Source organism: Genypterus blacodes, unplaced genomic scaffold, assembly GCF_046128005.1.
Source record: "Genypterus blacodes isolate CSIRO-AG114 ecotype Tasmania unplaced genomic scaffold, CSIRO-AGI_Gbla_v1 ptg000111l_1, whole genome shotgun sequence".
Classification (NCBI taxonomy): domain Eukaryota; kingdom Metazoa; phylum Chordata; class Actinopteri; order Ophidiiformes; family Ophidiidae; genus Genypterus; species Genypterus blacodes.
In genome coordinates, this window is record NW_027466915.1 from 3,642,993 (window position 1) to 3,764,888 (window position 121,896).

General features: G+C 40.0%; 2 protein-coding genes across 2 annotated transcripts; both read right to left on the bottom strand.

Annotated features, from left to right (window-relative positions):
- Positions 1–6,049: 6,049 nt before the first annotated feature.
- cfap58 (cilia and flagella associated protein 58) lies at positions 6,050–14,770 on the bottom strand. The gene is made up of 18 exons (XM_076161198.1): positions 14,765–14,770; positions 14,065–14,343; positions 13,697–13,845; positions 13,142–13,292; positions 12,713–12,907; positions 12,401–12,538; positions 11,582–11,741; positions 11,330–11,412; positions 10,085–10,276; positions 9,621–9,782; positions 9,353–9,499; positions 7,927–8,067; positions 7,597–7,820; positions 7,265–7,373; positions 7,008–7,112; positions 6,772–6,891; positions 6,397–6,521; positions 6,050–6,164 (listed from the first exon to the last, which is right to left on the bottom strand). The coding sequence occupies exons 1-18, from the start codon at positions 14,768–14,770 to the stop codon at positions 6,050–6,052; spliced, it is 2,601 nt and encodes an 866-aa protein (XP_076017313.1).
- An 11,867-nt stretch (positions 14,771–26,637) lies between these two features.
- Positions 26,638–98,869, bottom strand: igsf9bb (immunoglobulin superfamily, member 9Bb). Its single transcript, XM_076161372.1, has 21 exons — positions 98,806–98,869; positions 76,076–76,267; positions 71,580–71,726; positions 64,806–64,957; positions 63,077–63,194; positions 56,017–56,158; positions 53,347–53,492; positions 49,274–49,416; positions 48,986–49,126; positions 48,757–48,873; positions 48,046–48,196; positions 46,328–46,451; positions 44,559–44,734; positions 43,444–43,670; positions 41,088–41,172; positions 38,552–38,716; positions 37,969–38,014; positions 35,566–35,652; positions 32,606–34,231; positions 28,862–28,989; positions 26,638–26,912 (listed from the first exon to the last, which is right to left on the bottom strand). Exons 1-21 carry the CDS (start codon positions 98,867–98,869, stop codon positions 26,698–26,700), a joined length of 4,392 nt encoding a protein of 1,463 aa, XP_076017487.1. The 3' UTR covers positions 26,638–26,697.
- Between the last annotated feature and the right edge of the window lie 23,027 nt (positions 98,870–121,896).

The following is a 121,896-nucleotide window of genomic DNA, read 5'->3' on the forward strand; positions in this document are numbered from 1 at the left end:
GAAAACAGCATCACATAGCTGTAATGTTTGATGGCATTCTTCTTCACTCTAATCTCTACACATTAACAGTATAAATCATGTCATTCTATTTTTTACTACTTCTGTATCTACCTTTTTGATTTTCTGTCAACATATAAATTGAATTGAATGAAGACCAATCATTTTGGTTAATATAGGAAAGTAGGTGACATAGATCTGAGACACCCCTGTCTCACGGTGTAGTAGCGCCCACTTGTGCTCTGCAGAGGCATCTACTAGGATTTATTACACCCACTGCTTAAAACAGCTGCACAGTGATACCCTTTGGGTTGCGCAATGCACCTGTGACCTTCCAGCGTCTGGTGACCCGTGTAGTTGCTGGTTTGTAAGGCTGTGCAATTTACGTGGATGAGGTTGTCCTCACACATGGGCACAGCAAGTTCAGCGTATTAGAGAGGTTGTCATAGAAACAGCTTAGTGTTAATTTAGCAAAAAGGCTGCCGGACAAGGTGAAATCTATTCAGTATTCAGTATCCACCTTCTGTATTTCTTAAGTATGGTGGATTATTATCGTGAGTAGAAACATCTCCTTGGTTGTGGCTCAGTGGGTAGAGCTTCCGCTTGGGAACCGGAGGGTCCGCCGGTTCGAGCACCTGCGGAGGTGCCCCTGAGCAAGGCACTGAACCCTCAATTGCTCCCCCCTCTGCGAAGGGTGGTAATGTAATGTAAGTCGCTTTGGATAAGAGCGTCTGCCAAATGATGGTAATGTAATGTAATGTAATGTTGTGGCCGCATTGACAAAAGGTCAGAAGGCTTTTGAAAATATGAAATCCCCGCTCCAGTGCTCACTTCTCTACGAGTCGAGGTTGCTGTTGCAGGTCTTCTAATGTGGGAGCTTCTTCGCTGTCAGCTAAGAAGCTTGAAAGTCATATGCTCAATTACTCTGCATTACTCTGAAAACGAAGCACTTCCATTAATATGGGCTCTCTGCACTTTGATGGTTCATACAGATCATAACCCTTAAACATTTTGGAGGTATTTGCAAATCCAAACCAGAGACTCATGATGTGGCAACTGCTCTTAACTTTATTTTGCCTGTACTTTTGTCCCACCTCCACTTCCTGTTCTCTCTCATTCTCGCTCATAATTTGCTCTGAAGGCATTATTCATAGTCCTTTATGTCTTATCTACATCAACATATTTATTTCTTAGCGTACATTCATGGATGATTACTCCATGCTGTGGGTTTCATTTGACTGACATCTTGTGGTCATTATAGGAACTATATGTCAAATTGCTCTAAAAGGGATTAAGATCAAGATCATTAATGAGGTCAAGTCTTTTTAGTATGAATGCTGTAAAGCATCCACATCTATGTTATCTTCTTATTCTTGTTATTCCTTAATCTTCCTTGCTTCTTTTGTTCAACCATAACAATTGATGCAGATTTGAACCATCTACAAATGTGTACATGCAAAAATGGTGCAAAGTTGCTCTTGGTGCATTTCTCATATGCTACCAAAACAAGTTGTATGTCAAATCTTGTGTGCAGGTTTTGTTGTTCTGCTTTCTGATTGTCAGCATACTACTTTGTTTTCTCCAACTGCTGCTTCATCAGCTGCAGTGCCCGCTGTGGCAGGAGCAGAGAGGAACAACTGACTGATGACTGATGAGACTTCATCAGCAGGAATTTACCTACCAAATGACAGATGATAACACAGTTCACTCTTTACTCCTTTAATTATTTGGACAAGTACATTTGCATATCTTCTTATTGAGTTTCTGGGTTCATGCTGGCCAGAGTGAAGGCAGGAACAGCTGATGCAGACATGGAGCCCACTGCCAGAGTGGAGGGACCGAGCTCGGGGGAAGTCCGGACTCCATGGAGTGTATGAGTCAGTAGACACCCCCACCAACCCACACACTCTGGACCTCCCCGAGCCAATAAGGACTCAAATCAGGCAATGCATTATCAGCCAGCCAACCACAATGCCATATGTGAGTGGATACTTACTTTAAAGACACAGTGTTTCAGAGTAACAAAGAGATGAACTTACCTTCAGAGGGTTTCTACCTTCTGTTCCTTGCAGCAAAGTCTTTGGTGGCTTTCAATGGACATGATCATCTACTGGGTCAGTCTGTTCTGCTCCATGGAGGGCCTCAGTCCACTTTTCACCAAAGCTAATTTGGAAAAGGAGCGCTCCCCACCTGCATTGGTGACTGGTAAATAGAGAAACAATGTTAACATTTTGAAATATTATGAATATATAATGAATTTTTTTTTCTCTGCCTAATAAATCTCTGTCAGATTCTGTTGATTTGTCACTTTGTTTTCAATTATAGCCAATCAGAGGCCCCCATCACTGGTAGGCCCAGTAGCGAGCCAGTGCTGGAATCCGGCTTTAGACTGTTTAGTGATATTCGGCCATAGAAAAAAGGTTGACTTGACTTGACTATTCTGAATCCCACAGGATTTGTTGGCAAGACCTGCCTTGTGTAACATTCAAGTGCTATGCAAGCTAAACCTAACCTCAATAACTTGGTCATATTCTTGCCCTTGCCAAGAACTCTTGTGGGACTCGGAATGGGAGCCTGACCAATCCTAACGCTTGAAGGACAAGTCTCGCCAATATATCCTGTTGGATTCTGAATAACTGTTAGTGGTAATAGGTTCTCCTTTTGACGTGGATGTGAGGAGGAGAGCTGGACTTTGCCTTGTGTTCGCAGACAGATAAGGAGAGAGCAGGTGATTTCTGAAGGCGGCTGGCACCAAGATCTGCAGCTGTGTGATCTTCAGGTCAGGACCGGCTCAGTACAGCTGGAAAATCTTAATATAATTACTATTTAAATATAATATGTATATGTTTTAATAAGTCTGTCTGTGTTTGCTCTGTCAGCTGCAGCTTTGCTTGGGTGTGCTGATGGGTCTCTGCCGGTGCTGCTGGTCGTGTGTTAGGGCGCTTCTCTCTGATTTGTTGTTCAGGTGATGAAGTTCCGCCTCAATGTTTTCTTTTTCCTGCATTGTGTTTGTTGATTGTTAGTTTGTTTTTGTCCAACATGTCCCTGTCCACCATGTAGTCTATGTGTGCTTAGTGATTGTGTGTCCATCAATGCAGCTGGTTTGATTTCTGGTATTTAGTTGTTTTGTAGGTTGAGTTTGGCTCTTTCTATTGCCGTTTCGCTTTCCATTTTGTTTCTTAATTTTGCATTAACTGCATAACTGTTGCTGATATGCAGGTAGTTGTTGTCAATAGTGTCTATTTATCTGTTTCTGTTCTTGGGCCTGTTCTTGGTCATACAGCAGAGAGAGGTTAGTGTGTACTTACTTACCGTGGGTCTGCTGGGCTGAACACACTGATACTGTTGGCATCTGTGTGTGTGTGTGCGAACGTGTGTGTGCGCGCGTGTGTGTTTGAAGTGAGTAGTTTGACATTGTACATTCACACAAGATAAGCGGGGGAGTTGACTCTGTTATCACATAGAGTGCTGGCCTCTTCACCTGCAGCTAAGCCTTTTCATGATTATTAGTCCAAAATAAATGATTGTTTGTTGGTTCTCCTTTAAACCCAATAAATCAAACTATCATTTACTTACACTGGAAATGTCTCTGCTGTCTATTGTCAAATGCTACACTATCTAAGGTTTAAATCTAACTGTTTCAGGGGCAGCTGGTTCACACACATGGCCTCCCTCCGTCATGAGTGAAGCCTCATCATCTTCTTCACACTCAAGATGACAGTCCCGCCGCTCATTTCCTGTCTCTATTCTAAGACCATTCGGCGTCCCCGCGAGCGCAGAAAGGAGCGTGAGTAGGAAAGGCGATGATTAGATGTCCGTCCCCAGCTGTCTTGCTTATCTCGACAGGCCTGTAATCCCCAAACTGCAAACTGTTCCATATCCCCACAGTATAACGCAATATCCTCCACGGAACTTCCAGACGAAGCCAAAACAACCACGAATCTGCGTTAATGGTCAACGCTTTTGAGTTGATAATTTTTAAAGTCTCTGTTGCCACCCACTCCAACAGGCCATCGAAGCGCTCAATGCGAGTCAGTCTGGAGAGGTTCAGCGGGAGACATTTTCTTAGGTTGCTGAGGACTTCCTGTCTCCCGCAACCCAAGATGAATCTCTCCGATTTGTTTCTGACACGAGAGCGAATCGACTTAAACACGGTCCTGACTAATTTCTTACACATCCGTCGCATTAAGGATATGGAATTCTCAACCACGAGCAGGTGAAGAAGAATGTTGATGTCAAACGCTTTGATCCACTCAGAACGGATTGTTTCAATGAACAAAGGCGACAACACGTTCACTTCCGGTAAACAGATGTGTCTTTTCGCGCATACGTGTTTTCCTCCAGATTCATCCATGTTGTTAGTCGCATTAAGGTCGACCCCCCCTCCACCTCCACCCCCCCAAATACATTTTAACCCACCCCCTCCCGTGACGACACAGGTTCTATTCGCGCATGGACGCTTGGAATCGTCACCCGGCTCCTCGCCGCTCGCGCTCTCTGCGTGCGATTGACGTTGTTTGAAAATCTTAAATTGTTGGCTTAATAAAATGTATAGAAACTTTTGCTCATTGACGTCATTGACCTCTTTGGTGTCCACGTCCAGACGCGTCCGCTGTCCCCGGGGGTCTCAGGTCTACCTGGAATCCGCGTTCAAGTAAACTGCGATGAAAACAAATAGTTTCAGGAAAGAAAAAGGATGAAAACACAAACCAGCTGTCAACAGATGAATACTAATGGTAAAGTATCAAAACAGAAACTCGGACAATATATTTTTCATTAAAAGAAATACATTTCTATTAAAAGATTTAAATAAAAATATTAATATTGTGTATTTGTTTAATATTGTATTATTTTGTATTTTATTCCATCTTAATTTGTTTTAAATAATATTCATTGTTTAATTGTATGTTTTTTTTTAGCTGTTTTACCTTTGTAAAACCCATTTGCTTTTGTTTGGCAATATTAACTTGACATTACCTTATTTTGTGAGCTCCACCGCTCCTATGTGTACATTGTTTAGGAAGAAAAGCATTGTGTAAAGTGAATGCTGTGAGTCACTGCACGCCCAATTCTCTATTTTGTATAAACAACATAAGACCTCCTGTAGCAGGTCAGGGAGAGTCCTTGATGTCCTGTTCCTCAGAGCCAACAAGACAGCAGCTGAATGGTTTCTCTCTCTGCTACCCAACAAGACTATGACGGTTCTGTTTCACACTTACTACAGGGAGTCCAAACACTATATATTTACTTTTAGAAATGGAGATTTTAAATCCCTATTTGTTTGCCCACTCTTCAGCGGCTGTTTCAGGTCTTCTAATTTCATAAACCTTTGACCCGGTGACCCAGCCAGGGTGGATCGGACGGCAGAAGAACCATTTACTGTACTTTCAAGATGCCTTGATGACGTCATCATGTGCACAAAACATCCCGCAGAACCATGATGTCATATCAGTTACCACAGCAATGTCAACCAAACTTGACAACCGATGTTACACATGTGAACATTACAGCATACACAGGCCCATAGCCGCTGCAGCCGTCCAGCTTATGTATATTCACAAAGTTTAAAAAGATCTGCACGACAAACAAACACAAACAGTATGAATAGAACAACCTTTATTAGCCGGATTTAAACATTCCAGTACAGGAAGATAGCTCAGCTTCTATAACTGACTAATATGTTTCATATTCATTGTTTGTACAAATATTTATGTTACCAACTTTTAAATGAAGTTAAAAGAAACCAAACATCATGATTTCGTCACTTCGGTTATACGTTGCAATCAGCACAACACCATTTTCCACATTATTTAGATTGTTTTTGTGTTTTACTTGTACATCTTGTTTACTTGTTTGTGTAGGTGGCTGAGGGTGACTTGATGAGCTGAATGAGCAGCCTTGAACGTGCCAGTCTGCTCCATAGGGAATGAGTTTCTCCACTTTCGCTCACATGATTTTGTTAAAATGTGAAATTGTGCAGCATTGTAGAGAATTGCAGCATTTTGTTGAATTTGCATAAAACCCTGCGATTGTGAAAAGCTGGAGGGACTAGTTATTGTTTGACAGGGTTGTCGATCCTGAAGCCTCCTCCGGCGAAGTGTGGTTTGTCGGGGTTCAGCTGGGGCAGAGTTTTTCGGTCTTCCACATAGATTCTGCTCCTCTGTTCACTGGAGAAACACACAGACGCACACAGAGCTCCAGGCACAACATTCATAGATATATTGAATAGTTTGTTTTGATATGGAATGTTTGGTTTTCAATGGCTATCAGATTTGATTGATATTACTTGACCTTGCAATCTTAGTTTATCCCTATTATGTCATCACATGATTGTCACAAGGGCAAAAAAAGGCTCCAACAAATGTATAATATAGGCTACACACAGTAGGTGAACCTCACCTGCTCTTCTTTTTCTCACAGAGGTACTTCTTCTTGACGTCTGCCAGCTCGTTGGCCAGGCTTTGATTCTCACTTTTGTACTCGTTCATCTTAGAATCGAGCATCCACGCCTCTGCTTTCAAAGCCTGTGAAACCAGGACCACAAAACCGCTTTGTCAGTGGATTTAGAGAAGCAACCAGCACCATGTTTTATTAAAAATACTAACAAGAGTATAAGATGTATTCTGCATGTCTTTGCTGTTCTTACAATGCTACTGTAATTCAATAAACTACTCAAGGGACTACATTTGATATAAAGTAGGAGAGGGATGCAACACTAAAGGGATGAAAAGACAAAGCAAAAAACAAAGAGTTGTCATAAAAGTCACAGAGGACCTTGAGCTTCTTGTTTTTCTCTCTGATGCTCCAGTGACACTGCTGCAGCTGCTCGGCTGCCTCTGGACCAGGCTGTCGGGCCAGAATGTGCTTCAGATCCACGTACAGTCTCTCCTTCTCCTTTGAGGGGAGAGTGGTGGGGAGCGAGAGAGTGAGAGTGACGGAGGGAGAATAAGTCAGACTACTAAATCTGTGAAGTAAGTTGTATGTTGGTGTGTACATGTTGCAGTGTTTACCTGTAATAAGAGCTCACTTTCTTCAAGCTCTTGTGTCTTTGCGATCAGCCGTTTCTGTAGAGATTGAATCTTCTGGATCAATTCGTATTTGTCGGGGTCACTGCCCTGCAGGGAAGGAGTCATTTATAGAATGTTAATAGACTGTGACCTTTTCACACTGCATAATGAGGATTTCTCTGCTCAGTAAAGCCTTAATTCTGCTGGAAAGATAACTTTGAACATCTTCCCCTGGAATACAAATTAGAATATTCCCTCACCTCCAGTTGTCTCCATCTGTGAATGTTGATGGGCTTCAGTTGTTCTTCAAGGATGCTGTTCCTTGTTCTCTCTCTGAGCAGCTCCCTCTGCAGGTGGAAGAGTTCGCCCCTGTAACATGGCGACTCCGTCACATTTCATATTTGGATTGTTCTGACATGAAAGGCATGTGAGCAGCGGCCAGAGGGAACTTTTTTATGGTTTGTCAGATGAATGTTCAAAGGTCATAAGTACCTACCGACATCACTCCATCTTTCTTCATTCCTCTAATGGAATTAACTCTTAATCTTTGCCTACCGCTGCCCTCTCAAATCTGTCCTCTTCCCTGTTTTACCTCAGATCCTCTGCCCTGGGCACAGTCTTGTCCAAGATGTTCCTCTTGCGTCTGAGCCTCTTAATTTCCAGTTTGAGCAGATCAATGTCCTCCATCCGCTGGTTGTAGTGGAAGTCTCCCTTGGCCAGGATGGAGTGCTGGATCCGGATCTTCTCACACAGCAGCGTCCGTTCATCATTGCTGTGCAGCAGCTGTTTGCCCAGGTTGTCTCGCTCTCTGATCACCTTTGTTTGTCAAAGAATTAAGAAACAGAGCAAGGACACAACATTTCATTCATACAATGTTTTTCCGTCACTCTATGTCTTTCTCTCCCTCCATCTCTCTGTTTACCTGCTCCAATTGTTTCTTCTGTCGGATCTGCTCAGCGTCAGCATCAGCTACAATCTTTTGCAGGTTTTGTTGTTCTGCTTTCTGATTGTCAGCACGCTGCTTTGTCTTCTCCAGCTGCTGCTTCATCAGCTGCAGCTCCCCCTGTGGCAGAAACGTAGAGGGACAACTGACTTCAATGTTATATGTATTTGGCTGACATTGTGACATAACAATGTCATTATTGCCATGTACTTTATTGTACTTCATCCATCCACACCCTACAGGGGAAACTGATAGTTATTTGTTGTTATAAATTTCAACAAATGAGAAAACAGCAAAAACTGTAGAGTCGACTGTAGAGTGTGGAGGAACTTTCTAGACTAAAGTGGACTTTCTTAATTCGCTAATTTTCATACATTTTTATTAAATGTTATGTTGCATTATGTTGCAGTTTTTGTGAGGACAATTGACCACCCTAACACGAGCATTCTTAGTGGTTTTGACTGACCTTTTATGTGCTTGAATTTACTTACCAAATGATATATATCACGGTAAACTTCTTTATTTTAATCTGTCATATGTGCATGAGATTTCAAACCTAACATTGTCCTTCTAAACCTTATGGCCTAAAAAATGTATTTGAAAAATGTCTGCAAATCCTTGATTAGGCATAATCAAACGTTTGAATGTGATCAAAATGCAAATAGTTCCCAACACGTGAGGCATTTTGGGACAGTATCAGAAATATAAACATTTCATACTTTAAAGAAAAAAGGGCCTTCATTGGAAGTGATGAAATAAACCAACCATGTGTTAAATGGATCCATTTTTATGGCAACAAATACATACCTGACATGTCTGCCCCTCCTAATCAGTTTCACCTGTGTCTCATTAGTTTCCCTTTGATCATCTTCCCCCTCACCTTCAGTTCTCTCTGCACTCCTGATCCATTTTTTTGACGAGCACTTTCATTCTCCTCCTTTGTCGTTTTGATTTTTGAATTTTGGTCCAGAGTATATTATGATCAGTTAACCATGGATACTTGAGATCTCCATGCATGCCCCTTGCATACATTGATACATGTTTTAAATATCAGCTGCTGAAACTCTGGTGTGTGATGATCAGAGATTTTTAAAGAATGCGATTTCTGACTCTATTGGTATTTTTGTGACTGGAAGTTCTCCATTTTAAAATGTGGTGATCTCATTCTTAAAATAAGGAACACAATCTCAATCCCATTGTCAAAGACCATTGTAGTAAAATGTAGTTTACCTTATCTAGATTAAGTAAGAGCCGTGATCTTTGAGTCCATTTTCTAGAATAAGCCATGCTTGGTAGGATTATTTCTCTTACATGACAAAACATTTAATTCCTGGAAGTAATGTTTGTTACTTTCTTCCTTTTCATGTTTTCTGTGAGCACCAACCACAGTGGAAGGCTGCAGTACCTTGAGAGCCTCGTTATCTTTCTCTAACCGCTTGTGCTCCTGCTGATCCTTCACCAGGGCCAACTCCTTCCCCGAGATCTCATCTCTCAGCCGCGTAACCTGGTTAGTCATGGTCTTCATCTTCCTCTTCATTTCTGCAATGTCATCCTGAAGCAGTGAGACAGACAATGATGTTGAAAAAAGAAAAACATAAACTTGAAAAAGAAATGTAGATTGGTTTTGGTAAAAGTATAGCTAAAATGAAGAATTTGTTATAAAGCGTCCTAACCTGAGCCTCAATGAGGTTTTTACTGTAGAGGTTCCTTTCAGCCACGACGGCTTCCAGCAGGTTCTCTTGCTGTTTGAGTTTGCACTCTGCCTCAGTGACCTTCTTCCTGAAATCAAACAGCTCCATTTCTCTCATTTCTATGTCACCAACTTTTTGCTGCACCTGTGGAGAGACAGTCAACATTTATATGACACAGAGCAAAGATGAAATAAACAGAAAATCCTGACCTCTGAAAATCATCTTGGCTTATCAAATTAATCCAAATACCAAACTATATTATAGAAATGTTCTGTTGAATTGGGAAATTGTCTTAGATTGCCACAATTCTGCTCCAATAAATTGCTTCAACTGCAACTGCTGCAAATTGGTGCAACTGCAACTTCTTTATTTTTAGTTTTTAGTAGTGTCTATATTATAAAAGTGAATTATTAAAATGGGTGTTTTGTATCTTTTGTGTGACCTGCCTTCTGCATGAGGTTGCTGGTCTCATTGATGTAGCGGTCACGCTCTTTTTCCAGCTGTTGGATGATCTTGCGCTGCTTCTGAGCCTCTTGGTGGTAGTTATGGATTTCCTGCTCGAGGTTCTTCTTGTCCTGCTCAAGGAGCTTCACAGTGCTCTGCTGTTTCTTTGTCGTGTGTGTAGCTTTGATTATGTTCTATTGATGAGGAGACATACACAAATATAGAAGCGCAAACACATGTACTGTATACAACAGAGAAATGTAAATGCTACATATATGCTATATGATACTTTGTGGCTGCAATATCCTCCAGTGTTCTGGGAAGCCTTTCCACAAGAGTTTGAAGTGTATCTGTGGGGTTTAAAAACCTTTCAGCCAAAAGAATATTTGTGATGTCATACGAATGCATCTCAAGGTGTTCAATGTGCTGTGTTCAGGACTCCAGTTCTTCCAAACTCATCAAACCAGGTCTTTATGGACCTGGTTTTGCAGCGCAGACATGCTGATAGAGGAAAGGGCCTCACTCCCCAAACTGTTGCCACAAAGTCGAGAGCACAAAATGTCTTTGTATGCTGTCACTCCTTTTGGTCAACAATCAATCACTCTAATTGGTGCCATTCCCTTAAAATAAATGTATCATTATTGTGCACTCCGCTCTGACATTACTTCTCCTCTGGCTCTCCTCACTAGGCAGCCAGCTGTCTCCCTCACAGGAACTCTGTGGTGAGTGATGCAACAGAGGATAGGCACCTTTTATAAACAGTACTATGTGCCTCAGCCGTAGGCGGCCCTGCTCTGAGTTCGTATGGTCTCCTGTCTCATTGGTGAGCTGTCAATGCTCCTAGACACGTCCACTGCACAATAACAGCACTTACAGTTCACCAGGGCAGATCTAGCAGGGCATTGAACTGAACATTCATGAACTGACTCGTGGCGAAGGTTGCATCATATGAAAGTGCCACAGTTAAAGTCACTGAACTCAGTACGACTTCTTCTACTGCCAGTGTTTGTTTGGAAATTGAACGGCTATGTGCTTGATTTTATACAATTGTTAGAAAAGGTTGTGGCTTAAACACCTTAATTCGAAGATGTAGGGGGGTGTACACATACTTTCCGCCATAAAGTTTCAGATGGGGTTTTTTCGGGCCTTTAATAGAAATAAATCCTCTCTTATTTTTTCCTATCATTGTTTTTTGACAGTCAGACGAAGACCTGGGACACATTTTTCATGCAATATGTAGCGCATACCTTGTTCAAGATGTCTCTCTCTCTGGTCAGATCGTCTATAGCTTTCCTATCGGCTTCAGCTTGCTTTTGAGAAGCTTCAAGATCTGCAGAAGGAACACGGGTAGAGTAAGTATTTAGTTAAAGACGTCTTTCCTTTTTTTGTACTGAATATTCTTTTGAAGGAAATAAACCGGACAGCTCAACGACATTCCTCCTGGATTAATAACTACGTTTTCCTTTGATTAGAATGCAGGTCTCAGTGAGGTCTCTTGCCTTTCTCCAAACCAGCAATCTGAGCTTTCAGTGTCTCCCTCTGCACATCCACTTCAGCTTTTTGATCCTCCATTTGGTGAAATTTCTTCTGTATAACTTCTCTCATCTTTGATAGCTTGGCAAGCTCCTGCCGCATCTGACTCACCTCCTCTTCTTTTATCTGTCAATGAGAGAGTAAAGGTTGTATGAAGCAAGACACAGAGGTTTCATAAAAGGAGGGTAGTGGAACTGAGGACGAGTATGACATTTGTCTTTGGCTTAGTATTTATAGATGTCAAGTCTCATAGACAAGAACATTGCTTTCTTGCTCTAGCTAAGCAAGAAAGCAATCTTCGTTTGGACAGTTTAACCAATTCAGATAACAGATTGATTGTACTCATTGAAAGATTGTTTGAAGGATAAAGTAAAGATACATTTCTTAAAATTACCCAATAGTTATCAATAATTCAAATTGACTGATTGAATTAATAGACAATGCCCCAATAATGAGTGCAACAATGATCTTGAAAAAACCTTGTGGTTCCAAAGTACTTCTCCCGTGACCTATGACATGTTGTCGTGGATCTAATAACTTTACACTGACAGACTTTGCACATTAAGCACTACATTAAATAATTAACAATTTGTACAGGTAACAGAAAAACTCCTGCAAAGCATCTCTGCTCTCCTACAGAGGACGAAAATAGGTTCCACTTAGAATGACTCATGCTACATACATGTATGTCTAGAACACATAGTATGACTGTACAGAACATGGCCACAGCAGAGGTGAGTCACTGTTGCTAAAGACTGGACAGTAGTTTGTTGTGATGGGAGCACCTTGAGTTCATTTGCACTCTGCTGGTTTTCCAGGGAGAGATATTCTTTGACAGATGAGAGATTGTCATACTCCTGCTGCAGCTTGGCGTTCTTCATCTGCATCTGCTCCAGCTCCTTGGTGATCCTCTCATTTGAGATCTGTCAGAGCAGAGGAAGGAAAACACAATCAAACACACGCTGGTTGTAATGGCATCTGTGCGGCTTGTGTCTTTGTATTGATATAGATAAATTACTGCCGGTGCACATGTCTATTAGTTTACTTTTTACTAGTGAAGTTTCCTTAATGGCGTGCAGTCCCTCTTTACTGTTCACCTTCAGCTCTTTAAGTTGCTGCTCCAGTCTCTGCTGCTCCTCTTTTGTCCTTTGACCCTGCAGATTCAGGGCTTTGATGTCCCCCAGCTTGGCCTCCATGTCAACGTGAAGCTGCTTCACCTCTTTCTCCAACTTTTCCTTCAGCCGCGTCTCCCGGAAAATCTCATTCTTTTGGACCTCAAGCTCCTGTTGCAGCTGTCAAAGCAGGAACAGGGATAGATTGCACTCATTTCATTTGGTTGATTAAAATCCCTGATAGCCAAAGAAGATTCAACAAAGTTATATGAAAGCAATTTGAATAAGATGTGTTACTTGCTGATAAGAAAAGAGTCTGATATCAGAGATACAGCCCTTCTACTGTCTCTATTGTCTTTAAGATGATTGTATTAGTAGTCAATGTAATGTTTATAAAATGTAGAACATATCTACCTGAGTAATATTGTCCAAAGCGTTCTCTCTTTGGGCTTCTATCTCCTGTTGAGTTGCATTGGCCCCATTGATTTCCTCTCTCAGACTCTCTGCTGTTGTTAACAATTGGTCTCTCTCTTTGGTCAGCTCCTCGTTCCTTTTTAGCAGGTCACTGGTACTGATAACACACAGAACACACACACCAATATAGCTGATGACCTAGAAGAGAGTATGTAAAATGGAGTGTGTAATCCAGCTCTGTTCATCAAAACATGCCTCCTATTTGAGGACATAATAAGGAGAAACTTTATTTGGTCAAATCACATGCAAACACGTCATCTGAAATTTGTCTTGCGCCCCCTCACAACATAGCACACACACACACATGCATTACAGAGGGCTGTTTAGGGGTGCGGTGCCTTGCTCAAGGGCACCTCGGCAGTGCCCCGGCAGCAAACTGGCAACTCTCCAGCTGCCAGTCCACACTTCTTTCTTGGTCCATACGGGGGACTCGAACCGACAACATGCGATATGGACTGAGCTACTGCCACCAATCACTCCTACTGTATGAATCACCTGTGTTGTTGGTCTTTGGAGATGCCCGAGTTTTGTTCAACCTGTTTGGTAAGGTTTGCAATCTCGTCCTTTAAATGGGAAATGGTCTCTCTGTCCCTCTTGTCTTTGTCATGAGCAGCATCAACCATTTTCCAAGCTTTATCAAGCTCCTACAATACAAGCATAGTGAGATGTGTTACGCATTATCCTTTGCCATAGCATTAATAAACCTGGAGGGGGGGAGAGAGAGAGATCATCCTGCAACTTTGAACTAAACTGTAGGATTCTTGTCACTGGCATGTAGCCTCAGATTTTAATATTTTCATTTAGTATGACACTGTAGCAGACCCATAGATACCACATGCTGCATGCTGTAGCCTCTTGTTTACCTTCTTCAGTGAATTAATTGTTGCCTCGTCTTCCTGTGACAGCTTCAGGGCGGCAGTGGCTTTGGTGGATGCAGACATAACCTCTGCATTCAGCTCCCTGCATTTTGACATCAGCCTCCTCTCATTGTCCCGGGACTTCTTTAGCGCTTGGACCAGCTTCTCGTACTCCAAACGTATCTTGTCCATGCTCTCGTCCCCAGTCAGCTCACTGAGGACTAGCTGGAAGTCCTCCAGGCCCTGAAAGGCATCCTGTGCCTCTTTCTCTGCTGGTCCAGATTCCTAGAAATAGAATCACAAACATGCAGTAGGTAAAGTGGCAACCAGATCCTGAGGTAAAGTGGCAACCAGATCCTGAAGGAAAAAGATTCCAAAGATACAGATATTAAAGATTTGAACAGGGACGATACAAAAGGGTCTTCAACTATGAGATATAGATGTAGATGTAGATATGTAGATTCCACATATATAACTCATAATTTTCTTTCATCTACAATGTAGATGAAAGAAAATTATGTTGTTACTCGCAATATCCATGACGACGTCGGACTTTGCTAACTGTGCGACATCATTTAGTCATTTTACGTACCGCAGCTGTATCACTTTATTTTGCGTTGTTAAACTTGAAATACGCTCACTTCCACGTCACCTCGATAATAACTTGTGTGAGTCATAAAAGAAACACGTAGTAAACAGTACCCACCTCCATAATGAGTGTTTGTACAAAACTACTCAAGGTTTAAGACTAATTACTCCTTTTTCGTCGGTCTGGTGTGTTCTGTCATACAGGGACGTGTTGACGGTGGTTACCGAGCAACAGCTTATCTCGCGAGACTTGGAGGCGGTTTTTTTTGCAGGGACGCAATGCACGTTGTTGTAACAATAGTAAATTGTCAATACACGTTCCGTTGCACTTGTTTGGGTGCTTATGTTGAATATACGTCTATATGATTAATTATTTGAATTGTATTCAATCTCTTTAGCTGCACTTGACTCAATTGATATTTATAAATGTAGTAAACTTGAACCTAAAGCACAACAAAGAACCAAGAGCTACAGAAGAGAGATTCTTCAAATATTTTACATAAATTATAAATGTGTCTTTTCTCTGGTTACAGGAGCAATTGTTTCTCCAAGAACTTTTAGTGTAACCATAACTTTTGCTTCTGGTGGTTTTGACTTACTATACTATTCTCGTATGTCGTATTGGCCTTGTAAAGTTGCAAAGAGTAGATGTTTTGTGTAAAGGCCTTTATTTTTGTAGTTAACAGGAGTCTGGTTATGGCCCCTCACTGTGCAACAATAGACAAGTTATATTCTCTTGTGTACTTACAGAACAAATCATAGTTACAAATTATTTTTGACCCACACCAGGAGAGGGAAAGGAATGATGACACATTATTTGTAGTCCTGTTGTGTCTCAGCCAGATGTGCAGATTGCACGTTTCTTTTAGTTAGCCAAGTAATGGAAAGAAGAATATAATACTTTCATGATGATATAAATGTGTTTCAGATTAATCATAATCCAGCATGTGCAGTAATACACTCAGTATTTGCTGCATGGAGTCTTAACTGAGGTCAATGTTTTAGATCCTATATTAGTCAGTCTAAACTACAGGAGTGGACTAAAGTGTTTTTGAGGCGGATTTAAACTGAAAGTGACATTCTGCTGAACTCTTACAGTGACATCAACCCACCTTACTCAATACCAGGTGCTGAGTCAGAGACAGAATAAGATGAATATCCACTGGCTTCTCTGCACTGATGGAGTCAAAGGTGATGACTATTGCAGGGCCACAGCCTCTGTGGTGAAATGGGAGACACCTTTACTTTCAAACAAACATTAGTAAACATGTCACATCAACATGTTACCATAGCTGACTTGGACTGATACTGACTGACTGATTGACTGCTTGCTGGCTTGGTAATCACACTAGTTCCACCATTTTGTGAATGCTATAAGAAAATAGATTTTCAATAGTGATAATTGTAGTAATAATTATCAAAATCACAAACGTTTCATTTGGTGTAATTCTTACTCATCTAAACTCACACACTGCTTTAGTAGTAATCAGGCATGAATGCACTGAATATCTATCCTGTATTTATACTAATTTTATAGTAAGTCATTCTACATATTTAAATATGAAGTGCATCAAATCATATGGATATTAGTTCAATAATACAAAAAATCATTTTAGAAAATTTTAACATTTTAATAAATAAAATTTGATGTAATATACACCATTATGAATATACAACTACAACAAGCATACCAAGACATTTGTAATACAAAAACTGACACTTTAATTGAGTTGCTTTAAAAGCTGACATTTTTAGGAATCGGGGCGGGGGGTGAGCAGGAATTATAATAGCCATACATTCTTGTTAGTGTTTGTGCCAACAAATATAAAAAGCATGACGATCATGAGCACTGACTCCTCAAGAGATGTTAGAAATAAAAACTGGATCGTTACACATCTGGACTAAAGATTTCCATGAAGAGAAACTTTGAGGTACTGAGTTGTCGATATCTGTAACATCTGGCATCTGTGACTAACAGTGAACACAGTCGCACATGTAACAAAACAAACCATACAAATGAAATCTGTAACTCAAAACTGTTTAAAACATCTCAGGAAGACCGAACAACTGAGAGGAGACAATGACTCGACTTCTTCTACTCCCACACGTATTGCATTTAGTGTGGATTTAGAAAAGAAAAAGACAAAAGATATATTTTTCAATGAAAGTTGTACATAAACATGAAACTTTCAATTATTGAGGCCTCAAAAAGTTGAGTTGAGTGTTTGCAGCAAACCTTTCCAGAATAACAGCACCTTTGTGAGTTATTCTGATGGGTTTTTGTCGATCTCCAAACATAACAACACTGCATCAAAGTTAAGAAACAGATGATATCTAGTGGTGAGATTTGGAGTCGTTTGGTTGAACAAGCACCAAGGAGTCTATTTTACTAAACTTGAAATTGCATCCAAGAGTTTATTTCATGTACTCATAGGTAGAGTTAGTATGTTTGCTAACAAAAGACACCAGTGATTTTAAATGTTCCAATATGAACCATCAGGACAATTAGAACATCTATGAGCCAAAATAACCAAAGAGATTATTTGGCTCAGCACCAAACACCTTTTGTGTGTCTACCAATACATTAGACTTTGAAGCACTGTCAGACCAAAGCTCAGTAAAAACAAATTGTAAACCAATAAATACCAAGAAAATAGTTATGAAATGTATTTTCTATGCAACATGTATGCTATTAAATCTCCTTGCATTCTCAAATCTGCCACTCAAAATGTCCGACCTGTGTTTTCCCTGAAGCAACAGCAGTCAAAGGAAATGTTTTTAAAGGGGACATAAATAGCTTTTTATTTTATTGATAAGATATTGAACATGTGCTGAATTTGTAAAGACTTGAGGTTTGCGGTTATAGAAATGCATCTGGTGAAACATGAGGCAAGTGATGTTTATAGATTCCACACCTTGAATCCTCCTTACTCTGTGGACAATCATCATCTACAAACGGATGAATTAATATAGTTTCTTATATATTCTTCGGCTTTTAAGATGTTTTTTATAGTAAACAAATACATTCTGACATCAGACATTAACAACCAAAAAGGTCTTGAGTTACACATCAACATATCTTCGAATTGGTCTAAATATTATTGTATTTGTCTGTAGTTTGAGTTGATATAAGAAGAATTAATGTTACCTTAAAGTGTCATCATAATTATGCTTTGTAACCACACTTATATGAGAAAAACTCACATGTTTAAATAGACCCTTTAACTGTATCCAAACGTATTATTTGTTAGCTAAACAGTAATAGAAATGAGTTATATCCATTATAGAGGTAGTTTATTCATATCCAATGCATTAAATTGTTTAATTTAATGTTTAATGTTTAATATTGGATTCATTTTAATTACAGATACAATGACAAACATCTTTGTATTATTCATGAAACGTATGTTTTGATGACAGCGATATTGTAGTAGTTTGCCACACAGTTCTTTCATCAAGCTTAAAATAACCCTGGGTTGATGTTAATGTGAAATATTATTTTTCCTGCAGTTTTGTCTGGAAAATAGTGTTTTTTTTTCATTAATAATTTTTATTTCACATCGTTGTAATTGACTTTTCTCCTATTTGACGTTGCTGTCACTCAAAATCCATGAATGACCTAAACATGGCCTGTATTCACTGAACAGTAATGGCCTTGCAAAGATTAGTAAATGATTTTTTTTGGCAAATAAAAGAATTTCAAAGGTGGAATGAGTCCTAAATGAAAATAATAACATATTAATCTGTATATGTCCCCTTTAACACATGGTCCTGTAAATTTGACCGTAAGCTGCTTTTAAAGTTAATGACTAGTTAGAATGATGTCACATAACCCTATCAACCTTTAATGATTTCCCTAAGATATAATAAAGATGAAATAATGTATTTTCTGGTATTATATGATTTCCCAGCCAAATACAAACCTACAGTACACCACAGGATTGTGTAGCTACATTTTGTCTGAAGCAAGGAAATAACTCAAAATAAAAAGCACCACAGATGTTGTTGTTTTTTAAATAGCACCAGTTGTCAGGAAGTGAATGATGTTTTTTTTTTGGCAATGTACTGATATCTATAATTAACTTTAGCAGCCGCTGCAACGCTCATCCTCCACTTTTGAGCGAAAGGCAAGTGAACTTACATGTTGGACAATGTGGCAAAAATCATCTGACGTAAACGCAATCACATTGCACATGTTTCTGTCAGACATACAAAATTGAAAAAAATCAAATAAATCAAAGGTGAATGGATCCCCTTAATTACGTCAGTTCAAAGCATCATCATGAAGCACTGTCTCTATTACATACATACTATAAATATGCACTGGAAAACATTTCTGATGATTACATTTGTATTTCTGTGCTCTGCTGAGGTTCGTTAGTGAGAGAGCACCATGACAGGGATAACCATGAACCATTCTCTCATGCTTAAGACAAACAATCATACAGGAGGTAATTCATAAGAATGCACAAAAACTACACAGTGCCAAATCAGCACCATGGTAACTGAAGCTTCTGTAGTCTTCATTATTTCATTCATTACGACCAGTATCCTGTAACTGGCATAATGTCATGTTGAAGGTAAAAGCCAAATCAAATCAATCTGTTAATGAGTTGGGACAAATAAAAGATCCACATCTTATGCTGCTTTGGATTTATTTATTTTTACTGATCTAGAGCATCTAGAACTAACTAAGAGAACCAGTGCAGGATGAGGATAGTTAGACATGTGAAAGAGGCAGTTTAACTAAACAGACTAACTGACTCATATTGTATATTGCAGTGATTGATAATTAACATATAATTCATGAAAAACTGAAATTTACCATCAGAGGGTTTTTTTGTGATGACGTATTTAATGTATTTAACAGGCATCACACTGTTATCTGCCACATATTATCCACATGATCAACCTAGTGCTTCGTTTAACAAATTACCTCCCACAGAGTTTTCAGAGAGAATGTGTCGAGATTAAATTATGCGAGTATATAAAAACTCAAATCAAATAAGAGAGGATCTGAACCACTGTCCACCACAAGCTATCAACGTGGTAAGATGATGACCAACAAAAAATTCAGCAAAATCACAATCACATTTGACTCAGTCTGCTATTCACGCCACATAGATGTTGCTATAAAAACTAGTTTGCCATAAGCTCTGTGTCCATCTGAGTGTCTCTGTGGAATAAACAATGAGATATACAGTACAGTGACAGCTAATATGGTGCACCTTTTTCATTATTTCTTTAGTTTTTTCACAGAAATGAAAGATTTATCATCAGACAGACGTCATATTTCTCTACTTTGTGTAAGATCCTGCAATGCTACAGTATAAAGCAACAAATGAATATAAAAATAAGAACAAGATAAGAATATAGACTTGAAAACAAGTACTGCGCCCAAATATAGATACTCATATAACCATTGTAGTTCCATGACAATATATATATATGTATATATCTATACATATATATATACAGCATATAAACAGTATATATATAATTTTTCCTCTATATTTTTGGTTCTATAATATTAAATTCTTAAACTAATTTCTAGCATTTAGATTTCCATCACTCACATATAGACAGTGCTCTGATACATCATGTTATAATGAGTCACTGAAGCAGACCTACACTACTCAATCCCACTCAGTCTTCAAAGTACTTTATGTGCATCATATATTTTTCTACAAAAAAATATATATATGATAATGTAAGTGTATTTGAGATATTATTTACACTGTGGAACCAAACCATCAAATCGCTCATGCCTCTTTGAACACTCAAGCCATTAGTAACATATGGGCAGAAGAAGTACGTATGATATTTGAATACACTCCACCGTGATGCTGAACCCATAAGCTGATCGCTCAAATCTGCAGTGTTTTTTCACAAAACACCAAAGAACATCTGTGTCTCAAATGTATGATTACGTTCTCATTTTCTTTCCTAATTAAGCCCGTGTGAGTTGAAAGTTTTTTTGTCAGTTTTTTTTCTGATTCAGCCTATAGTTTCACAGGAGACACAGCTGGTGTATTATAATATCATCATTTTTCATTTTTAATCCAATTTGGTTGCACTGTGAAAAAGCTGAACAGAACAACAGGAAAAAGCAATGATTGGGAAGTCTAAAGTGAATCTGTTAATGAATTGAACAATGGGCTCCATTTTGGTCTTTAAATGTTAGTGGAAGGGTGGCTTGGCCAGGGAAGAACACATTAAATTTTAGTGCTGATCCAGATCCATGAGAGGATCCAAGAATATTTTAATTAACAGTGCAATTCATTTCTGTCAATTTCTTCTAAAATAATACACCAATTACAGAAAATTGATGACAGACTCTCAATAGGTATGAAATGGTCTTGAACAGGATCTGAATCTGGTGGAATAAAATATGTTTGGCCGGGGGCACAATAATGAAATAGCGCGAGAAACATGCAACAACTGATCTGAGATGATGCTGATTCATGCAAACAGTTTGGATTTATCTTTAATAGTTATGGAGATAAATCCAGAAGACATATCTTTATTAGTGACACATTGTTCAGCCTTGGGGGATGTATGCTTTTTCATGAGTGCCCCTCCAATTTCTTGCCTGTCCCACTCTCTTTAAAGAAAATCAAATGTATGATATGGTACTCATAGGTGTCATGCCCAATAAGATCAATTGTGATCCACATTTGTAACAAAAAAAAGAAGAAATAGCAAATACAATAGTTTACTTTAAATTGTGTGACATAGGTTAGCACCACAGATTCTCCATTCAAAGCATGTTCAACATGTCAAAATGCAATATAGTGCTAAGTCTAAATGCAAAGCTGGAGCATTATGAGACCAAAACCAGACTCCTCATTTTAAGAGTGACACAGTATTGAGATTTGCTTCACAAACTCTCATTTTCAGTAATGTTTTTCTTCAGGTACACAACAATAATATCTACTAAGTTGCTAAGCCTTTACAGCACCACCAACTGGAACTCTTCACTATGATCTAAAGTGTGTAGTACGTCTTGTAATGAGGCCTCTTCTGATAAAGTTCTATATGTGCACCGTGCACACGGATATTTTCATTATAATACCTCTGAGCACTAACAATGGAACTTCTAAGCTCAGGTTGTTCACAAAGAACCCCAGATTTATATCTATTTACCACAACTCAGACCACTTTGACAAATATCAGCATCAAATCGATAACTTTCATTATAATTCAGACTACAGTTTGAAAATATACTTTGATAGACATCACAGAAATATTACAGAACAAATCTACATGGCCAAATACCACATTCTCTGGAATCCAAATGCATGACATGTTTTTACTGCAGCTCAATGCTACTGAAGCTAAACTAAACTAAAGATGAACTTCAGTTTTGTAAATGAAAGTCAAATTTGTTTTGTACTGCAATTTTCATTGGATTTCTGTTCAGCAATCATAACAGTGTGACTACAGAGCAACAAATAAACAAAAGATTTTTCCTCTGGCAAAGTTGTGACTTAAAGGAGGAATTTTCTTCTTCAATATTGAAAAATGGGGCATTTGTCATCACTTTTAAAAAAATGAAGGCACCACACGTAATTTTTCCAGATTCAAATATTGATATTGATTAATGGTCACTGCACATTAACAAATAAGTCTAAAAACATGCAAATGCCACCAATGTGTATCTTAGATGGTGCTGATTCAGCAGTATGAAATGGGTTTGACATATCTTCAGAAGTTACAGATATGGAGCCAATAGATGATGTCCTGAATATAGATGTACAAGGTATGATAAATATTTGTTATACACCCTATTTAAAGGTTGTGATAGCAAAGGTCTGACATAATAATGGTACAAAAGTGAGTTGAGGTTTGTGTTGGGCCTGGGTGGTGGTATGCTCTGAGTGTCCTCTAGTTTGTTTAAACGAGTGTTAAACATAGTCAAAGTTGCAAAATCCATAGGTCTGAATTAGATCCATAATAAAAGACCCCTAAATGGAAATAAGCCCAATCTAATTTTCTTGATACCTCCCCTTTAGCAGATCACTCCCTTTGTTTGATCTCTTTGCTCAACACATCATCTTTCTTGTTGTAGTGATGTCTCTCATTGTTGTCAGTAGCATTCGAATGGTTATACCATGCAAATAAAAGTTTTCACTATACACACTATGTACAAAGACACATTTCTCAGTGGCACATTAGGGGGTACAAAGGGGCATATTTGACCAAGCACTGATATCTAATGTCTCATCCGTCCACCTCACGCTGCCCTCAGTTCAGTTTCTCTTTAAAGCTCTTGGTGGAGAAGTAACTCGTCAGACAAAGCTTTTGAAACTTGAGGGTAACTTTCTCAAAGTTGGTGTTGTGGGTATTCTTTCACTCTACATTCAGCTAAAATGTATAAAACCAAATGATGCAGCTGAGGCTTTACTGTGAACAGAAGGACGTCACTGCATAGAAACAAAACTCACTGGGTGATTATCTGATCATTTTGGATGTTTAGAACCTTAAATTTTAACTCGGAAAATGTGCTGGCTTTGTGAACGTATTCCCCATAGCAGCATCTACAGTACATAACAAATAGTTCTATATTGAAAAAATCTATTTCATTTGAATTTGCATGCATATTATTGACCAATTGTATATAAAAAATGTAATTTCTTATCTTACATTTTACAATATAGACTAATTATATATATATATTTTCCAATAAGAATCTTCCATATATTTTAGGTACGTTTCATATCTGTCTTAATTTCTTAAATAGGGCAAAGCCTGAACGTGAGCTCTCCAGTTCCATGAAAAAATGTGATTGTTTACATAACATATGTCATGATGCAATATCAGATTTAGCTCCACATATAAATGTGGTCTGAAATGGATGTAAAAATGTCTAATTGTGTGTGTGTGTGTTTTGTTGCTGTTCACATTCACATATGGTATGCTGATTGCTGTTAGCAGCGTCTTGGTCATTTCTAATCAGTGGATAAAGTTAGGAGTACAGTACATTTATGAAGTCCTATACTAACAAAGGAATCAACTAGTGATCAACAACCACCACCCTCTTCTGAAGAAATCCTTCATGACTCCTGTCTCTACCTTTTGAAGTACTTCGATGAGAAAAGTTAAGTAAACTCCAAGTTTTACATCAAAACAATCCAGAGTCCTCATTCATTCAATTGATTCTATGAGAGATCTGCAAAGTGGACCAACAGTAATGATCAGACTGTGTGACACATTCAACAAACCAAACCAACCAAATGGCAGGAAAGGACACTAAAGCTCTCTGTTTCTTTTGTCTCTCGTCACTGTGATTTTGAATTCAAACTTCATTCCAGCAAGCACCTTTTGACAACAATGCAGCCTGACACAACGATCTTCAGAAAATATCCCATTAAAGTAGTTAACCAAGTATAGAATTCAATCTGGCAATTGTAATCAGTACTGCAATGATCTGCTGCAAGAGGAGCCACTGAAATGATCCATTATCACTTTAACACCATTTCCACAATAAGAGACCAGTATATTGACACACAAGCTGATTGTATTAGCCACGAAATTCTGCAAAGTCGAACCAATGTGTGTCAGATCATGTTAATCCATAAATTAAGTAGTTTCCAATATGTTAGTTATGGGGTCATATGGAGTCCAGATTAGAATTGGTTTATCTAATTACTTATAAATGTTAATTATAATATTTAATTTAACAAAGCAAAACTTTCCAACCAAAACCTTCTTATAACGTATGTACGTTGTAAACCTCAAATGTGAGCAGAGAGGTCAGTCAGATTCTAATTCCTTCCTCTACATGCATTTATTGTGGAAGTAGCTTGGTGTGAGTGTCTTTGCTCAAAATCACAACACCGCAACAATTCTGCCCATCGCCATTTAAATAATCTCTATGAGTGATATCAATCCAAACAACCTCAGCAGAACATGTAAATAAATACACCTTCACATTTAGGATCCGAGTACCTTGTGATAAAAGTCTAAAAATAGCATCAGCAGCTTGTAGTCATACAGCTCATATCTATCCCCCTTCAATATTGAATATTTCATTGGAGCCGCAGCGTGTGTGACCATGTTATGGCACATCCTTCACTTGACAGATAACAATTATAATGTGTTCCCCTTAATGTCCACTTTGTCTGTTAGGCTGGCATATCTGATCAATCCCGAATAACAACGGTCTTTGCTGTCAAATAATAGAACATAACAACAGAAGGAATGTTTACACCATCAGATGCAGCAACAAATTTCGCAACAATCCATGCATCATCTTTTAACATGGCTCACCATCACGGATTCAACTAAGCAAAGAGTGAAATGATCAGGGCTATAGATATAGAAAATGGCCAGATAAGGCGTTTACTTATCAGACACACACGCATACACACACGTAAATAAATGTAAAAAATTGTGAAGCACGCAACTGACCAGAAGCTCCATTAAGGCCAATCACATCCATTTATGCCTAATAATATATCAGAAAAATACTATCATATACTATGGCACAAAATCCTATCCTCCACTAGGTATGGTTGTTGTTTCGTTGATTGAAATAGACTCAAGTGTTTTTGGCATGAGTTTAGTTGTTTCTGAATAGGATTTGGAGCCCTCTACATGATCTAAAGCAGAGAAAAAGGAACACATTGAAATTGGGAAAGATTTTGCTCCAGTGCAAACACGAAAAGCTGGAGCGAGAGCTCACACGTCCCTGGAGCAAGTCAATGATTTTCACTAAAAATAAAACCTAATCTGTAAGGGGTTACTGGCTTTTTGGTTTCAAGTACAGTCTTGAGTCAAGATCAGTAATGTTTTCTTATCTTTTCAATTCACTGTTTGAACTTCGGCATCAAACTCCATAGAAAGAAACCTACAGCTATTATTACCTCATTCCTGCACAGTTCAAAATATAAATGATATTTTCACTTGAAATTAAATGTATTAGTAATAAAATGTCTAAAATGTAGCTTAATCTTGAATATTTTTAAATGAATGACCACTTTTTGATGCTTTTTAAACGCTTTGTTACAAGAATGAAATAAATGTTTGTTTGTCGCACATTTCTTAAACAGCAAGTTATGTGTATATATAATGAGTAAAGGTGTGTTTCTGAGAAGCGTTAATCAACTAACGGTTAATTACATATCACTATGCACGCAAATAATAACTGCTACATAATATATGAATGGATGTATGAAGCAAAGCAAGAAGGAACAGTGGTGAAAAAGGCTAGTTAGTTCTGCTGGCTGATCCTGGTGATTGTGTGGTCTCGTGTCCTGTGCTCTGAGGTATACTTTGTAGGAAGTGAGAACACCCATATTTGTGAGGCGAGTTTCTCGGCAGATAAGAGACGTTGCTGGCGGCGTGGAGCCGGTGGAAGGTGCTGTAAACAGAGACCCACAGGGCTTTTAGGGTGGGTGGGATTGGCTCAGCGCAAGAAACATGACCCAAGCCTGTAGAAGCCTTTCAAACAATGATAACACTGGAGTATGAAAACTGGATATACTGTGTATATATATATATATATATATAGATATTAAAAATGGAAAAGACAAGAGTTGATGTATTGCCTCTTTTAGAATATATCATTTTGCACTGGAGTAAAACTTTGGAAATAACTTGCTGCTGTAATTTAGTTTTAAATTGCAATGAATCTAAACATTTTTAAAGGGAAAGCTACTGGACCTAAGCGTATACATGACATTCATGTGCCATTGGAAATCCCAATAACTAGGCTGTAATAATTCATACACGATTTTCAGACAAAAAGCCATAGAACCAGAACTCTAATCTGCGATTAATCTGATTTCAGATTCTCCCAGGTACATTTGTACGGTATCACAGATTAGGTTTTGATATGAACTATTTACTCATGATTTGATACGTGGCATACAAGGGCATAGTTGTAGTAAGTCTGACTGCTGAAATTTAGTGCTATTCCCTCTTCCAGATAATAAATTGCGAACATTTAATTAGGAGACTTTTCTCCAAATGGGATGTACAGTATCTTGTAGTATCTTGGATCAGGCCGTATTGCATGTACTGTATATGACCTTGTCTGAAGGACTTTCAAAGGAGGGTGGCATGGTCTAGGTCTATGTTGTCCATGCTTGCCAAAATAGCCTTCTGGTCCTCCTGGGGTGGACGGCGGTACAGCAGAGCAGAAAAGCGAGTTAATGGGTCATGGACAATGGGCCGTTTCTTCTTCTTGCGGAGGTAGAGAGCTTCTTCGGGTTGGAGTACCTGAGAGGTGTAGGCCTGCTGGGTCTGAGAGGTGGAGACACCTGGAGAAGGAAGGGATAGAAGGTCAGTGCCTCAGACTGCTGGGCAGTGTCTACATGGGACAAAGATAAGAAAAAGTATGGGATCTGCCACCTACTACATTTCTGGGCCATTTATGATGCATGACAAAATGGTGGTCTTGTCAAATTTAATTACTTCCCATTGGAAATCACGGTGGTGAGTCTGTTGCATAAACAGATACTACATAATAATGTTAGCATCATGTCCCTGACATTTCTATGACAAATAGCTGTTTCCTGTCTCAAGTATTAGCCAACTCTACAGACAGTAAATTACTGCTATACCACATGTTGTTCGCAGAAGCTACAGCCTGATGTCTATTGTGATGAAAATGCATAACCTCATTTGAAATTCTTTGGCCTGTTGAATATCAGAGGACATTCACACTTCATGTTGCACGTGTGAGGAGGGGAAACGTAACGTATGTAACCTGCTTTGCGCTGTGTGACACCAATTATTTGCACAGCATAAACTGAGATGTCCTGCAGAGTATTTAGTTACAACCTGATGCACACAGGTGTTTGTGCTTATAGGCTAGTCTTAATTCATCCCTGACTCTGCTGTGCATTTTTGGTTGCATGTACTGTACGTCAAATTAGATGATCCAGATTAAACACCCAAAGCGGCGCCATTGCCAAATATATTGACTTGAGCAAAGAACCAAGAATATGTTATTCATAATTAAATCAGCAACTTGAGAAATAATTGTGCGTGTGCTCATTCAGTGGTCAGTGGTTCAGTGGGCAGTCGAATCTATTGGGGTTTCAGTCCAGTCGGACATTTTTTGGATTATTGGGATGTCGGAATAATAGGCTTTTGGACTCTGCAATGGCACCGAATCTCCCCCACTTACCTTTGTGTGGATCCATGTTTCTGACCCCTTTATTCAATAAGTAAGTAGATAAATTCATGGCAAACTGGTGTCCTTTATCCATGTGTCTGATTATGTTGTAATGGGCTACTAAAGTTACCTGGTAAATAAATTGGCAATTGCGATTACTTTAGTGGTTTCTAGAGACATGTTGTTTCTGCAATCTCTGGACATGATTAGTTCTTACCATGCTGAGTGTTATCGAGCCTGATGCGTGACAATTACTGATCAGAGTTAAAGGCTAATCATTGGGATAGTTATACTGAGTGGGGCAGGCATTGGGGAAAGTTATTGAACACGTATTGTTTCTGCATTTGGTCTGTCAGACACATGGGATGGTAGGGCATTGCAGCATGCAAGTCCTGCGTCTGAGCTGACAGGATGTGTTTGTGACTCAGTTCCTGTAATAAGCTCAAACTGTACCAGGATGTGTCCATAGAGCTGATATGTTGTGTGTGTGTGTGTTTGTGTAACGGCAGTCTCAGGTACACCCTGTCTGAAAAAGTTATTTAGCCATGGTCAAAGCAAGCACATGTCATTATCAATGATGATTGATAGTGAGGAGAGTCTCCCTTCCCAGTACAAAATCGAAATGATCCAAATTCAACCCCTTAATCTATCCATACATTAGGAATCAATTTGAATTTTTGCTATTAACCTACTGTCAGTGAATTGCATACATGTCGACACCAAAAATGTTTTTAATTCATGAATAAAAAATGATACCTCTCAAATACTGACACACTCCAATGCAGCTTATAACAAATGGCCAAAATGTAAAAGAGGAACAGAATGAGACACAATGTCCATGCCCCAGGACATTGTTGTTTTGCTGTGCCTGTCCTTCAACTTTGTGAAAGCTTATCCCTTGAACTGTACTGGTTTAAGCAGTTGTTTAAAGTTTTATACACAAAGCCGTTTAGGCATCTGCGAGATAGGCAGGGTGGTCCGACCTGCCACTATAATGGTAAAGGAAACACTTGACCTACTAAGGCAGTTATTTAATGCTGTATCAAGCTTTGAATCATCATTGAAAACAAAGTGAGATCAAGCTCACACCTGCTTTCTTTCTGGTCTTGGAGTTATTGTTGTTCACCGTCATCTTCTTGGCCTTTTTAATACGTTGGTATCTCAGTGCATCAATCCTCTCAGACCCTGAAAGTGCCCTCGGCGCACCTCGACGTTTTCTGGACGAAGAAGAGAGAGAGGGGAAAAAATGGTAACTCCAGGCCAAACCCAGTCAGTGGACTGTCTTTCTGCACTACGGAACACCACCAAATCAGAAACCCACACCTCAGAACAGTGCCGCTCATGCTAAGAAAAAGGTTCAGCACATTGCCAAAGGATCAATGTGAAACACCTAAGAAACTGTAGGTTTTCATGGGTTTGAAGAACAGTGCATTATTTCTACTAAATACATCACCTTGTTATTGATGAATAAATATCACAAAATTAGTTTACAATCCCAGATAGTGTGAGGTTTTTGTTTTGTTTTGTTTTGCTCAAATAAATCAAACAACTGCAAATGCTGCATGTCACAAGATTTCACCATCTATTCACTTTATGGTGTCCATCCAAGGATTCTCAACCTTGTCCTCGGGACCGGCATTGCATTTTTTTTCCACCTCTCTTTTCTCTTCTCTTATTAGCTTTATCAGCTAATCTACAGCTGGGAGGCAATGTGTCTTGATTAAGTGAGCACTGACTGAGCTAATCAGGTGTGAATAGAGAAAGGAGAGATGGAAATTTGCAATGCTGTGATTCTCCAGGACCAGGATTGTGAACTGAGTCTGTAGAGTAGGAGGGTGTGTAAAATGATATGGTAGACACATTTACGACTTGCACTGTTGGTTTCAGAGGATTTGCATTTCAAATTAAGAATATTTTGGATAAAGAGTAACCATAATTTACTGAAGGCATATTGGCAGATTGTTTTTTAATCTGAACTGATTCCACTCTGAAAATAACGCATGCAAATGTATTCCTAGTTCTCAGCTGCTCATGATTGCATCTGCAGACCCCCTTCCATTCATGGAGGCACTTGTGACTTGGGCATGGCAAAAATGTCTGCCACAAAAACACACACTTGGTTTTCTCAAGGCACAGAAAACAATTAGCATTGCACAGGGGCCATCTTTCCAACGTGGCTGCAGAGAGAAACCGAAGGTCATTAGTAGAGGGGGAGAATCACAGCTGAGCAACAAAGCATCATCAATATGTATTCATAGACATGGATACTGTCTACAATGGGCTTCACCATGCTGACAGGGGGAGAGATGGCGGGAGGGGAAAATGACTACTCGGGAACAGTCACATAATGAAAAATAAGCCAAAGAAAAGCGAAGCACTAGGACAACAAATGTAACAAGAGTTTATCCATATAATTGTTTGGGTTTTTTTTAAACGGAAGAGCAATATTTAGCGATGGCATGCATGGCAGTTTGCACATGGAACACAACTTTAAAGGGGAATACATTCAAAAGCACTTTAAAGGGCAGTTCACTCAAACATAAGGGAGTTCACAGCACCCCTTCATGCCCTCCCCCTGCATGCCTGTGGCAAAATCTTTGTTCTTTAACATAGACAGAAGTGTGTACGCTGTTTTGGTAGGGCACTCGTTTCACATGGTACTGACAACTGTTCTGCAGTCCAAACCTACGAGTGCAATTGGGCACTCAGAATAGAAGGTTTGAGTCATGCACTATACAGATGCTTTATTCAGAGAATTAAGACCATTTGTCCACCAGATTTCATACTTTTTGTTAATAGGGCTAAAACAATTGTGATGTCTCCTGATAATGATAGCAAGCTGTTCAAAATCAGCTCACATTTTAGAGTTCTTGTGCTAAAAGTATTTCTATGTTATTATTATATTCTATGAAGTTATTGAAACTACCACTGAGAGCTAACAACATGTTGCAGCACTGACGGGAACATGCAGGTCTGCTAAGCTGACTGAGAAAAAAATAAAAGCAGTGAAGGAAGGTTATTTGTGGACACAAAGCCTGAGGTAACTTCATGATGCCAATTTTTACAAATATTAGGGTTACAAAATACTTTCAATTAAAGTCGTATAACGTAACCATCTGTAAAATTACGATGGCGGACTGTGACTTGAGAAGAATGCTTTACAAAGTGCAAACTTGCGCTATATATTGTAGTCTTAAATGCTCTGTTTTTTCATAATCACAATATACCAAAAAGTGTCAACCTACAGAGTATTACCTTTTCTGATTCTCATTAAGAAGTTTAGTTAGTTAGTGCATCTTAATTTTTGATTCTGCACACATACCTTGCCCTGCTTGTGCCAAATACACAGCACTTGTCTGAAATGTTTTATGCTTGACAGTTTCTGCACTTATTATGTTTAACAAAAAACAAATTAAAACAAATTTAACTTTATTTTAACTTAAGTGCTTTTCTGTGGCTGTGTTATCTGCAACAAACCACTCAAGCAGAAGTCATGTTGTTGACCTCTAACCCAATCAGCTAACAGATGGCGTATGCATACCAGTCAGAATGCATACTGTACTGAAGACTGCAGAACTCAAAACGCATAGCTACATTGAGGAAAAAGGAAAAAAACAAAGAACTGAAATTAACTATAGCGTTGACTGAAGGAAGGAACAGATCAAAGACTCAAAGTCTTGTATTCCCCTTTAAAGGACGAGGTGATCAAAAAAGTCCCACCTGCTAACCCCCCCCTTTCAGACATGGATCCAACCCTTACCTATTGTGGTGTAGAGGACCTGGTCACAACAACGCTGCCCAGATAGCTGAGATCAATCAAAAACAAAGCAGGTAAGACTCCAGGAGCCATCAAGAACCACCATACTGCCCCTAATTCATAATGATGACATTGCAGTACATGAGAAGCTGACAGGCCCTGTGACACACTTTGCCCAACAACCTTCCCCTGGTAGTCAGTCCTCAGGGTGTCCTAAGGGCAATTGGTAAGGGAGAGGATGTTGAGGGAAAGGGAAGGGAAGTAAGGTAGGAAAGTTCTGGTTGCTTAGGGAGTAGGGGTAGAATTGGTCATGCAGTTAATTTACTAAGGCTGAGGATGGGCCGCAGGGCCTGCCGAGATGAACTCTTCTTAAAGCATCCCTCTGCATGATAAAGGCATCTTCAAGGGCCTGGAGCTAGACATAACAATGGTTGTTTATTTTGTTCGGGGAATCAGTTGGATGGATATTATGGGATTCCTCCTGTCAGGTGAAAGCAGGGTAAAGCATGATACAGATGGAAAAACAGGGATCCTGTGGTGGTCTTGCTGATTCCCAGGCGTTTAGGGGCTTGTCTAGCAAATTACACACTGCAGTAGAATTAGTTTTTTTCATTTAAGATAGATTGTAGCCCCGAAAGGTCTGAAATGTAATCTGTGAAGCAAATGCATTTTCTTGTCAATTCGGCAAGGAACAAATTCGAACAATTGTTTTGAGACAACCCTTTTGGAACAATGCTTCACAGATTTATGGATGAATACCTTTAATTAGATGTTTGACATGAAAAGCAGCAATAACTGAATTGAACTGAATAGAAAACCTCCAGAGCTCAACAAATGTATCATCCCAACAAAAGTTTTTTTTTTAAATGAAACCATTAAATTCAACCACACAGTTAATGTTAACGAACAAAAAACACAAAATAAACTACACAACCAATTCACCACAAAGGTTAAAGTTTCAAAGATGGATATTGGAGAGCACTTCAGTAATGTTAGAGCAACTTGACACACCAAAGCATTATGGATTGCGGCAGATGAATTGAATGGTTTCCCTCTATGGAAGCCTAATGACCTACCCTGAAGCTGACAACTGGGGTGGAGAGGGCTCAGATGGAAGGATCCCCTCCGCAGTCCTCCTCTGAGATGGCATCTGCCCAAAAATGTTGCTTTCCATGGGGGGTGATGGGGACTGGGAAGCTGGGTAGCTGGTTGCAGAGGTGGCAAAGGCCATGTGAGAGCGATAGCTGGGACTTGCCCTCCTCCTGCTACCCTGGCCTAGGGCAGGTGAGGAGGAGGGAGAAGATCTTCTTGAGAAGCTGGCTGCGGAAGGAGGGAGGAGGGTAATCTCAGACATTTCCGGAGGCCTCGGAGGCGGGATAATGCTAGGACGTGGCCTGGGACGAACTACAATCTCAGGGGATCCCTCATGAGAACTGAAGGGGCTTTGGGTAAGAGGTGAGAGTCGAGAGGGCTGGAGGACCACTTGATGCATGCCCGAATCCATCCTACGAGCCTGCCTCGGACTGAATCGAAGAGTGGTGTCAAACCACCGTGTGTCCAAGCTACTGAATGTGCTAGGGACAATTTGGGCCATTGGATCGGCGTAAGGCAAAACCGGCACACCCATACCATGGCTTGTGGGTCTTAGCTGCCTTAAATGTGCCTCTTGCATAGCGAAATGCTTGGCTGGGGAGGCATGAGACCTGGCTCTGCTTGGAGACTTGCTTCTAGGGACTGCCAGAGGCAGAACAGCTGGGTAGGTGGGCATCGGCAGGGAGGGCTGGAAAGCACTAAGGGGAAGAACATGTGGTGGAGGAGGGTAGGGGGAGTCATGGCGGAGATGCAAAGGATGATGTGGTGGGAAAATGAATTGTGGCCCCTCTAAACTTGCAAATGTGAAATCCAGTCCCTGCCAAATCTCCGGGGAACGAGAGGAAGTGGTCAGTGTCAGAGGGAGGGGGAGGCCAGAGACAGCATATTGTTGGATGTCACCCTCCCGCATTTCTTCAGGAATCACTGGGTGACCAAAAGGACCTTCAGCAAGGTATGGAGGGGAGGACATGACAGAACTGAGGGGGCTGGTTTCAGGCATATAAAAGGGGGGTGGGGGATCATGATCCCCAGGATGACCAAGATAGCCATAGAAAGCCCTGTGGTGGAGAGAGCCTCGGATTTGCCCTGTGGCCTTGAGCCGACTGCTCTCCATGATGGTCATACCTTCAAAGGGCCTCTGGAAGCGAGGGCTGTAGGCTGGAGGTTGCAGGTAGGAGTCCTGACTGGAGATGGGGGAAATCTGGTGAGGGCGAAGGGTGGCCATAACTGGTGGTAAAGGCCTGGGATCATCATTCTCTTCGTCTGACTGTCGGAATTCAGGATAGAGATCTGACTCCTCTACAAAGGGGAAGCCCTCAATTCGTCTTGGCTTAACAGACATTTCTATGTCGGTGGGATCAATGACAAAGCGCCCATCTGGGCCTCGGCTGATGAGTTCAATTGGTGTTGTTGCTTCAGCTTCATGCTTGGAGATGCTGTACTTCTTGCTTGTTATTGCTCTTTTGGTCTTTTTATATAAAGATAATTCCTCCTTCTTCGCTGGGCTCGGGGGTGGCTTCTTCCCATGTCGGTCAAGACCATCTTCGGATGATTCTGATGGTGTTGCCTTTGAACGCATGCTTTCTGGGCTCACCTTTCCTGAAGATGACCTACAGACAAGAACACAGCTGAAACACACCATCCAAAGTCCAATAACTTGTCAGCCCAGCATCAGTAAAACTCAAAACACACTCCACATTTTGTCGACAAGGGTAGAAAGACGAGGGGAGGGAGACATGGGTACAACTGACTTGAGGAGCATTGTTTTGATATGGGGACAGGGAAAATTATACAAATTAATGACTCCAACCTCAAGTGGGTGGAAGAAAATGTGAATTGATCATATGTTATGACTGACTGCAAAACTAAAGAGACATTGATCCAACCGACATTTAAAAAAAAAGTGGCAATATCCACAGAGATTGGAGTGAGAGTGATCTTGAAGACTCAAGATTTTGATGCAAGTAAGTTTTGAAGAAAGAGGAAATGCAAACCAGGATTTGTTTTGTCACAATCGCTTGGTAAATGGCCAGTCCTGAGTCGGCTCAAGAAGACTTCTACATACCCTGTTTTCCATGGGGTGTCATGGGCAACTGCCAGTGAAATATATGTATATACCGTTTACAAATCACTGCCATTGAGCAGCTTTCTGGGAAACACCATAATTGCTTTACTAATCTTCCAACACAAATCAGTGTGATATGAGCAATTAATGTAACACTGTGATATCAAGTGTGATTGCCCTTTGTCATTAACTTTGTCAGGAACTTGCTGAAGTCATAAACCTGCATGCTTGAAAGAATCAAAAAGGTGTACATGGTCCCACCCTAGGAGATTCAACAAATGTATCCGAAGAATCAGGGACCTGCCAATAAAGCAGTGTGTGCAGGTGTGCAGTGTTGATTCCCTTTATAATAAAAACAACCAAAAAAAAATCTACAATTTTCTGTGAAATAAGTTAAAACTGTCAAAAGCAATTTTCAAAAAAATCCATTTTAAAACAAAAGATGGCTTGGACAAAAAAAAACATTAAAAGTGATAATGTCTAACTGGATTGTGGTGATACTTTAACTAACTTTAATTAGTTTTACAGGTGTCTTCAATCTTATAATCAGTCATTCTGTCTATTTGAGCAAAACCTCCCCCATGTGTGTGAGACCCCTATCCTAACATTTTATAGGACCTTTAAAGAAACCCGATCTCTGCAAGCTCTTCCTGTAGACTTCTAAACTCGTAGTTTGTTTCGCTCTCATGGTCATCACCCTGTTGGAAGAGCCATGACTTGTGACTGAGACAGAGCCTTTTCTGTTTCTGAGCAGTTTCTGTTTTGGAGATTTGGCCCGAAGCATGTGGCCTGGACAGGAGGCTGAGGGGCTGGGACTGAACCAAAGTGCAAAGGGTTGTACAGTGTGCAAGGACAAGGAACAATGGTTGGCACACTCACTGAGAACTGGGTGGTTGGGGCCTGTACCTGCTTGCGTCTAGCCCCTCCCAGTAAGCCTCAATGCTTGGAATGGGGCTAAGTGATCTCCTGTGGAAGTGGGGAGATCAGACAATAAGAAGCAGCGAGACCTTTTGGTATAAGAAGGAGTCTGTGTGCATGTGGTATGTCGAATAAGCCACAGAAAATGAGAGAAATAGTAAGAATGTTAAGAGGGATGGGAAGCAAGAAGAAAGATCTTAAGAGTAAGAAGGTCCAGTGAAGAAATTATGAGGCTATTTTAGAGCAAGAAGAGAGAGAAAGGGGCTGCGGAGAAGAAAGAAACAAGTAAAAATGTGACCATTGCACTTTGAGACGGATCTCACTTAATTCAATGCCATGAGGAGCAGATTTCCAAATTTTAGTATATTTGACAATATTTGCAGCTCTGCAGGCATCCAACTCACAAGCATGTCCAATAACATGTATGACCCCCCTTGTGCTTACTAGTAACCTTTAAGTGTGGCTTGGATATGATAAAACAGCCAGACATCATTTGTACAACTTCTTTGCATGTATTCTAATTCTGAATATTATCTACACTTGGAATTTTCCAGCCAAAAATCTATATGTCCACCATGAAGGATTATTGGCAAAAGAAATGGCATTGGTGGCAAGGTGGGCAGTGTTTTAGGCTTGAAAAAACACATTTCAACTGTCTAATTGGCAAAAGAAAACTGAGGGAAAAAATCAACAACAGTATTTTTTTGCAACCAGTCATATTTTGGACTACTACAAAATACCTATTTTGAATGAAAAGCTTAAAGAAATCCACAATGATGAATACTATTTCATATTTATGCATACTATTTTTATTCTTCTTTGCCATTGGAGGCCTGGAAATGGTATGAAATCCAGGAATAATTCTAATGTAAAGGAGCCCACAGCATCAGAGAACTCAGCAATACTTCCTGGATAACAGAACAACTCCCAAGCCTAATCATCATTTGCATTAGATAATATATGATAGACTGTTGGGTTTTCCATTTGACTTCTCAAAAGCGAATTCACTCAATACGGTTCTCCAGAAACCCTTGCTTGAGTGTGAGTCAGTCAGTTAACATAAATAGCATGTCAATCTCTCTGCTTCATGGTTGTAACTCTGAATTTCACATAGTCCATCATACAGCTGGCAAAATAGACATTTATGACAGTCGGCTATGACACCACGCCAGCAGCTTATTCTGTAGATATACTGTACAGAATACTTCTCATTTAGCGGCTAAATGTGCAAGTCACAAGAAACCCGTTGGTGTGTGCCTTGCTGTAATTTGTTTAATTTATACATTTAAAATCTAAAAAAAGATCTAAACATGTATCTATCAAAGTTTCAATATGTGTTCAAAAACCTGAATTGTTACAATCACACTAATTTAACGTCATTCATGTGTGCAGGTATTCACCTCGACCTCATTAAAAAAGACACGGATGCAATTGCTGAACAACTTTCAATGGACCGAAGAGTCACAGAAAGCATACAGTGCATTTATGTTTAATGACCCTAACAAACCTCAGCACAATTTTTTCACTGCCTACAGTACAGAAAAACACTGTAGCTCATGATCTTACCATCAGTTGGCAAACAACCAACCAAGTCAGTTTAAATTTGTCTTCAAACTCAGTCTGGCAAATTTGTAATTTTATCAGAATTTTTGCATTTTGCTGACACTTCATAGAACAGATTAAAATACGTTATTCAGCCAAACAATGGATGCTTCTGTTAGCTTGAGGACCTGTTTGCTGCTGGAGCTAGTTGCTTGACATCTGCCGTGTATTCTGTACTTGTTTTAAATGTGACTGCCTACTGCTGTCCTTGGCAGAACAAAGGGATCCAGAAAAACCTTTCACTTTTTTTTCACTTTCTGGCACACTGCCTGCGTGCTTTACTGCATTGCTATGCAACCGCTTTTGACTGTAGTAACAGACAACGCTCACTAAAATACACTGGAGATCATCAATTGTTTTCAGCATGGCAAACATCAGTCTGAGTTTCATATTAGCATAATTCATGGCTCCACTACTGGCTGGAACCAAAGATCTGGGCAATATCACTGTGTGTGTGTGTGTGTGTGTGTGTGTGTGTGTGTGTGTGTGTGTGTGTGTGTGTGTGTGTGTGTGGATATATATCTTGGCATCAAGAAAGAATGTTTGTATTGGTTTTCTGAAACAAATTCAGCTTGGATGATACAAAGGTTTTTACCACTGACTAGCAGAGATGAGGCTGAAGTGTTGATTATGGATGTATATATCAGATTATGTGATATTGCTGTGCGGTTAGGGAAAGCGTTAGGGTCCTACTCTTAGAAGAAGTACCAGTGAAATTGTGTTGGCATGTGTGTCACATGTGTCCAGTAGGGAGTTACTTACGGAGTTCCCAAGCTTTTTCTGCAGTGGGTTATGGAAAGTGGGGGGTCTGCAAGATGGGAGAAGAACAGAATTGCCATTGTAACTAGAACAATTCAAAAGTTTCCATAGATGAGCAAAGTCTGAATTCCACTGACAAAGTGTTTCAGAGTCTCGATGGCAAAGGCCCAGCCATGGGCAGGAGAAGGCTCCTGCCCATGACTGCCATCCAGATAGGGATGACTGCCCAAGAGGACTCTAGGCTGTGATCTGGAGGTCAGAAATGTAGTTTGGGGCAGTCATCCCTATCTGGTTATCAGTGAAATGTTGCAGAGACAAGGTGTGGAGTGGCTTTGTGTCCTTGTTTCATTTTAAAAAGAAGTAAGCATTGTTTTCTCTATTTCAGTAGTGGATAAAAGGACCTTAGTTTAAAATTTTCTATAACTGGAAGTACATGTTAGGTGACCAATATACCACAACAACACAAGTCTTGGCTTTGTCATGTCATCTTGTGTGACTGTATGAAGGCAAAGGTGGAAGACAAGTGGTGCCAGTAATGACAGTAAATTAGCATTAGACATTAGCTAGGGAGAGTTTTTTCTCTCACCTCTCTTTCTCTTAAGCTTGCGTCTGCGCTGCTTGTTGACGAAGCAAGCAGCCATTGTACTAAAGAGGACAGCCGCTGCCAGGAAACAGATGGTGGCCACAATGCCAGCCACCACTGGCCGCGCCAGTCCACCTTCTTCCACCATCTCTGGAGGAGGGAAGAAGTCTGGGAGAGGAAGGGATAGAAGGGAAAGGAAATGTTGAAGTAGTCAGATTAAGTTTTTTCCCCCATTGTTGATGGATATAAGACTTCAGCTGCTCAACAATGTAAGGTCTTGCGCTTCATAATGCGCAACACATTTTCTATAGGAGAGGCCTGGGCTGTAGGCAGGACAGACTAGAACCCGTACTCTTTCACTTGTTACACTCTGGTCCTAAGAACACGTCAGTTATTTCCAAAAATACCAACGGTTGACTCGTCACACAACTTTACACATTTCCACTGTGCATCAGTCCATTTTGGATGCGTACGAAGCAACATTTCTGGAGTTGTTAATACATGAATACCTCTTGGTAATTTGTCGATGCAGTGACGAAGCCTGGTAGTTGGCTTGACTTTTTTCTTCTTTAAAATCTCAGGTGTGATTTTTGCAGTAATTTGGTTCATTGTCATGTTGGAAAATTCCTCTCTTGCCATACTTTTTGAGACTGTGAGTCATCCCAAACTGAATGGAAGCACGCTGCTGTAGAGCTGAAGTACTACCTCCTCAATTGGAACTTCACTGTGGTGACCGGTCATGCTCCCCTTTTCAGTGGATGGCAAAGACTAAGGACATCAAACACATCACCAGGTGGTTCCTGTCACCATGGATCAGAGAATAATCAGCCAGGTCTCCTACAACCACTTTGCCCATGCATATGGCCACGCAGTGGATAAAAGCCAACGAGTCATGGCTGTTGGGCAATTATCACCACCAGCAGTTTCCCATCTGAGCTTGTCAGCTCAACATAAAAGCATAGCCACCTGCCAAGAGGAGTAAGAAAGGAAATGCATGCTATACTCAAGAGATCTCTCCTTTGTTATCTGTGCTGCAGACAGTGAAGTCTGTCCAAGCAAAGTCACTTTGTGTGCTAATGAAGACCGGTTGTCGCCAACACGATTGCTTCAAAGTACTGCACCATTCACTGCACTGAAAACCCCTGTAAAATCTACACCATGGATCAGAGAGCCCTTTACCACCTAAATAGAAGTGCATGGACGCTGCTGACTTTTGGTAACACTTGTCTTTATCCTGTTACAGTAAAACTGCTCATGATTCTGGCTTGTTCTTATTTTGAAAGGGCATACTAAGGAAACAGACAAGGAAGACAATTCAAGCATTTAGTACACATGCAAAGAACAAAACTGCGCCTATCAGTGTTTGTGGTAAATTTTCAACTGTTATGAGAAAAAGGCAGACCTCTCTACCATATTTGCAATATATCCCCAGTATTTACAGTCTGTGTAATTTCTTATGTTCTGTTTTATTCTCAGTTTCATCCTTTCAAAGTCAGTGAACCTGGTGATAGAAAAAAGGCATCTATGATTGTCAATCGACTGTTGAGTGTGTAGAAAGAGTATATTTATATCTCTGCATTTCATTGCTTGTACTTGGCAATGACAATAAAGTTGAATCTAATCTAATCTAATGTTGTATCCCCATTTTTGGGAGAATGCAATTTGAGCAAAATTTAGTTAATTAGTAATTATTTACCTCCCAATACATCATCTAAAACTTTGTCTAGCTTTAGCGGGCACTATAACACACACACACACACACACACACACTCTCCAAGTATAGTGCTCTAAGATTTAAGATAAGATAAGATAACGATTAAAATGTGGCATGTTAGCATCTTATCCGAAATAAGAAATAAGACTGACTTCTGTATGTTGTCTCAGTATAGAGAAGAAGGTTGTGTCATGTTCTGAGCAAGCCAATCTATGTATATGTACAGAGAAGGAAGGGACCTCAACCAGCACATTGCACAGTTTTGATTCAGGCCAATGGGAGGCAGCAGAGTGCTTCAGAGTGAGAAATATCTCCTCCTCAATAAATGTTACCAACAGCTGCTCTTACAAAATGATGAACATTCACTGACCTCTGCTGGGAGGCAACATAGCATTTTAAATGGTTTAGTTTCAGATTCATAAAACACATTTGGCGATCCAACAAAAAAGAAAACATTTGCTTGGCACAAACAAGCCCGATGAAAACCATGAGAAAGGCTGGGAAATGATGGCGTACTTCACAGGATGCTACAAAAGAGTGTACCGAGGAATGTAAAGCGAGCTAAAATGTAATAGTGCTGAATGAGCAAAATGGAAAGTTGAAGTTGCTGTGTGTGCAATACATTTACAGCCCATCCTCAACTAGAAATGTGAAGATGGCCTCCGGTTACAGATGCAGCTTACTGCCAGAGGCTGTCAGTTGGAATCCCAGAAGTATCAAAAACAAACCCCTTAATATGTAACATGAAGGTGCTTTTGGACGATGAAGATTTTTGTGCTTTTGGGCAATGAATATGATGATGACGGTGATAATACTGTACCATACCTGTGCTAGACACTCCTACTATGTTACTTGGCTCGCTGATCATGTCATCCATGACGGCCATAACACGGAACTCATACCACGCCTCCTAGGGTCAAAAGAATAGAAAGATCAATGATTAGAGGGTTGACACATACACAGTTCATATACATACATAAATATATCTTTTCTGTCCGTGAACAGTTAGCATGCCTCAATCAGCTTGTGGAAAGCTGTATTATCAGAGGATTCAGTTTGCAATCCTCGGGATGGCAGAGCAGTCGCCTAAGGATTGGAAGCTTCCTGGTTCAATTCCTGGCTCCTCCTATAGAGCCTGTTAACACCATGATGAGCAAGACTGAACCCCTAGCCCCTAACTGCTCCTGATGTGCAGTTTGGCACTTTGCATGGTATGTCCCTGCCATCAGTGTATGAATGGGTGAATGTGAGGTCAATGTAAAGCGCTCTGGAGAAGAAAAGAGCACAAATAGACTAAACAAGAGTACAGTCCATTTGTATCTCTTACATTCATTAGTGCATCTCAGTCATTGATGTTTGGCATTTGGCTTAAGTATTATAGGACATCCAATGTAATACAATTGTATTTTGAAAAATAGTCAGCAGCAGAGTGTGTATCCGTGTGAGTGATTACTATTGGGAAAATATATGTGGTAAACACAACTACCCTTATAAAGTTTGGTGAAGGGATTCTTTCCACCATCTTCTTTCCACGTTTGCAAGAGGGATATGTCTTATGATTATGCCAATGATAAAAAGCATAATTTTGTCATGTAGTAATTACAACATTAAGTTACTGCTATAGAGCGGCAACAAGCTTTGATACTACTAAAAGGAACAACAGTATACAACATTCCTCTGAAAGGATGCAGCTGGTATAATAACACACCCTCTGTGTGTATCAAAATAATAGACTTGATAGACAAAATGCCACATAATGGAAATGTCAGCTCAACCTCATCCATTATTTCCTTTGTCAGCCCAAATTGAATATTGTTGCTTTTACTTTTGTAGCATTTGCCCTTGGTTTCATTTTGTACATTTTTTAGCAAAGTGAAAACGCTCACTCCATTCATTAGACCAGTGTTTTTCAACCGGTGAGCCGCAGCAGTGTGCTGTGAGCGCAAAGAACCGGCTAGAAGAGCTGGCTCTTTTAGGTGAACGATGAGAGCCGGCTCCCGACCGAGAGCTGTTTTCAGCTGGTTTTGGGTCGAGAATCAGCCATGTGGACAAATGTTACTAATAATGTAAAACATTAGTAGCTCTCCGACACTTTTATTTTGTCAAAGTAGCTCTCAGAGGCAAAAAAGGTTGCAGACCACTGCTTTAAATACACAATAACATGAATCCAACATATTGAAGTGAACGTATGAATAGAGGCAGAAGATGTTATCTTTCATTTATTACCAATGCGTGTCATTTGATCTACTGTGCTGTCAAACGAATCTATGAAGCCCTCAAAGCTGCAGCGCCACTTGGAGACAACCGACAGCCACTTAAAAGACAAACCCGTTAAATACTTCCAAACTAGTCTCAAATAACCTCCAAGGTCAACAGACATTGATGAGAAAATCTATGTTTATACAAGGCACTAGGCCCAGTTTGATATAAAATGTTTTTTTTTACAATATATATAGTAGGGGGTCCCTGCTCCATCTCTCCATCAGTTTGGGGGTCCTTGGCCTGAAAAACGGGGAAGACCCCTGAAGTCAAAGGTAAATGGACTGTACTTATTTAGCACTTCTATCTAAAGCACATTCACCCATTGAACACTGATGGTACCCACTTTGGTTTGCACTAAATAACCCCTGAATATGGAGATAACCCTTCCATGTTACACATTAAAGCAACGGATAGATGTAAGAATATTCTTATTTCTGCTTTGTAGATGGTGGGTTATATTATTCAAAGGCCCAACTCTGCTCTTTGTTCCAATTTAAGTATTTTAAGAACATTTTTATGGTTAATCACAATACAAATTAATCGACTCATTTTCAGCTGCCCCTTGCTTAGTTTTCATTCGTACAAAATGATCTTAAATTAAGGCAATGTTAGTGAGTATAGAAGGCTAAATTCAAGAGCATAGAATATTTTTTGATAGTGTAGCTTATTAAATGATTGAGGTTAGAAGGACATGGCATAAAGAAGTTAATAGTGACATTGGGTAATGGCTGGACCTCTAGTGGGAACACAATGCCTCATCTTGCATCCATGATTTATGTCTGTATCTTGAGTGGTGAATAGTCTATTCTACATATTAAATGTGCATTTGCTCTCCACAGCCTCACTGGTAGCTATTTAGCCTGGAACAACTCATTTACCTGTCTTAACCAGACTTAACCAACTCTGCCCTGTGTGTTACCTGAAGAAGGTCTCTGGCAAGCAGCTCCGTCTCCCCAGCAGGAATGCTGTCGTCCAAGACCTCCCATCGCTCCCCCAGGCGAAACTCCATGACATAATGCTGGATAGGTGCTGTGTGATTGGCAGGTGGGATCCAGGTGAGCAGGACTCCCTGTTGCGTGCGATTGGCTGTGAGGCACCGTGGTGGGGTAAGCAGCACCAATGGTTCAGGGGTACTTATAGGAAATACTGGAGGAAAGCAAAGACGGAGAGACAGGTTGGTAATAGTTCAGTCTACTACCTACTACCACATGATTCCAGTTAATTGAATCTTATACTACTAAAATTGCAGAGCGCTTGTGTGTTCGTTTGTTGTTTATATGGAGTTGCAACAAGCATTCCTCCAATCGCCTCCAAACTTGGCAGAAACATTGTTGAGGGGTCCAGTATGTGCATAGGGAAAAAAAATATAAAATAAATGTTACTTGGCAAAAGTTAAAAAAATCTAACTCAATCTTATTTGTGTTTTGTTTATTTCTTTAGATTATTTCAATTAGTAGAGAATTAATCTGATCAATATTACTGAGAATGCACAATGAAAAAAAGGACTTTAATGTAATTTAATGTAAAGGTTAACTATTCAAATCATTCCTGAAGGCGTCACGGGTTACTAGTATATCTGTCTTGCAAATTAATTGTAATTAATAATCAGCAAGAACACAATACAACAGTGACTTACCATGGACAGTCTGTAGATTGTGCTACTATTATTATCTACACATATAACATAAAATGTCCTTTTGAAGAGACGTTTTCCTAGATGCAAAGAAATTATTTCCTGGTTCTTTGAGACTTAACATTGGTAGATCTGAGAGGCCTGTGAAACATCAGGCTGACTCGTGCTTTGGAAAGCAGAGGTGCAGTTGGTGTACAGGCTGTGAAACATCACGCGACACGCACACACCCCACCACCACCCACCACTCAGGGTGTTGGATTTTTCAGTGCTGAGGTAAGAAACGTTAATTTCATACTTCTGACTTCATTTACAGACTGACTCCTGTTAAATGATTGCTCTACTATAGTACTTGTCCTTGTTCAAGCTGCAATGCTGCCCTGGCTGTAGTGAGTGTACTCACCTAGTGTGTTCACAGTGACAACCTCGCTGAAGGGGCCTGTGCCAAGCTTGTTTTGGGCCAGGACACTGAACTGGTATACTGTCTCTGGCTCCAAGCTGGGGATCACCAACCATTCTTGGCCTCCAGGCACAGGTATGGAAAGCCAGTCATGCGGACCTAAATGCTCCCTTTTTAGCCTGTAGAGCAGTCCAGTTGAGAGACGAGTGGACAGACAGGATTGCAAAATGAACTACAGAGGTGGTAAAGAAGGGAATGGCTTGACTTGTTTGTGTGAGTTTTCCGTAAAGTCTTAACTATGTATGTTGCCAGGACAGATGATACAGGATACACAGTATGTCTTACCTTTACATCAAATTCAGCAGCATTATCACACACATGTGCACTTACATACTTACTCACTTACATATTTGCTCCAAATTTCTTCATTATAAAATGTTCTACAATCAAATTGTGGCAATGTACTTCATTCACAACATGTTTTTCACGTGATGGTAATAAGCCCATGCTGCGTTCAGCTTTGCAGTTTGCCCATGCCACACACTCAGCGTTAACTGGCTGCACCGCAACACTTAAAGCATAAAACTGTACATAAGCATGTAAGAGCTGCAATTCCAGGGAATACACCTGTCTTGTAACGTTTACATTATTACTCTCAGGAATATAGTAGAGGGAATGAGTAGCATCATATGTCTTTCTCATATGGTCATGATTTCACTATCGACTGGACTGTAGGTCTCTGAAAGGGTCCAGTTAAGCTACTTGAGAATTATTTATCTCACTGTGATGACAAATCTGCCAATGCTGGATATGTTACATTAGTAAGTGCAACATTGATGAAACACAAAGATAAATTAGGCAAGAGTTTTGTTTTGCTAAACAACAAAATGTATCCTATCTAAAAACTTCCAAATAAATGTGTCCTCTGTCCCTTTCAGGACCAGCTGTTTGTGACTCTACTGACAGCAGATGTGGCTATCAATGTTACATGTTCAGAATCTACATACTGCTTCTTGCCTTAGTTAGTGGAGCAGTTCTTGCATCTTTAACTTGTAGAGTTTCTGTGACTATATAGCATCATACTCAACCAGCTTAATTTATACAGTGCATGGAATTTGATGGGCTCCTATTTTGATAGCTTGACAGTATGCTACTCATTTGGTGTGTTAGTGAGTATATTAAGGTTGTTTTGACACTGTCTTTTGGAACACGTGTCACAAAAACCTTAAAACCTTTTGAATAAATTCTTCTTTTTGAAATTATAGTGACAAATGTCTTCTGCAGCTTCAAAGTTACCTTATTAGTTCACATACACCCATCAACCAAGTTGCAGATATCTCCCTTGCAGATCTGGGTTGAAACAGTAATTTTTGCCCTGTTAGAAATTTGACATCTATACAATTTAACCTGTGTTGTGTGGTCATCAAGTATTGGTCTTCAACTTGTAAATAACTAACTAACTTTCAGAAACACTGAAAATGTCAAATATTTCAACCCAGGTCTTTCCCCCATTTAGGCAGCAGCAACGAAGCAGCGGCAGCAGGACAGAGAACTTTGGGTCATGTTCAGTATAGTTGCACATGTTTTTGGTTGGTCCCTCAAAAATTCCAAGATTAGAGATAAAAACTCACTCAGATCTGATCTCCACGTATTTCCATCTCTAGGTTTCACAACTGTTCTGAACACAACCCTAGAAAAGACATATTTAGAAATAACAGAAGAAGTACAGTAAGAAGAAAAAGCAGGAAGCAAAGCATGCTGGGATGACTCACACATGGCCGTACCAGACTGAGAATGTCTGTTGGAAGCCTCCATCATAGCCTGTGTCCCAGGACACATTTGCCCAGGTGGCAGATGCTATCACATGGACGCTGGTGGGGGCATGGGGGCTTGTGCCTGCAGAGAGAGAAAACAGCAAAGGGGCTGTTACAAAGGAATATAAAGGTATTTTTAGTTAAAAAACATGAAGAAAGCATTAAAATCAATAATATTTCACCCCCTTTAATTGCAAGACCCTCTGAAGATATGAATAAAGTAAGGCCTTTTGTCAGAGAAAAGAGAGAGAGTCAAAGAAAGTTTATGAATGCACATTTAAGTGTTATTGAGAACATAAAGTTGAGTTTACTTATTATTGAGACAGAAAACACATTGTCTCCACAAATCTCGTTGAGCATCCGTCACCGTTTATAACCTCCAGTAAACGTTTCTGGTAACTGTTCACAAGCTTCTCACACCTCTCTATTGGAATGTTAGGCCATTCCTTGTGTGCAAAAGCTTCCAGCTCACTCTGGATTGTAGTGTAACATTAAGGGTGAGGAAACAGCGTCAACAAGACTTTTGTTTGTGTTCCTATACTCGTGAACATGAAACTCACATGGAACAAAACACTTTTAAATGTATGTACTAAAACTCTGAATATATGGAATGAAACTTGGAATATATAGGATGTAAAGGTGATAAATATGGAATAAAAGTCTGACTTTGTGGAATGAAATGTTATGTCAATCATTCTGCATATGCATAAACTAGAATAAGTATACTTTACAGGAGAATGTATTAGACATATCAAATAGATTTATATAAATGAGAAATCCTAACAGCCAAAGAATGAAACACTGGCACAACACAGTGTCAAAGTGCATTGTTGTTTGGCTTGCACTGGCAAAATTATGGAACCCTTATTTCTGTAATTTACTCAATAAAATATCATGACTCACAGTGGCAAATGCAATTGAAAAGTCTAAACAAACAGTACAGGCAATCACTTAGGTAAAGCAAAGCCATGCTAGTGGAATGATTTTCACAAAAAACCATGGTGGAGCTCAAAGAGAACAGGATTAGAATTAAGATGAGAAAGAATGGCGTTTTAGTTAGTAAACATTTTCCACACATTCAGCCTGAGACAATATTTGGTGCATTAGAAAAGAAGGAGGTATTTAACAGTTAATAAGGTTCTGTGGGGATGAAACAATCTTAATCAACCCACAATTATAACATAAACTAAAGATAATAATATACAGTATAATAATAATCACCCATTCAATGTGCATCATTATTGCACTACACACACAGCTTATCTTATTTGAGCTTAGCCCAATTTTCAATATTTAAGATAAGATAAAAGAATAAAGAATAAAAGATAAAAGTTTATTATCCCGAGGGAAATTAATTTCTCTCCCTGGGTTTAATGACTCAGCAATTTGCAAGTCTATACAGTCAGAGTTAGTCATACACAACTTAGAACGAACAGCCTCAAAAATATCAATCAGGTCTTAATCAATACCTATCAGACAGAATTAACAAAGCATTATTTATTTTGTGTGTGGCTATCTGTCATCTTTCACTAGCGACTGAAGTGTTGAACATACTGCATATAGGCAAAATAATGTCTCATCTCTCACGGTATGTTTTTCCTCACAGCATATTGAGAGCACATGGCATTGGGTTTCGTATGTTTGTACATGTATTTATGCATGTAAAAGTTGAGTACCTATAACTTGGACATGCGTGCTGGCAGTGATGCTCGTGGCAACATTGGTGGCGACACACTCCCACTCCCCGTGGTCCTCCTTTGTGAGTGACTTGAACTGTAAGCTGCCTCGGGGCAGAACATTGTGCTTGCTTTTACTGGGCTTCCCTACCTTCAGTCCGCCCGAAAGTGGAAAGATGGAGTGACATTGTGTGAGAGAGAGAGAGAGCGAACAAGAGAGAGAGAGAGAACAAGAGAGAGAGAGAGAGAGAGAGAGAGAGAGAGAGAGAGAGAGAGAGCACAAAATGTAATGTTAGCAATAACATTTATTTATAGTTAATAAACTAACTTAAGTATGAAATTATACACAGATATTCTCAAGAGAGAATTAAAGATGTCTCATAATCAAACTATTGATTGGTCTAATATATTCCTGTGATTGCATATTTTATAGGCCTTATTAAAATGTGATTGAAAATGGCAGTACAGTATCTAAGGTAATCCAAAACCGAGTACACATTTTTGCCACATATTTCAGGAATTCCTCAGTCGACAACAACAACTGAAAACACAGAATGTAGAAAAGGTAGAAATGATGTGCATGTAGAAACAAAATTGGCAGAAAATGTGGTTATTCAAAACTAAATAATGATTACCTATGTAACATTGATACAGAGATTAGCCTGCAAACTGACAAGGCAGGGAGAGTGTGGTGTGTGTAGTGCGTCCTACCTTCCTCCATGTGATGTTGGGAAACGGGTCTCCTTCTGCCTCACAAGGGATGACCAGCTCTCTCCCAGACTCCTGCCTGTACTCCCCTCCAGGAACCACTGAGAATTTGGGAGGGTCCTACCAAAGATGAAGTGGAAATGTGATGAGCTGGATGCAAACCACTGATCCGCTCAGTTCAGATTATCTGAAACCCACAATGATCACGCCTTGTATTGTTTGTAAAATGTACCTTTAGCACCAGGGGAGCGGGAGTGGACCATCCCATGGAACCCAGGGCATTGTAAGGCATGCAGGTGTAGGTGCCCAGAGAGTCCTCCGTCACCTCCGCCACACGGATGCTCCCGTCATCCATTTGGCTCCAACCTGGGTACTGTGGGTAAAGGATATTACTGTCCAGTTAACCTGTTAGATATCATTGTCCATTCAAAAATAGTAATGATTTCAGTTCATTTGTAAGTGCAAATGGTTTCATCTGCACCAAACTCAAACAAAAAGCTGCAACATTGCACTGGCTCACCTTATCTATCCGAAGAGGGAGGCCATCTTTCTTCCACTTGACCAGTGTTACAGGGGGATTGGCATCGACAGGACAGCGGATGAAGCCAGGCAGACCAATGGCCACATAGATAGCGGGTGGCATGTTTACCACACGGGCAGGGTCTAGGCAGAGACATGGACACTGAATACCCCAATGGCAAAACATCTGCTTATATGTGAAATCTGGTGCCTTGCGATTGAAATGACAGGAAAAAGGCAAAATAAAGCTAGGAAAATCACAGGAAATGAGAAGCAGGCTGATCATTAAAAAAGTGTGAAGTTGGGTGTGAGTGTGTTTGTTCATGAAGTGTATTCCACTAAGCACTGAACTTTCATGCATATCTTATTCATTGAATCATCTGATTCATTTATATTACATAATACAGCAGGGAGTATACACTATATATAATTTCTATGGTGTTCCTAATAAAGGGCACATATACAGCTAGTATACAGCTAGTGAGGAAGTGTTTGGCCAGAATCTCCAAATCAAAACAGAGCAGAACTTTGGGCTGGGGTCTGACAGAAATAATACAAGTCTACCAAATATACAGATAAAGTAGTGTTTAAGTATTATCCTACTAAAACCTGATCTCATACCTACTGTAGCTGTAGGTGTTTTTGAAACTACAGTCACATTTAGATTCAGTTTCTTGTACTTCTGTAGTATTCCACACGATAAACAATACAATACAGGAGATGAATGCAGTTAGAACATGTTCAGTTATCTTAATCTGCATTCATATGCATGGCTGAATAAAACAAAACATGCACAACAACATAGCACCACCAGGAAAGAAAGAAAAAAATAATACTCTTAGTCTTTCACCTACAGACTAAAGCTTGGTTTAGATTCTAATCTGATTACAGTAATATATAAAGATTTCCGATAATATGAAGAAACAGTGTTAGTACTCCAGTTTACTCAATCATGTTCAAAATTGTTGGTTTAAAACCAGCCAAAGTATTCTCCACATGTATTTCCTGACCTTGTGTACTTCCTCTTTTAAAATGATTAATCGAGTCATGTATGTCATGTATGTGAACAACAGAAACCTATTAATTCCTTCCATATAGAGGGCTTACTCAACATTTTGCTATAATTACAAGTAGACTGTGCAAGGCTCTCAGGAAACACAAGGTTTCATTTCATTAGTATAATCCAATAGAAGTAATCCCAGATACAGAGTCTGTGTCAGTTATACAATTTAATACAACTTCAAAGATCCTCCCATTTATAGAATGATGGACGGAATCCAATTAAAAATCCAAGGATGTAAACATATGGGAAAATCTACTGTTACTGTATATCCTATTAATTAAACTGTAGTATGCAAACACAATGGAAAACTGTTGTGGTTGACATAAACTATGACAAATTATATCGTGCTCCATCTGCCTCACCCTCTGTCAGTAATCAAATCAGCTCAGAGGAGTTTGACTGATGTTAATGGATATTGTTTTATATTGTCTCTTTTTGTCAAATCGCTGGGAACCCTTACATGCAAGATATGCACACAAGAAGAAGAAGCAAATTTGGTGGAAAAGATGCTAAAATGTAAATTCTAAATGATGAAGAAGGTGAGTACAGTTTGGTTTCTAAATGAGGTCAAACGAAAGAGAGCCTCAAAGTAGGCAGTGGGTGATAAGAGGAGGAGAATAGAACAGAGATAGAAGAAGGGCGAATGAGGCTGAGAGAGAGGGGGAGAGAGAGAGAGAGAGAGAGAGAGAGAGAGAGAGAGAGAGAGGTGGATGACGTAAGGTAGAGAGGAGCAAACGTAGCAGAGAGGAGGCAGAGGGAAGAATATCAGACGATGTGTTCAGGAGCACAATTAAACTGCTAAAAGGCATTTGTCTCCCTTTACAAAGCAGAGGAGAGGAAAAGAAGAGCTGTAGGTGAGGTAGAGCAAAAGAGAGAGAGTGAGCGCCGCACTGAGTGAATGAGTGTGTGACAGAGAGAGAGAGGGATTGAAAGAGAGAGAGATCGATCGACCGCACAATTGCCAGCACAACTTTGTACTACACAAGTGCTGTCCTAGGAAGTCCTAACCACCACAAAGACCCCAGAGGACCACCAGCACCAGAGATGAGAATATCAGCCAAGTTTCTAAATATAGCTCTCAGACTGCATTATTGCTCACAACCTGCTGGTTCCCACTGCAAGATGTTCAAGGGACGTTATTCAACTGGCATACCCTTCAGGGATAAAAGGAGCCACACAGAGGGAGGGAGTAAGGGAGACAGGGAGACGGAGAGAGAGAGAGAGAGAGAGAGAGAGAGAGAGAGAGAGAGAGAGTGAGAGAGAGAGAGAGAGACAGAGAGAGACAGAGAGAGAGAGAGAGAGATTTTGAACAAAATCTGCCAATACTGAAAAAGAGAAAAATCAATCAGAGAAGAGGGAGAGAAAAGGGCATATAGAGAGGAGAGGGAAATTATTTAAAGAGATGGAAATAAGGGCAGAAAGAACAGACATACAGAGGGGGGAGAGAAAAAGAGAAAGAGAGAGAGCCCTCTGCAGTCTGACAGGGAAAAGTGCATACTCTTATAGCAATGATGTAATCGCCCCTCTTTCTCTTCTCCCTCCCTCACTCACGAGACGTGTTGCCTGCCTCTGTCATGCACACAGACATACACACACGCGATGCAATCTAAAGCACAGGCAGCGAAAAAGGAAGGAGAGTCAGGGAAAGCAAAAAGACTGTAGCCTTGACTACTGCCAGTGGTTGGTAGGCAAGGTTGAGATTTCTCTCTCTGTCTCTCTCTCTTTCTATTCTTTCCAATACGCCCCAGTTGCTTTTCAAAAGTGCTACTATAACACTAGCTGTAGGTGGAGCCGGGAGTGACTGATGAGCTGAGTGAGTGAGTTTTATTGGGGGAGGGAACAGGAAGGTGATGATAAAAACAGAGACAAAGATTTTTCAGTTGCTATGCATACATATACATAAATAAGCACGAATGGGAAATGGAGAGAGAAAGGGGAGAGAGAGACAGACAGAAAGACGGAGAGCGAGAAGTATAGAGAGAAAGGGGAGAGAGTGAGACACAGAGAGAGAGAGAAATGGAGAGAGAATAATAGAACATAATAGAAACATATGAGAATTGGAAAATGGATCTCAAAGAGCCAATGGGTTAGTTTGAGGTAGTATTAGTAGTACAGAGGATCTACTGAATGTATTTTCCATGTATTTTTCCGAAAACACAGGTCTATAGATGACTGATAGGCAGGGAGATCCGTTTGGAAATTAACCTGACGGTTCACGATTTGTATGTCTCTCATCCCTAATAGGAAGTAGCTAGAAAATGGGAAAGTAATCAAGTGAGAGGGAACAGACTGATACACATTCAGAAGGGCAGCATCAGATATTGGACCCTGTGAAAATTTCGTCCCCACCACTTAAATATGGTTTGATTGGTCACAGGCACATGCCAGAAACAGTTTTGACCTTGACAAAAACAGGCAGACAAAGGAAACATGGAGATATTGTTTTATGTGCACCTTACTTCAAATTCTTGCCATTAAATGATTTAGACTGTGGGAATACATGAAAATGTGTGCAGGAGGAAGTAACGATGCATCTGTGCCTTTCTTCACATTTCTGGTGCACATGTGTGGTATGTAACCATGTAAACCTAAATATAATATGTTCGCGTCTTTGAACAATAATCCAGCTTTTTGAATGTAATGTGGCAGGCTCTGTCACATGAGATCAAATCAAAAAAAAAGTGTAAGGAAATATCTACAAAGCTACATGAAAAGTAGATGGAGTTTATGGATTTTTTATAAACACTGCAAGGTATAAAGTAATGTCTGCTGCTGTCACCCTGAGTCGGAAGAAGGCCAAATATGCTGTCTGTCCTGAGACACAGGAACCAACGAAGCCGGGATGAAAATTAGTGCAACAATCCAAAAAACATTTCATTCCCAGTATAGATTAACAGATTGAAAAGATGGGCTGGCTGAGCCTTAGGAGACAAATATTTGTCAACTGATTTGCTCATCAAGGCTAAGCAGAGAGGGAGTACTGGGTTTCTTTTGACCACTGGGACACTTACATTGCACTGTTAGGTAGGCAGATGCATTTGGAGGCCGACCTAGGCTGTTGCTTGGAGCGCAAGTGTATTTCCCAGCATCCTCAGGCTTTACTTGGGCAATGATGAGGGATCCATCGATGAGAATACTGACTCTGCGCTTTAGGTCACTGTCAAAAAAAGAGAGAGGAGCAATGTTGATATTGGAATTCAATAGGGTCAAATGGAATCTGTTATCTTTAACATGAATCTAGCTTCGGAGAGTCGAGTCTGCCCCAGGGAGTCTGTGTCATAGCTTGACATGAATTACTTACGAATATTCATTTCTACCCACACGAAACACAGGAATTGAAATTCAGGATTAAGTTAACAGGTGATATATGATTATTACAAATCACACGAGGTTCATAGGTATTAATATTCTCATGTGAATATGTGTAAATTATAAATGACGTGATGAAATATTGTCCTTTCTGTAGTTGTCAGGTTGTTTCATGTCATGTCAGATTTGTGTAGCGGTGAACCAATTGGTTATGGTCAAAATTGATCAAATTGAAAGGCTGTGATTCTCATGTCTTCCACATAGCTCTACCTGTAGTTGTGCTTCACACACATTTTTTGTTATTTGAAATATGACAGATGCAATGAGCACTGCACCAGCCCTGCAGTAATCAAAGCAAAATTTATCCCACATTCCTTTACACTGCCGCCTTGATCACCGATGTACAATGGTGATGTAAAGGAAGGTTAAGAGAGATTCATCTCTGTTGGAGATTGAATGGGTGATTTGGTGATGCCTCATAAAGGGAATCTTCTTCAATGTTTCTGTTGTCAATACAGAGAAAGGGCAGTTGACATTTAAGCGTGTACATTTTAACCAAGAAAAAAAATCTCATTAACCAGTTGTGCAGACTGTATGAACGACTGAAGAGCTGTAGCTGCAGGTCAAACGGAGCCGAGCTGATGATTGCCAAGCTGATCAACTGTCTCTGTGGGCAACTTTGAATAAAATTTAGAGGCATTACTAAGTGCCTGAGCTTTATGTCATTTGATCCTCCATGGGCATATTGTGGTGAACTGATTCACAAGTGCAGGATGTCAGTAGTTTGTGTGCACCACCTCCACTCAGAGGTGATTACTGAGCTGGAAGAATGTGCATCTGGTGGGTCACCCTCCTACAAGAGACGAGTGCCACAGAGTCAGTTGTTTTGGTCTGCTGGCCTGACATAACTAGGAACATGTATCTGTCTGATCATACTAATGGAACTCATAAGATGTGATGATGCAGCCACCAGATGTACAGGACTCCAGCCAGGGCAGCATCTTTTGCCACAGTAGCATCAGTAGCTGTAGACTGTGAGGACACTAAGTCCTTTTATCTGTTCAGGAGAGGGTCTGTTAACAGTGAGACTAGCCTTGAACACCCAATATATCTATATCTGATTCTCTTCTTCAAACAAATATAATCGCATCATTAAAAAAGAAAATCTTATCTTGAACTGCCTCAAATGCATATTAACATTTTCCTATTCAACCCAATTCCCAAAATTATAATGAAGGCTCAAACCAGACTGCATTCAAAAAAGAATATTTAACAGGACATTATATGAACATTGACAGCTCACAGATTGCAAACCTTACTTGTGTCAAGAGGTAGACATTGATTGAGGAGGTTGAGATTGTGAACAGGTCATGTGGAGGTTTTCAAATGAAACATCTTAACTGTTGAACAATTTCGAGATCAAAATCGACATTTCAATATCTGGACTTTGTCATGGTGACGGTTACCGTAGGCTATAAAGATGAGTTACTATATTTAGCTTGCTTATTGCAATGCAACACTTGTAAAAAGAGAAAAGCTGCCTTTTTCATTTACAGTATATAGCACATGTGCATTTGAGCCAGATTCATGCATGTCTACCCTGCAGAACTCAGAATCCAGAACAAATGTATTGAGGCAGCAACTGATTTAATTTGAAGTACTGCGAATGTGCATCACACACCAAACAACTCCAAGCTTTCATGGCTATGGGGCATTTTGGAGGAAAAGTAAAATGGACAAGTGCGTCGTGTCTGTCCGAAAAGCCTTTAACCATGAAAAGCTGAAATGGCATGGCTTGTGGTGATGGAGGGAGATGTGTATGCTGACATTTCTGAAGATTCATAGTATGCAATGAGCTTTATGCTTTCTACTTCAAGGCTTACTTACTTCAAACATAGGAATATCATTTGAGCCATAGAGTCTGTCTGACACTTCATTATACTGAAGCTTTGTATCTAACCAGTTAAAAAAAACTAAACAGAACGACATATTATAAATAATGATCAGGTCTGTGTTTAACACTGTGGTGTATTTTTCCACATTTGCCACTCACAACATAGACAAGAGACTTCATGCAGATGCATCATCACCTTGTTTGATGCTTGGATGTTGCACTTCAGGCAACATCAGCACCGAAGCTCGGGCAGTTGTACTTCACCACAGCAATATGAATAACACAAAGTATTTTAGCATGCTATACACAAACCCTACAAACAACCAGATGAGCTTTCAAAGGGTTAATCAACGATACTGCAAATCCCAAATAAATATCACTACAGGAACAAAAGCACAAGACCTGGAAAGTTTTGAACAATTGGTGCAGACAAGTGAGATGATGTGGTGGACAATAATGAACCCGATCATAACTTTACTTCTTGAAGAAGACGTTGTCCTCCTCCCAGAACCAGGTGTAGGTCAGGTTGCGTGGGTATGCCTCTGCCTGGCAGGTGAAGAAGGCGTCCTGCGAGATGTTCACCGTGATGTTCTCTGGTGGTGACACAATGAACGGAGGGCCTGGCAGAAGACACACAAAATGGACATACAAAAACCCACATTTAACACGTTGGCACATTACACAAGGGTGACATTGTGTAAAGAAATACAGTGAGATCCCAATGAATGAATCCGAGTGACACTGATATCTTTAATCAAGGAAAGAAAGACTGATAAGGACTTCTGTGGGATATCACCAGCTCAGCAGGAAGCCTCCCACCCACTAACCCACATCAAATCCACTGGCAGACACAACACAGGAATTAGTTGACCTATAGTGCAGATTAAAACATGCTATATCCACTTTGAAGGGGACAGACAACATTCACAGCTTCCTCTACAGTGGCATTACAGACCTCAGAGCCATATCTCATATCTGCACTCACTATAGGATTATGGGACATTATTGAGTGAGCCCTGATATACCATATGGATTATCCTCCTTGCACACATACATTTATTTTGTTTGACTGTACTTACAAAGACATTCCATTCATTTGGCATTATTTTCTGAGCAATAACCATAGCCACGACAAACTAATGAGTTTACTCTGACAGCTGAAAGCAGCTGCAGCTCCATCATTTGCTTCTGCCTACTTAGTGCACACCAGGTGGTTGGATTTAGCTGGGAGTGCCACTTGACACTATTATGAGTGAGTGTGTATTGCAATGTCACCCAAAATAGAATATACTACAGCAAAGTGCTGGATGAAAAGATTTGACCAGTTTGTGTCATTATAACGTGTCTAATACTGTAAGAATTACAGAAACTCTCAACATTTCAGGTGAGGAACAGAGAGAGGAAGCACTGATACTCGACCGTTAACGCTGGGGCAAAAAGAGAAAACTGATGATGAAGACATTGATCAAATAAAGAGGCCGGAGTTCAAAGCAGCGGCATCAGCACTTTGAGCCAGACTTTGCCATAAGCATTTGAAGGTGCAATTAGAGCAGGGTTGTGAAGCTCAGAAACATACTGAAATTGTTGAACTCACAGAAAAGAAAAAGGTCCAGAATGTCTGAATTCAGAAGTGCACAATCACTGTTGAAATCAAGACATTTGACTTGATATCCAAAGTAAGAATTAATGTTACTTTTGATATCAAGTCAAATGTCTTAATTTATCAATATCAATGTTAATTTAAAGTGAGAACACAGATGTTCGTCTGACCAACCCCTGTTCTGTAACCACATTTGTGTTTAGGAGAAGCTCCATATTTTCATGTTGTATTTGAAACATTTTTGTTATCAACTTTATGTAATAACAGGAACAGATATCAGGTGACCCGTGTAGAGATTTATTCATATACATCCAATCACATAAGTGTTTAAGTAATTGTAAATTATTTTGTACCCATTCAAATTATTCATAGGAGATCATATTAATCTAATTATTAATAAGATGTATGTTTTCATGTCAGTAATGTTGGAATAGCACCATGTGCTTTAATCCAACTCTTTGATTACAGATAATATAAGAATAGGGAAATCACTGGCTTTTGCTTTTTCTTTTTGTTCCAAGAGATCTGGTTTCACATATAGACTCCGCCTTTATGCTCTAAAATCACTGTGACCTCTAAATACCGTTGCCATGTGCTTTGCATTGTACTACTGAAGCCATGTTCTGTTCACCACACCCATGCCACAGACAAGCTTTTTCTGCTGAGACACCTTTGTTCTTTACCTGAGCTCAAAAGTCTAGCTGCCTTGGCACAGCTTCTTCTAGTAACCTGTTTTTGTAACATTTTTCTTTATTGAACCCTTCCAAAGCCTTCATTTTCTTTTGTATTTTGTTGAACTTGTTGAGTTATGTGATTACAACAGGCACCCAGTGGTGTTTTCACAACAATTCTATCACAATATGATCATCTTATGAGAGGGCATGCCCATACTCTTATTAAAACACAATGATCTTGGGAAGCTGAGTTGGGGACCGAGCTTACAGATGAGTTGTGGGCTGAAGCTTTGGAGAGGATATATACTTCGACATCCTGTGTGTGCCTCAGGCTTATACAATTTACGGTACCGCACTGTACACACTTCAGCAAAGCCAAGATCTACACGAATGTTGACAATAGATGTGACCTCTGCAATAACACCCCTGCAGGCTTGGCTCAATTGTTCTGTTTGTGTCCCAAACTAAACAACTTCTGGGTCTCTGTTTTTAGAACATTTAAAGATATTCTAAAATTGATTTGCAACCCTGCCCCTTTATTACACTGCTTGGGGTTCCAGAGGAAAATGCTACTCTGGCTGCCAGAGAAGCTGTTATAGTGGCATACGCATCTTTATTAGCTCGTTGCAGAATATAAATCTTCTAACTCCCCATCACCCTCCACCTGGTATAAAGTCTCATGGTTTCTAGAAGACGTAGAAGGCAGTACTTGATTTTGTACTTGATGTGGATTATTATCACACAACTTCAAACACTCACCCCTAAATAGGAGAGGAATGAAAATGAGGTCAAAATGATATAATTATACAGATTTATATTTACTCTCATGTACTGTCCCAGTACCAGTCTGTGCCTGCTACACACACCAGAAAAAAGTATTAAAAAAAGGAAAATAATCACTAAAACATCAAAACCCTGACCCGCACCATGCCAAAAACACACAAAGCCACAACGTTATGCCTGTTGTTGTTGTTTTGTAATAATAAAGGTATTGACCACTGCTATCTGAACATGTATTGACTGAGGAAGTTGACCTTGTAACAAAGAATAGCAGTTGATGTTAATTTACCGCTAAAGAATATTTTACTAGCTGGGCAATAACAGCAAAACCACAAATACATTCTGATAAGGCATTCAACAGGCCTCTCACTCTGTGCTAAACACAAGTGGGTATTTAAATTACATCATCAAGTAACATCATTCTTTTCAGCCATAACACCGTCTAACCGTCATTTTGAGGCTGGTTAAAAAAGAATCTGAGATTGCATTTGGGTCCACACTCCCATATGAGAGAAAATCCACGGAGATCGGCCTTTGCCTGCAGTGATGCAGGTCTTGTGATGTGCCACTGTGCAAGTAATGTATTAATTAAAATTCACATTAAAGCCATTTCGCAGAGGTTTCACACACCACAAGGACACTGAGCGATACTTTGTAGTAAACGCCTCATAAAATCTATTTATTTTTACTTATAAAGATAAATTGTGGAACATGTTTGAGCAGTTGTTGTGTATATGTAGAGTTATAAGCATGAAAACAGCATACAACATTGGCAAAAATGGACAATTGCTGCATTAACTACTTTTGATTGTTCTTTTTATTTCTTACTGTACTTTATTTTCTTATACGGAATGAATCAGAACCTGTATGTATATAGACTTTAAAGGTTAGGATGAGATTGGGTGGGTGGGTTGGGGAGGGATGTTTGTTAAAGAAAAAAGGAAAATGGAAGGAATACAATTGCTGAGTGAATCCAAATCTGTCCTTTTCTAATTCACATAAAAAATGATTAAATACTGAAGCATAACCCATATATAACCTCTAATGTCAGTCACCAAAAAACACATCACACATCACAAGATGAAGCGTTGTATTTTTTCCACTTTTTTTCAAGCCTTTAGTCAGTGCAAGAATAAACCACCAACACGCACAAAACACAGACACACACACACACAGTTTAGCCAGTGTTACTACTATACACTGCCAGCCCATATGTTAGCACTGATCCGGGGCCAGTCAACTGATCTTTAAATAGGAAGAGCATTTCCATCTGCCAGGTCCCTCAGTTGGACAAGCAGGACCAGGCCTGGACAGGACCATGGTGTAGTTAGTGTGAGTGAGTGTGTGTGTGTGTGTGTGTGTGTGTGTGTGTGTGTGTGTGTGTGTGTGTGTGTGTGTGTGTGTGTGTGTGTGTGTGTGTGTCTGTCTGTGTCTGTGTGTGTCTGTGTCTGTGTGCATGTGAGTGTGTGTATCTGGAGCCAGCTGAGAGCCTGAGAATTGTTGGCAGCATGGTCTCTTAACTGATCTGCTGCTTAGCAGATTTCCAAGAGGGCCTCTATTAATCCGCAGCTCACATAAATTATACAGGGTGGGTCAAACAACCCCTCTAGCTCAGCCGCAACTTTTTATTCAGGAGTGAAAGTAAAAACAGCATGTAATTCGCATGTTCAATTCTATTCTATTCTAGATCTCAACTACCATACATTTCTCTCCAGCGCGAACACTAGGAGTGACTTGGTGACAGCAATTTGGCAACAATCTGGGCATTTTTGTTGCAGTTTGTTGCAAACTTAAACATAAAAGAGTCTTGTAGTGTGCACTTGGCATTACTTAAAGATGAAGTTTTCCTTCCGTTCCAAAGAGCTCATGAATGCAGCCATCTGGAATAGCAATATTTAAATGAATTGACCGGAATGGCACCTTTGCTGCATGATCATTTGATGTCTCTAGTGAGGCGTATTATATCCAAAGCTGTAGTTACAATCAGCCACAAGATTACATTCTTTGAAGTGACTAAGATAAATTACATTCATTATCTTTTTATTGTTATAAATGGCACCTATCAAGGGGTGGGATATATTGGGCAGCAAGTAAACAGTCAGTTCTTCAACTTGATGTATTGGAAGCAAGAAAAATGGGCATTTTGACAAAGGCCAAATAGTGAAAGCTGGAGGACTAGGTCAGAATAACTTGTGGAGTGTTCCCTGTATGTAGCGGCCAGTACCTACCAGAAGTGGTTCAAGCAAGGACAACTGCTGAACTGGCAACGATCAAGCATCTGTTGGATGTGCTGGGAGAACAAGACTAAATCATGGAGGGCCTGCAACATACAGGACTTAAAGGATATGCTGCTAATGTCTTCGTGCCAGATACCACAGGACACCTTCAGGGATGTTGTGGTGTCCATGCCTTGACGTATCAGAGCTGTTTTGGCGGTATGAGGCTGACCTCCACAGTATAAGGCAGGTGCTTTCAATGTAGATACACCGTTACTTCTGAACACAAACCACAGAGTTTGAGCACTGATGTGTATTGATGTTGAACCATTGCAGACAATAAATGATTCATTTGCTAAATGTGTCTTGATTTTTGGCAAATGGACTCATGACAAATTGCTTTACTTACAGAAGCTGACATTTCAATTAGAGCTGAAGGCCAGACGCTCCACATCCTCTTTGATTGTTTTTGTTTTCTCTCTATGGGTTTCCCTAAGAATTAAACTACCCAAATGTATAACTACATCTCTTAAGATCCACTCAGTCCTAAATGTTTCTGGTATAAAAACAAAGATGCGGGAGACCCCCAAACTAACTTTGTCCAATTGTACCAACGCGACCAGATCGACCTCTTGTAACTGCGAACCCAGAGTAATGATGCTATCGTACCAAAAGTCGCTCGGCCAGGCTCTGTTTCTGCTAAATTTTGCATTTGTGTTTCATCTCAAAGGTGCTGCCATTGGTCATAAAGTTGAGAAAAACTATTTTACGATGTTTAAAATGAGTACTTCATATTATTGACATGTAGTACTATTGATCAAAAAGTGGCTGCCTGATGTGAAACAGCCAATGTCACAACTGAAACCCCTGATTCCAAAGGAGCTGAGACAGTGTGTAAGATAAATGTAAATAAATACTAAAAACTGAAATTCTCTTTTACCTACACTTAATTAAATAGAGGGCTATTTACTAGTACTCCATTCTAGTACAAGTTTAAATGTACACAAATTCTTGACTTGATGACTGCAACACATTACAAAAAGGTTGTGTTGTGGGCATGATTACTTTTTACCACTGGCAACTGAGATCACTAATTGTTTTGAAAATGGAATTTGGTTTTCCACACTCCAGCTGCCTCAACAGTCCAGGGTCTCCGTTGTCACATTTTGTGCTTCATAATGCCTACTCTCTGGTAGACAGGTCTGGACTGCAGGCAGGGAAGTCTAGCACCTGCTTTCTTTTACTATGAACCCATGCTGTTGTCATATGTGCAGAATGTGGCATGGCTTTGTCTTGCTAAAATAAGCAGAAACCTCCCCAACAAATATGTCATAAGGATGACAGCATATGTTGCTCCAAATTGCATCTGTACTTTTCAGTTACCCACATAGGTACCATCACACCCATGGCCTTTGAACCTGCTGGAGCCATAGTGTGGTCCTTTTCCTCCATGTTTCTGAGAACAGGATGTCCATTATTTTCAAAAAGCACACTACACGTTTCCACAGTGTATCAGTCCATGTTGGATGCACTCGATATGTAGGCGCTTTTGGAATGGAATGTACAGGCATCACATGTAGATTCAGTGTATCTTTACAAAAACGTTAAATAGTTAAAACATGATCTTGTTTTAGTACTGTTTTCAATTTCAGAATGGGTGGAAGAGATTTTTTAAATCACTGCTTTCTGGTTTTTATTTGCATTTTACGTTATGTTGAGAATATGAGATAATATCTGTGTAAATAGCTAACGTTGGTTACTTGCTGCTATTGCTACAGCTATATAGGTAACTTGAATTAATTAAGTTGTCAGGATAGAGTACAGTAGACGTCCCACAATCTCAATATGGTCCCATTTTGGTGACCAGTCCCCCAAGGTTGTGATTGGCTCACGCTTTATCTTTGTCAATTTACTCTCCTTTGTGGAATTGGTGTCCCAAACAAAGAACTGTACAAACATACGGTCATAAGATCAAGAGAGAGAATTTAAAGCAATATGTTTAATTGAGTGAAAATTCAAATGACATGTCTTTGTCTCTTAAGGACCATCCAAGTCAGGTATAATACAGTTACTTTGATAGTACATTCATACCTTCCTAAACAGTTAAAAATGGTGGTTCATTTGGGTGTAATTTGAGAACATGGCAGTATTATCGTAGCTTACACATGCTTCCACAGATGTAAAAAAATGTAAGCAAAAGTTGACTTTACTAAGGAGCTTGTAGGAAACCTGGGACAAAAAGCAGCAGCATCTATACATAGGACCTACCTTGTACTAGCAGCCGTGTGGTGTGAATGGCCTCTCCCTGCGGGCTAAAGGCTCGACATGTGTACGCGCCACGATCCTCCCGAGTGATGGATAACACCATCAAACTCCCATCAGAAACCTAAACACACACATTCAAACATACTTATTTCCTAATATACTTACATAAGTGGATGCTTTGTGACTTGAGATATAGAAGCAGAGAAATAGAAGAGACTGGAACTCAACAGCTATGATCCTCCTGTTCCTCTACTATGCTGATACTACACTTTGCTATTCTGGGTGGCCACATGTCTGCACGTCATGGGTTGTGGGTCTTCACAGTGCTTGGGCCCTGTTACATCTGCTTAACTCACAGTACAGAAAGTCCAGATTTAAGTGTGTGATTTAAGTATGAGTGGTTACTAAAGTGAATGAGGAAAAACAGAAAATAGATTTCATACCAAAAGCAAATAATGAAAATTCAGTGAATAGAAAATGCAGTACATGTAAGCTGGATATTGTAATCAGGTGCTGAAGCTCTTAATTTAATTGCTTAAATGCATGCCTAAAACGATGTAAAGGCAGATTGTAATTACATATTTATATCCTTTTGTTTTCAGTTAACCAGTTACATGATCCACAACAAAACAATATTCAAAGCCTGGGGCTTGTGTTTAACCCACACACTATAGTGTTGCTTGCCTCCTCAACCACCACTGTCCAATTTCCAATATTTTTCAGCTGCTGTAATTTTCATTCTATGTGAAGTTCTGGTATTGACATGAACTATTTTGCCAGAGTCATTTTCTTTGGGGGTTTTTCTGAAGGTGCTTTCACAATGACTCCCCCCTTTGGTCTGGCTCAATTGAATCCGGGTTTGTTTCACCACAAAGTTCAATTTGTTTTGAGATTCTTAATCAGACGTTGGACATAGGCGTGCACAACACAGAGGTATCAAGGTAAGATATCAATTGTGCACAGGTTTGGTTTGTTTTACTTTAGTTTGAAAGCAAGCTTGAAAATAATCCAAGTCAAATACAGGAAGTGAAAAGGTTTGTGGGTTTTTCCTGCATAGATCCTGTGACAGTGTGTTGTTTCCCAATTAACAGAAACAGGAGAATATTACCATTACTTTACTGACTGCTATTGGAACAAATATTGATCAGCTGTAGTTCACAACAGCAGAACATGTTGGTGCTATATAATTAAGAATATAACAGCACTTCAGACGTGTTCACAAATTTGTACATTTTCAGTTCACAGTGGACTTGAGGAAACATTTGGGGAAAAGAATAGCTGAAAATGAACGAGGGAGCTTGTAGCCCAACCAATCAGGTAACAGCCAGGTCAAAAGAGTCACAGTTTGATGTGCTTCCTTTAATATCTAGTGAAAACCAACCAGACCTAATAAAAAAAAGATATCTGGTGCACACTCTCTTATGGACCACATGTGTGACAGAATCAAATCTTTTAGATGTTGTTCTTTCAATAACCTCCAGGCACAATACATAGAGCAAAGGAAAATCTACAAGAATGTGTTAAAACAATTGCACTGAAAGAAACTCTAGCAGTAATACTTAAAATATGAATTAAAATAACGAATATACTTTATATTATAACTAGTATACAGTACTAAGAGGTCTAATATCTTAAGTATCTTCAGTCTAAATACAGTGAGCAGTAAGTCAAAGATACAATAACAGTATTGATCAGAAGAATCAAGTGACAGGAAAAGGTATAGGGTGTGTACCTTGTACTTGGCACTGCTAGCCATGAGGTTGCCTTCCCGCAGCCAGCTGACAGAGGGTTTGGGATTGCCGAATGCCGTGCAGGTCAAAGTTATGCTGCCTCCCTCCTTGGCCTCTACGTACTGCGGTGGCGTTTCCGTGAATGAGGGGGGAGCTAAGAGAGAAGTTTGGAGAAAAGGAAGGCAATATAAATACGGCTTACAGCAAGGGTTTGATCAGCATACACACAAAGTTATGCTCAACTACATTCATGCAACTATATTCTAATAGCTCAGCTAGATTCACAAATCTGTATGCCATGAGGCCATGAGGTAATAACTACTGTAAAGCATGTGCATGCAAAAGTAATGGGATTCTGTCTGCCCCTGATTCTGTCTGTCCCTGGTGCAGGTTCTCAGATGCTCTTGTCATGTCAAGTCGAGTTTATTTGTATAGCCTGGTGTCACACACATTGTCCCAAAGGCCCAAAACAACAGACTGTTCCTGACCCAGGCCAAAGCACTTTGGGAACATGAAGAGGAACTCCCCAAAACCTTTTTGTAGAAGGAAAAGGAAGAAACATTGGAGGTAATTCCAATAGAGACTCCCTCTCCTCAAGCAGCCAGGAGTATAATTAGAACCGCAGGTGGGAGAAAAATTACAGCATATTAGATGTTTGGCAGGATTGTAGGATGGGATTCTGTGAGCCCTAAGCACACTCGAGAATCTTCTGGGAGGAGAGCCTTTTGGCGTTGCTGTCTGTTACAGTAATAAATATATCAATGAGAAAACGTGCAACAAGCAAGTCCCTGTTATCGCCACGTTATCACTCCTGAAGTACCTCTGGTACTCAGACACAAGGGTACCAGTCATACTGTCATGGCTGGTGACAAGTCAACCCTGCCGTCAAGAGTCTGTTGAGGTAACAAAACCACTTCAGGAGCAACAGCCAAGTGTCATGGTCCTGTGTTTCTTATGTCCTTTCTGTGTGCTCCTCCCTTCTTGTCCGTCTGTGTGTGTGTGTGTGTGTGTACCCAATCACTTTCTCAGTTCCCAGCTCCACACACCTGATCCCAATTTGCTAATAGCTCCCTCAGTTATGACCTTTGTTCCTTGCCTTTTGAAAGGCTGTATCCGCCTGTCCTGACTTGCTGACTAAAGTGTGTAGGGAGAGTGCGCAAAACAGGTGCCACCATGATAAGTCAGAGTCCAATTCATGAAGTGCAGGTGTACGAGTGAGCCAGAAGTTCCTGGATGCTCACTTGACAAGCCTCCCACAGCAAATTGCTCACCACAACACTATCGCCACGTTGAATTTGGAATTTTAGCATCACAGATGGGGTCGCAACTGATGCTGTTTTATTTTGTGTTTTCATGGCAATTGTTTTATAGTTTAATTTAATAATACATTTATAAACAGTTTCTCTCTTGTCTGGTCCGGATGCATTTAGAGCTACAGTCACGAACACAAATAAACCCTCAAGAACATAAAACATTGAATGTTTGACTCATTTTTGACAAGAATGCTGAGATCAAGGCACATGGCATGACTTTGGAAATGTAAGTGTAAACAGTGAGTGGTTAATGTATTGTGAAATAACAGCTAATGTTAAAAGAAAGGTGTTTATAAACTAGAAGCGCCTTGCCTTACCGATCAATTAACTATCAACAGATATAACCTATTTTGCATGATGTTCACACATTTATTGGGCCTATTGCTATTCTATGCTGGCTTAAGCATGTATTAAAAAGCACAAAGTCTTTGTTTAATGATTTGGACAACTTGTTGTGAACATGGCAACAAATGTTACTGCCCAAATTTGCACCCTGAAATGCATTTGGATGAAATTATTCCACACTCTGCCCTTGTGCCCTAAAGTCCTGACTTCCCTGAGTCGGCCTAATGTGCTCCCTCAGCTTGCCAAACTGTGGAGTCAGCACATTGGGATAAGTCTCTGACATGTCTCAGTTATGTTTCCTGTTCTAGTTCCTGCTCCGGTTCCTGATGCGAGTTCCCTTTGCTTTTCTATCTTTGTTCCTTGTTGTTTTAGGAGATGTCAGATCTGCACACTGAATATTAATTAAGATGACCATTTAATTAACAAGAAGGTTTTCCATCTTGCTTTTCCAAGTTTGCACGATGCAGTTTTCAAATCCTGTTCTGCTTAGAGGCTAGGTAGATTACGAGGAGAGCATTATTTTACAAATGCAATTTCCATGTCTTCCTACCAAAACAGACTCAAACTCTGTGCTCTAACTGTCCTGTCACATTTAACATGAATAATCCTCTTTCTATGCACATGCATGCTGGTATCCCTGTCAGTGTTCCAATACAGAATTAATTCAGTATTAATATCTGTTTTTTTTTCTCAAAATAATCATTTTAAGACTGAAGCTGATTTGCTTATGATTGAGGTGACTAAATGGCAAATATGCACGTCACTAAACAAGCTGTCAGATGTGATTCTATTATAAGAATTTTGTGACACAAAGAACCTGACAGAATTTGGATTCAAATTCTTGCTAGTGTGTGTTTGTGTGTGGCCTGGTTGTTGACTCCTCATTAATTGTCACTCCGGTCCACTAGACAGAAGCAAGAACCTTGACTATTATTTGGTATAGCAGGCAGATCAATGAGCATTAGGCCGTTCTGAGTTTTTTATGACAATGATGCCACTGTCCAATAAAATCCCATAATATAGAAGCACATTATTGTCTACCTTTGCAAAGTTTATAATGTTCAATTTTTCTTGACTGACACTGTGTCAGTGAAGTGTTGATTCAACTCTGCGGTAACTCTGAAGCAGTATTGGATTGGATATTGGATTAAACCATAGAGTATATTCAATTTCTAGTTTGACTTTTGACCTAATTGTCTTGCTATCGTAATGGAGTTACTGATGTCTTGTTATTGCATTGAATACTTCAGTGCAATACTTGGGTGTCACCGCTACAATCCCTATGTATACTGAGATTGCATTGTAAATTAGGATTGTGCTCATTGCTGATTAATGTGTAGGGCAGTGGACAAATTCAATTACAGTTTAGAAAAAAATGGTAACTTTGCCTCCTGGAGATGACATTGTGCAAGAATTGTTGCCTCGGTTGGGTCTCCACAGGCCTGCATGTCTATCAAATATATCCCTATTGCTGCTAGCACAATGATGGCAATGGGGAGTGGTCTTTTTGCAGGTAAAACTAATAACCAAACAATAACCTTGATTGGTGAGGTTGACACACTGCATCCGTGTTACCACTCAATAAATGCAGTGACATGTATGAACCCTTTTCCTGGTGGTGACTCATCACTTGACTGTTTAACCCATGTAGCATTATGGATGGTGTGCAAAGCTGAATCCCACGCCAGCACATCTGTGATGATGGACCAAATTTAGTCCTGTTGAACTCCATTTATTGTCAATATAAAAGATAAAGGCCTGAGAGATTTTGTAATTCTGTGTCTGCCTGCTTTGTCCCCATTCCAACCTCAGATAAAGATTTTGGAAATTATAGAAAGTGACCTCCATCATTTGCACACCATGCACAACTGCAAAAACAACAATTAAATGGAAATTGTTATCATTGGAAAGAGCAGAGCTGTTTCTTACCTAAACATCAAGTAGAACATATCCTTTATGAGGAGAGAGGCTATTTACATGGTGAGGGGATAGTCACTTATTTTCCACATGAATCTCTCTGTAATCCTTCATCATTTATCTTGTTGTTGTTTTTTGGTTTACCAGCACTTACATGCTGCCACTCATTAGCAAGAAGAACAGATAGATAGATAGATAGATAGATAGATAGATAGATAGATAGATAGATAGATAGATAGATAGATAGATAGATAGATAGATAGATAGATAGATAGATAGATAGATAGATAGATAGATAGATAGATAGATAGGTCTTGTAGAACTAAAAATGAACTAATATTGATTCAGGTTTGCAGTGCAAATGCCTACTCCAGCACTTGTTTTAGAGACTGAGGCACAAGAGCCCACGCTGTTCCTGCCAGACTCAGATAGTGACATGTACGTACAGTAATCACCCAAAAGTGGAGGCAATTATCTTCGATTCCAGACAGGATTTTAGGCAGAGTCAGTCCTTATTAGAGAACAGACTGAAATTCCTCCTTACATCTGACTACACCTTTACATTATATTAGTCAATTATATATATATTTATACCTTTTACATTAGTTGCATCATATTGAGTTTGTTTTGCATTTTAACATGCCTCCATCTTGCAGGAGTTATGATCAAAACACAGACAAGAAATCGCATGCAATGTATTGATGAATCAAATGGCTTCATTTGCTTGGATTTGATATAAATGGTTTCTCTTGCGCCAGTTAAATCCTCAAAAATACCTAAGTGAACAGCATGATTACATCTTGTTGTTGTTGGCCATATTTGAGTTGGAGAGCAATTGGCTTCATTTATAAAACATTGTGTAGAATCGGCCTGTCCATCGGCGTCGCCACATCCTCCTGTCTCAGAAATGTGCATACACATAGGTCAAAGTTGTTGTAAACAGTGGCATAGACAACTTTCAAGCCCTGTTTTGTGCATATGCAAAGGTTATAAATGAGGCCCCTGGGCTGGAAACAAAGCTGCCTCTTGATCTTTGTTAAAACACTACATCCTGCTCATCGCCTTCCACATCCCTGCAGTCTCCAAAATACAAAGCAGGTGCAGGTGCAAAGCAAAAACATTTGTCTGCATAACGAAAATAAAAACAATGGGCATAATGGTGTTTTATCATGAGGAGAAAGATTGAAGAAAAATATCCACCTAAATACAAACACTGATCTAAACCTGCAGAAACTATAGAGTAGTTAGATGCACGATCACAAGGGGAGGAGTCAGTTTCTGCCAACGAAGAAACCATGAATGAGTGAAGCCTGCCTTGACTTTCTTTCTAAGGATTAATGTTAAAGAGTTGATGTTCTCCATTTTGGCAAAGCTTATTGTTATTTTAGTTTTATTTTCTATAATTTTCCAATTTGTTGTGTATATTAAATATATATATATTCGTTTATTAAAGAAAGGTATGGGTAAAAGGTTAAAAATAACTTACTTCAGAGCAAATGACTATTTTGTAGCCCTTATTCTGTTGTAGACAATTCCACATTTTTCCTCAATCCTACAATTTGTCTAAGTACACATTTTGCGAAATACCTTAATTTTTGTGCTTTTAGACTTAACAATAAAATTCAAGTGTTTACGATGCCTCCGTGACTTAAGTTGAACAAAACAACTTGACAAAACTAATGAACTAGTTTCTATCAGTAAAATGCTACTACCAATGCCAAGAAAACGGACTTAATATTCCAGGCCATAAGCTTCTATTAGCCTTATTTGAACTGGGAAAAGTGCTGTGGCTCATATTCAGAGTGCCAAAGAGACAAATGAGGACAGTGGCAGCATGACATTCATGAAGACAACACAAAGGGAAAAGAGGCAGTCGATGAAGCCTAAGGCCTGGGAGAGAGAAGGCAAAGTCAAGAACGAGAACAACACTGACGACACTGAGGTAATGTGCTGTGACCACAAGGGGGTGGGGAAGAGGGCAGAGGGCCTAGTCTGGTGTGTCCGTTACCACAGCAACTAGTGTCATCATAGGCTGTCTGATTTAATAACTGGATGAATGCTTGAGCTACCAAGTGAATATTCTTACTATGGTGCTGTGACAGAGCAAGTCACCTGAGTATGAGCACTTGTGCCTGTTGCATTTTATATTTCAGCTGTTTATCTGAGTCTCCAGCGATAATGAGACAGCACATAGTGGTTCTGTGTCTCCCTCAAGGACAGTATGGCAGGATACAGGATGGCAAACCTCTGGAGATTAAACCTCAGAACTTCTAGTTGTGACACAGCTAACTAATTAATAAGCCAGTCCAAAGCAACAATGATGGATCAACTTATCAGTTATCAGCAGCAAGTTGAGTCCCTGCTATAAAGAAGGCACTCAACTTCACTTGCTTGACTTATGGTCATAAGATCTGCCCCAGTTTCAACCTTTAAATCAGTTAAAAGACTGATTCCACATGATCTCATGTAGGAAGCGTCCCTGTACAGTTCAGGGAAATACTGCATGTGTGAATGAGGCTATAGACTACATGGAACTCCCACTACTTAGGATTTAACTTACAACGTATTCTACCAATATATTTGGCACTCATAGGGTCAGATATTCCATGCAGTTCTAATGTATGAGGAGGCCTAGCCTACGTTAAAGGGTTAAAGCCTGAGAGAGGGGGAGAGAAAGAAAACATGCCACTGCAGAAGAAAGAACATTTTGCCTCACTCACTGCATAAAATAAATAGCATCTTACCCTTAGAATCAGAGATTGACCTTCCTTGTGCTGGTTTTGTCAAATTACCCACTCTGTGCCCATTTCAAAGTCATTGTGACTGTCCATTATTGCCAATTCCATCAATTGCATGTCTTGTGTGTGAGTCAAGTCGAGTCATGTGAATAACGTCCCGCACCTGTGGTTATGGGGATAGTATGTGTATGGCTGTTATGGGAACTGAAAGCTTGAATATCTTTCACACTCCTTTCAGGAACTCGGGAGCTGATTTGTCAGACACAAGCAACAGAGCAAGACAGCAGTCACTTATGTCACCACATTCCTTCACAGAACAATGGAAATGCAAGCAAGGAAATGAAGGAACCACATAGTTTGTTAAGTAAAGCTTTTCCTAATTTAGTTCTGAATATCACACATGCACATTGCACATTGCACACGCTAGTTTTTGTCTAGATGGATGTACGCTTGTGTTCCTTACCGTTGACAGTTAGATGCACCCAGCTGCCGTTGTGAAAGGTGTCGTACTGCTGTTCCAACATCAGCACCTTACACTCATACCAGCCCTGGTCGTCTGAACGTACGTTCTCTATCCGCAGGGAGGACTTGCCGTGCAGAGTGGCCCGGCCTGCCAGAGTGAGACAGAAATGAGAGGTCAGCAGGATGGGAGGCAGAGGTGAAAAAGATTGAATTAAAAGATTGAATGAAGGTAAGGAAGAAGAGGTAAATAAACAAAGTGCATAGAGAGGAGAAAATCCGGACAATGTACATCAATATACATAAATATGCATGGGTAAATATCATCTGGATTTTTTCATGCCATATTGACACATTGTGACTTACAGTTCTCACATCTAAATGAATGGTCACGTCAGAGTGAATTGGTGTGTAGCTGTCTGGCAACCAAGACACTGCAACAGTACTAAATATGCAATGACCCACCTAAAGATCAGGATAGCAAGTACTTTTGCACAATGCCCATATAGGGCCAGATTTTCTAGGTATGATGCAAAATATCATCCTGGCTGCAGATTTCTGCGCCGCCGCATGTTTTCAATTGACTGATTATGTACATGAGCTCAACTGCACTAACATTTCAGTTCATTTGAATGCACTGCATAACTATTATTTAAGTTGCTTTTTGCGTCTGTTAGGAAAGTATTACAAAAGGGCCTCACGGTTTGGAAATACGATAAAGCATGACATTTGACGCAGCACATGTTTCAGCACCAGGGACAGCGCATTTGAAAATGCGGCCTGTGCAATCCTGGCTAATGTAACGACTGTGTGAAATGCCGCATGGAAAGAAGTTTAGCAGTTCTAACAAGTTGTGCAGGGATGGCGTGGTTCACTTTGTTGTTGGTCCCAGATCATCTGCAAGCTCATCCATTATCTGGAGTATGGGCTGAGCTCACCTTCTCCTCTAACATGCCAAAAAGCAATTCATAACTAATTTCTCCTTTCACAAACTTATCCTCCCACGCTGACAATGTGACATAATTATTCTGACAACAGCCGTAATGCCTCCAAACTTGGGCTGCGAAGAAGTTAACACCTCTTTTTGCCACAAAACCAGTCTTAATAAATCAGCCATATGCATACATTTCCATTCTCTCTTCAGATTCTTTCCTTGGCATCAGCATGCCTTAAAATGTAGATGCAGTAACCCAAACACCACCCATGGATCATCTTAGTAAATATGGAGAAAGATGGAATAGTCTGTAAAAGCCCTGCAAAACTCTTAGTAAATATGGTTCCTAGTCACTTAAGTGTTCACCATGAGATGTGCCTATTTTAGAGATGTAGTAAGGCAAGGAGAGGTCATTACATCTTGTAAGGAGGAGGAAGTGGTCAACGTCTCATATAATAAGCCTCAAGGTTATGAAGGAGTCATAATCCATCATAAGAGATAATGTTCTTTGATCCGGCCAGGAATTTGAGGAATAGCTGCATTCAACTTCTACAGATCGAAAGAGATGGTGGGATTGATGGTGTTGCTCTAGACAATGTGGCAACTGGATCATAAGAGAGCCTTTGATAATGCTCAACTACTTATTTGCATTGTTAATAATCCTCAGCACAGTAGGGCTGTTTCTGGGCTACGCTTTGGACTAGACTGGAGTAAAATTTGCAGCTTGAATTTGAAAGGACGTTTTTTTACAGTTAAGCAATGGAAAGGAATATTGGAAATAGATCAGCAGTTACTGAGGTGAGCATTGTTCAGGTTGGGTTCCTCAATGAGAGATTTCACTCTAGCATTAGGTGGAGTAGTTGGGAAGATATCGGAATTTAGAGATGCATTTATTATCAAGGCAGTGGTTTCCAAACTTTTTCTTTCGCGACCCCTTTATAAAGATCCGAAGTTTTTCGAAATATGCCTTTTGAAATATGTTATGTCTATTTGTAATTTTCCAGACTTTTGCATTACATGCCATACCAGGAAAGCTTATAAAGTAACTGTAGATATTTGGATGCTGTCCCTATTTTTAGTTCCCCTGCGTTTCGACATTCTAACAGCATACAGCAGTGATGCTGAAACCTGCAGGAATGCTTGAGACATCACTAAGCAATGCTGTAAATGAGCTGTCACCTTACAATGCAATATTTTCTTTCTATGTACACTTCTACACATAGAGGAGAGTGCACAGGTCTACATGATATGCAACTAAAAAGCACACTGTTTAAGATCAATTTAACTTTTGTTATATATATAACACAGCTACTGTATTTACCCAGGGTCTGTAGAAGCTCTTCATGAACAGTCAGGAGGCTTTGAAGTAAAATCTAACAAAGGTACCTATATCAAATGTCTTAAGATCTGGAAAACAGTAACTTTAAAGGAGTAGATCCGTAACGTTTCTTTTGGGAATGTAAGCGTATATAAAAAAACATCTAATGGTTCACAGTACAGACAACTGACCACATGGTGCCACCATCATTAAATTTGTTCTCCTAAATGATGTAGAGGCATCGGATTTCTCTTCCTGTAGCTTCCTATTGTATGTGTGTGTGTTTGTAGATGTGTGTCTCCTTCCCTCCACTTCCAGTTCAGATCTTTAGTTCAGCCTTTCCTGCCTTCCAATCACTTCCTATCCATCTCTCCCTCAGTACTTTCATGTTCAACTCTCAATTTCTCTTTGTCTCCTTCTTTCCCTCACAATCGCGTCTGTTTCCACTTCCTCCCTATAATAAATAAGACAAAGACTTGCTTGATGCCAAGAACAGATGAGTATCTGGGTGACAGTGCCCCTGTGGCTTACAAACCCTACACATCAGCCAAATCCAAAAAGGACACAATGTATGCCTCTATGTACAGCAATGCAGCGGGCTTGACCTTAACCTGTGACTTCCTTCCATGATGCAGTATCATGGTCACACTGAGTCACTATGTGAATCTGTTATGAGCCTATGAAGGTTTAGGAATACCAGTGTTGCTGGTGTTGTTGGAAACAAAGACCTGTCTCTTTGGTGTTTGAGGAGGTGGAATAGATTTTGTGTGCTTCCAGATTTGGTAGCTACTTTCTTTGGGCATGCTTTACAAAACGCCATGGTTTGTATGGTTTGTCAGAATTTTCATAGCTATATTGCTTAACTTTACATGTCCAGTAAAATCAACATTAAGTATTTGCCATGTCGCCCAGCCCTGAAAAAAATCTTCACCAAGAAAATAAAGCCTTACGGGGGCAGCAATTATTCAACCTCTGCTGTACATATGAGCATTCCAATTGACCAACATGTCCTCACTTTGGGGTCTCTACCTATGTCTCCTTATTCCCATCATCAGGGGATCTGTGCTACATGTATAACCTACTGCTATCCTTTGTTCTGGTCCTCATCCTGTAATCCTAACCATATCTTTGCAAAGTAAGCTGGCTTTCCTGTCAGGTATTAATGCTCTAATCAATGAAGACAAAGTGCGTGCAGATGCAGAAAGATTTGCCACTATCCTCTGGTAAGTCTGAGAATTTTCTTCTAGCTACAGCAGGCGATGGGATAAGAGGTGTGAAGGGCACTTTTAAAAGGAACCTTTATCTGATGCAGACAGCAGCCAACCAATCAACTGGTTGCCCAAGAGATCTGGACCCTTGTATCTTAAACGTTAATGATATAATGTTTCTAGTTAGAATGACAACTGTTGAAATCCTGAGATAACAACAATTTACACAAGTAACTCGTGAACATTGTCCATTACATTTCAGCTAAGATTGAGTATGTTTCCACATTGCCATTTTCTGTTGATTCATCAACACTGTGTTCATGGGCGTGAGTAATATCTGAATCTGAAGGATTTGCGTGGTTCATCTTTAAACATTCAGGCATTCAGTGAACACCTGCCAACTATTCTGAAGACAGGGTAATTGTCTGATGGCTATCAGTACCAATTTCTCAAAGCCTACATGGAGCAAAGCTTTAGATTAAAACTGAAATTGTATCTGTCGTGGTCATTACATTGTTACTATTGTTGCACAAAATATATTACCCTGCAGAATGGAATCACTTTAACTCCAGGTTCTCCAAAAAATGCGTTGATGTTCAAATTCACGTTTAATTTGCTATCACAGATCAAATGCATGATAAAAGCTATTTGAAAGATATACTGTACAAACAAGAAGGGATACTATCACTGACATGTACTAATCACAAGGTATAAATGTTATCATTACATTATTTTACCATTCGTTTGTTAATTATTATTATTTCTATATGGTAAATAAAACAGGACTCATGCCCATTCATATATGCATCCTCCGTCTGAACCCACTTTTGCTGTGCAGGGTGGAAGAGTTCACAGGGCAAGAAGCAGACACACTCATGTGCAAACCATGGAATCTCCAATTCACCTAACCTGCATGTGTGTGGACTGTAAGAGGAAACCAGAGATTCAAACCCAGGTTCTTCTATCTGTAAGGAGACAGCATATCTGAAGTAATATGTGTGTAGCATGTGTATGAATAAGACCGCAGTCCTCCATCTTACCGGCATATTCCGGGTCCACATGAGGAGGGTAGAAGCGAAAGTTGATGAAGAAAGGGATGGGCATTCCATACTTGAACCACTCCACCACGTAGGGCTGGCCATTCAGGGGGTGAGAGACATCGCATCCCAGGATTACATTCTCTCCTGCACGTGACGTCACAAACTGGGGCTCCTCTCGCACTCCGTGGGCACCTGGGGACAACAATATAAGCTGCTCAGGCTGAAAAGTATCAGTGTCGCACAAATCCTAGATATTTAGGCCACGGAGTTCAATGAAAAACTTTGAGTACTTTTGAGTTCATTTCCTATCCATCTTGTCTCTTTCAATGACAAGTGTGCTTCTCTAATATAAAAGATATCATCGGCTCACACATCTTCTCTAGGAGCCAATTTCACCAGTTTAACTGAAACGCTTACACGAACAGTAGAAATACTTCAAACCAGACTTGAGCGTAACTACACGAACCATCAGTCAGAATGACAATGACTTGCAGTGACAAAACTCAATTCGAGCACAAGGACCTTCGGGAATAAAAATCACTTGATTTGTTTTGACATATTCTTTTGCATCTAATTTGCACCGCTGAAACTTGTATGATGAAATCCTCTGTATGGCTCATGGGAGAGTAATGTATCCCTTTAACCTTTTTCACAATGAATTCACTCTCTTAGCCCAGTGATGTAGCCCAGTCATTTGAGGTAGCTGCTGAAGCGTCATATTGATCTCAGGCTAATTACTGTGTAGCTTGCCTTTTATGAGCGGAAACCTGGTGTGGTAGCATTTTACCAGTCGATACTGCTAATCAAATGTACTCACTGCTCGTCCCTCTGTGGCCTGTAGGGAAGCCAGGCAGTGCTGGGTTCCTCTACATAGACATAATGGCCTACTGCCTGTCTGACCTCTCATTCATGAAGTATCAGGTGCTTTGTATCATGTTGCAAGCATCAGCAACCAATGAGACTTCCTCCATTCATCCATGAAATTTGCAATTATCTTTTAGTTTTCTGTTATCTGTGGCAGAGTGTGAAAGCTTTTTCAGAAAGAAACCACTAAAACTTAAAAAGCCACACACTCTATGGTACCTCATGAAAGGAGTTAAAATAAATCTGAACATTCAAGGAGTCACACGAGTGGATTTACATGTCTGATCCCATGCAAATCATATAGACTTCATATTGTCCCAGAAGTATACCATTGTTTTAAAACTCATATCCTTCCAGACCAGAACCTGTTTGGTGCAGTGGCTGATGATGCCATGTGTAATTATCTGTAGGGATGTGCAACTTGTTTGCTTGAAAAATAATCAGAAGTCTCATTCAGAAAACAATAAGGAAATGCGGACATTATCCTATGATAATGTGATTTGGTGTCTGAAAAGATGAAGCCACCTTTAAAGTGTCATATGACAGAGTTTCCCTGGATGCACATAAGGAAGAGCTTTTTCAATTCTTCTTGGTTGAAACTGCATTTCTACACATTGACATTAAATAAATAACCAAAAGAGACAAAGGCTTTATTGTGATGGATACTCTATCTCAAGCAAGACTCCAGCACTCTCACATCAATCTAAACAAACTAAAACTATAAATAAAAACTTGATAGGTAAGATTAAACTCAGCAGTTATGTCAAGTTTATCTGTTTTGGAAATAATAGACTAAAAACCCTAACCCGAAACATACATAGGAATATAAAAGTCGATTTTGTTCAATTTACTTTTGCCACATAAGTGGTGACCATTTTGACATCCCCCAAAAATGCCTACAAATGCCTATTACAAAAACTGCAGCCCATCAGCCTTTCTAAGTACGCTTGCTACAATCAGTCAAGGTTTGAAATTCAATAAAAGCAATAAAAGACTAGATAATAGACTACGACTACTACTTTCAAGCAGCAGTGATGCTGTGTAAAGGCCAGGAACATAGATCGCTGGGGTGAAAAACAAATACTCATCTTTTGCAAAGGGTGATATTCTGCTGAGCTTCAGTGCTGACACTTGATATGTTTCCACTCTGCAATTACCAGAATTTGCAGTTTTATAGAACAGGCCAAACAAATTACATCGCTGTGATACTCCAATATCCATTCAAGGCCAGCCATAAATTATCAGCAGTTTTAAGCCTAATTATCCATCTTGGCCTGACAGCTTGAGCTTTCAAACGCATCAAGGCTGTTGTGCGACAGCGTGGAAAGTCACCGCACAGCTACCCTGACCCGAGGTTAGTATGATAGATTTAAGAGAAAAACTATTACCATAAAATTAATTATGCATGTCAGAAAAGAAAAAAACATTTACTCTGTTTCTGTGTGAAATCTTCATGAACAAATAACATAAACAACTCAGTGGAAGGCTGAGCTGCATAGCAGGTACACATCCATAACTATTTCAATATATGGATCAACATGTCTATGAATTCATCAGTGACATATGCTAGGTGCTATGCACGGTATGTTTCCTTCTCACATAATCACTGAAAGGATGTTTGCACCAGAGGAAGCCTATGTATTTGTGATTGATGCTGTTGTGCGTCCTCATGCTCGTTGGCAGAGCGAAATAATACTGGAGCAGCAGTGCTTCTCCCAGTGGTGACCCCCCCCCCAAACGCTACCGCCTCAGTCTCTCCTCTCTCTCTCTCTCTCTCTCTCTCTCTCTCTCACACACGCACACATAGACACGCCAGCTTAAGCAGCGTGTTGATTGGCTGCTGGTGACATCATCGCAGGCAGCACGAAAACAAGCCCCTTGGAAGGTATGACTTCACTGTTTATAATGATGAGAGAAAGTGAGGGATGAGAGAGAGACCCAGAACGACAAAGAGGTGTGAGAGAGTGTGACTAGGTGTGTGTGTGTGTGTGTGTGTGTGTGTGTGTGTGTGTGTGTGTGTGTGTGTGTGTGTGTGTGTGTGTGTGTGTGTGTGTGTGTGTGTGTGTGTGTGTGTGTGTCTGGAGGGAGGGAGGGAGGGGAACTGATGTGCTCATTCTCTCCCCCATAAGGGTTTAGCTCATTTACAATCAAAGACCCATGGGAAGGTGCCATTGCAAGGTATAACCGCTAAGGTGCATTGACACACACACGCTTACACACAAACACACAAATATTGCCTACAGTGGAAGCAAGGGCGTAAAAAATACTATTAGTAGGTTTTATACAGATATATGTTTGTCTGGAAATCAATTCTTGTTCTAGTTAATTTACAAATACTTAAGAAAATGAGGAGCCTTTTATTGTCACTGTCACATGCACTTGAAATTCGCTCTCTGGCAATGTATGATCAACCTTTGACACCTGTTCCCTCTATTAGTACATATTGCAGAATGAAGCACTGCAATACTGGTGGTTGCACTTTTACCACACTAACAAGTCAACATACAAAGTGATAAACACAACAGAGTGCTCTAAAGGTGATAAAGAGACAGTTGTTTGCAATCACAGTAGTAGCAGTAATCAAGATAATAGCTGTAGGTGAAGTAGTCCTACTTGCAGCTGTAGTTGTTATAGTAACATTAGAAGTGGTCTTAGCAGCAGTAGTAGTAGTAGTAGCTGTTACATTTGTGTGCCGTTTGTGTGCCGTGTGATGCAGAAACACAAGTAACGTGTTCCAACACTGTATTCAAGATGGCGCTTCAAATATGAAATAGAATAAAGTTTTCATTGTTTCTGTCTCAGCCGATCCCCCCGCTTCCCCTGGCACTGTCTTGGATGACAACATGAATGAGATTCTCAACAAAATACGGCCTTAAGTATTGACAACTTAACAAGGGTGCTGCAGCAGCATTACAGCTTTTAAACCCATATTGTGCTGATAAAATGCTTTAATCATTCTGCATAAATATACTGTTAGTTTTGCATTCTATGTGATTACTTCACTGTAAGAAAGAAAAAAGATTCCACCAGCCCTTAAGTTTAATGGTTGTGCTCTTTTCACTCTGACCTCTTTTTGACTCTACCCGCCTGTCAACACCAGACACATTTCCAGCTGTCTGATGGAGCACAGATGTCTATTTCAGGATCGAACAACATGCACTTCGTTCAGTTGCAACCCAAAGCGCATTTTAATGAATCAATTCTATTTTTCTTCCATTCGGGTATAAGCTCTGTCACCCTGGCAAAAACAGAAAAATGGGTATTGTTCCTGTTTGATCAGCTGGTCACTTTCCTAACCAGTCACAAAGTGTCTAGATTGGTAAAAACAGAAGAGCAGCCAAATCATTCTTTGAGAGTTTTCTGTAGCTAGAATCTCCCCACAGACCTTTGTGTGAGTCTATGTTTCTGACCATCTGACCACCTATGAGCATTTTTTCCAATTTTATCTGTTTTGATTTGGTACACCTTGTGAATAAATTGGCTATTGTAAACATTGATCTATCTCTAATTAGTCTGTGAGCGATTATTTTAGTACTTTCTTGGGACATGTTGTTTCCGCAATCCCTGGACATGATAAGTCTTACCAGACTGAGTTGTACAGGCCCTAATGCACGGCAATTACTTATCAGAGTTAAAGTCTAATTATTGGGATAGTTACTGAGTGGGGCAGGCATCGGGAAAGTAATTGAACATATGAGTGTTTCTGCATCTGGCCCTTGTGGGGATGGTAGAGCATTGCAGTGTGCGGTCCTGCCTCTGAGCTGACAGGACATGTTTGCCACTCAGTCCCTGAATTAAGCTCAAAACTGTACCAGGACGACAACAACAATAGTAATAAAAATACAACCTTCCTTCTTTCTCTTTATCTCTCTCTCCTTTTCCCCCTCTTTCTGTATAAAAAATGATCTCCAAAATGTCCTATAATTGTAGTTGTATTGCGCAATGTCATGTAAAATGTTTGCTTCAATAAAAACAAATGGCAAAAAAAAACAACTGCACCAGGATGTGTCCATGGGGCTCATACACACATGTGAACCGGCCAATATGACTCCTGCGCAATCTCCAGTACGCCCACTCGGAATGAGTAATTTAGCCTAAGTCAAAGCGAGGTATGTCATCAATGCCAAATTACCTACTACTTGTAGTAAATACTTGTTTTGGTTTCGCCAGAGCACCAAGCACGCATTTTTCTTATGCCACCACTCTGAATCAACAAAATGCAAGATTCCTAGATTGGCTGGCTAGAATCATTATCAAACTTGACACATTTATCGTCAAACTTGACATCCTTTCCAAAAATAAGGTTTCTCTCTCTTTACCACAGTACTGACAAGATGACTGAACACAAGTAAAGCATCGTTAGAGTCTCCAAAACCCAAATGTATTAGAGGAAGCCATAAGGAGACGATTGAGATCAAAGGCAATTATATTATAGTTTTAGATAAATAAAGCAGCATGTGCAGACCCAAAAAAACTATATTCATTGTGCAAATACCCCTTACAGGGAAAAGAAATCCATTTGGAAAGAGAAGAATTGCGAAAACTCATGTGTCCAAGCTGAGGCTCATTTAAAAAGATGGTGACATCTAAAAAGAGAATTAATCTATTCATTGCTTCATTCATTCATTCATATGCATAAAGTTATTGTAATGTTCATGTCAAATTGTGCTTCAACCTCCAGATATATCAAGGAGGCTTAAACCACTACTGCTACACACTGCTACACCAAAGGGGGGAGACTTGACCTAATTCTGGGCTCCTACCTGCAAACCAGCATCTCTCATCATTTGGAATTCCAGGGTGTATGCTGCATCTGATCATGTGCAGTAGAGCTACGACAGACGGCAGGCGACAATGACTTTAATTGATGGGTTGTATGTTTTGTTCTTGTATTTGTGTTTGTAGGTATGTGTTACACATCCACCGCATTACAGCAACAAAAAGTCATAGGCTGAATTGCAAAGGCCTTTCATCATGTGCATGATTTCTCATGTTAACAAACAAAGCTACCAGTCGAGGTGACCGCCTTGCTTCTGTCAGTGTCAAGTTGTCTGTATATCACCACCAACTCATTTTAGATATCAGATACCATTAAGATTATCTTTCCTGGCTGCATCATCGCCTGGTATTGCATTTGCACCGCCCTCAACCGTAAGGCACTAAAGAGGGAGGTGAAAACTGCACAGCACATCACTAAGACGGAGCTGCCATCCATGTAGGACCTCTACAGCCAGAGGTGCAGGAAGAAGGCCAACACGATCATCAGAGACCCCAATCAACCCAGCCACAAACTGTTCTGCCTTCTGCTGACTGGCAGACGGTCCCGCAGCATCCGGTCCCGCACCACCAGGCTCAGGGACAATTTCCTCCCACAGGCCCAAGGACTATTGAACTATCGAACTCATGAGCACTCAAGCTTGTGACACAGTTTTCAGTTACACGTGAACTTTGTGATCAAAAAAACATAGGTAGACATAGTTTTTACACAAATAAAAAGGTCACAGATAAGACCCAAACAGACTGATTTGAGCCATCACACCCCACTCAATAACGCAGGCACCAGACACTGTAGTCACTCATCATGAGCTGAACCTCCTTGTAGTGGTAGTATTGGCACTTGGTGTTTGCTGTTTGTACTCACAAATCGGTTTTCTTCAATATATTTTAAATTGAACATATAATGTCCTCACAGAGCAAATTCCACTGTAGTGCAGTAGTTTTCTTCTCCTCCCAATGTCTTCCTATTGTAAAAAAAAAAGGTAAAAAATATAATTAAAGAAATATCTATACCTGCCTGCCTGGCTCTTGGCAGCTATGTCCTGTGTCTAGCTTTATGACACTTACTCTTATTCTCCACTGACTAGATCTTTGCTTGTGTTGTATTCAAATCTTGTACGTCGCTTTGGATAAGAGCATTTGCCAAATGCATTGTTTGTCCTTTGTATACGTACGTGTATTGGATTCGTTGGACTATGGTGCTGGAGACAGAATCTTTTTCTAACCCCCAGATATGTGAATTTTCTCAGGGATACATACAGTTTACTGTTCTCTGCAATGCTACAGATTGTTCTGATTGTCCTGTAAGTAACCACAGTACGCTGATGGACTTTAATTGTAAATGATGATTATAGCTTAAAGGCAATACTAACAATTAACATATGTCACCTACATAGCGGTTGCTTAATTATGGGAGCTGATAATTCACTTTAACAAGTACCAAACCTCAGCAGGTCCTCGTTACAGATATTGCTCTTGTCAGCTCTTTTCATTGCGCCTGCTTAGTTGCTCTGCTGTCTGGATTACTGTGTATTTCACACTGCCTTTTCTTTTACCCAGCAGAGATGTACCAAAAGTAAAATTCATTGCCTCTGACCTTCTTTACGCCTTCAAGAAACCCAGATAAAATAGGTGGCTGAAACAAGAAAAGGTGTAAAACAGGCAGAGCCAATTCCGAGGGCCCAGTACAAAAGCATTACATTACATTACATTACGATCATTTGGCAGACGCTTTTACCCAAAGCGACTTACATTACAGTTACCACCCTTCGCAGAGGGGGGAGCAGTTGAGGGTTTGGTGCCTTGCTCAGGGGTTCGAACCAGCAACCCTCCGGTTCCCAAGCGGAAGCTCTACCCACTGAGCCACTGCCTCCCACTGAGCACTTGACAAAATTCAATGTATTGATGTGGCAGCACACCAAGTTCAAATACGGTGTAATTATCTTACAGTACATGGTATTTGCCAATTTACAGTAAGTAACCTTCTATAATAATTTGAAGAGTTTGCAAGAGTCCCCAAATCTACTGGGCTATGTACTGGATATGTTAGAAATGATCTGAGAAATAGAACTGATGATGCATAGAAAATGTTGTATTGTTATTGTTTTAATGAGGTGTACATAGAAAATGTGTTGCTTCACTGTTTGAATCTGTTATAGGTCTTTACTTAAGAATCTTAGGTTTTTAATGGGGTGTCTTTGAGGAAAACACAAAACTGTTTCTGAGCCTCTTACATCCCACTGTGTGGTTGGAATTTAAGTCAGAGAGTGTGGATACGGAGGCTCTCCAAACAGGAGTACTTAAAAAAGCAAGAGCAAATCAATGACTGAAATTAAAAATATATAGTTCTCTCTCTACGCTTCCACTAAATTACTTCTTGAATGCTATACCCAAGAATGTCATTGTTCTCCCCTACTCTGCAAAAATAAACTCTCATTTCTATTATTAAATTCAAAATGAATATCATTGTTGTTGAAGACTGGAGACTATTTTCTTTAGCAATAAAATATGAGCTTCCACTGTCATTTTCCCTGCTGTTTAGATGATAGTTGTTGTATGTTGTTCTCGCATTTGGTTCTCTATTGCAGATCCTTTCACACCTGTTATGAAGCCAGCTCTGACAGAGTTACTGCCATTTGTTTGGGAAGGTCAGAACACCCTAATCAAATTTGGGGTCGCCCAAGAGGCCAAGCTCTGGGAATACTTCCAAATGGAGCCTGGCCCATAATTGTGGGAAACGTCAAATCAAAGTAAATGTGAGTTGTAAATATTTGTTGTAAAATGTCACAGTTTCATAAAAACTGCATCAAGTACCAAACCCGTATTTGTTGAACTGCCCTGACAGCCTCATATTTGCTTAGTTCTTCCCTGCTGTTTTAAAACCCAGAATGACAGCCAGAGTACGAGTTCAGAACTGCCACAACTGTTACAGCATTTTGTCCTCTACTATTACACAAATGTTGGTAATGAATGTGAGATTGGCATTTTATTATGGAGTTAAAGATGTGAGTGCTCTATATTTTCTACATTTCTATTTGTCTGATAAACCACTTCCCTAACCCACTCTGATGAGCTCAGCAATATAACACCTTCTTCTTCTTCTTGTGTAAGATCTGCTACTCTACTATGGATATTCATTACAACTTTTATAAATACTACTATGCAGCTATTAATTGGACATATTACCTCATACACTAAATATTCTCTGAGCACCCAAACATCCAGAATCCTCAAGTCGTAACAGAGACAGCAATTTTCAAATTTACACAAAGTGTTTCTCTGATGAAGACCCCGATTATCAGACTAAAATGTGCCAGCCATAGATACCTGGGCTGATAAAGCAACCTTATCTAATCTCTTTGCACTATTATGGAAGATATCATCGGAATCACTTTATGAAGCAACAGCTGGCTGCACACAGAAGAGACTACACAGTTTCAATAGCGTTGATGTATTTCCATCTCCAAATCCGAGGAAATCTGAGTTAATACCCACATTATGCTCCTCAATATTCAGATTTGGCTGAGGACTTAACTGTTGTGAGTTGAGTTATGTGTTCAGGGTGGCATTTCCTCAAACAGAGGAGTGACTTGGATTTTAACTCCATTATCCCTAAGTCCACTCCAGGGAGTGTAATGACTGTCAGATAGGTGCCGGACATTTTTTAAACAGTTTGCTGAAAGCACAACACACACACTTGCAACATGACAGCCACCGAGCATGTGAGCACAATAGATAAATACCTTTTACATCACCAATCAAGATTTAATTGTTCATTAATAATCAGTGATCAAATACTCTGATCAACCCATCAATGATCACTGTAGGGCTTGGCAGATTTTTCATTTTTTCAGTAAATAGTTAAGTACTGTATTTCTTTCTCTGGTGGGAACATAAAAGGATCCGTAACTATCCAGAATATTTGCAAGCTTAAAATGCACGAGACATCTCTTAGTCCGTCTACATCTCTATATTTATAGATATGATTATTACAACTACAGATTATCTGCATAGACACCAATCACCTGCAGCTGCTGTTACCGTGCCAGCTTTTCTGCCGTTGAACACTGCGTTTACAAGCCATTCCCTTCAAAGGAGACATTAAAGAAGCCAGGACAGCCAGCCATTGAGGAAAGCATCTGGCAAAAACCAAAGGGGACATTTGCTTTGATATAAATCTCTGCAGTTAAATGAGTTATTACTGTAATTGGCCGCCATCTGTCTCATCAGAATTAGCTGGTGTTTGCCAAAAACAATTAAACAATTGTCTGCTCCAGGGGTGACAAAAGGCAGTGGGATGTATCTTCATGTGTTTTGAGCACGGGTGCCATATTTAAGCTTTAGCCTTTTTAAGTGTACAAAGGCACAGCCATGCTCATGTGGTTATAGCTGTTTATTAGGAAGTAATACGTTACCAAGCCTTACTCTGAATATAAAGAGGGAAACTCTGAAAATATGGAATGAAACAGCAATAAATATGGTGAGACATATGGAATGAGAGGGAACATATGGGATGAAACGCTGATTTATATGCAATTAAATGTGATATATACTGTATGCAGAATGAAACTAGGAACAAATGGAAAGAAACAGCGACATTGAAGCTCTCTGGCAGAATGTAATGATCGTAATGTAATGTAATGTAATGTAATGTAATGTAATGTAACTACGAACCAAATAATCACAATTGCCCAGACTGCTGAACTTGCAGGTGATGTAATTGTTTCCAATGTTGTATCATTTCTAAACAATCACAACGATCAAAAGCGAGTCTTGACAACATCAAGTATTAATAGCATTTGTGATGATGATGATGATGATGATGATGCTGATGATGATGAATATTATAAATAACGAAATCAGGGAACTACCAAATTAACGATAACAATTATGTTATTTGCAAATTGGGCCTAAAATGTAAGGGTGGTAGATCCAGTGATGCATTAGCTCTCACATTACAGTTACAAAGGCTCTAATCGTACCAGTAAATGCAGGCAAAACTCAAAACATGGTCATAAAAACTAATTGTGCTTCTTGATTAAACAATTATTTTAGTCCTAATTATCGCCGACCGCAACTATGATTCATCTGTCATATATCCTGCAAGGTGTATCAATTCATGTTTACTGACACTGCTGCCATACAGTGGTGAAGGGATCATGTGTCATATGCTGTGCCATGAAGGCGAGACACAAGCGCGATCAATCCTATCTGTCTACTGCACACATATTCTATCTAGATTATGTCTCAACAGAGCCCATATGCAGTCACGCCCGTACAATTTGTCTACTTGTCTGCAGTGTCGAGGTTAGGATGTGAAGCTGAGATTGGGCTGAATTTAGAGTTGTGAGGCTGAGGCTACGGCGAAGTATCTTATGGCCCTATCCAATGAATGTTTAATGGATGTGGAGGAGTCGGCGTGGAGGAAGCTGACGATGCTGCATTAGTATGCCAGGCTGTAAGATGAGACAGGAGAGGAAGCCAGCCAGCTCAGGTTGGACATACAGGAGGGGAAGTGTAAGGGAGTACAGTATTCAAAGAAAGCATACAATACAGGACAGAGCAACTATGGAGCATGTTCACAAAGCCATTACCTAAAAGCAAACTGACATGACAAAAAATGGGCAAAACAAAAACTGTCAAAACATACATTGATATCTACTGCGGAAGAACACGTAACTGCACATGGACGAAATCCTATCTCAAATATTGTTGACTGTAAATAAGCTGTCTGTTAAAATGGACACGTGCACTTCCAAGTTCCGTCTACCTACTCATTCAGCCTGACAAACAAGTTTCTCTTGCGTCTGTGAAACCAACAGTGGGTGAACACAGTGAAAATGAAGCCCTGTACAGTGGAGACAAAGAATCAATTTGACTGTTTCTGGAATCTCTTAGCAGAGCAGGAAGACACTGTCAATTAAACATGTGGTTTTCCTTTAACACTACATTTGCAGACAACGTGGAAGCAGATTGTGTTAGTACTGTCCATCAGGACGACTCCAAAAGTTAATTCTATTCCCATCCTCATATGGACCAAAGCCAAAGGAGATGACAAAGCCAAGTTATTTTCTTTGGCTTTGGCCGTGCTCTTCCTAACAGCTGTGAGAGGAGAGACACTAGAACGTCAGACAGATCAAACCAAACTCTAACTACAACTACCTCTAGTGTCTACTCACACAGTATCCTTAGTTAAAACATTGATGATACTCAGATTTAAACAAGACAAACTTAGTGAGTGATTGTAATCAAGTTTTTTTGTGCCTATCATGAAGAAGTGCCTTATACTCAATTGCAAGGCCTGCACAGCTTTGAGTGGTGTGTTAATTAGGCCGAGAATGTACTGGAAATACAGAGGAAAACTGCAGAATCTCAAGAGACGAGGCTGTTTTTGGTGCACGGCGCAAGCATTTTTTTCTTTTTTCTTTCGCTTTAGAACACAAGAATCCATAATCAGTTCAAGAAACACCATAAATCTACATGAGGCAGCACTAAATTGTACATTGCTGGCCAGTCCAATGAGTTTCCCAGTTCTAAAAACAAATTCCTGCAATATAAATGGCTATGGGACAATTCAATATGATTGGTTGAGTCCATAGAAGCTGAAAATTCATCCATTCGACAGCTAATTAATGGCTAATACAATATCAAGGTAGCTTTTACCCCTGTAAAGGTACCGGCGGAGTGATTTCAGCATCACTGAACAGAAACTATTTGTTTCCCAGTAATGAATTGTATCCACAGCACAACACTCCAAACCCTTTGACCTCCAATGACAGCAATCTGTTACTCTTCTTTGACAGTTCAGGCAGAGCTTAAAGTGATGAAATTACTACGTTTACACATTACTACATAAGAATCATAATCACCTTGTGTGCTTTTTTTAGTTGTCCATATCAAGTTGGTATTCAGAAAATTCAAGTGTTGTTGCTCTTGGGGAATCAAATGACCATGAAGATTTGAAGTAACTTGCACATGGTGATATGCTTACACATCCATCCATTCTCAATACCGGTTTACCCTGGACAGGGGGATTAGTCTATCCCAGCAGTGATTGAGCAAGAGGCCAGATACACCCTGGAAAGGTCAACATCATCACATGATTACTATAGAGAGAGGAAAACGTATTCACACACATTAACACCTAGGGGCAATTTAGAGTTTCCTCTTCAACCATCTACCGAGACAGAATTGCCACGACTAGTAAACCAAGTGATTCACTAGTAATTCATCCTTAAAGCTGCTGTACCATCTGAATTTCTTTTTCCGCTTTCTGCAAAGGGCTTTATCTTGCCCTTTGACCTGAACCACCTCTGCACAGTTGATGATGGGTCAGATTACTGAAGATCTGTGCCACACAGTGAATGTCAATCAAGTTTGGCATTGCCCACTCTCAGTTTTGCAATAACACCAGCTGTCTGTCCTATATCTTCACATTTGCACCATCAGCACAGAATCCAACCAGCTTTTCTTTCCCGTCATCTAATCCATTGAGAAATGAATGCATATAGCCACATCATCAGCATGAGCATTAGACAACTCTGTGATAGACTGGGTAGTTCACTGGCAGCCCATCATACACTGTACATGCCTGACACAGTTGGCTTCACTTTCTGGCATAAATTAGTATGAGGTACCATCAATCATGACTGATACTAAATTGCTCTCTTTCACTTTATTTTGCATCTGTTTTGTGTAAAACTGCAGCAGTATTTGCAATTACTTCAGCACAATGAACGTCATACATTAGGGAAATGAGCAGACCCTTTTTGTTCTGCAGACGAACAAGTGGCTTTAAATGAGTAAAACTAAATTGTTCTTTTGCTATGTAAATATTCTCGATTCATTATAACTGAAAGTTCATATCTTTCTGCATTGTCATCCCCCTTCTTTCAAGTGTGAAACACTTACGCTACCACTGATCGTTGTGTCACACAGTCACAGCACGCTGTAAGGTGCCTGGCTGGGGTTCACTGCACTCACTGCTTTGTTTTGGAATATCTGTATATTGCAGGAATCCTCCATTTCTTTGCACATGAAACTGCAAAAAAGTATTCACTGTTTTCTGCTCCAGCAGGGAGAAAGTCAGGGTTTGATGTTGGGTGCGAGTGTTAACCACCAAGCCACTCTCCGCCAGGGCTTCAATAGTTCTGCAATAATTTCATCAACATATTGGTAAACATGACGTAATCAAATACTGTATTCTATAATTTAGTAGCCTAACTTGAACATACAGTAAAAGCTGTGATTACTATGAATTATTCGAAACACTACTGTGTTTGCAGTGCAACATTATATAGATTTGTCTTGCATACGTCTAAATAAGAGGGTCATAATTCCACGCTGCATATACTAATTAGCATAACGGCTGCTGTTACATAATACAAACTGACACTGAGTGTATCACTGTAATAGTGATATTGTCCGCAAGCCCCCGAGTGACCAGTTTTGATAGTTTACAACTCACACACCTACTCAGGAAATATGCACTCTAAAGGTTCTCTTCTGGTGAAATACCTTTCATTCAGCTGTGATACTGGTAGAGATGCCAATACAACTGGGGAGTGTTTTGATGATGTGGATGTTCCCTGACTGCAGCATCAGGGCTAAAGCTATTACTAGTTGGACAGCTTTAAGATGAGTCAGCTAAAGGACACACACTGGAACAGTATATTCAGAAATCATACAAGAAAGCAAAGCATTTTCGGAAAAGAGCCAACAGTGAAAGAAGATTAAATTTGAGATCTGCACAAAATCAGACAGTAGTTGGAGGTCACTGCAAGTATATTTTTACAAGTACATGCATGCATCTACCATTAGCTCCCAGCTACTCTGCTCATTGCACTCTTTGGGGGGAGTTTTGAGGGTGTGTGCTTAGAACAAAACACCCCAGTTGTCATTGTGGGTCAAGATACAACTAGAGAGATAGCGTCCCTACAAGTGGACCCACACATTCATCTTCCCTCCATGCTCCTATCAGGGCTAAGGTATAATTGATGTTACACAGAAAGAACAGATAAGCAACCCCTTCCTCCCCTGCAAAGAACATTACATGATAATGTGAGGACACTGATTAATGGCAATCGAAATGCAGAACACATATGGAACTACTAACCAGAAAACCTGAGCCAAAATTAGCTTTTAGATGTATAGCTATTTGTCAATCGCAACTATTCAAAGATATAGGCAATTTAAAATCTAAATCTAAAGAACAACAGTGGTGAATACAGAAAATATATTTGACACCTGAAACATGTGAGGCTGCTCGCAATGTCATTTCGGCCCTGGATCAATTTGACATTTGTTTTGCATTATTACTGCTTTCCTCCAGCGATCCAAAAACCTGCTGCTCTCACAGCCCCTTCAAAAAATGCCTGGGTCTAACCAGCAGTGTGGTGACATGGTGTTTTCCTAGAATAATGGTGAATGATTTGGAGTTTCATCTGAGGTGAACTGCGTCTTCATCAGACGGCTTCTTACTCAAAGCAATCCTTATGAAGCAATGGAGGGGAGAATCTTACTAAGGGGGCTTTTCTTTGGAGGAGATTCCCTCTTAAAAATGCATTGCACTTCCTCTGCATAAGGTTCCCTTTGAAGAATAACGAGGATTTTTTGCTCTGCTGCTGAGTTTTTCTTTTTTAGAATTGCGCCAATCACTGCATAGACTGCCTTTGGCCACTTGTGTGAAGCAACAAGCAATATGTGTACTCTGGTCCATTGCCTTGGTGGAGGAGTTTTGATTTGATAAACATTCAACCCTTTCACTGCCCATCTGGAATCATGAACCCTGTGATATTTTTGTAGCGACTTATGGGACGTATTTGCGCAATAACTGTTTTGGGGTCCGTGAGGTTGAAGGTTTCCGGCAGACTTTGATGCAGCTGAAGATCCGTCATGAAGGTTGGACCAGTTAGAAATGTGGAAAGGCTGGGAGCGTCCTGGCTGTGTGATCTGCTGGGTTAAGTTTAGTTGGCACATGTATGGACGTAGACATAGAATCTTTCTGTCATTAAAGTACAACCTCGCTGTCTGTGAAGAACATGATACTGTCTTATTCCCTGTGCACCTCATCACTCAACATTTCTTTTCTATCTCTACTGCTAGAACAGCAGAACATAGCTCCAGCTGTGAGATGTCTTCTTTAGGGCATTATATTGCTACATCTGGGGAAGAACAGTTGCCAAAAACATGCACTCTCATGCTTTATTCCAGAATCTCATTACTCAGTTGATAATCACGGATCCACAAGAGTCGAGGGCAGTCCTGATGATCCTCTCTCATTATGAAACAGTACATCTATTCGATGTGCGCGATCACTCCCATGGGGTCAGTTCTGAAGCGCATGAGAATCCAAAGCCAACTGTCGTACAATAACATAACTTTAAAATGATGAGTAGAATTGAATACTACCCTTATTTTTTACAGATTTTTGGGGGTAGTGGACTCCAAAGCTTGCCAAACATCAGACCTTTTTGTTAGGCCCAAGTGGTGGAGCATGCTCACCGTGGTCATTCCTTAAGAGTCTTTCCACGTGGTGTTTTTGCATTTCTGGCTTCTTATTCAGGGTACAACACAGGAGTCAACCAAGGGCCTGCTCTCTTTGGTATAAACTGCCTTGGAGAGCAGAAAGGAAACTGAGCAACCCAACAGGTTTGTTCTGAACTTCTGTTCTGAACTTCTTCATCAGCTGAAGGAAAACCTGGTCTTCATGGGCCAGCTTGTAGTGATCCTCAGAATCACAGAACACTAGCTTGCCAAACCTGTGTGAACTGTATGGAATACTGTATTTCAGGCACTTTCTATTTTCAGACGATAGGTCTCTTTTAAGACTGATTCTGCTCTCACAAGGTCTGAAGCTTGGATGCCTGTTTTCCAGGATAGTACATGTACTTGCATGTGCTCGCGGTGGCACCATCTGAGCACCATCAGCTTTGACATTGCGCCATCCAAGACCCATCCCAGATACAACCCATGGACATAGGGTGCATAGTGATGATGGTTGGCTGTTCACGTAACTTATATACACATATAAGGTTTCTACCTATCAGCAGGAGATTCACAGCAGAGGGCTCAACTTGAGAGCTTTGGGTAGCTAGAGCCTTGAGATGTGGATGACTGCCTTTAGCTTCAGGAGTTGGGATTACATCCCTGTTGTTGTGATTATGATTGCACTCAGTGAGGGTTAGTAATGGTTTGCAAATGTGTCCTCCTAGTGACTCCACAACAAATCCATTAGTCTGCTTCACAAACATCTAATCTTCCAGAACACGCAACTGTGCAGAGACAGCCAAGTTTGCAAGAATGATGACTTGGCCAGTGACACATTACTCGTTATTTAGTCTTACATATGCCTTAACACCAACATCCTTCTGTGTAGACGTTGGTGAGACATACTTTCAAGCATGATTTGCTTAGTAGGCCTTGATCACATATCTCTGGCTCCCCGCTATGCTCTGATGGAAATGTGTTGGATCAGATGAAGAGCCAAAGAAGGGCAGGAGCAGCAAGATGAGACCAAGGGTTGATAGGTCACTGTTCTCCTTGGTCATGTCATTGTTGTAAAACAGAATGTGGTTTCACCCAACTTAACCCCGTGGAATAACAGAGATGAATAAAACTAAAAGTTTCCCAATTCCCACTTAAAAAGAAAAAGACTCGAGAGGTTAAAGAAACTTGGTTACTTTATGCAGTGCATACTTTTCTGCACTTTACGTTAATACTAAGAAATTCAGGATTAAAATAATAAATCATCTGGTAGTGTGTTGTGTGTGCCTGCAGCTGCTTCATTCACCTTTGTTGTGCTGATGCAGCCTCGTCTTCACACCCTTCCTTGAGGGCATTTAATGCCGCTTCATCGCGCTCTTTCTCTGGATGTCGAATTCATGCTTAGCATACACAGCCCTTATTCATGACACTTTGGCTTTAGCACAAGCCTTAGCTGCAACTATGCATTATGTTTTAGTCGAATGTAGTGACAATGAGGATGATGAAGCACATTCTGATCTAACATCCATGTTCTGGGGGTCAATGAGCACTTTGCTTAAGGTAGCACTGTGTGAAGTTGAGAAGCACCACGATGATGAAAAGAAAGCACCACAGCTCAGATGTATCCTTACTGAAGTGAAAGCATATGGTGATGTTTTGATTGAGTGATTATTTTGTACTCATGGACTCAAGAAATCCAGTGGTTCCCAAACTTTTTCTTTCAAAGCCCCTTATATAGATCAGAAGTTTTTTCGCGCGTCTCCCCCCAATATAAACGATATAAAACAATACGGGACGGCTGATCGGTCTGACGGGGGCGCCCTGGACGCTCATTCTCCTGCAGCTAGACGAAGAAGTATCGCCTCATTCATTTACCTGAGGCTATACTTGTTCATATCGCTCCTCTTCCGATCCCCCCACCTCCCCCCTGCAGTAGCTCTGCGCCCCCCACTTTGCGAACCACTGAGTTAATCTAACCTTGCACCCCTGAAAGATGAGTTCACTGAACCAAAATGGATGGATGCAGGGACCCTGGGGGCCTAACATCAGCTGCCAGTCACCGCCTCTTGTCCCAAATACCAGATTGACTGACGGTTGGTGACTTTTCTAGAGTGCCATTTACCCCAGGCAACAGCACTGTTACTTTTCATCAAGCTCATTTTACTGTGGCCTCTCCTGTACACAAAGCATGGACTGTGTAAAGCTGAATGCGCAGGACTATTAACAATCAAAATACAGATGGGACTGAAATTGAAATATACAATATGTACTGTATATCTTGGCCCATTCTTGCTCATTTTATAATCAACAATTTTTCTCAATCTTAGAAATTCTACACCAAAACGATTGAGAGCTACGTCAGTGTTTCAGATTATTATTGGGTTAGATCAGAAAAGGACACACGTCCTTACTAACACGGTGTTTCCTCGCAAAATTATGCATCCGGGTAATGGTAACCTTATCTTATAAAATCAAATAACCTTTAACAAATAAGACTTTTATTACATTCAAAAGGTTGAATATACAACAACTCACAAGCTGACCCAGTGTGGCAGAATATGTTGGCTCTACATGAATATGAGTAAACAAAGTTGACGAGTGCATCTTCTGATTTTGACAGTATATGACCTCAATTCTGGAAGCTGAATGGCTGTATTAGAGAAACAGAGAAGCATTTTCTCTGAAGTCACTGGTGTCCACCAAGATAAGAGTTTGAACACTGAGAAGGAATGAACACCTACACCTACACACACACACACAAACACACACACACACACACACACACACACACACACACACACACACACACGCACACACTTTTAGACTACGGCAAGAGGTTGAACTTAAAAGAACATGTACACTTCAGACGGGGCTGAGCCTTTTGAAGTCGAAAGAACATGGTAATGGATTTATGGGCTCTTGCATACAGATATGCCATGATTGAAACAGGCTGGAAGATCGTTAGCAATCTGAAGAACAAGTTAGAGTCTAACAATTTATGTTTACCCATTTAGTGTATGTAGAAGCATACACCATCTGACCGACATCTGTTCAACAATAACCAGGAAATAGTTGTCACTGATATCATGTTTCATTAATTCCACCCAGACTCAAAGTGCTGCTGTACTCTTTGAAGTGAACACCACAGAAAAAGGTATAGAAGGTACAGTATAGGTATAGAGAGCCTGACAAAGCATCCATACTGTAAACCAAACATCTCAAGCACATGAACACACACTCAACACCTGACTCATTCAGTCAGAAAGCGCTGAGCACCCACAGGTTTAAAATCCATATTGTGAATGAGCCACAAGTCTGTGATCCTCCTCTTGGTCAGCAGCTTTGTTTTTGGCCACGTAGCCACCCACTCACAGAGAGAACACTCATTAAATGATCATACTGTAGCATCATCAAAAATCAGGGAAACTGGGAAAGTTTCTGGGAACAAAATTAATTGGGCACAGCACTTTTACCAAGCTCCAGCTTACATGCACATTTTAAACAGGAATAGACATGCTTGTGAAGCAGAGAGAGACATCCAAAGTTGTAGCAGCATAACAGTGACCGAGCTCCATTGTTGCAAACCAATCATGAAGGGCGCAGAGTGCAGAGCTATTGCAGGGAGGGGGGGCGCGGCGCGGGATCGGAAGAGGAGAGATATGAATAAGTACTGATCAGCCGAACTGTAATCCCCCCCCAAAAAAAATTCTGACCTATGAAAGGGGGGCCCTGCAGAAAAAGTTTGGGAACCACTGTGCCATTATTTACCAAAATAAAAAAAGGTGCCAATACAGTATTTCTAATATAATCTAAGAAACTCTGAAATCTCAAAGCACATGGATGAAAATGTGATAGCTAAGCAGACGACACACGCTTCAGAAACCGTCAAATTTTAATGAATTCTCATGTACAAGAACAAGGTGAGATTTCCAAAGGTTGCATTAATTAAAAGAGAAAAGTAAAAGTGCTAAAGCAGGGATGTAACTGTCTGAAGCTGTCACTGGCATATGTAACCGTGCACATTTGTAGTCATGATGCAGTTAAAACATGTCCTCATGGTGTAAAAGGGGACAGCACAGCAAAATATTTGTATCATAGCTTCCACAGTGACGCTTATAAGCTCACAAACTCTCCATGACACATCCACCAACTCACTCCTCTACCACATCCCATTCGGTCTACAGCTCTCTTGGCATCTTGTGGCATATGCATTTATTGAATAACAGAGTGGCATTTATCTCACAGCTTAGTCATAATTAGTCCAACTTAGTCAGGGGCAGACCGTCTGTTAGAAGACATATGTTCAGATCCTGTTTAAGGCACAATGTTCCCTGAGGGGATGGCTGTGGTTTGACACGTGTATGTGTGTGCTGCGTGGGTAGGAGTCACAAGTGTGTCTCCGTGTGGCAGCAGACGGTTGCTGTGGAGTGAACCCTGAGCGTCCATTTACACAGCCCACCATGTTCCACACTCGCTGCTACCGAGCCGCGCTGAGAGAGGGCACGTGAAACATGCAGCGAATCGAGTTCATCCAAGTGCACGAGAGAGGAAGACGACAGGATGGGACGGGGAGACAGACGAGAAGAGGAGACAGTCGGGGAGGGCAACAAGAACCTGAGTCAGACAGGGGATAGTGAGAGGAGGGAGAAATGAAAAGGAGGTGAGTGCAGAGCAGAGAGGAAACCCGAGAGGAGGGGTAGAGAGAGAGAGAGTGAGCAAGAGAGAGCGAGAGAGAGAGAGAGAGACAGTCTGGCTCAGGTCCAGGGATATCACTGGCAAAAGTCGAGACATTTGCCAGCTGCCAGCTTGAGATAGCAGCAGCATTCGGGTAGAAGGATGTCACCCTGTACAGCTCCTGTGTGTGTTCCTGTCTGTGTGTACACGCATGGATGCTACAGAGCACTGAGATCTCCATCCATGTGTTAAAACACGGGACCAGGACCACATGCGTCACGGATGGAGCTGGTGCTACACTTGACAAAACACAAATAAATCACAGAGTAACACCTCCTGTTTTCCAGTGCCTCCTCATTCTGGCTGACATGCCAAAGTTTGCAGTCATTTCAGACAAGTCCTGAGGGAAGCTGCTTAAAATGCCTCCATAAGTCTCTGTCTTTTGGCAGGGAAAAGTGGAGTGTATCCTCCCTAAGAAGGCCATTACATAACCGTTTGCCATGTAGCCCCTCTTTGCCAATTTCATGCCAGAAGGAAGCCAATACATTTCAGTATTTAAAGATCAACACGGTGTGATGCAAAGCTCTCTGCAGCTCTTCTTTTCATCATCTAATCAGCGATGCTGAAGTGCAGACGCTGTCCCAGTTTCCTGCTTGCCTTCCTCTCTGTTGAAGATGAGTAGCAGCAAAGGGGGGGGCCGGGGGGTCGAGAGGAGCAGAAATTTTAGGGTGAAGCCTGATGTTACTGCAGCTTCACCCACACACTACTTTGTCTCCATTTCCTCACTGATGTAAGATCTCCAAGCACTCACACACACACGCAATATCGTCCTTATCACACAGTCAAATTATTATAACAATTATATGTACATGTGATTAAAGCCCATTCATGATCTGATGAAGATAATGTGAAATGGAAGGTAGATTCAAGGTTAGGTCAAATAAACATGTACCTTTTCTGTACAGAGGTAAAGTTTTGGGGGAAAGACCAGTTAACCCTCAGATTGGGGGGCCCCTTCTTTGCCCCTCTAAGACCTGAGGCCAGGGTCAGCTTCAAAACCACACCGGTTAGTTAAGAGATTCTCAGCATCTTGCTCAAGGGCACTTCAGTAAAGCAGATGGCTTGGTTGAATGATGGTGCCTGTCACTGACGAGGCCACCTTGTCTTCCTGTACTACTGCTGTAACAGGCTGCATATAACTCAACTTTGTCGCTAGAAAAGTTTTTTTAGGCTCACATTACTCATCCAACATGCAATCAAAGTTAGAACATGCATGACTGATCAGCGGCTGTTGAAATCACCATAATGCGGCGCTGGCTGAAAAAGTGCCCTCTCTAGCGGATAACTCTGGTATCACTTCAGCAGGAACAGCTCCCTACGAGGAGGTTAATAATCCACTCATTGCATTTTAGAGACATCTACAACATACTAATTACATCTGTGTTCGTATCTCACCAAACACAGACATCAAAGTGAAACAGGCGGCTAGTGAAGAGAAGAACACGCCTGTGAAAATAAAGATGTCAGTCCAAATAATCTAGGAAATCTATCACTCCGAAGCCAGAAAAACGTCACAACTCCGCTCGTGCCATTTATCACTGAAAACCTGGCATCTCCATGATGTCATGAATTACGGCTGAGGACATAACCGAGCCGGCCGGTCTTTAAACGGTTTTTACCAAACATGTTTCTGCTACTAAGCTCTATTTTAATTCATTACACGGTGAAGCGGTCTGTTTCCCCTCTTCATATGCCGGTTGCACACAGGTGCGGTGACGAATCCAGACACACGTATGAACTTCGTGATGTAAAGTGTGACAAATTCAGCGTACAGTCGACATATTCAAAGCTGCCTAACAGGCAAACAGAGGACATTTTTTAAAAAAGCTCATAATAAACTTGTAGGGAAAAGATGCTGCACTTCGACTCACCTTGAGCTGCCGTTCCTCGGGTGCTGAATACACTTGCTATCAAAGTGGCCACATACCAAATCATAGTACTATTACCGACCAGAATTAAACCTCATCATATCTCAAAGTGCCCCTTTCAATCAATCTGTCATCGCCGAGTGGCCCAGGACGAGTGAAGTGGGCCGGGATGCTGTTTAGTCATTAACCGAGCCCTGGACACTTTCCACCGGCGCTGTCCCCTCTCTCAGCCCCGCTCCTCCGCTCTCCTCTCGCATCCTCACGGATCACCTACGCCAATGGGACGAAAGCGGACGACGCCGTGAAACCAAGCAGGACCGCTTAGATAACTGCTGCCCCGCCTCCGCACGCGTCTGATTGGTAAATGTTAGAGAAACTCGAGCATTGATTGGTTAAAAGAGCTATCGCTTTACCTGCTAGAACGATGCATTCACTACAATGCGAAAAACAGCACTGCACTGACTTCAACGTTTTCTCCGCGGGTAGAAAGAGAGAAAGTTATACACACTTAATGTGAAATGATGACAAAGTAAAACATATATAAATATATTTGTATTCATTGCAAATTCTCAATACGGGATTTTCCAAAGAGCGAAAACCCCAAGACCAAACGCTAAAATCATCATTAAAATGTCAGAAAAAGGAAATGGGGGAGTAATTATCATTTTCACAATACGAAACTCAATCAAAACATTGAATTTCAATTTATTACAAAGGTCTTAAAGTTCAGGTTGAACACCTGCTGATATTTATAACATATACTACTGGCACAACTCATACGTTCATATTTCACATGGCATTTGGGTGTTTGTTGTCCTCTATACCACATCAAACACCAAGCACGTGTGGTAAAATCCAACAGGTGGATTGCCTATAATTACGTGTAAACATGATCAAAATTACTCATTGTTTGGTTTCAATACAATTGACACGGTATGTGCTTGCCTGAGGAGTTCTTCCATCCATGACATTGAATTTGAAAAGATAAAGGGCTTGTAATACTGCAAGTAATAAGTAGGAACACAGCCACGCAGTCTTCAGTGATTTCCGTAAGACTTGAATGCAGCACTAAAAGGGGAGCCGTGTCATGGTGGGTTGGAGTGTGACGCCGTAGAGGAGCTGCAGTATGATCCTGCGCAATAAGAGGAGAGGAATCCTTCAGTCTAACATCACATCATAAACTTTACATTTAAACCCCCATACCGTACTCTGTGTGGAATATCCTTATCATTTATGGCTGAAAGGATAATGTTCAGTTATCAAGAGTGCAACATGAATTTAATCATTCATTAATTCAGCATTTCATCTTAATAAACAGTGACACATTGAAGACAGAGTCGTGTTTTTTGCAACAGTGCTATATAATTAACTCGTGTTTATAAGAAACTAAATTTCCATGTTCGGATGTGTGGATTACGTCAGTGGCAGGACATTTTGGTATTTATGTGAGTCACTCCACCTTGCTCATAGGTCACCTCTCATGTCTCACAGTCCACTCCACCTCCAAGAATCTGTTCTTTTCTCTTATCAAAAACCCTTGATATTTCCAATCCCCTCTTCTTGAGTTTTACATATTAACTACTACTGCAGCTGATCATCTTTGCCTCACCTGAAGCAAATGACTGTATATCCACCTACAGGGGCAAAGCTTCAAATTCCAGATCCCATGAAAAACACATCTTGGCCATATATCTCTGGGCCAAATTGTTATATAAAATAATTATGCTGCAATGTTTGCGGGTGCTGTGGAACAACATGTAGACTTGTTTCTGTCCTAACTATTTTTGTCCACCTTCAGTTCTTTCTTGTTACATACATTTTTCCAAGTAGTCAATAAATTGTCTCTAATAACAGAAACACTGTGCTTACATGTGCAATTGTTGCAAATAGTCATTGTAACATGTTTTCAAGGATAAATCAAGTGTGACTAGTTTATGAATCTCTGGATAGACCTCAGACTCTAGTTATTCCAATCCAACAGCTCCTCAAACCTAATAAGATAGTACTTTCATGATTCTGAGGCAATGTGGTGGCAAGTGGGGTCTGAAATGTATGTTTGATTTGTATATGAATAAATAAATGATGAGTCAGTGGAATTATGAAGTTTCAACACAATTGTATGATGCAGCAATCACACCAATCCTCTTCAAATCCAATCGAGGGGGGACACATATGTCTGTGATAATAATTTTAACAGATGGACAAATGAACCAAACAAAGAATAAATAATTGAGGGAAAGAAGATTGATGATTCCGCTTCTCAGACTGTATAGTCGAAGACAAAACATCTGATTTAATCTCATTTCTTTTTCATAATGACCCTATCTGTGCCATAGCTCCAATAATAAGGCTAAAATCTCTCTCTCTTCACTTCTTCGCAGTATCATATAAAGTTATTCTCCACTGTCTATCCTTCTCCGTCACATTCTCTCTCTCTCTCTCGCTTTCCTGAAGTTACCTTGATCTATTACTTTCCTCTATTAAGAAAAGCCTGAAGGACTTGGCTTAAGCATGTTTGCCCGTCTACAAGAAGCAAACGGGTGAGTGTGGCACATTCAGCCCCAGGATATTCAAACTCTCCAACTGAGAAATCAATGGGCTACAAAAAAAAGCTGACCGCTGATTCCCTGATGATCAACAGCCATTGGGCCGCTCGTGCTGAAGTGTCATATCTCACAGCTGTGAAGTGCAAATGGTATATTTGTGTTCAGCTTTCATCACGTCTTGTTGTATTCACAGGTGGTACTTCCTGAAGTGAAGTACGACTGTCCCGGAGCTTTTTTTTATCCTTTCTAGTGTTTAATGTGCCAGGTGTGGCTCATTATATATTAAATTGTGGCTCTCGACAGCAGACATGCAGTAGTAATGTTACTCAGCAGTTCTTATATTGTTTACAGCCCTTTAGTTTCACTAGGCTCAGCAGCAGCCCAGTTTGTCTGACTTAAGGTAAAAAAGACTACACTGGAATGCAGTGTGGCAATCAACAAAGCAGCAAAACTATCACCAACAAAGTCAATTTTTGCGATGTGTTCCGTGTCTTCTCTCATATTGAAAAGTCTGTGTGATTTTTTTTTTTTTTTTTTTTTACAGTTTAACAATTTTACATTTTTACAGTTTTATAAATGGTTGCCCAGCATGAATGTCTTTGGCAAACTGCAGCGAGCCAGTGATGGATCGCTTACCTGTTCATAACTTTAATTATGCACCATGGTGGACCTGATCTGGACCAGAGAGGGGATCCCCTCGTGGCTGTCTGTCAATATGTCCTGAAATGGTTACAACCCTGCACTGCAGACTCCCTGTTCCCCTCATGAGTAGCTCAGTAGTAAGTTTCATTGTTTCTTTGTGGAGAGAAAAATAGGTTGAGCCATGGCCATTATATCTTAGCTTGGTGTGATAAAACTATTTTCACATTTATATAAAACATTTATATCAACATGATATATATAATAACATAAGTGTGTCATGCTGCGTGTAGTTGTGAGTGTATGTTCTGGTGGAAACCCATTGAGATGTGTGTTATGGGTGTAGATAATGGCTGTTGTGTTTAGGCTTGTAGACACATTGCACTGAAGTCATTTTGAAAACAGGGAAGCCCAAAGAAAGCCCAAAGAAGCCTTTCACATCTGCTTCTTAAGCACAGGTGCTTTATGGACGGTGGCCACCTCAGCTTCAGGCATTTGAGTGTGGACTTGACTCACTGAGGCTGATGAGGGATTCAATGCCTCTGAAAGAAAAGAGTAATAAATCATCTGTGACAACTACTAATTATTGAGGGGGAAAATGTGAAAGAATATGCAATGGGAAATTCAACTGTGTCTAATGAAAGAGCAGGGGAAGATTTATTAAAAATAACTCAAGATGATAAAAAATACTTTGTCAGAGTACTTGAGACACAACACTTATATGAATTGATCCAAAAACAATAGATCAGTTCAATCTACATCTCTTTTACTCTTCTGTAGCAACATTACTTCCACGCTGGTTTACTGGTTAGTTTTACAAGCTGTTTTACTAAATAAAGGCTTTATTTGCTGCAATTGCTTTTGTTCCTGTCACTAGTGCTTCAAACCAGAAAATGTCCAAAAAGGTCTCAGAGGATTTTTCCTGTCAACTCAGAGGCATGTCAGCCTGTGGGAGACAGCTGCAGTTTGTCCCTGAGTAGATGTCATTCCCTTTGACTACAATCATAAGCTGTAGCTGATGGGGTGGGGGAGTGTGTGTGTGTGTGTGTGTGGGGGGGACATCCTTCATATTGAAGGATGTCAACCATAATTTCTAGCAAACAACAAACAAACATCAACATCCATCTATCAATTCTATATACCCTATTAGGGGTACGGCGAGCTGGTGCCTGCCCCAGTACTCGCTGGGTTAGAGGCCAAGTGCAAACAGGACTGATTGCAAGTCTGTGGCAAAGCTGACACATAGGCAGATAAACTCATTCACACTTAAGTGATCACCCCTCGCCGAATATGCAGTTTACAGCTGTCAAAATGAGAGGTGTACAAATCAGTTTGTAACATTGGCCAATTTAACGAAAACATTGTTTGAGGAAAATGTTGACAATGCCACTGTGACAGGATTGACATTGCAATAGCCACAGGTATACACACAGGAACAGACTTGCTGAGGAGTGTGTCCTGAGGCCTAATTGACTCCAGTACAAAGGTTGAAGGTGTTTCTCTCAATGATGTCCCTCTGAATGGACTTGAATAATGCTATTCTTGGGGTTCTCCATTTCCACAGAGAAACAATTGCAGTTTAAACTCATCCAACATCAGGGAGTGTCATGGAGACTCCCTACGGTTCCTGTGATACCAAGATAATGACTTTGAGAACCCAGTAACTGTCTGTTGAATGCCCATTGCCATCTATTGCATAAGACATGCTACACTAGACTATAGGCAGACTAACACAGCACTGATGCAAGCGAGTGTATCACACCCAATTTCTATATAGTCAATGGACTCAATTCAATTCAATCAATGTTCTGCAAAGGCCTCAAAAGATTCTAACTGAATCTAATGTTGGGCTACACAAAATAGCAACCGACTGTGGTGCTGTCATGCAAGAAGCTCCTCATGTGGGAGTGTAACCACCAACCCTTGAGAGGAGCCCAGGCCTTATTTGGAACCTTAAGACAGACTGCTTCCCCTTTTGTGTTTCCAAGGAAGGGAAGCCGTTTACAAGAAGGGGTAACCCCTTGGGCTTTGTAAGTCCCATCACCATAGGGGGAAGGGCCCTAGTGAGACAAGTTTCCATTGAACAATTACATTGGGAAGATCCTTTGCCAACATCAAAACAAACACAGTGGAAGATATAGACTCTTGAGTTAAATTGGAGCAGCTTCAGGTCAGAGATCTTAATTCTCAATGAGAGTTTTTTGTGGCTATAGCTGCTCCAGCCTATATAAAAGCTTCATCCACACAAGGAACAAGCCATGTGGCATTTGTTTTGGGAAACTCCATGCTTGTCCCACGTTGTGCCCAGACAATTCCTCATGTCCAACTTTGCAGTGCTGTGTTGTGTTGGCCGTTGACATGTCATGACATTGAAAGTGCAACAGCAGTTACAGAGTTGCACAAGCGACCACAATAACCATCAAATCTGTGTAATAAGATGTCTTCACTATAGAGATCCAGTGTCTCAGTAGAGAACAAGTCACAAAACATAGTCCTCTCCAGAACCTGCTGATTTTCTATGATGTTGACACAGAAAATACAATACATAGTGTCTGTACCTCCAGGGGACTTTGGCCATATTGACCTCTACAGCACACAGTGGAAAAGGGGATGAAGTTTAGCAAATGCTTTCTGTTAAACTGCCGTAACAAGATGAGACAAGGGTAGAAAGACAAGGCTATCAATATTGCAATGAATTATCGCAATTATACATATGTATGTCAATGAAAGAAGATTTATCTATGACAACCTGACACCAGCTTATAAAACTCATCGGTCTATCAGACCAGGTGAATCTTATCTCCTTGACGTTGCCTGGAAGACACCACTGGAAAACAAAGGGCCCTGCTGAGGGGGTCTTCAAACCACCCACTGTGATATGCAAACCTGATTGAAAACCATAATCATCTCAGGAAAGTCATTTTTTCTCTTCAATTGCAGCATTGCATATTTTTCAAAACAGAACTAGCTGTCTCGTAGTATAGTAGCATCACATACAATTTACAATATTAGTCATGATAAAATGTTTGGTAATATTTGATATTTAAGGTCATTCCGAACAGACTGATAATGAGCCTTAGACAGTACCCCTTTGGACTTCAATGGGTAGCACAGAACAGAGTTAAAGACACAGCATGTTTAATCATCATCTGTACAGATTTGTGGAAATTTGCTTTGGGAAATATAAGGAAAAGTAGTCTGCTGTATGTCTACAGAGTGTCATTAAGGAGTACCAAAAATCCACAAGAATATAAAAAAGTGAGCGTTAAAAATCCAACTCGTAAAAGAGTTTTCCCTTAATCTTTAAATTTTCCCCGGATATGTTGGGAAGGTGTTACCATACCAACCATATAATACCATAAAATATTCCAATAGTTTTCAAAGGTTATTATAATTAACTGTTCTTATTACCTGCTTGCCTCCCTTCACTATCCACAGTACATAGCCTATGTGTGGATGTGTGCAGAGAACATGTCTAGTGCTGAACATGTTTACAGATAAAGTTAAAAGAAAAACCTTAATCTAGCCAAATTAGGTTTCGGCAGAGGATTCATCTCATAAAGGGTTCCGAAATATATCTTATATTCATACAAGATTAAAGCTCGGGACTGACATTTCTTTTGAGGGCTGGTTTGTCTTTTATCACCAATGATTCTGGGTAATACTGTATTCAGTTCTTCTTGTCATTATCCATGTTTGAAAAGACGAAATAAGGTGATTTCAAAGATGTGATATGCCAACTAATTAATTATTGAGGGCAGTGGAATTGATGAATGAGGCGTATGGTGTAATTACTGTTTTTCACTCATTAAAGTCTCAGACAAAACCAATGGCTCTTCATTTGTTTCAAACCCAGGCTTCACTAAGAGGTGAACACTTCTTGTTCACAAGTTATTTTCTGAAATGATCTGAAGTGACACGAAGAAAGTCACATGGCAGCTGCATATATCTGTGTAGAGTTCCTGTCCAATCTCAGGTTGTACCGCAAACAGCTCATCAGTACTTTCTTTTGTTTTTTGAGGTACTCACACACACTTGTAACACAATGATCCTAGTCTCTCTCCCATAAGAAACAGTCTGTAATCAAGTTAAGAATCCTTTCTGTTTACAAAATTACCCATTCGAGGATGCTAATCCTCATCTGGTTTAAGTCTTTCTGTGCGTGTGTCCCATCTGCTCTAACTTTCAGATTGTTCCACTCTCTTACTAGAGCCATTAGTGTGGAATTCTCACCCCTTTAATCCCATACAGTAGCTTGCCTACTTTCCAGTTTGTACGTCAGCATTTTGCTAATGACTGAGTCCTCTTTTGTTCTGCTGTTCTTATTTTCTCTCTGGACAGAGGCTGTACTGTAAGGAGTATTTTGGCTGCCTCTATCTGTCTATCTGGACTTCACTCCCTCTGTTGCTCCAGTAAGGCCTGCTCTGTTGCTTTCACTTGTCATAGACGGCTCTATGCTCACTCTGCTCCCACAGGCTCAGAACATTATGCTCATGTTGGTAGCCTGAAAGAACAAATAAGCTGTGTTAGAGTGTGTGTCTGTCTGTCTGTCTGTCTGCCTGCCTGTCTGTCTGTCTGTCTGTCTGTCTGTCTGTCTGTCTGTCTGTCTGTCTGTGTTAATGGAAATATGTCTTCATGTTTTTGTTACCCTGATAAGTCACATTATGTTTAATGCAGTATGTTTAGTTTGTCAGTAGCAATCTGTCAGGTCTTGTTCCACTGTTTGTGATTCTATTATGTGATATTTTGAGCCATCTCAATCTGACATTAGTTTCACCAAATGCATTTATATTTGTTAGGTCTAATTGTCTTCTAAAGCATCCAGCAGAGACCTTGGTATTTGCCTCTTCTCTATTCCTTTTCGAACTCACAACTTACACACATCTTACTTACACCCAGCAGACCATGGAGGAGGAAGAGGAGGACCTGACGTGTCATGGAGGAGTCACCAGGTGCATTGTGAGTTCTTTTCGTGCTCGTGTTGCACTGCTGTTCTGAATTTGTATATTTCTTTATTTCAAGTGCACACATGGTAGTTAAACAAGCTCACATGACATTCAGGATGCAAATAAGTTAGATTAGCTATCACCGTTTTGGAAACAAGACAACATAGTAAAATCACTACAACTACAATATACTATTAACTATGTAGACACAATCTTGTAGCATAATGTCTCTCTCAGTCTCAAACATGTACATTAGGCATCGTATTACACCTCGTATTCATAACAACATGTGGAGAGACCTTCTGCTTATCCCGCCTCCTCCCACACAGAGAAAACCAATCACAGCTGTGGCGCAGTTGCATATCATTTGCATGCTGTCCTACCCATGCAAACAGCTCCTTCAGACAGCTGACAGACAGAAGGAGTGAGACATGACTGCAGAAACTTGGGTTTTGTGGATTTTTCTGTCAACAAATTTCACAAAACAATATTAACAGACCACCTGGGATCATACTATGTTGTTAATATACGCATATTTCTCCTTTAAACATCGCCAGATTGATTTAAAATCTCCCAGACCGAGCTGTCATAACTGCTGGAAGTCTTGACATTTTTGTTGATCTGTAGTATTTCCTCAGTAAAGCTGACAGCTGATCCGTGGCACTGATTTCCAATTTGTTTTGGGTTTAGCGCTCTGGGATGCTGGAATGTACTTTGATGCAAACACAACACCCAGAAAAGGTTTACCAGTGTTAACAGACAAATTCTTGAATTGATGGATGGATGTAACAAGGAGGGAGGGGGTGGGTAAGACCTTATGGATAATATCAGATGAGGAGCAGTACAAATGTAACAGAAGCATTCAGAGATCGCGGATAGAGCTGCTATGGCAAGACTAATTAGGAAAGGGTTAAATCATCATTCTGTTGATTCCACCAAAGCAGAATGAGGTGAATAAGCAGAGATGTAGAGATGTACAGGATGTACTCTTGCACCACTTTCATCACAATGCAATACATCTGCAACAGAATACCTCAGTGATAACAGATTCTCTCATTTGAAATTAATGAAGTGACACTGGAGAGCAATGCAATCAAGCCATAAAGTGTCATCCTGCTGTAAGAGCCACTCCACTCCTCCAGAGGGACCACACTAAACCCTATACCTCTTAGCACTTACCAGGAATTGTGTAATAAACCTACACAAGCTATTAATTAGCTAGCCTTGTGCTGCATGGGCTGGATTCATAGGTGCTACTTCTAATGAAGGCTGCAGGGGTGTATGATGTACTGTGCAGCTCTTGCAAGAAGTAGAAGAACCTACTGGAACATGAAGATGGCTAACACAGTATGTCTTGCACCTGTGACTCAATAGCCTACGCTGAAGAAGTCGATTTTTGAAATATTTTTACGCAATTCCCCCTTTAAAAATCACAACAGATGTAAAAAGGTTTGCTTTAAAATCCATTCCAGTACACTCTCACTATTTACTATCAATGATTAATGTAAATGAATGAATTGAAATGAGCCAGTGTTGTGCTATAAATCAGAATGGTGATGTGTGAACACAAGTGACCAAAACAAAAACTTAAATATGGAAATGTATGCAGGCTACTTGTAAGAGGTAGAAAAGAGAAAAAAAAAATGATTTTGTTGTAGCAGCAAGGTTAGATCTTGCAAACAGAGAAAAAACAGCAGATCAGACAAAAGTACCAAAATGGGGCTAGGCGAGCTAGAAACAAAAAGACAAAAACTAGGTCTGGAACAATGCTACCATGAATGACAGACAAGGTGTATTAATACTAAGACAAAGGATGACAGGAAGCAGCTATGCAGAGGAGAAGGCGGGAGTGTAGACAGGAAGTGTGTTACACAGGACTGCTGGCTTGGAGTGGAATGATAGATGATCTAGAAAACTCAGGGGAGGAAGATATTGCTGGTTGTAATGTTGGCTACGTGTCAGGAAATGAGTTTGATGGAGTGCATGAGAGCAGGACACTGGGTGCATGTACTGTACCCAGCAAACAAGTAAAACAAGTCAGCATCCTCAAGTGTATCCTCAGTGACTTCAGTGACCTCAGTGAGATTCAAATGATTGGATTTTATGGATGAACTGAATGATATGACAGTTTGGAGGGAGGGGGATGACTTAAGGTTCTGATGTAACCATAGAAGAGTGTATGATCATGCTTGGATTATAAACAATAAACAACAACAGTTTCAATAAAGGCTGAACAAAATCAAATGTGGCAATGCTGTTTTAACACCTTTTGGATAGAAATCCCAAATAGAAAATAAAAAACTATCACACTTTTGAAGTTATTAGGTGGCAATTCCATACTTGCAGCAGACACAGAGCAGAATTAGCAATCCACTTGAGACATGTGTATATCTGTCTGATAAAGTCCAACATTCACCTTTCTGTCTCTGCTTTTGTTTTTCTCATAATCCAGTAAATGTTCCACCAACCACGCTCAAGGAGAAATGTGCGAAGATACAACACTTTATCTTGTAAAAAAGAAAATGCTTTCATCCCCGACATGAAGATAGAATTAAGGGTCACACACTATCCTGCTCCTCTTCTCGCCGACCTGTTCTTTCCCAATCTCTCCATCCACTCCTCTGTCCCTCATACAAACTCAGAATCCATACTTGAGAATCATGCAGTAGGTGACGATGAACTCCAATAGGTGCAATATTACCCTTAACATAAAGTATTTGGTCGTGGTTGAATTAGAAAGGCTTTAAAGATGTAGACTAACTTTAAACAAAATACATTTTTTAGTGAGTTTGATTAATTCTCCACCATGTCCTCATAATTATTTAATAGTCCTCACGTACTTGGTAACGTCCTGCTGCTAGAATCTCATTTAAAATCTACTGTGCAACCAACTCTGCTTGACCAATGAGCTACTTTTTAGCTCTTCGAAGGTTCTCGATCATGTGTTATGAAAACGTAAGATATGCACCCCTCTGCACCCGCCATCATCTGTGCGCTTCATAAACTCCCCTGCTCGCACACAGAGCCATTTGGACAAGTTATGAGGCAATGACAGAAAAAGAAGCACCTGGACCAAAGAAATTCATGTTCTTTCCTTACTGATATAGCAGCCCACTCAGCAAATAGGTAAACAGAGAAGATTGAAGAAGAATTAAAAGCTCAAAGGAAGGAAACATGTCTTGCTCATAAAACACAAATTAGCATTAGACGTGCCTTTATCCAATGGAGACAACTCAAAGAACCATGCAGACCTTGTATAATGTTTTCTCGGTAGGTTTTCTTCATTGTGTTTTTACTATGTTTTCTTACTGTGACTGGGATTACAGTTTGTATTAGGTGCAGGTGATGTGTTCTTATTTTAATCTTCAACCTGTAACAAAATGGAAGCCAAAATTATTCTTTGTTTTTAAAACTGCTTTTATTTTATTTTAGATGCACTATATAATATAAAAGGTTGCACTATTGCCGCTGTTATAGTGTCACCAGGTCTCCCTTCACGCTGCATTGTGTTGTGTTTTACAAAGGAGACTTGACAAAGACGTGACTGCATCTGGATTTGTTAATCGCTATCTGCATTTAGTGCATTTAAAAAGGAAATGATGGTTTACATCCGCCTTGGTCATCAGAGAGTATCAGTGAAGGGGATAGCTGACTTTGTGGGCAGTGCACACACACACACACACACACACACACACACACACACACACACACACACAACACACACACACACACACACACACACACACACACACACACACACACACACACACACACACACACACACACACACACACACACACATCTTTGCAAAGTAAAGTAAAAGTAATATAAACCAAGGCACAATAGCATAAGAAGGCTTTTAGAAATGAAGCAATTGTTTACAAATCCCAGATTACAACACAAAGAATAATAACCAACATTAGGAAAATAGATTGGAAAGATGGATCGAAGCAATTGTTAGTATGACTCCCATTACAATAGCATTAAGAATGTGTCCTTGTTTGTTACTGCTAATATAAACCTGTAGAGCCATAGATGCTACTCAGCTGCTTCCTGCATCAATGTATTATTTAGAAACGCTGTCATGACAGTGCTGCTGGGGATACTGTAAGCCAGCTCAAACTCTCCGTGAACAGTTTTATGGCTTTATAGCTTTGTTCTATGTACCCCAGATGGTTTGTTGCTGTTGTTTGAAGCCGACACACTGTAGCTCTGGGTTCCTGTTGGTGATCATTTTGAAATTATATTATCATTTGCATAACGTTGTTCATCATTTTAAAGGAGGTTTGTGTGGTTGTAAGTATTGGATACATCTGCACTGCATCACAGGTCAGGAAGGAGGACGAGCTCCCAGTCAAGTCAAATGGGGCACAGAGGAGCTATCCCTCACAATGATCCCTTAAATGATACCCAAAGGATGAGATTATTCCTGTGGAATGAGAGGAACGTAATATAAGTAATCACCCACCTTTGCAGATTAATCTTTAGAAAAGTTTGTGTTGCAGACAAACACTAAACTAACACACAAGAAAAATGCAAGAACGAGAAGACCTCCAACACTTTTTGCCTCTAGTCTGTGTGCATGTACTCTATGGATGCCACCATGTTATGTTATTTAAGAAAACACACGCATGGAAATGGATATTTGAATGTAAGGGAAATGTAACAATAATATGTGTTTTCACTTATTTTAGCTGATTAGACTCTCCTCTCAGGACTCATCTATGTGGTGCTTGATTGTAAACTCCCTGATTATCCTGATTAGTTTGTTGCATGCATATAATTGTCACTACATGTTTTTTGAGATCACACAAATCTTACATCAACCTTATCTGTCCTCTGTGTCTGTGCAATGACAAGATTTATTTCCCTTATTGGCCTTGTGCAAATAAATGCAACAATTTCTGCTCTGCAATCACGTCTGTTCACCCTTCTAGATCAAAGCTGACCTACATAAAACCCAGGTTGAACCAATCACGTCAACAGCAAACACAGACTATTATGTTGTGTGAAAGTATGAGAAACAATTTATCCACCGAATATATCTGCCACTGAGCTCCTTCTGCTGTTTGAAGAGGCTGAATCCTCTTTAGACATCAGAGCATGACTACTGTATGGACTAAGCATGACATGCACAGCTCACACTCCCATCTGGCTGTGCAATCTTAATGCTTGTCATACTGCTGCTCAAGAGATGACAAATTTCTGGTGTGAAGGCAATCAGGAACCACACACATGCACTGTATGTTAGTGTTTACATGCTGCCAATGATCTGTACAGACATGTCAACCTTCCTGTGCTCTTTCTTTAGATGTTTCTCACAGGAGCAGCAACACTTCCAACTAGAGCAGATGGGAGAGAAAATGTGTTTTTTTTACACCTCAAAAGTAAACTAGGCAGTTAGGAAGGACAGAGTCACTTCACAACCATACATACGTCTATAGACCAAAGCTGGTGTGCTGCTGCTTGCTTGGCTGGAAGCATTGACAGGAAGCTACCAGCTCAGATGACTCCAGAGGACAATATGAACAGTAATCACTTTTATCTATTTTAGAATTGTTCTTCACCTGTTCAATGACACAACATCTGGAACAACATGCAAGAGGTTATAATTACATGTGAAAGCAGGCAGTGGTGGAAGAAGTAGTGAAATATTTGATTAAAAAAACTCCTAAATTCACCCATTAATGCCAGTCTTTAGGTCCTGATTTGCCCTGAAGCCTTCATTTTGTATTGACCCTTTACTTCTATCACATGTTCATGTAGTATATATGAATTCACCTTAATACACACATGACAAGACACACCTACAAAGTATGTTGTGAGTTTGGCCAGCATCAATATTGAATATTGTTGAAGCCAGTAGATCCCCATGTGAAAACCTTGTGCTGGATGCTGTAGATCCACAGATCTGGCAGCTTGCCAATTTCACATACAGTAATCACATTTTTTTTTCTGGTCACGAAGGCAGTTTGACAACCGTTGTTGCTTCAAGTCCCCAGCAAGTAAAATGGCCTGTTTTTTGCTCAGTTTGTACAGCAGTGTTGCAGCAAGGAAAGAAAAAAATGGATTTTTTTGCGGTTCAAACCGTCGGGAAAGTTTTAGTTTCACACAAATTTGATTAGTTCCTCACAGCTACCTACCATGTAACTCAATGGAGACATACTGTGGGTAGAACAGGCATCTCATGTATGCCTTCCCAGATGTTCTGTGACTTTTTAGCCACTCCTCCATCAAAAAGCACAAGTTTGCATACAAACAAGAAACTATAAAAATGCACTATCATCCTGTAGAATAGAGGCAGCTGAATGTAGCAGCAATGAGACATAGAGGTGAGTGAGCAACGGAAAAGGAGAGCTGGGCCTGAGGAGTACAGGTGAAAGAGACATAAAGGTGTGGACACAACTGTGTGTATGGTCTGTGGATCAAAGAGTTACTTCTATGGTCTTGTGTCAACAATTACTAATATATACAACATTGAAAGTAATTGCATTACCGGACTATAAATAAGAGACACTACTGTAAATGTAATACAGACTGTGATGTGATATTATATATTTCAGAGTAAAATCATCTGCTCATATATCAGTGTATTAGAGAAACCCTGCAAGCAGATCAGCCGAATATGCTGGACAGAGGGTGCAAACGTGTTTTACATTTTGATTAGTACTCCACATGATCAATTACATGAATGCCGTCCCCCTTTAATAAGGTTATAAGGGGCTATCCTAGCCTTAGATTAGATTTCCAAAATAAGGAGGGAAAAAAATTCAAGGATAACTCCACCAGCATCCCCCATATGGCCTATAACTTTGAGGACCGATATCAAGTGCCATCACCATGCCAAAGTATATTTACATGCCTAATTTCCTTCCATCTGCCTGTATTTAATTGGTTCAAAGAATTTGAAGATTTGCCTGAGGATATTCTTTATAAATAAATATATATAATAGATATATAAATAATATAAATTTAGAAGATTTGAGCAAGAACACAGATGATAGTCAACAAACAAGACATATAATGACACTGAAGACAACTTGTATTTTGCGAATGTAGTCAAATCAAATCCAGCTTTTTTTATTTTTAAGTGCACATGACACGAATGTGTCAGAACACGTTATAAAAAATCATACAAAATAGGGCAATACACAGTTCCAAATAAAATACACAATACACACACACACACACACATGTACACACACACACACACAAACAAACACAGGTGGGTTTTTAAATGGCTATTCACTTTTTTGGCATGCAAACCTTTTCAAGTTGACTTTGCGTACAAGTGTGCCAGGTTTTATAAATCTGACTTTTCCTTTCCATGCGACATTTCTCTGTTTTCAGCATACACAATGATGTAGCCAGTATTCTACACAATGTTTTATAAATGAGGCCCCAGGGAAGCAAAATAGAGGCATAAAATGGCAACTGTGCACAAAAGAAAAAAGGTGAATTAATTTCGTAGTTTCACTTCATTTATATGTTTGAACTATATTAATGGTTTTGAAAGCCTGAAGGACTGTGTTGGTGATCACATTATTCTGCACACTCATATGATACACCCTCTTTTAAATGGACAATGCTAAGAGAGTCTCCATTCAATTTAAAAAATAAATAAAAACAATGAATACTAAATATTGAATTATTCTCCACTTATTCTCCACTGTGAGTGTTGAAATATTGCACCTAACAGTTAATCACTTTCACCCTGATGTGAAGGGCAAATAACTCTGCACTCATCCAATTTAGATTTGCATAGCCGATGCTATTTGACACTCATATGCCAGTACCACACAACTCCAAACTGACTGTATGCAGCCAGAAAAAGCATCTCAGGTAAGAACCATTGATTTATAGACTTGCCTCAGCTCATCGCCTGCATACAAATGATCTCAGTTGGATTGAATGTTGAAGGGTACTGATGAGTATTGTCATGGGTGGGAGAAATACATCAACTTGACCCACTACCACCCAGTAGCATGAGTCACCTGTATGACTGTGCTCCACTCATCCATTCAGCCCTGCTATTACAATGTGAACCTCTTCAGGGGAGCTGATTGTACAGTTACTACACCCTGATGTAGTAGGATGGAGATCATGATGACAACTAAATAAGGTGGGTTGGTGGTGGATGATCATGCAGGTTTAGATGTATGATGTGGGTTGAGTGTCCTCCAAGACATACAGCACTATACTATACTATACTATACTATACTATACTATACTTTTCTATACTATACTTTTCTATACTATACTATACTATACTATACTATACTATACTATACTATACTTTTCTATACTATACTATACTATACTATACCATACAAGACTATACCAGACTATACTATACTATATTATACTACCATACCAGACTATACCATACTATACTATATTATACTATACTATATTATACCATACTATATTATGATATACTGTGCTAGACTATACCACACCAGACTATACCAGACTATACTATACTATACTATACTATACTATGCTATACAATACTATATTATAATATGCTGTACTAGACTATACCATGCCAGACTTTACCAGACTATACTATACTATACTATACTATACTCTACTATACTATACCATACCAGACTATACCATACTATACTATACTATACTATACTATACTATACTATACTATACTATACTATGCTATACAATACTATATTATAATATGCTGTACTAGACTATACCATGCCAGACTTTACCAGACTATACCAGACTATACCATACTATACTCTACTATACTATACCATACCAGACTATACCATACTATACTATACTATACTATACTATACTATACTATACTATACCATACCATACCATACCAGACTACACTAGACTATACCAGACTTTACCATCCCATACCATACCATACTATACTATACTATACTATACTATACTATACTATACTATACTATATGATGCAATATGTATGTATATACTACATTTCTCTGCGGTGCATTTTATATCTGATCGGTGAGTGTCTGCTGAACAACCAACTTTTTCACTTCTTATTTAAGATTTCAGAGGGGGTATCCTTTTTTTACAACTTGTTAGAAATGTTGTGAGCGATTCCCCCTAAGCACCTGACATACAGATACATTGAGACTACAGGACCACATGACAGTAACCTATGCTTCACATACGTTAGTTATGATCATTTCAGTTTCTTCAGAAATAGCACCCGTCTTCTGATATATTGTACTTGTGAGTGCTGTCTGGCCAGTTCAGAAGTTCTGCTATGACTGGTTATACTGTTACATCTTCCAAAAAATACAACTGCAACGACAACTAGGTTAAGAAAATCTTCCTGTCCCTCCCAATCTTAAAGACAACAACTGAACAACTTGTCCAGTAACACATGTACGTACGACTCCATAGTGACTTGTAGCAAGTTGAAACATGACTCAGTGGATCATATTGAGTGTGTGGGTTCTACTCATGAGTAAACATGACTAACGTTAATGACCTTTCTGCTCTAACAAACAACACCTAAAGCGTCACACCGGTCTTAGCAGTCATTGATCCCTGAGTCTCTTACATCATCTGTGAACAAGCCACCCAACACCCGATGCTGCCTGTCACTGTTGTCCTTCAGGACTTGTCACCAAGTCGGTGATAAGACCGTGTCCACTGTGTTCGCTGTTTGGTATGAGTGTGATCTTGAATGAGTCATCCACCTCTCTGTTCCCCACATATGCTGATACATGATTGACATGATGATAGTATGAGTTAAAGTAATGTTAAAATCCCCACTATGTTGTGCCTAAGTATTCCCCCAAAGAATAAGCTGCAATTTGATTAAATAATCATTCCTTCTAACATTATCATTTCTCAGCCTTCTGGTGTTTCTCACTGGTTGCACACACATACAGAGAGGCCCTTGCCTTTTTATTTCATACAAGTTTGTGAGCAAGCTAATTTTCCCTTAGGGTATTGTCTTCAGATTCATGTTTTTCCACCTGCTGTTGCAATAACATATTCATCATTGTGATGTTAAGGACTCTCAAAATTTGTTTTCCCTTCCTCTCTCAATTTTGTTGTACTTTATACTCTCTGAAATGGTGCACAGTAAAGTTGCTGTGACAGCAAAGAATGACAGTCATTTATCAAGAGTGTAGTGCATCTTCCTGACAAACTGAGGTAACTCTGCACTGGAAAGTCTTTATTCAGGTATGCCACGAGGCATTTTTTATATTCTTACAAAAGAGAAACACCTGTGATAAATAAAACGTTGTTCGGGATCTACTTTGTATCTTTTTGTATGCTACTGAATCAGCATCTTCTCAGCTACATATTAGTGGTAGTTGCATGTTTCTGCCATATTTGTTACTGAACAGCATTTCCCTTAATGTGCCCCTTGTAAAAACTACCTTTTGTCTATCACATCTGGATCCCTATCTGGACTAAACTGCACTAATGGACAGTCTATCGCTGGGTACATATTTTTATATTATTTATATATTTATATAATATTTACCTTCTTTTTATCCAACAGAAATTGAAGAATCTGACATACATATATTGGAAGACATCCTATCTCCCAATGTTACAGGATCATTCTAAAACTCTTAAATCTGCCCCTGGATCCTGATCTGCACAAAGATTAGATGAGTTCTTCCCTGGGACATGACACACCCAAGTTTTGTCATAATCCAGAACTAGTTGAGTAATTTTGCAAAACCAAACCTCCATGGCAGAGATAAAAACGGCATATTGGCTTCAAACAGAGAGGAATGGTGCAGTCATGGCCAAAACCAATACACAATGTCAAACTGTAAATGATTGCGTAAATCACCTTGGTTTTAGATTAAATTGAACCCTAAATGGCATCAAATTGTAATTAATGAATTCATAATCCATTGTCTCAAACAATCTACAGGACCATAACTGGGCAGTGGCGCATTATTGTGGTGTAATATTTTGGTCCAAGCCAGCTGAGCTTCGATTGACCCTCATGTTAATTCATTAGTTCTTGTTGGCAGTGCTGACTGCAGGCTCCTACGTGCACTTAAGGCAGAAAATTATGTGTGGTGGCACAATGGCTGCAAAAATACAGAAGTGCAATTTCAGGGAAGAATTTGAGTTTTCCTCAGCGTGTGTGTCAGTAGATGCCAGGTGGCCTTGGTCATTGTTTTGACATCAAAGTAAAGGTTGTGCAAGCAGGAGCATGTGTTTGCACCTCTATACCTACGCATCTGGGCTTTCAGGCTTGGTAAGAAGTGACACATGAAACTCTGATGTCCTTTCAGGACGCAGACTTTCTTCTCAATCAATCAATCAATCAATCAATCAATCTATCTATCTATCTATCTATCTATCTATCTATCTATCTATCTATCTATCTATCTATCTATCTATCTATCTATCTATCTTTCTATCCATCCATCTATCTATCTATCTGTCTGTCTGTCTGTCTGTCTGTCTGTCTGTCTGTCTGTCTGACCTATTACATTAAAGCATTACATAATGTAATGTAACTGTTGAACAGAAATGTTACTGTAAAATAATAATTGTGTTGAAACATGATGTGGCATATTGTGTTTTAATGTGGATCTTTGCTGTTTCGAGGATGTCTGCTCTTGGGCAAAGCAAATGTCAAACCTTATGAAAATGAAAAAACATCAAACTTAATGTTAGTTTAAAGTAAATTTACTTCCATTTGGGCACTAAATCTACTGATTTAAGTGTGGCTGTGAATACTTATTTCAAATACAAGTCAAAATACCAGTCAAAATTAAAACGATCTATGGGATTCCATATGAAAGCGTGAACTATACTAAATAAATAGATAAATAGAGATATATACCATATATGTATGTATATATATAAACAGTATAATATGAGCTACACAGATACACTCAATCTATAAAATCTCATATCACAATCACACCCGTAGTATTTTCAGTAAAATAAATACACATTTAAGGTGTTTTGAATCATCCATTGAGGTCCCTGTTTGTTCCTCTTGTCACACGGGGGCACTGTTGCCTTATTTATGTTTCATACCATAAACCAAAAAACCTGATTGGCACCCTGGAAGCACTTTCTGAAGTGTTCTGTTAGTTTAATCTCTGCGTTTGAATCTTTACTTTAATGGTTGGTTTTAAATCTTCACCTGACTTGTTAATATGTTAATCCCACTATTACTGACATATGTGAGTTCTTTGTGATGCGTTGAGGTGTAGGAGTATACGACAGAAAAAAATGAATCAAGGCCATGTGGTCAAATATGTTTTATAGCGATCAAACCAATTCATCAGCCTTTAAGGCAATAGATAGCGAGACCGTGCTGTTTACGGCCCCACTGTAAGTTATAGACTAAGACCTAGAGAAACCTCATAACAGTCTGATGGGTTCTTGCGCTGTTTCAGTAAGTGGTCTAGATGACAACATAGATCGCAACATTTCACCAAAACAGTACGACTGCTAAAATCTGAAAACACATGCATCTATAGTCCTATGATGTAGTAAGATACATTTACCTTTGTAGGGCATAGACTTTGGGCAAAAATGTGCTTGATGGTGATCATTTTGTATAATTACTGTCTGGGTGGTGTTGTACCAGTAAGATTGTTGGTTTCCAGAGAGAACAGTCATGTCAAAGCTTCATGATTGACTGCATTTTTGTCCTTCTAAGCTGATGTGCTTACATGTCCATGAGTGAAAAATATATAACTATTCTAATAATAGAAAGGCCTCATCTGCTGCAATGCATAGCTTTAAAATGACACACAGCTTTATTGGATTGGGAGCAATAACACTACAGGGGTAAAAAGAACAGAGGCTGTAAATCTGGAGGGATATTACATTTTGTCAAATCTCGGCTGCCTGTAAACTGGAGCCTGACGCTTTTCTTCAATGATTCTTCCAGCTGTCGAGGCCGATTTACAAGGACCCCCAGTGCCCCCGTCTCATTTCATACAGGGCTGACTGTAAGTGATTTGGCTGTGGGCAGGTAGGTTGCACTAACAGGTAGCCCACACAGTGAATATTCCCAGGCCTGACAAAGCAATTACATCACTTTCACAGGGTCTGCTGCTCACAGCTGAGGGCTAAGGTTGTCATCTAAGCATTTAGCAAAGGAAAGAGTGTATTGTCTGCTGGGAGATTGGGGGCAGGAGCATGTTTTCACAATGCTGTTCAGGCTGTGAACAGCTGAAAACACTGGATTAATGAAAAGGTCATGGCCTTGCCAATGGTATTTTTCTGCAAATGTAATCATGTCCTGCAGCCATGTTTTTTTTGTGAAATATGTAAATCATGTTTGGCATCACAGGCACATTAAAAATAGTAGACAAAGAACAGTTGAAAACATGTTAAAACCCACTTATATAAAATGCTTCTCACAGAGTCCTTTGTTCCCCTGGGCATTAAGATATGTTATTAACTATATTTCATTCATTAGAATAAGATAACATATTTCTGGACAAAAAAAATAATAATTCCAAACATTTTATATAAAACACAAGGACAATTAACAGAAGTCAGGCGTGACTGAATGTCTTGAAATGTTATGGATATAGGAGGCCAACCCACACGTCATCAAGTTTTATCAACAAAGGTGGTGATAAAATCCCATGGTGCCATTGGAATTAAAAGCTAAGTGTGCGTGCGTGCGTGCGTGCGTGCGTGCGTGCGTGCGTGCGTGCGTGCGTGCGTGCGTGCTTGCGTAAGGTGTCCGTTGTGCACATTGTGGGGCCAAAACATCTGTTTACACATTTGGGACTGACCCAAATGTATAACCCATATAAGGTTTTATAAGTACCATCTATTTTAGGCTTAAAACTTGGTTTCATGGTTACCAGTAGAATGAGTTAAAGGGTTTGCTTAATGTTGAAGCTTAGGCATGTTGTGGTTAGTTTACAGGGTCTGAATGTCTGCCGATCACAAAAGTCTCAACAAGAAGATCAGATAGATCTACTATTGTTTGTCTATTAACATATAAGTAGTATAATGTGTTTAGTGAATGCTATACATATTGAATTATGATAACATTCTTAGTCCTTAAAAGACTCACTCAAATAAATGGTCTTTATTGACGTCACTAAGCCTGATGTGAGCGTGAAAAGGTGATAAATTGTACTGTGTAAATAAAAAGGAGGGTAAGCTGCACTGATCCAGTTCAGCTTTAAGTCGATCCAGTGCAGCTTTAGCCTCCAGCAGATCCCTCAGTCCTCTTCATCTATAGTCTATATTTAATACTGTTGTAAGATGTAAAGCTGCAATATTGTACCACATGACATCAGATAATCCATGCACATCTATACACATGTATTGACAAGTTGACAGATATTTGTCTGTTTTGATTTATCATCACATGACACGTGTCCATTCTTATCATAATCATAGTTCATAATTTAGTAATGTGGAGCTGTGCTTGCACAATTGTGTTAAATTACTTAATTCAATAATAAATCTAAAATTACAATTTCTTGATTGTAAAGCAGCCTTTTCAAAATACATGCAACAGATCAGTGTCAGATAGTTTTCCCATGAAATCATGATTGATTGATCAAATTGTTACAAAGATTTGTCCAATTTTTTCTCAAGGCAATATAGATCTTTGGTTAGTTACTGGTACTTATACGTGATAGTTTTATACGAGGATAGTTGGTATGTGGTATGGTTTTATTATATCAAAGTCTCAGTTATCTCCATCTGCAATCTGTTTTCTTAATCTTGTTAAATAAAATTCACATCATTTTCTGTACTGAAAGAAATTAATTTAATTTGAGTTAATATGATCTCCCGGGGTTAATAATGGCATAAGAGAGGGAATGTGAATATGCTTGTTGATCATGGAGCCTCTCATCGAATTGTGTCTGAGCTAAAAATTGTGCAGAAAATCATCTGAAGATCCACAATGGAGACTGGCCCGGACCACCGGGATTCCTCCATAATCTCAGCCCTGCACACACCCCTAACATTTGTTCACA

Coding starts and splice junctions, on each gene's coding strand:
- igsf9bb (XM_076161372.1), bottom strand. CDS start 98,869: ATGATTTGGTATGTGGCCACTTTGATAGCAAGTGTATTCAGCACCCGA. Junction 49,417..53,346: donor TGCCTACCTAACAGTGCAAT/GTAAGTGTCCCA, acceptor GTCTCTGCCTAG/ACCCTGCCCGTGTGGTAAAC. Junction 35,653..37,968: donor AGAAAAAGCTTGGGAACTCC/GTAAGTAACTCC, acceptor CCACTTCCACAG/GAGATCACTTAGCCCCATTC.
- cfap58 (XM_076161198.1), bottom strand. Junction 12,908..13,141: donor CTTTGGACAATATTACTCAG/GTAGATATGTTC, acceptor CTGCTTTGACAG/CTGCAACAGGAGCTTGAGGT. Junction 9,783..10,084: donor CCAGCAACCTCATGCAGAAG/GCAGGTCACACA, acceptor GTCTCTCCACAG/GTGCAGCAAAAAGTTGGTGA.